This window comes from Hyperoodon ampullatus (assembly GCF_949752795.1).
Source record: "Hyperoodon ampullatus genome assembly, chromosome: 5".
Classification (NCBI taxonomy): Eukaryota; Metazoa; Chordata; class Mammalia; order Artiodactyla; family Ziphiidae; genus Hyperoodon; species Hyperoodon ampullatus.
In genome coordinates this window covers 130,648,135-130,761,292 of record NC_136918.1, presented here as the reverse complement: position 1 = coordinate 130,761,292, position 113,158 = coordinate 130,648,135, and the positions used below count along the sequence as shown (strand labels likewise).

The following is a 113,158-nucleotide window of genomic DNA, read 5'->3' as shown; positions in this document are numbered from 1 at the left end:
TGCCTCATCGTGGGTTCATGCTTTTTAAAAATACCTATTCCCAGGCTCTGCCATGGGGGTGACTCAGTAAGGCTGGTGTAGATCCAGGGTTTTATAAATTTAAACAAGAAGTGCTAATATTTGTGTACAGCATTTAGAGAATGGTTTAAAAGACATTTTCATCAATACTTTAAAGTTAGCTCTCCACTGCTGTGTGACTATATGTAGCCTATAATCTCCAAAAGAAATGTTTCACGATGGTGAAGTAATGAGTCTTCCCTTATAACTGTCAGTCAGCAGTTTTTTTCTGTAAAGGATCAGGTACTAAATATTTTACACTGAATGAGCTCTCTTACAATCTCTGTCAGAACTATTCATCTTTGCCATTGTAGCACAAAAGCAGCCACAGACAAGATGTATTTTAATGGAGGTGCTCCAACTATATTTACAAAAATGGGAAAAAAATGGACATGTCTGTGTTCCAATAAAACTTTATTTACAGAAACAGACAGCAGTCTGGATTTGGCCCGCAGCCATAGTTTACCAGCTCCTATCTCACCTCACCACAGTCTGAAGCTCCAGTGGACATAGCTCTCCCAGAGGGGCAGGGCAGAGTCTCCTTGGAGAAAATTAACTCTTCACTTTTTGCCACTCTCAGTTGCCTCTCTTCTATTCATCCCTCCCAACTCCATCCCCACGGAAAAACTCTTATATGTCAGACTTTTCTTCACAACAGCCCCAAAGTTCTTCCTTTCTTTCTTTTAACATCTTTATTGGAGTATAATTGCTTTACAATGGTGTGTTAGTTTCTGCTGTATAACAAAGTGAATCAGTTAGACATATACACATATCCCCATATCTCCTCCCTCTTGCATCTCCCTCCCACCCTCCCTATCCCACCCCTCTAGGTGGTCACAAAGCACTGAGCTGATCTCCCTGTGCTATGTGGCTGCTTCCCACTAGCTAGCTATTTTACATTTGGTAGTGTATATATATCCATGCCACTCTCTCACTTCCTCCCAGCTTCCCATTCCCCCACTGTGTCCTCAAGTCCATTCTCTACATCTGTGTCTTTATTCCTGTCCTGCCCCTAGGTTCTTCATAACCTTTTTTTTTTTTTTGATTCCATGTATATGTGTTAGCATATGGTATTTGTTTTTCTCTTTCTGACTTACTTCACTCTGTATGACAGACTCTAGGTCCATCCACTTCACTACAAATAACTCAATTTCATTTCTTTTTATGGCTGAGTAATATTCCATTGTATATATGTGCCACATCTTCTTTATCCATTCATCTGTCGATGGACACTTCGGCTGCTTCCAGGGCCTGGCTATTGTAAATAGAGCTGCAATGAACATTGTGGTACATGTCTCTTTTTGAATTGTGGTTTTCCCAAAGTTCTTTCTTAACCCTGCTGTTCTATAAAGCACTGATACATCTGTTTGAAACAAACACAGGGGAATGAATACTTAAATAAGCAAGTAAGTACCAGGATTTAGCATGTTTTCTTGGTCTAATGAGGGGAAGGCAAATTTTTATGAGATGCACCACAATAAAGCTGTATAGATTCAGGCGATGAGATTCTTCCCTTGGTTCACGGGACTGCGAGTGAAGGGCAGGAGAGCGTTGTGAGGACCTGTTGTGTGATGGTCCTTCTTTGGGACCTGCTGTGAGATGGTCTCATGCCACTGTTCTTTTGGGTGGTCTCTTCCTCTCCTCCTGACCCCAGTCAGGCCTCAGCTAAGGTTTCCCACGGTCCCAAAGAAGTCTCTTTGCAATCCTTACTTCCAGTGCTGTTGCCATTCCTTCCCAAACCTCCTTGTCAGGGTAATACAGTGAAAGATCACAAAGCGAGGATTGACGCTCCAAAGCAAAAACAAGGTAGCCCTCCTCCGAGAACTTCTGATCATACACTACCACAGCCTTTCATTTTAAAGGTGACTGGGAGCCACTTTCATAGCTTCAGCCTTAAGATAGCAGAGTGACCAACTTTCTATCATTTTTGCCCTAAAGCTCAAGAGAGGTGTGAGTAGGATTAGAAGCTTTAAACCACTCAAAGAGTTCTATTTCCTGGGCTTGGTGTTTTTCTTGTTGAAAGAGAAAGAAGCATTTAAGGTATTTAAGAGCCAGGCTCCCTGGGTCCCCTACATGTCTCTGTCTCTTGCTGATGTGGACTTTCATAAAGTTACTCAACTAATGTGTCTCAATTTCCACAAGTATGGGGAACAATTTTAGTATCTCTTATAGGTGGTTTTGATGATTAAAAGACAATATAAGTAAAGCACTTACAACAATGCCAGAGAGACAATGAGCACTATGCAAGTAGAAATTATAAATTCATGGGGGCAAAAAAACATAAGGAAAACCACACCCAACAGTATTAGAAGAGTTAGAAGATCTAGGTTTGAATTATGATTCTGCCTTCAAAAGCTGTGTGAGTTTAGAACAGACACTTTACATCTCTGGGACCTGTTTTTTCATCTATACCAGTGGTCTGCAACCTTTTGATGTAAAGGGCCAAAGGGTAAATATTTTAGACTTAGGAAGCTGTACGATCTCTGTGGCATTTCCAGTGGATCCTCCATATCTCCGGGTTCTATATACGTGGATTCAGATGCAGAACAAGAAGATACAGAACCTGTGGATACAGATTCTGTACCACACTAGTTTATATAAGGGACTAAAGCATCCATGGATTTGGGTATGGGGGAGGCAGTCCTAGAACCAATCCACTGCTGAGGGATAAGACTACACTCATCTCTGCCATTTCTATTGTGGAAAGCAGCAATAGACAATATATAAATGGATGGATGGATGCCAACAAAATTTCATTTACAAAAATAGTAAATAAATGGGCACATCTGTATTCCAGTAAAATTGTATTTACAGACACTGAAATTAGAATTTCACACAATTTCCAAATGTCACCAAATATTATTCTCTTATTAATATTTGTCAATGGTTTAAAAATTAAAAAAGCATTCTTAGCTCATGGACCACACCAAAGCAGGTAGTGGGCCAGGTCTGAACCAACGTTCATAGTTTTCAGACCCTTAACCTATAGAATTAGCCAACAAGCAAGCAAAGGAAAAGTTAAGTTTTCCCAAATTGGAATAATATAGTGTGTGTGTGTAGACATTGTTTTGCCTTTTAACCTTATGTAGAATTTTAATGGTTTTATTTTATAAGCATATCATATATAGTTGATTAGATTTGACTTACATGTTCCTATTTCTAAAATAACTTAGACATCAGGCTCTTGGAGAGAGAATGAAATTTCCTTTAATATTCTTGACTATGAGAAATCCTGTTTATCTTATATATCAACATTTGCATCTTTCCCAAGAATACAATCTGGAAGGATTACTAAAACCAAGTTTTATAACTTGTCACTATAGTACAGATAGATTTAGCTTATTGTTTTCATGTTATCCTAAGGAAAACATAAACTTATTATCTGTAAAATTCCCATCGTGCACCCCAACAGGCGAGACCACTCCCGTCTTTAACGCAACCAAAAACACTGTCATACCAAACAACAACCACCACAGCAATAACCCCCCAACATCATTGAACATCCAAACAACATTCAAACCTCCAGTTTTCTCACAAATGTCTTAAATTATTTTTTGGGGTTACCGTTTTTATTTGGTTTTAGTTTTTTTTTTGCTTTAAATTAATTTTTATTGAAGTATAGTTGCTTTACAATGTTGTCTTAGTTTTTACTGTACAGCAAAATGGATCAGCTATATGTATACATGTATCCCCTCTTTTTGGGATTTCCTTACCATTTAGGTCAATCAAGGCCCAAACAAGTTTCAAATATATAATTGATTGCTACTTTTCTTACATTTTAAAAAATCTATAGGCACCACCTCCAGCTAAGTTTTTGGAAATTTATTTGTTTTAAAAACCATAGAGTTTCCCACAATTGCACCCCCATCATGTCATTTAACATGCCTCTCTGTCCTCTAGATTACCTGTAAATTGACAATGAGATCCAGAAACTTTATCAGGTTCAAGCCTGATTTTTTTTTTTTTTTTTTTTTTTTGCAGGGCAACTTCATAGGCAGTGAATAATATTCTTAAAAGAAAACAGGGGACTTCCCTGGTGGCACAGTCGTTGAGAATCCCCTTGCCGATGCAGGGGACACGGGTTTGAGCCCTGGTCCAGGAAGATCCCACAGGCTTCGGAGCAATTAAGCCCGTGCACCACAACTACTGAGCCTGTGCTCTAGAGCCAGTGAGCCACAATTACTGAAGCCCGCACACCTAGAGCCCGTGCTCCGCAAAAAGAGAAGCCACCGCAATGAGAAAACCGCGCACCACAACGAAGAGTAACCCCCGCTTGCTGCAGCTAGAGAAAGCCCACACACAGCTATGAAGACCTTAGATGATTTTGATAATAATGTTACCCAAGTAAGAACAGCATAAAACTATGTGTAAGCTTCTTACAAAACTTTTATAAAACCAAATTTATAAGGCTCTTATAAAACCAAGTTTACAAATTGAATACAAATAAAGCACCAAAGCTAAAATAGAATTTGACCACATTAATGTAACATGACAGAATGCTTTCCTGAAAATAACCAAGTACACACAGCTTGAACATAGGACTCCTCGAGTGCTGATACATTAGGGCTCCTCCTCTCCACACTGACATGGGCATGATGACTGGTTCCTTGTGAGACTTTTCTTCTGTGACCTGCTTTGAAACCCATGTTTGAGTGGTACCCATGACATTCTTGGCCTTCATACAACAAGCACACATTTAAGGAAAGTGCTGAACACCTGGGGTCTGTAAACATTGGCCTCCTTTATTTTCTAACCACAACTGCTTCATTTGTACCATATTAACACATGAACACAAGTCTGTTAAAATCAAAAGGCCTGGGGCTTCCCTGGTGGCGCAGTGGTTGGGAGTCCGCCTGCCGATGCAGGGGACCCGGGTTTGTGCCCCGGTCCGGGAAGATCTCACATGCCACGGAGTGGCTGTGCCCATGAGCCATGGCTGCTGAGCCTGCGCATCCGGAGCCTGTGCTCCACAACAGGAGAGGCCACAACGGTGAGAGGCCCACGTACCACAAAAAAAAAAAAAAAAAAAAATCAAAAAGGCCTAAAGTGATGTATCCCAAATGCCTTTCTGACATTTCTCAAATGAGCTTCAATTTTAAGGTCACATTTTTACTAAAATTATTAAGGAAACTTATTGAACTATTTCTAAAAGTCCCAAATGCTGAGCTGCATGATCCATTAAATATGGTGGCTTTCTGCCCTTTTAGTGTATGTCTTTACTTCAAAAGCCTTCTGTGCAAGAGAGGACCAAATGCCAGGCAAACCTCCCATGTGAATGAGAGGAAAGAAAAAAGTTTTAGATCTGATTTAGGCTTCTTTCAGTTGCAAGAGTCAAAAGCCAATTCAACACTGGCTTGAATAACAAAGAGTATTTACAGGCTCACATCACTAGGAAATCCAGAAGGCTTCCTGTTTCAGAAATGGATTTATTCAAAGGCACAAAGACATCAGGAATTGGTCTTTCTCCACCTCCTGGGTCAGCTTTCTCCTATGTTAACTTCGTTCTGAGATGGAGTGTCCCCATGAGGTAACTACCAGCTGCCTAAACTTACATCCTCCCAGCTCAAAAGCCCAACAGAAAGAGAATATCCTTTTCCTCAGAACACTTGGTTAGAATAGTCACTGGTCAAGTTTGAGTGCCATGTCCATTGCTGTGGAAAAGGAGTAGAGAACTTGGACAGTGTCATGAGTAGAGAGAGAATAATTCTCCAAACTGATAAATTAATGTTGGGCATATGAAAAAAAGAGGGGGGGGGGGAGGGAGGGGGGGAAGAAAAGAGGGAAAGAAGGAGGGGAGGGAAGAAAAGAAAAGGCCACTTAAAAATCCTATGCCCCAGGACGTGGAAGCAACCTAAATGTCCATCGACAGATGAATGGCTAAAGAAGATGTGGCACATATATACAATGGAATATTACTCAGCCATAAAAAGAAACAAAACTGAGCTATTTGTAGTGAGGTGAATGGACCTAGAGTCTGTCATACAGAGTGAAGTAAGTCAAAAAGAGAAAAACAAATACTGTATGCTAACGCATATATATGGAATCTAAAAAAAAAAAAAAATGGTACTGATGAATCTAGTTGCAGGGCAGGAATAAAGAGGTAGACATAGAAAATGGACTTGAGGACATGGGCTGGGAGGGTGAAGCTGGGGCAAAGTGAGAGTAGCATCAACATATATACACGACCGAATGTAAAATAGTTGGCTTGTGGGAAGAAGCAGCATAGCACAGGGAGATGGGCTCGGTGCTTTGCGATGACTTACAGGGGTGGGATAGGGAGGGTGGGAGGGAGGTTCAAGAGGGAGGGGATATGGGGACATGTGTATGCATATGGCTGATTTGCCTTGTTGTGCAACAGAAACTAACACAGTATTGTGAAGCAATTATACTCCAATAAAGATCTATTTTAAAAAATCCTAGGGCTTCCCTGGTGGCGCAGTGGTTGAGAGCCCACCTGCCGATGCAGGGGACACGGGTTCGTGCCCCGGTCCTGGAAGATCCCACATGCCACGGAGTGGCTGGGCCCGTGAGCCATGGCTGCTGAGCCTGCGCATCCAGAGCCTGTGCTCCGCAACGGGAGGGGCCACAGCAGTGAGAGGCCCGCGTACCGCAAAAAAAAAAAAAAAAAAAATCCTATGCTAATATCCTCATAAGTAGGATGTGTCACTGTCCCATGAAAATATTCTAGCTCCAAGATGATGATAAAAAATGACCTTGATGGGGTCAGACACTCAGCTAAGCTCTTTTCATACATGATACCATTTAATTCTGAAAACACCCCTTTAAAATAGCTACTGTCATTCCTGTTTTATAGAAGAACAAACTGAGATTCAGAAAGTTTTAGTAATTTCTCCAGAGTTCCAGAGCTAATAAAGCATTGGAGCCAATTTGTTTGCCAAAATAAATCTCTTCATCTACAAACCAAAGTCTGTTTAAAGCATACGGCTAAAATTGTCTTTGTAAGAGATACCTTTTCCTATTGCCAGACTGGCAGTCTCAAAAACCAATTTCTTTAGGAAAGAGAGGTGCAAAGTCTCAGGAAATACAAAGAGATTTGTTTATTTTAGTAATTTAATACTGGTAGGTATAAATCTGATCACCTCATCCAATGAATAAGACCATGAGTTATTCCTTGCGCAAGGAATTAATATGAAGTCCATATAATTAGCAATCAGAGAAACACAGAATATTAGAATAGAATAGGATCTTAATCCAACTCCTTCTTGAGGAAACAGGCCCAGCAAAACTGTTATGCCTTTGAACTGGAGAACAAAAAGGAAAGACATTAGTGCTAAAAGTTTATTCCTGTTGCAGCAGCATCATTCTCCTTTTTTTAGCTTAATTTATACAGAAGTACAGTAATACTATCCAAATAATACCTTTGAAAGCAGAATGAGACCCTGAGAAGGCAGGGATTTATAACATTTAGATTTTGAAAGAAAGGTAGAAGTGAGGTAGGAAAAATTCCTAATCTCACCAATGCTTCTCACACAGGACTTCCTCTCCATCATCTCTGCGTGCAGAATTGGCAACCAAATGGGGTGAATTCTTCCTCAAAGTTCTCCACAACATGCAGGTGATGACTTCATCACTAAACTCCTACCTTGACTCTCTTCTAGATCATTCTCCCCACAGCCACCATTGTTTACCTTTCTTTAAAAAGAGAGGACTGGGTCACTATCATACCCTGTGGAAAGCATCTATTGAGCAGAAGCAGCTCTCAGGGACCCTCACTCACACAGACCCCTTCCAAAGCCCTGGGTGGGACCCTTACAATGGGTTCACATGGTCATATGTCTTTGTAAACTTTGCAAAAGTAAGATATTTTCGTTGCATGGGTTAAGACTTTTGTCTCTTACCATTCCAACTTCCCCTCTGTCACACTTCCACACCTGCACTGGGTGAAAATGGAGAAGGTGTGAGAATTTGGCTAAATGGAAGTTGAGTTGGGGATACATTTACTGTCTATATATTTATGTGATTCTCTATCTCATTATAGAGTGTATTGCTGGCCAAGCCAGTGTAGAAATCCTTACCACAATTACCCCACTGCCCACTGTGCCAACTCACACAGCATGACAGCACAAAGGTTCAGGGCCGCCAGTCAGCTCATCAGTATTAATGTGTCCTAGTGGGCATTGGTGATTTCGTTATAGTTTGAACCCTTTCCCTCCTTTGAGTAACCTCTGTTGTCTCCCCACACCCCCCTTATAGGTTGGTTGTGGGGAGACCACAGAGGTTACCCAAAGGGCACAGTCACTTTTGGGTATGACACAATTCCTGAATAGTGTCACAAAGACCAATAGCGTGGTGAGTTGCAACAATCACCTAAATGAGAAGCTGCTGGTAGGGAAACATTTTATCATTGAGGCAGTGGTATTTAATTCATCAAATCACGAACTCAAACGTTTCCATTTGATTATCAGTTTAGATATACTCCATGTTTTCAGAGGTAGGGTCAAAAGCAAAACAACACAGAAGTGCAGTGGGTGGAGAGTGGGATGTGGTTTAGCAATTCATCTATTTGTGGGAAAAGTCACAAAACACAAAGATAGAAGAAAGAGGAGTCTAGATCCATAAATGGCATCAAACTGGTTTAGTAATCTTTTCATCTCGGTTCTGTCTCTCACTCATTTAGCCCCATCGAGACTTGTCACTTCATGTCTCTGGACAACAGTTTCTCATCTGGAAGGGAAAGATTTAAAACTGATGCTCTGAAATTCTTTACAATTCTAAACTCTTCCATTTTAGGAGGTGGAACAACCCCAAATTGAAAAAGGAATTATCCTCAGAATTCTTTCCCTACTTTTGATTTAATAAAGAGTCAAATGGTTTGTAATAAACCAAAAATACATTTACAGCAATCGTCCAGAAAAGAACAGAATGAAGATAATCCTTCTTCCTTTTCCTGTTGAAGCCGGTTACTAACACCACCCCCAATTTTACTGCTAAACTCCCTTAGTCATCAGATATTTCATACCCGAGCAAAATCCATTCAGTTCCTGATTATACTATGAAGCCCGAGGACGTCCAGAAGAGTGACACGGAAGAGATCATGTTTTGTTCATCAAAACATTTTTCAAATTAAGCCATCACATCCTAAAATAGTGGATTAGAATCACCCAGCAGGACTTCTTCCTGAAAGCATGCAAATGCACACTCTTAGTTTAGAAGTGGAGTGTCAATTACTTGTGCAGATACAAAAATGACTAATAGCTAAGGCCTAATAAGACACCTGTCAATTTCCCTTTTTTTAGCTTAGCTACTTTCAATTCATAGGAGTTGCTCAACACAAACAACATTTTGCTGACAGTTCTGTATGTGCTTGAGCAGTGATAGCATTCAGATTAAAATGGAGTTTCAGTTATTTCCATACCCTTCTTAAAAATACATTTTAAGAATTACAGTATTCACCACAAATGAATGGCTGGCCAGCCTCTCAAATGAGTTGCAGAAATAGCATTGTTAAGTCCATCAGAGAAGGGGCAGTTTCCCATCATTGCTCCAGCTAAAGGAGAATGAAGATTTCCTATAAGAGTCTACAAATAGAAACTGACATTTTCTTTTTTTTTTTTTTTTTCGTGGTACGCGGGCTTCTCACTGCTGTGGCCTCTCCCGTTGTGGAGCACAGGCTCCGGATGTGCAGGCTCAGCGGCCATGGCTCACGGGCCCAGCCGCTCCACGGCATGTGGGATCTTCCCAGACCGGGGCACGAACCCACGTCCCCTGCATCGGCAGGCGGACTCGCAACCACTGCGCCGCCAGGGAAGCCCCGAAACTGACATTTTCTTGGAACAGAAAAATCCCAGTGAAGGACAGGAGATCACCTTCTTTTGAGATTTAAGAATACATTAAATATAAGAAATCTATCGATAGTTAGGACAGAGTTCACAAATGCTTTTGTGATAAAATGAGAGCTTGTATTATTAACCAACAAAATGCCTTCCTTAAGGTGAGCATGACCAAGATAAGAACCAAAGTGGTACTTCACAGACTGCCAAATTAATCCAAACAATTCAAATTAGACAAGTCTGTACTACAGGGCTCTTTATGGTCTGAGTTCCACAAAAATGGCAGAAAAACACTCCTGAACATGAAAAAAGTGTATTACTTTAAAAAGCCCGCTGGACTAACTATAGCTAATTCACACTTTGAATGGTAAAATTATTTATATATTCAAAATCTTAAAGAACTCTCTTCAGAGTCTAATTAGCATGCCTTTAGAATTCTATTTCCAAATTTAGATTCTGAAATTCACAATGAAGAAGAATGACATTCCCTTTTTACCAAGAAAAAGTAAATGAAGATTAATAAGAATATTGACAAAATAGTATTTTTACTCAGTTTAAGTTTTTTTGTTGTTGTTGTTGTTGTTGTTGTTTTGCGGTCCTCGGGCCTCTCACTGTTGTGGCCTCTCCTATTGCGGAGCATAGGCTCCGGATGTGCAGGCTCAGTGTGCGGGCTTTCTCTAGTTGCAGTGAGTGGGGGCTACTCTTGACCGGGGGCTACTCTTCATTGTGGTGCATGGGCTTCTCATTGTCCTACCTTCTCTTGTTGCAGAGCACCAGCTCTAGGCACACAGGCTCAGTAGTTGTGGCGCTCAAGCTTAGTTGCTCTGCAGCATGTGGGATCTTCCCAGACCAGGGCTTGAACCCATGTCCCCTGCATTGGCAGGCGGATTCTTAACCACTGCGCCACCAGGGAAGCCCTTGTTTCTTGTTTCTTAAGGTAGGATTGTATTGCTATAAACTTCCCTCTTAGAACTGCTTTTGCTGCATCCCATAGGTTTTGGGTCATCGTGTTTTCATTTTCATTTGTTTCTATGTATTTTTTGATTTCCTCTTTGATTTCTTCAATAATCTCTTGGTTATTAAGTAGTGTATTGTTTAGCCTCCTTGTGTTTGTATTTTTTACAGATTTTTTCCTATAATTGACATCTAGTCTCCTAGTGTTATTGTCGGAAAAGATACTTGATACGATTTCAATTTTCTTAAATTTACCAAGGCTTGATTTGTGACCCAAGATACGATCTATCCTGGAGAATGTTCCATGAGCACTTGAGAAGAATGTGTATTCTGTTGTTTTGGGATGGAATGTCCTGTAAATATCAATTAAGTCCATCTTGTTTAATGTATCATTTAAAGATTGTGTTTCCTTATTTATTTTCATTTTGGATGACCTGTCCATTGGTGAAAGTGGGGTGTTAAAGTCCCCTCTTATGACTGTGTTACTGTCGATTTCCCCTTTTATGGCGTTAGTATTTGCCTTAAGTATTGAGATGCCCCTATGTTGGGTGTGTAAATATTTACAATGGTTATATCTTCTTGGATTGATCCCTTGATCATTATGTAGTGTCCTTTTTTGCCTCTTGTAATAGTCTTTATTTTAAAGTCTATTTTGTCTGATGTGAGAATTGCTACTCCAGCTTTCTTTGATTTCCATTTGCATGGAATATCTTTTTCCATCTCTTCACTTTCAGTCTGTATGTGTCCCTAGGTCTGAAGTGGGTCTCTTGTAGACAGCATATATATGGGTCTTGTTTTTGTATCCATTCAGCCAGTCTATGTCTTTTGGTTGGAGCACTTAATCCATTTACATTTAAGGTAATTATCAATATGTGTTTTCCTATTACCATTTTCTTAATTGTTTTGGGTTTGTTTTTGTCATTTTTTTCCTTCTCTTGTGTTTCCTGCCTAGAGAAGTTCCTTTAGGATTTGCTGTAAAACTGGTTTGGTGGTGCTGAATTCTCTAATTCTCTTAGAATTAAAACTGGTTGGTGGTGCTGAATTCTCTAATTCTCTTAGAATTCAGAATTCTGAATTCTGCTTGTCTGTAAAGGTTTTAATTTCTCCATCAAATCTGAATGAGATCCTCGCTGGTTAGACTAATCTTGGTTGTAGGGTTTTTCTCTTTCATCACTTTAAGTATGTCCTGCCCCTCCTTTCTGGCTTGCAGAGTTTCTCCTGAAAGTTAAGCTGTTAACCTTATGGGGATTCCCTTGTATGTTATTTGTTGCTTTTCCCTTGTTGCCTTTAATATTTTTTCTCTGTATTTAATTTTTGATAGTTTGATTAATATGTGTCTTGGCATGTTTCTCCTTGCTTTTATCCTGTATGGGACTCTCTGTGCTTCCTGGACTTAATTGACTATTTCCTTTCCCATATTAGGGAAGTTTTCAACTATAATCTCTTCAAATATTTTCTCAGTCCCTTTCTATTTCTATTCTTCTTCTGGGACCCCTATAATTCAAATGTTGGTGCATTTAATGTTGTCCCAGAGGTCTCTGAGACTGTCCTCCATTTTTTTCATTCTTTTTTCTTTATCCTGTTCTGTGGTAATTAGTTCCACTATTTTATCTTCCAGATCACTTATCTGTTCTTCTGCCTCAGTTATTCTGCTATTTATTCCTTCTAGAGAATTTTTAATATCATTTATTATCTTGTTCATTATTTTTTGTTTGCTCTTTCCTTCTTCTAGGTCCTTGTTAAATGTTTCTTGTATTTTCTCCATTCTATTTCCAAGATTTTGTATCATCTTTACTATCATTACTCTGAATTCGTTTTCAGGTAGACTGCCTATTTCCTCTTCATTTGTTAGGTCTGGTGGATTTTTACCTTGCTCCTTCATCTGCTGCATATTTCTGTCTTCTCATTTTGCTTAACTTACTGTGTTTGGGGTCTCCTTTTTGCAGGTTGCATGTTCATAGTTCCCATTGTTTTTGGTGTCTTCTCCCAGTGGGTAAAGTTGATTCAGTGGGTTGTGTAGGCTTCCTGGTGGAGGGGACTGGTGCCTGTGTTCTGGAGGATGTGGCTGGATCTTGCCTTTCTGTTGAGCAGATTCACATTTCGTGGTGTGTTTTCAGGTGTCTGTGAAATTATTATGATTTTAGGCTGCCTGTCTGCTAATGGGTGGGGTTGTGTTCCTGTCTTGCTAGTTGTTTGGCATAGGGTGTCCAGCACTGTAGCTTGCTGGTCATTGATTGGAGCTGTGTCTTAGCCTTGAGATGGAGATCTCTGAGACAGCTTTTGCCGTTTGATATTACGTGGAGCTGAGAGGTCTCTGGTGGACCAATGTCCTAAACTTGGGTCTCCCACCTCAGAGGCTCAGGCCTGACACCCAGTTGGAGCACCAAGACTCTGTCAGCCACCCAGCTGGTCTTCTAAATCCAGGTCACCTGCAGCAGCGTGACCAATGGAATATACAAATTGAAAATATTGCCTTAGCACTGGGTGCCAGAGGAGATCTCCATTGTTCCATACCAGAAACATAAAAGGAAGGACAGCTCCCTTATATGTTCTAAAGAGTTCTGACAAAGGCAAAAATCAATTCAGTGTGAGGAAGGAAAGTCTTTTCAACAAATAGCGGAGAAATAATTGGCTATTCATATGGAGAATTTTGATCTTTACCTCCAAGCTTGGGTTTTTTTTAATCTGAAGTGGTTCCTCCACTGTCTCTTTCCCTTTCTGCCAACTGAAGCAGAAAACTCTGAGGCTTTAGAACAGAGCATTACTCCTCAACATTGTCGAGGTCATCAAAAATGAGGAAAGTATGAGAAATTGTCACAGCCAAGAGGAGCCTATTGAGACATGAAGACTAAATGTAATGCTGTATCCTTGGCTTCCCACGGCCACCCAGGCCCACGTCCCCGGCAAGAATTAACTCCCCAGCCCGAGGTTTCCAGGTACCTGGAAGGGGGAGGGGGCGAGGCGACAACAACTGGGCGGAAGGGTGAAACGTGAGCCCAGGAGCGCAAAGACTCTGAGAGGCGGCGAGCCTGGGCCAGGCCGCCGTGCAATTGGAAGATTTCTTTTAGATTGCCTAAATTACCCCCTGGTTTAACCCATGAGAAAACTCATCCATAATTTATATTTATATTTTTAAAATAATTTATACTCACAACTTTTGTTCATATTTTAATGACAAGATCCCAAAGTCATTTCCTTGACTCTTCTAAATTCTTATGGCATAATAAGGTAAGAATCTCATGGCTTGTCCAATGACAGAGTTAGAATAGCTTGAGGTCTATTCTAGAGTTCTGCAGCACTGCCAATAAAAAACAAATAATAAATAAATTTAAAAAACTCATGAGCTACATATTATCACTTTCTACCACTGTGCATGGAACATTAAAAGCATTCAAAAATACTGATTGAATGACTGAAATTCACTGAAGAAAGCCTGGAGTATATGTAAATAAACTAGGCAGGGAGCCATAGAACAGACCCTGCTAAGCCTCACTTTACCACCAACTCACTGTTTCCCTGAGCTCTTCAGTTCCCAGATCAACCCACTGCCATTTTTTAGATTTAACTAATATTTACATAGATTGCATATGTGCCAGACACTACTCTAAGGACTTTAAATACAATAATTCATTTAATCCTCACTACAGTCCTAAGAACAGGGCCAGCTCCTTGGGAAGCAACACCAGGCCTCATGCTCCAAAGGACCCTACAGTTGGTTTAATGCTCTGTTCCCGCCATCTTGAAATTGGATCAATGGGCACAGCATTTTCATAGCACTGGAATTTGAACAAGGGGCTCTGCAAGTTATGTAACCAGTCCTGTCTAGAGGATTAACACTATTCTCACTCCTATTTTATAGATTCAGAAACTGAGGCAAAGAGAGGTTAAGTAACTTGCCCAAGGTCAAAAAGCTAGTCATTACTGGAGCCAGGATTCACACCTTACATGACTCTGAACTCATGGGGGAGACATTGGAAGCCATTATGCTCAGTTCCCTGCTAGTTCTACAATTCCAACTAAAGTGATATACTAAAAGGAATGTTGATTTCACTCTCTCCTCCTTCAATCAATGCTTTTTATAGATGCAGAATTGCAGTGGATAAAGAAAAAGAGATGCTGTATTAACAAAAAAAGCCTAATTTGAAAAAAGAACTGCTTAGCTAAATGAAAGGTGAGAGGGTTTTAAATGGCCATGGCAGGGACTTAGCTATTTAAATGACCAGCTAAACAGGATACCTTTTGGCTATTTCAAGCTCTGATCCCTAAATTAGAGCTTTTAGGAGTGGGATCCAGAGCCCTACATGGGGAAGACCAAGTTAGCTGAGAATGGCGATGCCACAGCAGGGGTGGGTCAGATCAAAGGAAACACTGCGCTTCCTTTTATAGAGGTGAAAACAGCCTAACTGCCCTGTGGTCCAATGGACAAACATAAATAAAAGGCTTGCGTCAGCTAAGGATCAAATACTAAAGAAAAGAGTCAAGACAGCCTGAGGACTCGGAGTCAAAGGTCAAGTAGCCCGCTGAGAGAAGCATTTGCATCCTTTGGCTTTCAGAGTTTCCTGCCTGACCCTTTCCATCTTCATCTTCTATCTAAGGGAACCGTGGGTGTTTTGCTTTGACTAAAAGCTATGAGCTCAAGGGGATGGACTGCAGACATTCCTCATGAGTCCAGGGCCTGATCCATATCATGTAAGCTCTGAAAGTCATCATCATCATCATCATCATCATTTGCTAATGTTTAGTTTTCTATCATCTGCATTCTGCTTCTGGATTTTTAAATCAGAATAAAAATCTTTTGTTTTATTAATTGTAAAACTAACTTCCAAATATAGTCCATTAAAAAAAAACCACCCAAGTTTTTAAGTAAAAAATAATTTAATGTAAAAAAAAAAACCAGATTTGGGCAAGAATGATATCTCCAAGGAGAACCATGGAAGTTGCTATCCTAAACCGAGTATATTCCTCATTGCCAAATGCCCTTGCCCAGTGTGGACTAGAACCATGTGAGCAACACTGAACAGACCCAGAAATTGATGGTGTAGTCTTATACGAAACGAATGGTTTTAAAGAATCTTAGTGTTCTCTGATAAACCATATTAAATAAATAAATCCAATCATGTTATTTTCTGATTGGATTTGGTAAAGGCAATGGGATCCCATAGTTCTTAGACTATTTTATGATTTTCTGCTTAGTTGATATGAGCCTCTATGACTTTCTTTTTTTAAATAAATTTATTTATTTATTTTTGGCTGTGTTGGGTCTTCGTTGCTGTGCACGGGCTTTCTCTAGTTGCGAGGAGTGGGAGCTACTCTTCATTGCTGTGTGTGGGCTTCTCACTGCAGCAGGTTCTCTTGTTGCAGAGCATGGGCTCTAGGCACATGGGCTTCAGTAGTTGTGGCACACGGGCTCAGTAGTTGTGGCTCATGGCTCTAGGGCACAGAGCCTCTATGACTTTTAATATATAGTCAATTAACCAACAGCAGTGTCCTTTAGGAGGTCTCCCAGCCTGTCTCCCTGCTTAGAACTACCAGGGGCCAGGTAAGGATTCTGAAGTGTCTTCCCCATCCTCAAATCCATTCTGCATTTGTCTTTTGTGAGACAACCTGTCCCTCCAATCTGGCCTAGAATTCCTTTTAGTGGCATCATTGCTCTGTGTGCAACCAAAAGTCAGAAACACTGACCCTCAAACAGCAGAGTTGAAGACACACCTGTGAAGGCTGTGGCTGGTAGCAGACAAGCATGGGAGAATGGTTGTCTGATCTTGACCCCTGAACCCAGGAACTATCTGCAACCACACATCTCACTATCTACATTGACATCACTCTACTATTCCAGGAAACTTGGAAGATGAAGCTGCAAATAACTTGAGCATTTCAGGAACCTCCTCAAAAAATTCATTTATCCAAGCACTAGACCATTCACTGGTCCTCATCAGAGCAAATATCCCCTTCTCAGAGCAACAATTCCCTTAACCAGGTTTATCAGATGAATGGTTATGCTTCCTGACTGGTTTCACAACTCTCTTTATGTCTCCCAATTCTCAGTTACTATATTACAAACTTTGCCCAAGCCCAGTCAACCCCTGCTGCGTTGAAAGACCCACCTTACCCCAGACCCCTTAAATATCCCACCTTTACCATCTTACCCCCAGGAAGCTTCTTAGACTCTGCTTTGCTTTATCCACATTTTTGGAGGCTCCTTTCAGGGAGTCAGTAATCAATATTCCTCTCCCTTCCACTACCAACTCCAACCCATTTTTCTCCCCTGATCACACGATGCCGACTAATAAGCAACTGGATACAAGGAAAGCCTTGAGCTCTGTGGGGGGGTTGCAGAGGAGAGAAGTGGTGCAGGGCTTTCTTCCTGTGGGTTGGAAGAGAACTTGGCAATCAGAGCTGGAGAACCCAGCTTGGCCTGCAGGGATCTATGGACCCCAGGGAGATCGTCTCCCTGGCACTTGAGAGATGAGCTAAGCAGTCACAGATCACAAAGCTGGGAAAGCATGAGACAGAAGGAAAAGAGACTCTCCCAGGTGTCTCAGCAATGGGCCAGTGGTCTGCCTGCATTTATTCTGCTTTCCTAGGAGGCTTGGCTGCTGCCATTTGGAGACCTCCACAAGCAGAACTATGCCACAGGGGGTAATGAAGAAAAACTGACACACATAAGAGGCTTAGTGGTCAGAGAGAGAGAGAGAGAGCAATCAACTGGATTGTCCCGATTTAGCACAGGCCAAGAGAAACAGAGGTGGAGGAGAATGCCTAGGGGAAAAAATGAAAAAAGTCCCAAATCAGGTTCAAAAACAATCTGAAGCTAAAAATGATCATTTCCAGCTGACATTTCATGAGATGAATTGGAGGAAAAGAAAGCCATGTTGAGATTCAAAATAGTGGTGTAAAATATCTAATGGAATAAAAATCTTAAAGCACAAAACAAAAACATAAATAGGTGGAAATCATGAAAGAAAAATTAAAAATTTGGAGAGAAAATGACTACAATCCAAGAATTCTATAACCAAATATCCTGCCAGTAAAAACAATAACAGAGGTTCCAAGACACAGAGCGAGATAAAAAGAGGAAAAACAAATGAGTAATAAACTATGAATATATACATACACATATACATAATATAGATAGGTCAATATAAGCACTAAAACATTATATATATGTATGTGTATATATATATATACATATACACACGTAATTACATACATATATATCTTGATAATATATATGTAAATGAACAATGATTTAATATCTAAGAATGAGTTAAAAGTATTAATAAGTTAACATTGGGCTTCCCTGGTGGCACAGTGGTTAAGAATCCACCTGCCAATGCAGGGGACATGTGTTCGAGTACAGGTCTGGGAAGATCCCAAGTGCCACAGAGCAACTAAGCCCACGTGCTGCAACTACTGAAGCCTGTGCACCTAGAGCCCATGCTCCGCAACAAGAGAAGCCACCGCAATGAGAAGCCCGTGCACCACAACGAAGAGTAGCCCCCGCTCGCTGAAACCAGAGAAAAGCCCGCGCGCAGCAACGAGGACCCAGCGCAGCCAAAAATAAATAAATAAATAAATAAAATTTATTAAAAAAAATAAGTTAACATTTACTTAACTATGAAAGAGGTGCTGTTTTAAGTGCTTGTCATGCAGTAACTAAACATTTGCAAAGTCCCGTAGGGGGACAGCACTAGTATTACCCCCACTTCACCAAGGAAGACACTGAGGCACAGAGTGATTAAGTTTACTTAACTTGTGACTTTTACCACAGTCACAAAACAAGGAAGGGGCGGAACCAGGTTTCAAACCCAGGCTCCAGATCTCGTGTTTTTAAACACAACAACCCTGCATCATTCTCAAAAAGGGACACTTGAAGAAGAAATATACGGCAAGGAGAAATTCTAACGGGAGTGTAAAATCAAAAGTTCTCAACTACTTCACCCCAAAGTAGTGCAGTTGAGAATTATAGCTGGGAGGTAGGGAGGATTTAGAGTAAAACTTCCAGAGGTCTCATTTGCTGGGAGGGAAGGTGGAAGGAAGAGTAAAATATTCTGGAGGAGTCGGCTAATCAAGATGGGAGGGATGGGCTTCCCTGGTGGCGCAGTGGTTGAGAGTCCGCCTGCTGCTGCAGGGGACATGGGTTCGTGCCCCGGTCCGGGAAGATCCCACATGCCACGGAGAGGCTGGGCCTGTGAGCCATGGCCGCTGAGCCTGCGCATCCGGAGCCTGTGCTCCGCAACGGGAGAGGCCACAACAGTGAGAGGCCCGCGTACCGCAAAGAAAAAAAATAAAAGATGGGAGGGATGTATGGTAAAGTATAAGGAGTATCTTGGTAAGAGAAATAAGTGATAGCTTGTTTCCAACAATGGTAAAGAAGTACATATATCATTATGAGGACCACATAGAGAAGATACACTGGAAAAGTATAGTCATTAACAAAGGAAAAGGAATGAATTGTAATATGATCAGATCTAACAAAGAAACAAAAAAGAAAAAAATAGACATCTAAAATAAGTAAAAAATATAAAATTAGGTGTGGAATAAATAGAATGACTCGATCATTAAACTACAAAGCAGAGGTTGTCAGATTGGGTTAAAAAAGAAATCCTAGCTGTATACTAATTATAAGAAAGACACACAAAGCAAAGTGATTAAGAAAGGTTTGCCTCTATAAGGATAGAATATTGCATCTAATTTTGATTCTTCCAAAACTACAGCAAAAGTTCTTGTAATGAATGAGCACAGAACCTTAAGGAGATGGAGAATTGGAGAGGCAGCAACACAAAATTTGGGTTTGGAAGTATCCAGATGTGGGAAAAACAGATGGCTTGGCTCACCGGAAGTGGTAAGCCATCAGCAGAGAAGGTCAGGAACCAACTTGAGAACTTTCCTGGTGGCACAGTGGTTAAGAATCCAGTTGCCAATGGACGGTATATGGGTTCGAGCCCTGGTCCAGGAAGATCCCACATGCCATGGAGCAACTAAGCCCATGCGCCACAACTACTGAGGCCCACGTGCCTGGAGCCGGTGCTCTGCATCAAGCACAACAAGAGAAACCACCGCAATGGGAAGCCCGCGCACCGCAACAAAGAGTAGCCCCCGCTTGCCGCAACTAGAGAAAGCCCATGCACAGCAACGAAGACCCAACACAGCCAAAAATAAATTAATTAATTAATTAATTTTTTTAAAAAAAAGAACCAACTTGATACAATGCAGAATCCTCCAAAGGCTCAGGAATTGGTGGCAGCAGGTACCTCTGGAAGTGGGGACAAAGCAAGAAACTAAAATAAGAGGATGTGTTCGGGCTTCCCTGGTGGCGCAGTGGTTGAGAGTCCGCCTGCCAATGCAGGGGACACAGGTTCCTGCCCCGGTCCGGGAAGATCCCACATGCCGTGGAGCGGCTGGGCCCGTGAGCCATGGCCGCTGAGCCTGCGCGTCCGGAGCCTGTGCTCCGCAACGGGAGAGGCCACAACAGTGAGAGGCCCGCGTACCGCAAAAAAAATAAATAAATAAAATAAAATAAGAGGATGTGTTGAAATCTGCTTGAGACACAGGCAGGCCCTGAAGTCCCTTTTCTACTCCACACTCCTGTCCCCCCACTAGTGGAAGAGTGGGGCTTTGTTCTGTGGAGAAGGGGGAAGAGAGGCTGTGTGGGTGCACGAACTGGAAACAGAGGGATTAAGTCAAAGTACACAGCGTTCCTGCCTTTCTCAACTTCCACAATGCTGATGAGCCCTTGCTCTCCAGACAGGCAGTAGACTGGAAGAGTCTTCTCAGGGGAAGCTGACGGGCCCAAGAAGACAGATCTAAAGATACTGATATCAGGAGGAGGACGAGTTCCCAACAAATTCCACAGCCAGATCACCTCCAGCCTGCCAGCCTGAGGGTGCACTCGGAGCTGCCCTCCAGGATTTCAGCTCCCCACTTTGAAACAGGGGCAGACCATAGAGGATTACCAGGTACCTGAGAAACATCTCTAATGTGGAAGATAAAGACCAAAGATGGATATGTATAACTGATACACTTTGCTGTACAGCAGAAACTAATGCAACATTGTAAATCAACTATACTCAAAAAAAAAAAAAAACCCACAACGAAGGCATTTTGGAAGAAACAGAGACTGATGAGTGATGAGAGAGGAAAAAGTACTTTAAAATATACATATATATATATATATACACACACATTCAGGTTATATTTATAGAGAGAGAATATTCTCTCTCTATATATATATATATTCAGATTTAAAAGAAGATAATCCATCCATGAAACAAAATGGATAGCATAAAAAAAGAAACATTCAGAGAAGGAAAAGAAGTTCTTTGAAATTAAGAACATGAAAGTAGAAATGAAAAAACTACGTAGAAAGGGTGGAATAGAAAGTTTAAGGCCTACCAGCAAATAGAGCAAATAGAGCAAAAAAACACAGAGATGAAAAATGAAAAGCAGAGGTGGGGGACATAAGAAAATCTGAGAACTAGTGCCACCAACTTTGAATAAAGGAGTTTCAGAAGGTGAAAAAGTAGAAAATGTACCTCAAAATTAATGACGTTAGTTAAAATTTGTAATCAATATGGGTGATTGAAGTATATAATTGCAGAGAAATATGAATATATGTTCATATAATGGATGTGGTTTTTTATGAAGGAAAAACTAGATTAATTTTGTATTTAAAGTAAAATGTCTCGTCCCATAATTTAATGGAAGATAACAAAAGAAAAGAAAAAAAACTTGAATGGATACAAGTTGTCGAAGGTTTGAAGTAAAGTAAAAATATGCTCAAATTTACTGAGTCAAGGAAATGCAAATTAAATGCACAATACAATATCACTCTATACATCACTGGACTGATAACCTTTGAAAACAGATAACATCTCTTGTTAGCAGGGTTACAAGGAAAACACACAGTTATGCACTGATAGATTAATGTCTTCTTGGAGAGCAGTCTGACAACATGAATTAAAATTTAATTCTTTGGTCCAGAAACCTCACTCCTGGGAGTCTGCATTATAAAATCGGAAAGCTGCAGTACAGAGGATTTATGTGAAAGATAGATTATTGGAGCGCAGTACCTGATGGCAAAAATAGAAACAAAGTGAATGCCCATCAGTAACGGAATGGTAGATTCATTCATATTATTTTTATATGAGGGAATGGTCTATAGCCATTTGAAAGAATGGATCCAAGCCATGGAAACTGGCTTGGAAGGATCAGTACCTGGCAGCTGTTGAGTGAAAAGCAGCAAGATGCAGAAAAGCATGTATAGTATGATTTCTTTGTATAAAATATATGCATAGAGATATGTGGGCTTCTGCATGTATATATTTGAGCAGGACAATGTGAGGTTGGAGGAAAATGTGAAAGGACACTTTTGTTAACATGGATTGGGAGATGTGGGTAATGTGGGGATACTAGTGAGGGGGAGAGGGGAAACCAAGCCAAAAAGAAAAGAAATTCACTTAAAAACAGAAACAACCTTTGATCACCTTTATACATGTATGCACAGGTGTATACATTTTTTTAATTTATAGGAAAAAATTGCTTTATTTTCAAAAAAGGGAGAGACTGATTCGATAAGATGAATTCATTGTCACTTTGTGAAGCACAGAGAATCTCATGATTTGACATCCTGACTTGGTAAGTTTCAATTGTGAGGGGAAAGGTTGAGGATTTGGTTTAAGTGTCATGTCTCAGATGACTTATTTTAATATTGGGATCTAGAGGATTCCCTGAGCATTGTGCAGAAGAGGAATTATGAATAACAGAAGAGGTGTAGAAAAGACAAGGAGAAAACTAAAGCTGAAGGAGTGTACCATTTTGCATAGGGCCAGCTTGAGGCACAACTGTTTATAAAGTTGGCTCTTGAACAGCAGGAGCTGTTGAGGGTCCACTGTGCAGGTCCACTTATATGCAGATTTTTCTCAATAGTAAATACTACATTAGTATACATGATCCGTGGTTTGTTGAATTTGCAGATGCAGAACCTCAGATACAGAGAAATCTCAGATACAGAGGGCCAACAGCTAACTTTCAACTGTGCAGAGGGTTGACCACCCTAACCCCGGCATTGTTCAAGGGCCAACTGTATAAATTACAGTTTATCTGCAAATTCAGGGTACTGTCACTTATAAACACACATCATTACTATACCAATTCTGTGTGTAAAGGAAAAGTGCATTATTTAAGTTAGATATGCAATTTGTAAATCAAGAAATGGATTTCAGTAAAGTGAGAGTCTTATGGAATCACCAATCACAATCCATTCCTAAATTTATGTCTACACCCATTGACCAAGAGAGAGCAATTGGTAAGATGGGGTTTTGCCCAAAGTCTCACACGTATGAAAGCCTTTACACCTCCTGGCCAAGCATTTTTTTAAATTTGTAAGATTTCTCTAATTTCAAGGGAAAATAGACTTAGCCTACCTTTCTATTACTAATAAAAATTAAATTAATTACTAGAGGAAATAGTAATAATGACATTAATTAAATGGGCGTAAAATAAGCATTACTCAAATGTGCACTGTCATTGTGTGAAATGGGATTTCTTCTTTCTTGGAACTCACAGCACTTAATACTCATCCAGACCCCTTCCTAGGTCCATAGAGCTTTCTCTAGGAAAGGTCTAGAGCAAAAAGGGTTAGAAAAGAGGAGGGAATAAGCATCCTCTCCCAGCCCCAGTGGTGGTTGTCATTTGGAGATGGGATGACAGATGAAGCTTCTCGGATGGGGTCCATGGATGATAAGAATGTCAGCCTCGAAGGAAGATACAAACTAGCCCCACAGGAATATAATTCTTCAATGAAGAAAGGGAAGTTCTTGGACTCTTGAGCTACACTTCTGGAATCAGAAAATGGTTTGGGCCAGCCTACATTGAATTCAGATTCAACTTTCTCTAAGTATTTTTTCATGTTTCATTTTGACCAATTTTCACACAATTTGAGTCAATTAAACACTGCAGTATACTGTTTTGTTTGACCTCCAAAACATTCTATGGTTTGTTTACTGAGGCAGTAAGATGAATTAATACAACCACTATCACAGGTGTTTTACTTTACAGTTTACAAAATGTCTTCTCATTCTTTCTCTTGTTGGCACTCTCAATGGGCCTGTGAGATGGCACTAATAAAGCTGGGATAATTATTGTTATGTTAATTTGACAAATGGGAATACTGGGACTCAGAGGGGAAAGTGGCTTGCCCAAGCATACCCAAGTGCTGGAAGGTTGACTGCCATTCAAATTCAGGTCTTCTAAGATTACATGCAGTATTGATATAAGTACAGGGAATGTGTGTTTTTATGTGCTACTGATGTGAGTGCCAATTGCTACAATGTTTCTGGAGGACAATTTGGCAATAGGTATCAACATCCTTCAAATGGGTGTCTAGGGAATTCCCTGGTGGTCCAGTGGTTAGGATTCTGAGCTTTCACTGCAGGGGCCTGGGTTCCATCCCTGGTCAGGGAACTAAGATCCTGAAAGTCATGCAGCAAGGCCAAAAAAAAAAAAAAATGGTGTCTCAGCTAGAGCTGTCATAACAAAATACCATAGACTGAGGGGCTTAAATAATAGAAATTCAGTGTTGTTGGGCAAAACACATTATATTTCTGAACTTCATATCCAAAAGGAGAGATAATAGCAGTACATACTGCTTAGAGTTGCTATGAATATTATGAGGCTCTAGTACAGTACCTGGCAAGTCATAGTTTCCTTATCAGATATTTTCATTAGCCATTAACAGAACACTCAGCAAAAATGGTTTAATCAATGGACATTTATTCTCTCAAATAACAAGAAGTCCAGAAACAGGATTAGTTAGTTTAGCATCTCAGTAAAGTCAGGGCTTTTTATTAGCTTCTCTGCTGTTTTTAATAACTTTATTGCCTCATGGTCTCAAGATGGCTGCTGCAGCTCTATAGCCCACATCCCCACATGACAACATCTGAAGTTAGGTGGTGAGTGAGGAAAATCCTCCCCAGAAGCCCTCAGCAGATTTCCCCAGAACTGGGTCACACACCTATCGTAAATCCTAGTGCAAAATCCTGCTCAAAGCTGGGGCATCAGACTAGAGGGAAACTAGTGGCAGGGGTGATTTGATTACAAGCTTTACAATTCTGGACTCTCCACCAGAGGTCATGCTTCAGGGCTGCCTCATGTAGTTGTGCAGACTGTGATCAGTACAAGGGCCCCTAGACCAAAGGAAGTGGATAGGGACCAAAACCCAGCTCAGCTCTGCTCTCTAAGCCATGATCCCATTGCTGAGCTCCTTCTACCTGAAGAAGGGGGCATCTTCTTCTTCAGAAGGGCCACCTTTTGGTACTCACAAAGGAGGCTTAGGCTTGCTAAGCCCTGGACCACCCATAAGAAAGTGCTTCTTTCTAATACTAGTGGAGATTCCATATGGGCTACCTGTAGCCCTGTCTGGCTTGATCCTAGAGACTGGGGACTGGGATGCGCCTACCGATGGGAAGACAGGGAGATTCAAGGGACCCAAGTGGTGGGAAGAAAAGGTCAGGAGCCAGGCAAGGACTGTCTAGAGCCTACTTTCACAGAGCTACCTTCAGCAATATTTTAAGGAAAAGAAGTTCTTTCTGTGCTACCATAAAACGGAATCTCCCTCCATGTAGCCTTCCTCCAACAAAGCTAGAGTGCAGGGCCATATGCTTTCCAGCCAAGGAGTAACTCTGGACAGGACACACCCTCAGTCCTAGGCAGCGTGGGTAGGTGGTTTAAAGCACTCTTGAATGTCACCACCCTTGTTCCTCCGCTGGCCCATCTACACTGAACTTCCAGAATAAGATCTATGGAAAGAATGTCCCTGTCAGTGAACTTCTTATAGCTCTTTCCTGAGTGTACCATGTGTTGTTTTTGTTGTTGTTGTTGTTGTTGTTTTTGCGGTACGCGGGCCTCTCACTGCTGCGGCCTCTCCCGTTGCGGAGCACAGGCTCCGGACGCGCAGGCTCAGCGGCCATGGCTCACGGGCCCAGCTGCTCCACGGCATGTGGGATCCTCCTGGACCGGGGCACGAACCGGTGTCCCCTGCATCGGCAGGCAGACTCTCAACCACTGCACCACCAGGGAAGCCCTACCATGTGTTTTTGTGCCCCTATACCTCTATATGTGATGTTTATCCCCATGGCCTGGAATCTTCTCCCCCTACCCCACTTCTCCTCCAGGTAAACAATTACTTGCTCCTTCCTTAAGGATGCAACTTGAATGTCCTTTAGATCATTAATCAGATCTCACTGGGATTATGAGTTTACAGGTATGACTCAACATCTAAGCAGGCCCTCCTCCGGGCCAAAGGCCTCATCCTTATCATTTCAACTTTCAGCTCAGAGCACAAGAAGCTCCATGGATTGAGCCAGGATCGGAATGAAAGGCAGCACCTGACCTGTTGAAGGTTAATAAGTTAGCATGGTGCGGGGGGAGGGGTGGAAGAGAAGGGACGAACCACCTACAGGAGGATTGAAGAGGATCAGAGAGAGAGGCCTCTTAAACCTAAAATCCCCCAGGGCAAGCTCTACTTCCAGTGTTGGGATCCTAGAGACAAAGCAGAAGATCAGGATTGGCCCAGAGGCTAATCAGCAATGGGATTCCACTGGACCTGGATACCCAGGTGGAAATCAAATGGCTACAGGTTAGCTTCTTCTCTTCCCCTCAGACAATATTTTTCTCAGTGTGAGAAATCATACCTGGGGCTCTCTAGGGCCCTGTGCAGGGCACTTCAATGGGACCCAGTGTTTGACTAAGGAGAGATGGTTATTCACAAAAGCTACTGAATAACTATTGAATGTATCTGATCGGGGCAAAGCTAGGCTCGTGTGCCCCCAGAGGATGGCCAGTGAGTCTCCAAGGCATGAAAAGACTGCAGGAAGGATATGGTTTAGAAGACAATACAGGCAGAAAGAGAATCTCCACTTCGGTTAATGAGGATGAGCCGGAGTTCATAGCAGTCGTACTTTGGGGGTGATGCTTCCTGGAGGGCTGTAATTAGAGATGGCCACACACACATTCTGTCATGTAGGCAGGTCAACAAATACACAGCCCTTTCCTGTGTGTGATTCCAAATACTCCCGGCCCGGGACAGTGTCAAGTTTCTACACAGGACTTTTCTAATCCAGACAAGCTTTCCCTTTGAGCAAAGGAGGTTCTCAAATTAGCATATGTGGGTAAGTCTGGTCAGCACGCAGACTGGAAAACAGCAAAGCTCGCCTCCGTGTGGAGGATTTGCTTATGGGTCAGTCTGCGGTGCCGTTGGAAATGCAATGACTACTGTGAGCTTCCCGACTCACACTTCTTATGACGGGGTGGGGAATAGTGAACACATTTAAAGGGGTGCAAAGGGGTTTTTCTACTGGGACAGCAATTGTTTAAATGTAAACCATAGCTCTGGTTGAGAGGAGACGTGGAGAATGTTTCTGAAAGTAGAACAGAAGGAAACTTGAGGGGAAAAAATGTTTTGTTTTTTTTTAATTGAGATGTAATTGACGTATAACATGATATTAGTTTCAGGTAGACAACATGATTCGATATTAGTATATGTTTTGGAATGGTTACCACAGTAAGTCTAATTAACATCCATCACCACACACAGTTACAGTTTTGTGTGTATGAGGAGAACTTTTAAGATCCACTCGCTTACCAACTTTCAAATATACAACACACTATTATTAACTACAGTCACTATGTTGTACATTACATCCCCAGGACTTATTTCTTTTTTTTAAATTTATTTATTTTATTTGTTATTTTTGTCTGCATTGGGTCTTTTTTGCTGCACGCAGGCTTTCTCTAGTTGCGGTGAGCAGGGGTTACTCTTTGTTGCTGCACGCAGGCTTTCTCTAGTTGCGGTGAGCAGGGGTTACTCTTTGTTGTGGTGAACGGTCTTCTCATTGCTGTGGCTTCTCTTGTTGTGGAGCACGGGCTCTAGGCACACAGGCTTCAGTAGTTGTGGCACACAGGCTCAGTAGTTGTGGCACACAGGCTTAGTTGCTCCATGGCATGTGGGATCTTCCCGGACCAGAGCTCGAACCCATGTCCCCTGCATCGGCAGGCGGATTCTTAACCGCTGTGCCACCAGGGAAGCCCCCAAGGACTTATTTCTTTTGTAACTGGAAGTTTGTACCTTTGACCACCTTCACCCATTTCACCCATCCCTCTCCTTCTGCCTTTGGCAACCACCAATCTGTTCCCTATATCTATGAACTCAATTGTTTTTTGTTTTAGATTCCACATATAAGTGAGATCATACAGTATTTGTCTTTCTCTGTCTGACTTATTTCATTTAGCATAATGCCCTTAAGGTCAATCCATGTTGTCACAAATGGCAAGATTTCTTTTTTTTCTATGGCTGAATAATATTCCATTATATATATCACATTTTCTTTATCCATTCACCCATCAATGAACACTTAGGTTGTTTCCATGTCTTGACTGTTGTAAATAATGCTGCAATGAACTTGGGGGTACAGATATCTTTTTGAATTAGTGTTTTCATTTCCTTCTAATAAATACCCAGAGTGGAATTATCTGTTGTTTTTACAGGATCTTTTGACTTGACGTTGACACTCACCCTCTGAGTAGCATGGCCTTGGGGGATACAAGGTCTGAGACTGGTTTGTGGGGAAAATGTGTATCAAGAAGGAAAAAAAAATGTAAACAGCATCATGGCAAAAGTTTGTGCTGATGGGAACTCTCCACATAAATTAGAGCCACTGCATGGCCAGACGGTTGGAAACCTGGGGAGGATGCGGACCTATGTAATACAGAGGAATTTGGCAAAGGGACCTAAGAGAGACATACAGAAATAACCTCTTTACCTTGATTTTATCATATGACCCCTGGAACTCAGGGTTTCTTACTGGAAAAACAAGCAAGAGGTGTCTTTTGTAAGAGAAAGAGCCACAGAGCTGTTTTGAGTTAAAATCCAACCCAAGACATGAAGTCCAAGACCACTGAGGCTTGGGAATCTCCATTGTTTAAGAAGCTGATGCAGACAGCTTCCTGTACATCCCAATGTTGCCACTCAGAGGATAAAATGGGGGTGAGGTCTATTTCTTAGGAGAAAACAAAGAGCCTCCTACTCTGACCAATTGCTATGTTGCAGTCTCTTCACAGCAACAGCAAAGATCCACCAGCAACAATAAAGATAATAAAAGTAATAAGACTTACTTTTGCTGTGGTATGCATACTCTGAACACAGTAATGTGACAGATGGAACACATAGTCCAATGCAGAGAAAGAGGTGGAATAGTGTCAAAGAGGGACGCCATGACTGACAGTGTGATAATTGTGGTTGTACTTACATATATTGAGATGTTTTACTTTATTATGCTTCATTATCATTTTTACTGGCTTTCTGTGTGTATGCTGTTTTTAATCTCTCAACTTCTTTTTGTATGCTTTCAAAAATTCTAGTATACCTCACACCCAGAAAAGTGGAGAGCCACTGCTTTAAACCCTAGGATGATGTCAGGGAAAGAACCCTTTCAGTATAAGTCATGTCAAAACTCTGCTGGTCACTTTGGCATATTTGGAAGTTAAAGGAATAGAGACCTTCAACTCTAATCTGATCAAAAGACTGGTATTCTCAACTAAAGATGCAAAGTCCAGATAAATAAAGAGATACAGTAGATAAAGATACAAAGAGTCCCTCTCTTCCTCAAAAGAAAGAAGCTCAGTAACAAATCTCCTTTAGGGTTTAACAGCGTTTGGCAAGTCAGTCTCATTGGAAGCTTGTGGACTTTGCTGTCTGATCATTCACTCATTTCTTTTTTTTTTTTTTTTTTTTTGTGGTATGCGGGCCTCTCACTGTTGTGGCCTCTCCCGTTGCAGAGCACAGGCTCCGGACGCGCAGGCTCAGCGGCCATGGCTCAAGGGCCCAGCCGCTCCGCGGCATGTGGGATCCTCCCAGACCGGGGCACGAACCCGTGTCCCCTGCATCGGCAGGCGGACTCTCAACCTCTGCGCCACCAGGGAAGCCCCATTCACTCATTTCTTCAACAGCTCTGCCACTTACCAGCTAGGTAAACACATACAAGTTATTTGCCTTCTCTGAACCTTAATTTCCACCTTTGCAAGAAGAAAGAAATATCTCCCTCATGTATTATCGTAAAGATTAAAGAAGATGGTTTACTTAAAAGAACAGCGCACAGTGGTGCAAATAATGGGAATTCAATAAATGTTCAATTTCCTTCTTTTGTATTCCTTTAAAAAAATTACATTTGATCTATTTTTTAAAAATCACGCCGCTGGTCTATGGAGACCACATATAAATGGAATGAATGGAAACAAGGTGAGTTCAGGAGGCAACTGCAGTTGTGCAAATGGGAGGTAATAATGATTTGGACTCAGAGGATAGCAGCAGAAGAGGAGAGAAGGGACTTCTCTGGTGGTCCAGTGGTTAAGAATCTGCCTTCCAGTGCAGGGGACATGGGTTCAAGCCCTGGTTGGGGAAATATGATCCCACATGCCACGGTGCAACTAAGCCCTCACGCTGCAACTACTGAGCGCATGTGCTCTGGAGCTCACATGCCACAACGAAGACCCAGTGCAGCCAAAAGAAAGTTTTTTTAATTAAAAAAAAGGAGAAAAGAGGTTAGATCTGGGAGTGTGTTTTAAGGTGGACCTGACAGAACTTACTTTGGGGCACGAAGAGAGAGAAAAATCCCTTTTAAAATTTGTATTTGGCTTATTTCATCCCAAAGAAAGGGAACTTGACCCATTGATGGTGTCAAGATTAGTGTTGTCCAGTAGAACTTTCCATGAAGATAGGAATGTTCTTTACAGGTGTTGTCCAATAAGTTAGACAGTAGCCACATATGCCTATTAAGCACTTGAAGTGTGTCTAATGTGACTAAGGAACTGAATTTTTGATATTATTTAATATTACTTAATTTAAAATTATATAGTTACCATATTGGACAGCGCAAGTCTAGGTAATAGACCTACTAGATTATGTTTTCCTCCATAATCCCTTCAAGTTACACAGACACAATTTACAGAACCTACAATTTGCTTTTGCATACATTTTTATGATCTTATTTAATCTTAACTGCTTGACCAGTTTCTGTTGACTGAGCTAAAACCTGAAAAAATTTAGCAAGACTCTTCTGCTTATGGGACTTCCTTGGTGGTGCAGTTGTTAAGAATCCGCCTGCCAATGCAGGGTACATGGGTTCGATCCCTAGTCTGGGAGGATCCCACGTGCCGTAGAGCAACTAAGCCAGTGCACCACAACTACAGAGCCCGTGTGCCACAACTACTGAAGCCCGTGTGCCTAGAGCCTGTGCTCCACAACAAGAGAAGTCACCGCAATGAGAAGCCTGTGCACCGCAATGAAGAGTAGCCCCCGCTCGCTGCAACTAGAGAAAGCCCGGGCGCAGCAACAAAGACCCAACACAGCCAAAAATAAATAAATAAATAAATTTTTAAAAAAGACCATTCTGCTTCTATTAATCCCAATATTATAACATTAATGGGTAATCCATTTTGACCAACTGTACACATCATATAAATTATATCCTTGCATGTTTTAATTAAGTTGGAATATTGCTCCCCTGCCTAATTCATGTGAACTCAATTGTTGTGGTAACTACATATCATGTGCTTGACCATATGCCTATAGGAGAAATGATTAATTTCAAAATGATTCAGAAGGAAGGCTATGACCTAAACAAACAGGTAATAAATCTGACTGTTTTCTAGCCTAAGAACTGGAGTTGTCATCAAATCACAGGTACTTAGCGAACATCTCAAGGTCAATGTAAGGGGATTGCAGTGGTGTTATTAAAATTGAAAACAAATTTTAATTTTGTTCTATCTCATATTTTGTGTGTGATAGTAATATTCTCAATTTATTTGAAAATCTTTTCTTTTTCTTTTCTTCCTTTCTCTTCTTTTCCCATTCTCCTTAGGTGAGCTCCAAATATCTGCTGGCTACCATACAGTTCACATACAGCTCAACAATGTATTCAAAACTAAACTTTTCATCTAAGCTAACTTTAGGGAAAAGTTCAAGGTCTTATTGTGGTATATATACTCCCTCCATGTTCCTACTAGATATTTCTAGTGAATATATTTTGGTTCTGTCTGCTCAGCCTCCCCTTGTCCTTTTTTTCTGGGTAAAAGCAACTCTTTTCTCCCTAAGGTAATATCCCTTCTCCACTACCTGTGCTTTTGGTAGACAGCAAATCACAGTAAGCCTTCCATCCCCAGCCACAGTCATTGGCTAGAATGGTATATGTTGCAAATAGAGTTCTTATCTGGGATTTTATACATATTCTGGGAGAAAGAAACCTCACTTTCCTTTTTAGTAGCTAAACTGGGATGCTGTAAACCTTGAGCTACCTCTAATCATGCCCTGCCATTTCCCATCCATATGAAGGACATGCCTCTGAAATGGAGGAGAGTAAGGCCAACACACAGAGGAAAGTAGAGTAAGAGAGCAAAGAAACAGACCTGATGATATCATTTCACTGCCCTTGAGGCCAGCTCCACTCATGGACTTCAACCAGCCAACAATTTCCCTTTTATACTTCAACTCCCTAAGTTGGGCTTCTACTGCCTGTAACCAAATGAGTCCTGAATATAGCACCTGTCCAGATTCATAAGAATTCACACTCTCCTCCACTCTCCAGGCTCCAGCCATACTCAAATATTCTGTTTGAGTTTCCATGCTAAAAATTATATGCTCCTCAAATGCACCTGGGTTGAGCACCACTGTTCTAAAATCACCTCATTTTTTACTATTAGAAACAGCTGATACCACTGAGTGGCATCACTGTAATTGTTCTGTATGTCTGTGTATTTATGGTAATTCTCTTAATGAAATCATTACTTCCTTGAAACTTTAGTCTTGCCGCTCAAAGTGTGGTCCCTGGACCAGCAGAATTGACATCATCTTGGAGCTTTGCAGAAATGCAGAATCTCAAGCCCCATCTCAGACCTACTGACTTAGAAACTGCATTTTAATAAGATCCACAGGTAATATCAATGTACAGCCAAGGTTGAGAATTGCTTCTCTGGAGTAGGCAGTAACACCACATATTTTTACTATAACATTTGTATTGACAGCACATGGGTTGAGGAGAGAAGTAAAGGAGAATACTTAATACGTACTGTTGAACAATCAGGTTTCAAGGGGGTCAGGACAATGTGTCAAACTGAGAGTAACAATCAAGGCTTTATTCACTTACTATGACAGTGCAAGTAAGAGGCAAAAGAGAAAGGCTTCAGCTCCCCTCTGTTCCATTGTCCACCACGAAACAACACAGGTGAGGCTCATATGACATGCAGGACAGTCAGAGAAATCAACTCACAAGCAAAAGGAGCCCTAAACCAGAGGATCCTCCGTCTTTATGGACCCCATAAGCTGGAGAAAGGGGGAAGGGGAAAGGCTAGGAATGGAAAGGTGAGTCAAGGGGAGAAGTGTCTTAGCCAAGACCCTCAGTAAAGAGGCATTAGAATGGAGGCACCTGGGCTAGGAAGGCGGCTATGCCTATGATCATGGAGAGGTGGGGGACCTGAGACCTTGCATGCAACTCCCTCCAGAAAACTGTAATGCGCCAAGTCTGGAGTGGGGAGGGCAGCTAGCTTCCTTCCATGAGGCCTGCCAAGCAAAGCTTTGTCATTGCTTCTAATCACACAGAGATCACACAAGGGATTTGGACCTGAAGCCAGACTCCTCCACTAGCTGGTACAAATTTTGTACCATTTAACAAGTAAAAACACTAGCTTACTTGGTAGGCTAAGCAAAGCAGCCTCTGAAATCAACCAGTGCATATTGATAGAATCACCTCCAGCAGTGGTTCTCAGAGTGTGGTTCCTGGACCAGCGACATCACCGTCACCTGGGAACATCTTAGAAATGCAAATTCTTGGACCCCACCCTGGACCTTCTGAATCAGAAAATGTAGGGATAGAGTCCAGCAATTTGTGCTGTAACGAGCTTCCCAGGTGACACTGAGAGATGCTAAAGTTTGAGAAGCAATGCCCTAAAGGAAGGTTTCTCAAACAGATAATTCTTTGTTGTGGGAGCTAACCTGTGCATTGTAAGATATGTTTAGATGAGTCTCAGGCCTCTACCTACTAAATTTCTACACCATCTCCCTAAAGTGACACTCTAAAATATCTCCAGACATTGCTAGATAGATATCCCCTGGGATACAAAATTGTCCCCAGTTGAGAACCACTGCCCTAGAGTGATAACTATGACCTAGACTGGCCCAAGTCTACGTCATGACATATAAACAATCATGTCCACAACATATATGTATTCACGTGTTCACAGATACGTGAAAATGTGACAAACTAAGGTTTGAATAGTTTGCACTTTACAGAGGACTTTCATATGTGTCATTTGTTCTTCATATTAATCCTATGAGGAAGGTAATTATCATCAGCCTCATATTACTGGTAAGGAAACTGAAACTCATAGAGGTTACTCGATGTGCCCAAGGTCATTGCCTGCTAAGTGGCAGAGCTGGAACTTAAACCCAGATCATCCTTTTTCATAAAGATAAAGAGAATTATCTTATTAAACAGGTTACAGATGGGATATTTCTAGCCTTGAATAATATTGTTGCTCTTGGAACAAATTCAATACTAGCTGAGAAGTAATAGTTGGAGGAATACTTAAATATACTGTTTAATATGAAAAATATGTTGTATATCCAAGATTAGAGGAAGTCTATTTATAGATGTTGACATGAGCTATTACTTGGAAACAAAAGCTTTATGAGAGTTATCATGAGCCTTAGGCAAGATGTTGGGGAGATCTGTACTCAAATCAGAGAAGAAAACAAAATAGCACAATTAACAAATTCAGGAATAGTCTTTCTCCTCTAGACCGCAGCCCCTGATGAGAAAATGAAAGAGAATCAGAATCTTTGACTGAATGAGAGAGAAAGAGGATGCCCAGAACACCAGAGAGCCATCGACCTGCCGTGACCCAGGTCCCAGCAGGATGAAGTGCTGACGGCCAGCATCAGGCTCCCAGGGAACAGGGTGCGAAAAGCCTGCAATGCCCACAACTTCCAGAGAGTGGACACAATACTCCTGCAGAGGTGAGCTGGGGATTTCCACTGCACAGTAATAGACTTTGGCTTCTGAGGGAGCATCCAATCATCAGCAGCCAGCTCTCTGACCTTTGGACGGTCCTCCGACATGGCCAAACTTGTCACAGAGCATAAAACTGAAATGCTAAATAAAGACCAAGGCCAAATCAAAGTCACGATGAAACAAATGACCCCAAACAAATCTTTTGATGTCAGTTCTGTTTTGCCCTGAGAAGAATTTGAAACCTCTTGCCTCATTTTTAGAGAGGACTGTTAATGGTCCTATAAACTGGAGTCCAAATCTGGAAATATTTCTAATCAGAGGAAAGAGCGCTGGGCTTGGAATCAGAAGGCCTGGGTTCTAGACCTGAATATTCAAAGGAGAAACTACTCAGCCTCCCTCAGCCTTAGGTTTGGTTTTGTGTGTGTGTGTGTGTTTCCTATAAAACAGAAAGGTGTGATTACAGGAACTCTAGGATTACTTCCATTTGCAGAATTCTACTCTTTACCGACATCCTAAACTTGCAGTTAATATACTCACAACTTGGGAAAATACCATGCATAAAGTTAAAGAAGCTGGAATTTGGAGCCCTGTAGAGCCAGCATGAAAGCCTTCCTCTGCTGTGTTCTAGCTGGGTCACATTGGACAACTCCCTAGCCCCTCCCATCCTCAGTTTCCTCATCTTTAAAATAGAAGTGATAATAATAGTAACTAACCCAAAGGGCTATTGTGACAATTAAATGGAATCATCTGGGTAAATAATTAGCACACAGTCCTTGGCATATAGGAAATACGCAGTAGATGGTAATTATTATCATGTATTGGAAAACAAACTCAGAAAAATAAAATTGAAGGTTCTGAGTCAAATCTACACCTCCTATTGTGCTAGAGAGAATCAGAGCCACTTAAAAATCAACAGGCTAAGAAATATTATTTACATTCTATTAAAAGATCTCAAAACTGGTAGATGACAGTCTCTCAAAGCAATGCAGGTCATTTGTCATGTTTCCTTCATGATCCAAATTAGTAGATAATTAGACCTAAAGGGTCCCTGCACACATAGCATCGTTTTGTAATACACTGATTTCTGCCAGTTTACATAGAAATGGGGAAATGATGAAAGAAAGGGGGAAGGTGTAGAGATGACTGTCCAATACTGTAGCCATTGCTCACATGTAATTATTGAGCAGTTGAAAGTGACAGGCCAAGTTGAGTTGTGCTGTTAAGTTGTGCCATAAAATACACACCGGATTTCAAAGACTCAATACCAAAAAAAAATATGTAAAATTTCTTATTAATATTTTTATTTTGGCTAGACATTAAAGTGATGAAAACTAGATACACTGGAGTAAATAAAATATATTTAAAATTAATTTCACCTGTTTCATTTTACTTTTCTAATGTGACTACAAAAAACTTAAATTACACGTGCAGATTGCATTATATCTCTATTGGACAACGTTGGTATAGAAAGAAAGGAAGAATACAAACACACACACACACACACAGATTGAGGAAAAATGGAATTTCCAAGAATGTAGCCAACTGAAAAAAAACATCAGTTCATGAAGGAGGACACAGGCTTGATAATTGTAGCTCCACTAAAGAAAGGAAGGCATCAAGATTAGATTTTATTCTTAGCAAAAAAAGCTGAAAGAAACTGCATCCCCTATGCCTTTTACGTATTCCGTTTTGTAACATTTGGAAGAGGAAAGAACAGAGAGGCTACAGGTCCTTCAGCTCTTTTCACTGGATCACAGTTTTTGATCTTATAAAACAGCTTGTTCCCTTTTGGGACGTGGTTGGAAAGACTTAAATTAAGGAAAGAGCACCCTCTGCTGGCCATTTAGTAACATTTTAAGAGAAAAATAGGCACGGAGGAGTCTGTAAAAATAATACAGAATAAACAGATGAATGAATGAGTTACATTTCACATTATTGAACTTACAGCTTTCACCATGAATGCAGTGATGATGGAAATTAGGGCAAGGAAACAGGTTTAATAATGTGAAAACTATTATTAGGCCATGTCCAACTCTTTCTTTTTATCTTCCCTCCAACTATCTTTTTCTTCCTTCCTTCCTTCGGTCTTTCCCTCCCTCTTCCCTTCCATCTCTTTTTTTTCTTTCACCTTTTGAATAGCTCAGACCCTTTTTGTAAGTCCCTTTTCGTAAATCCTATGTAAAGACAGAAAGTATGAGGTTTCACCTTAGAGATCTATGCTGCTTATTTCAATACGATTTCTTTATGAGGTTAATACTTCGTTCCTGTGTCTAAGACCAACCTGACAGACAAGTTAAAGAAATTATAAGACCGCTTAGGACTTCCCTGGTGGTCCAGTGGTTAAGACTCCACGCCCCCAATGTAGGGGACCCAGGTTCAATCCCTGGTCAGGGAACTAGATCCTGCAAGCCACAACTAAGACCCAGCACAACCAAATAAATAATTTTTTTAAAAAAAGAAATTATAAGACCACAAACATTCACCAGCTACAAACTTAATGGTGTCAAGTGCAGAATGACAAGCAGCCATCAACTTAGGAAAGGGTTTTCTTCCCAGAGGCAGTTTATATGCTGGTTGTTTAGAATTAGACATCTTTTTCTCATTTGTTCCTGGGCCAGTTTGCAAATATACAAATACACATGAACTTAGAATGTATCTGAGACAGACTACTAACAACACCATTATTTCTACTCTCTCAAAATAATATACAACAGTATTTTTATGGCAAAAGACCCATAAAAGTCCCAACTTGGGATCTAAGGAGCCCATCCTACTTTCCCCAAGCAGTATGAGCAGCTGTCCACAGCTTCTTCATTTAGGGAGGAGAGGTATCTCTGGGAGACCCATGCCCAATACTCCAATATCTTGTTAGTTCCCTCTGCACCAGCACCAGTTTCTTGTTGGTTCTCTCTGTTGCAAAAAAAAAGGTAGCTAACTCACTGGGACAGTCGCACCCCAAGATTCCAAGCTAAAGAACAAGGAAACAAAGGAAAGTTCACATCATCTTGAGATCAGAGAAAGCAGGACCACAAAAGGTGGACTGTCCCTACCTTCCTCAACACACACACACACACACACACACACACACACACACACACACATGCTTTCCCCTGTGTCACCAAAACTCATTTCCTAAATTGATCAATTGTAAGCTAAGATTGCCTGTAATGATAATAATAACTGGGCTTCAGCAGCCTCAAGAAATATAGCGTTAGTGTTATGGAATACATTTCCTATTAGCATTTATATTATTTGCAGCATAATTTATTTTAAAACTAATTTAATTCCTTTTAACCTATCCAATAAAACTAGCATGCTTAAATTAAACTTTGCAGGGTGTGAAATGACTTAAGGAGAGCTTATGACAGGGCACTTACAGGAGCCCAGAAATTACATTTATTCCTTACACATAATTCAGACCAAATTATTTGCAATGATGTAAATGTAATGAAAGCCTGCAAACTTGTGTGCTTTTTGTCAAAAATGGATTGCATATTTTAAAATAAACACTTGCAGGAGAACATAACAAAAAGTGACAGTATTTGTTATTTGCTGTTTATGCTTATGCTTAAACTCTTTAATTATATTTAGAACAGCCTAAATTGTGTGTCTATTTAAGCTTCACTTTTCATAGTTAAACTGCTGAAGAAGATAAAAGCATCTATGTTGATCAAAAGTATTAAAACAAAATTGAAATATTTTTCCGGCTCTGCTCTCTCCTGAATGCGTAGTCTTGAAATTCAGCACTTTTGAGAAATATGGGCACTATTTAATGCATAATGGTTCAATAAACTAATTAACTTAGTAGATTACAACACAACCAGGATCCATCTCCCGGGCATCTAAGTTTAGTTTTCAGCTATTACCTCTACATGAGTCCAGGTTTGATGTAAAGAGATCTCTTAATCAGTGTCTTAAAGCATGGTGGTTAAGAAAATGAGCTTCAGGATTAAGCCTGAATAAATACTGCATAAGTCTTTAGAAGCTGGGTGACCTAAAATAGAAAACCTCTCTATGCTTCAGCTTCCTGATCCAAACATTGGGGTTCGTTGATTTATTGATTGAATACCTTCTGTGTGCCAAGCACTGTTCTAAGAGCTGGAAACATAAAAACAAAGAACATGTTTGGTCCAAGTTCTCAGGAAGATTACATGCCTGAGAATGTAATTCTTACATTACATTGGTAGAGATAGTTTTAATTAAGCAACATGAAAATTTTCAGGGACCATTAGGTGTTATGATGACAATAAAACAGAGTGATGTGAAGGAGGTATAGAGGAGATGCTTTAGATTGGAGTTGTCAAGGAAACCCTTTCTGGGAGGTGAGATTTAATCTGGGACCTGAATGACGAATGGAGTCACCCATGCTTCGGTCTAGAAGAGACGTCCAGGCAGAGGGAACAGCTGGTAGAAAAGCCCTAAGGAGGGAAGGAGTTCACATGTTCCAAGAACAAAACAGAGACCTATGTGGCTGTGGCAGAGTGAGTGAAAAAGAAGCAGGACAGGGCTTCCCTGGTGGCGCAGTGGGTGAGCGTCCGCCTGCCAATGCAGGCGACGCGGGTTCCTGCCCCGGTCCGGGAAGATCCCACATGCCGCGGAGCAGCTGGGCCCGTGAGCCATGGCCGCTGAGCCTGCGTGTCCGGAGCCTGTGCTCCACAACGGGAGAGGCCACAACAGTGAGACGCCCGCGTACCGCAAAAAAAAAAAAAAAAAAGGAAGCAGGAGAAGCAGTAGATGGGAACCAATCATGTTGGGCCTTAGAAGCCCTGGTGTAAAGCGTGGTTTTTATTTTAAGTCCAATGTGAAGTCATTAGAGGCTTTCCATCAGGCTGGCTGTGAAGATTAAATGAGACAACAAACATGAAGGGCTCAGTACAAGGAACGCATGGCACAGAGTAAACGCTCAACAAGAGGTGACCTCATCATCATCACCCTTAAACCCTGACATATAATATTGGGAGGTCCAAAATATTCATTCTTATAAAATTCAGAGTCAAGATATAGCAAGATTAATGTAGCAAGAACAGGGCTCAAGCAGGGGATAGGACTCAATTGCCAATCACCATAAAGCCAAATTCTCATCACTGTGGGCCATGTTTTACTGTACTATCTTTCTTGTCATCATTATCAGCAATCAAACTGAAGTCAAATCTTAGGCCAGCACTCTCCACCATTCTTGATTTTTGCCATCTGCCTATGGCAAAAGGAATTTGAAGGAACAACCCCAAACACCGTGGTCACAATGAAATGACACAAACAGTTCTTAATTTCTCCTAGCACCTCATCGGGTAAGTGGACGTTCTATTTCCCAGGCTTGGTGAGAATTCTTCCACCCACTTCCCAAAGCAGGTGGGCAGCAAACACTAGGCTGGGAACTTCCAGAAATCCATTTCAAGTTGGAACTCACATGGGTGCATCAAGGATTTTTTTCCTGGCCACACTTGATCATCTGTGCCCTCTGTTTCTGTGAGAACACCATATAAAGCAATCCTTACTCCGTGGATCATTCTGTTTACTAAATCATGGTTTATTTTTTCCTCAGGATATCACATGCTATTCTAGAGTCAGTTTTCAAAAGGTCTTAAATGGCTTGGCTCAAAATTGGTTTTGTATTAAGGGAAAGAACCAGCCCCAGAGTTTCAATCAGCACATCAACAAATAGGCGACTGACCCGCCCCAGATTGCCCAGAGGTTGCCAACAGCAGTAGTTGACTCAGAGACTTTCAAGGTTCATTTCCCTATGCTACTTTTCTACATTTTCCTTACCCTACCTCTGATGAAATACAGTTGTCAGTCTTATAGGAAGAGGTTGGAGGAGGGCACGGGGTAAAATCTGTCGCCACATCCCACATAACTACTGAATACAAGTATCTGGAATGTTCGGTTACCTTGCACGGAAGAAATTTATCTACCTGAGTTGGCTTTCACAGAGAGTGATAAAGAGTTATGATTCTGCATCAAAACCATCACAACATTCCTTCAAAGAACACACTAACCATGTCACTAGCATTCAATTAATGTTAAATATAATGGCCTTTCAGTCATAAATAATATCGGAGGAATGAGGTTGTTTTTATAAATGAATTTTCCAGACAAATGAAGCTCCTCCATCAAGAACCAAAAGATGTTCAAATTTTGCCATCATTTTTGATAGAACTTAAATATATTTCACATATTCAGTGACCACTTAAACAAGGTGCAAGCATCATTATTTATTTTGCTTACTTATAGCCAATGATCACCTTAAATGCAAAACACTGATACACATAGTGGCTTCTCTTAACAGCACCGATTATGTTGCTATAGTTCTTCAAGTCTCCTTTAAGTATTTCAGGCCCTTGTCTGTCTGGCTATTATCTGTCGGTCTGATTGTTCTTAGGTTGTGCTTTCTCACACCTGTTCCCATTTGCTCTATCTGAGAAACCAGATGATAAAGCTTATGGGAATGAGCTGCATTATTTTGCAATTCTCAGTCCAAAGGCCCCAGGTAAGGGCCTAAGAGTCATTCCATATTTCAAATAAGGAGAAAGTGCATGGGCTTGGAGACAGGTATTTTCCTTGCTAATTGTTCTTTTCCTTTTTCCTTTGTAATTTTTTGCAGTTTGAGAGTCATCTTGAGATAAGTGATTGCGTATTTTCACATTTTCTAAATTTTGCTAATTTTTTTCCTTTTTCCTTTGTAAGTTTTTGCAAAGTTTGAGAGTCATCTTGAGATAAGTGATTGCATATTTTCACATTTTCTAAATTTTGCCTTGTATTTTCTAATACATACTGCCTTGCATCTCTTCTTTCTAAATAAATTTTCTTATTCATCTCAGGAAGTTAATTTCTAAGTGTTGCTCAACTGTTTTCCTAAGTTGTCAAAAGCCCTGTTATGATGATGTAGGGGGATAAAAAGATCTCTTGGGAGGGATTTTTGGTGGCCATTCCCCTCCTTCTTCATCAGGATTCCTGATGTGGCTTAACTTTCACCTCAGCAGGGCAGTTTGGAACAGAGTCAGAAAAGTGAATATCTGTTAAGGAACAGAAAACAGCTCAGTCAGATAGCAATGAGAAAACATAATTGCTCTAGCCAACCATTACATAAATAGACATGAAGATCCTCCTTAATTTTATTCACCTGAGACTAATGACTGACCCTATTGAAAATCCTAGTAGAAATCATTGTAACAAAAATAGCCAAACCATTAAGAATAGGACAAGTGAGAATGACGATGGCTGATAAACATTTGAACCATCAAGCATCCTTGCTAATCCAACCACAAAAATAAGTACTAGCTCATGGGCTAAATAACTAAAAGAAATCGGGGACCATCTTACATGAATCAGTTAATGTGTGTACCTTAAGGAAAAAATGTCTACAACAATCTTTGATCCCCCTTACTGTTTTTAATGGAATCAATGTATAGTAATGTAAGAAGGTCTCAGACATTTTTTTTTTTTTTTTTTTTTTTTTGCGGTACGCGGGCCTCTCACAGTTGTGGCGTCTCCCGTTGCGGAGCACAGGGTCCGGACGCGCAGGCTCAGGGGCCATGGCTCATGGGCCCAGCCGCTCCACGGCACGTGGATCCTCCTGGACTGGGGCACGAACCCATGTCCCCTGCATCGGCAGGCAGACTCCCAACCACTGCGCCACCAGGGAAGCCCTCAGACTTGTTTTATACTTTGGTTTTGTGTTACTTGCAGTGTGGTTGTGTTTCTAGCAAAAATGTAAACTCCTCGGTTTAAATTAGTAAGAAAAGAAAGAATGAAAGAGGGAGAGAAAGAAAGGGAGAGAGAGAGGAAGGAAAGAAGGAAAAGAGAGGGAGGAGGGAGGGAGGGAAGGAAGATGGAAGGGAGGGAAAGGTCACTCTACAGTAAAGCTTCTAACCCCTTTAATTATCCCCAAACCATCTGTAAATCTACAAATTAGCACTTTAAAAAATATATTTATACCCCATCTCATTCCATAAAGGATTTGATGTGACTCATAAAACAAATAAAATTGATAAAAAAATTTTTTTAAGTTGAGATGGTCTGGACAAAATAAGAAAGAAGAAGCAAGAAAATAAAACCAACTAGTGAGTAGTACACAGAAGTGTCACACCATAGTCATATAGGTGGTAGAGCTGGGCTACATATTGGCTCAAAGTTTCTAGTAATTTAAGAGAGAAACAAAGAAGTTGTAAGATTCATAGAGATCACAAAATAAAAACAATGGTTGGATGGTAAGTTTTCCCCACAGGTCATATAAAAAGGAAACTGTGTAACGAAATGTTTGACACCCACAACAACAGGCCTAGAGTAAAGATAAGAGTCCCTTACCTTTGGCCATTCTTTTACTATTCCTTGTTATAAGACAATGGTAAGATATCAAAATGCATTTTGTCAAACTCAGTTCTCCAGAGAACTAGAATGTTAATGCTCTGGCTTGATCCAAGGGCAAAATTTATTATCTAAATGAGAGTGCATGGAATTTAGGGAATTTCCCTCAAATGTTAATTTTTACAGTTAGGCTTTTGATAAGAACTTGATAAAAGATGGTTAAAAGTTATATTCTCAAACTAGAATCCAGGGTGCAGATATTCTGTGCAGTAAAGTCGAGAAAGCTGAGGAACTAACTGAGGCAAACACCTAAATATCTTTAGAAAGTACCAATTTGTGCCTTCCCAAAAGTTCTTCATTTATTTCAAAATACAAATAAAAGGAAAAGTAAGACACCAAAGCTCTACAACGCAAAGAATGACCACACTGATTTTTAGCCTGAATCTTTTCAATATAGATATTACCAGCCATTCACTGTGGCTCAAGGATTAAAAAAAAAAAAATCTCAGTAGCACACCAAAAGAAAATTTTAATTTAAGTAATGTTGCTTTCTAGTGAATCCTACAAGGTAAATTGGTTCCGATATATTCCTAAGATAACTTTCTGAGTGGAATTGTTGAATACAAAGAAAATCAATATTGGAAAACTTGGAAAAAGGGTAGTTGGGGTTGAATAGCTATGGCAGATTGACTGCACTATTGTCTTCAATTTTCATGCTACTTGTGCCTGTACTCTTTGATACTGCCCTCCTACACTGACTCTGGGCTTGGCCTTGTGACCTACTTTGGCCAACGGGATAGTAGCAAATTTGACAAGGTACTTGCACATTTCTGCTTGCTTTCTTGGAACCCTCAATTCCATCAGCACCAGTCCAGGTAGCCTGCTGAAAGATGAGGATTGTCCCAGTTGAGGCCTCCTAACCTACCAATTCTCAGTCCACCCGCCAGCTGGCTGCAGATACATAAGCAATCCCCACCTAATACAGCAATATCTGGTCCAGATCAGCCGAAGTGTCCAACCAGTCCTAGGTTTGTGAGGAATAATTAGTGGCTGTTGCTTTAAGCCACTAAGCTGTGGAGTGGTTTGTTTTTGCTAACTGATAGAGCAGTTGCTAACAGCTACAGTGCCTGAATTTAAGCTAATCCTTTAGGTAATGGAAAAGAGAATCAAGAGCTGATAAAGTCATTTCTAGAGCTTGATAATATTAGCAGATAATGTGTATTACTTTTACTCTCAGGGGGAGTAGGGAGGGATTCAACTGGCTTATCTAAAAGTAATACTGAATCTTAAGAAACAAGTAAAAGGAAAGGGGGTAGTCAAAAATCTCTATTTTACTCATCTTGAAATAATTACTATTCAGGAGACTGTCCTTCCAAACCCAGGTCTTTGCACTGGTGTTAAAGATGTAAATTCTACATAAGAATCAGGACTAAGCTCAATATTACACAGTTTAGGCTACACCTGGTTCCTAACCACAGAGTCAAATACTGAGTAAAGAGCAATAAAAGTTATAAATAATTTTATCTTGTTCTTGAAAATTTCTGCATAAAACATACAGAAAGGAAAAAGTAGTTTACTGTGGAATAGCCTTGTCAAAATCTTGCTCGTTTAAAATATTGACTTGAGAAATCCGGTTTGAAATTTGTCATGGGAAACTGGCTAAAATGTAAAAAAAAAAAAAAAAAAAAAAGTGATCTGATAAAGTCATAATTCAAATAATAAATCATCTATATTTTTGAAAAGGGGGGAAGGTGGGGAGTGATATGCTATACTTTGATCCATTAGAACAAAGTTAGAAAGGCTAGTTACTAGCAGACCATAAACAATTTTAATAACAGAAAATCTTCACTGGGTAGCATATTTAATTTAACCTTTTTAATCAGTAAGACTATGAAAAGAAATGTTTTCTGCACGTACTAGAGAGAAGCAATTTATTGCAAATTATAAACATGAGAAAAGGGGTGGTCTTTCATATCACTTGATATTGGGCCTTCTTCAGTCTTCCTCGATATTGGGCCTTCCTCAATCTTCCTCATCAGCTTCATCTCAAAACCTTTTCTGGCTCTCAGTTCTGGGCCAGCCAAAAATAATTGATTTTTAAAAACCATGTAAAAAAAAATCAAGAGTAAAAATTAGTTTTGGCAAGATCCTGAATGACTTCTGAATTTCATCTCACATGTTAGCTCACAAGCCTGGCCGTGACTGTTTTTAGCTTCCTGACAATCATAAACACAGGAATTGTCTCAATCAGCATCCCATGTAGGAAACAGAAACCACTCTAGGTTTTAGAAGCAGAAAGGGTTTTCATACAAGGAATCAGATGCTTCAAAAATCTGCCATGGGGGCTTCCCTGGTGGCGCAGTGGTTGAGAATCTGCCTGCTAATGCAGGGGACACGGGTTCGAGCCCTGGTCTGGGAGGATCCCACAGGCCGTGGAGCAACTAGGCCCGTGAGCCACAACTACTGAGCCTGCACATCTGTAGCCTGTGCTCTGCAGCAAGAGAGGCTGTGATAGTGAGAGGCCCGCGCACCACGATGAAGAGTAGCCCCCGCTTGCCACAACTAGAGAAAGCCCTCGCACAGAAACAAAGACCCAACACAGCAAAAATAAATAAATTAATTAATAAACTCCTACCCCCAACATCTTCTAAAAAAAAAAATCTACCATGGATGGATGGAGAAACAAGTTCTCAGGTGGGCCTCCAGGAATAAACCCCAGATGTCACAGAACTGACCCACCTTGGGAGCCATACTTTCTGTATGATCAGAAAGGTGGGAATCAGGAATCACCACTGGACAGCCTGAGATCAAGAACACACCACTACAGCTGTGATGCAGAGAGCAGGAAGACGGGATAAGAAGTCTTCGCTATCGCCACAGCTGCCCCTCCACACAGAGTAACTACTGGAATAGTAATGCCAAAACAGCATCCTCTCATAATTCTGCTTGCTGGAAGAACTACCAAAGCAGCTTGAAAATAGACTTTGTCTCCCTACCACCTTCCAACCCTCACATGAAGGTATCTAACTGGTAGAGATTTATTTCTATCTTGAACCATAACAGCAAGGGAACCTGGGAAATAGTTTCAGCTCTCTGGCCTCTGCAATACAGGACTGCACAAGTGTGCCAATCTAGTACATCCATCAGAGGAACTAAGGCAGTAACTTCTAATTTTACTAAAAGAGGGACTGATAAACACAGTTTTAGTTTATCGACGATCCATTCATAACAGCTTAAGGGAAACTTCTCTCTGAAGTCCTCTAAGAGATTTCATCAATCTTCAGAGATCTAAGTCATCACTAATAGAATTTAAATGCACTGTCTCACTCCATTTCACCTTTCTCATCCCCATAACCTAACTAGCTCAATCATGGCCAGGCACCAATAGTCACTGGGACGACTAAGCCAACATTTAAAGTGAGGGGGAAATGATCACTTTCATCCTGTCCAAGATCTCCATTCTCAGAATGGTAATAACCAGGGAGTAATTAACTAACTATACATTTCATTACTTTTTACTTTGCCTTGATCCAGAAAGCTTTAAGAGAGCTACTAACTACAGCACAGCCTTGGACAGATTGACTAGACTACTGATGAAACTCTGAATGTCTGCCATGTGTACAGCTCATTTTGATACAAAACAGCCACAAAGCATTCCTTACACTAAGGTCACAGATGATCCTGGCCCCCTGGTCAACATTAAGTGCACCAGGAATTCTTGCTTCAGCCAAGGCAGCCATAGAGATTTGTAGTATCCTTGATGAGAGTTTGACAGGACCTGGGGGCTTTTTGTTAGATAGCAATAAATTGAATGAACCAGATCTTTTTTCTTGGGATGTTTAAGTATGAAACACACAGAGGCCCACCTGAAGGGGGTCAGGAAACGAAGAGACACAGAGAAAATGATGCCAGCCAAAGCTAAGGTGTAGAAAGAAGAAAAAGCAGTTGAAAGAGGTAAAGAGAATCAGGTGCCACCTTGGTGGAAGCCACAGAAACAGAGATAAACTAAGATATGAAAATGGTAACTTAGAGACACCCAACCTATGGCCGTATACATGAAAAGTCATCTGGCTCTAGGATAGTTGTGCAATTTTGTACTTTTTTTGTGATCCTTAATAAACCACACCCTCTAAAGTGATCTCTGCATTTCTTTTCCTTGCAACCTCAAAGATCCCAACTTATACCACTATTCCCAGAGTAGAGGGAAGTGACCTCTCCAGGTTTATCCCATTCGAATGAGCAGTCTCTGTAGGCAAATGAAGTTGGTGAGGAATTTACCATTCAACAAATCTCCATAGAAGTGGCTCATGGGAAGGTAAATCTGTCATTTGGTGCTTTGAGGTTTAAGGAAAGTCTTCATCTGTTCTTTAACAGACCAGGTGTTTAAATGGTTCTTCCTGCTATGGGGTTCACAAAATAAATTCCCCAAATGACAGAAATGTGGTCCAACACCTAAGCAGACAGTGGGTGATCTGATAAGGGCAATACATTCATCAAGGCAGATCTCATCGATTTATCAGATAAATTAATCAGGACAAAAAAGCTACTATGAGCATGGAGAATACTAGAGATGAACTGTGTCTCCTTGGCCTTTTGCAAATTCCTGGGCAAACCCTCTTGATTGCTTTGTGTTGTTCCCTGATTTTATAGCAAGTACATCTGGAAGGGATGAATAGAGACCTCATCTACCAGTTCTTTGGTCTTCTTTTTGGACACCCATTTAGTCATCCATTAAGTCTCCACTTCATGCAATGCCCAGTGATAGATGCTGGCAATACAGCACCTACCTACCAGCTGGGAAAGATTGCAAATAATTTTGTCATTATAACTATGGTAAGTGCTCTGAAGGAGAAGCACAGAAGCTGTGAGAATGACTAACAGGGAATGTCTTGGGAGTCATCAAAGGCTTTCTAACCTAAGTGTTTGTTTACTGAAGTAGAACTAACTCAGCCAAAAGGGACCAGAAGAGCTTTCTAGGTAGAGAACAGCAGAGGCTAAGACCCTGAAGCAGAAGAGGTAAAGCAGACAGGATGAACTATTCAGACTATTGCAGCCAGAAGACAGGGAGGAAGGCCAAGAGGGCAAAGATACATGTGCTGAAAGCAGGGACCAGAACCTAGTCCTTGAAGCCACATTGAGGATTTGTGTTTATTTTCTATTCTGGATGAGGAATATTTGACTTACTATTTGGAGCCAGTGGAAGTTTTGCCCTTGATGTTTTGATTCTGTAATTATGAATACACCATCTAACCCAAATAATACAAAATAAATGAATTTTTATCTAAAAGGCAGTCTTCTTAGCAATTAAATCAATTTAATTCTTGATAAATTACCATACAGATTTCCATTTCCTTTTTAATTTACTAAAATTAAGATCCATTTTTTATTATAAATTTTCCATGGAAACTTGATTCATCAATAGTTTTATCCTCAAGTTACCTTCCATGGTCCTTATCAAGACTTGATACCTTAAGCATTTTTATTAAAATTTCATCAAGTGTCATCTTTAATCCCTTTCAGTTTTTTTTTGTTGTTATTGTTGTTGGTTATGTTTATAAGCAATGCTGTCTTTGAGTTAGATGAATGAGTTTTTATTTATTTCTTAGCTAATCCATGAGAAAATCTTGTATTGTCCCTGGACCACACTTTGAGAATCACTGATCTCTTGTAATGTTTCCCAACAGGTGGTTCACATACCATTTGCTTTGAGGTGGCAAAAGTATTTTTTAATAATTATGTATTTTAAGTGCTCATTAGAAAAAGATATAATACACTTGACACGTGATTATTCCTTAAGACACATTAAATCTGTCCCAAGTTAAGGAAAATAAGTCATTTGCAAGTGTCCAATCAAAGAACAAAAGACAAGTCAAACGTTCTGCTCAAGTTTTCCATATTTTCTACAAGGAGAGTGGATTACTTTCACCGTGTGAAATTATTCTTTAAAGTATTCTATTACCATTCAATTCTTTTGAAATCAGTCATGTGCTGATGTGGGATGACACAGAGGTCAGGTTTCAAAGGATTCTGGGAGAGTAAAAAGGGAGTTATATTTCCAAGAAAAAGCAGGAAAGAGGAATGTAGTTGGTTAACAACTTGCATTTTGCAGTCAGTCTGATCTGGGTAGGAATCCTAGCTTTAACATTACTAGCGCTGTGATCTTGTACAAATTACCGTTTGTAAATTGCAAATCCCCCTTCTACCAAATGGAAATAATAAGAATTAACTCGTAAGATTGACCATTAGCTAAGATACCGCACATAAAACAAGTAACAGAGCCTGGCACATAGGAGTACTCAGTATACAGTTATCCTTACAGATTTTAATTATCACCTTCAAGTCCCCAGAGCTGCTACAGCACCCAAGTCAGAGCACACTCTCAACGAATAGATTTTGGGGATGAAGGCAGGTGCCCTGCCTTGGGAGAAAAAGGGGGGGGGGGGCGCACATCTGCCCCGATGTTACGCGAGGGTCTGGAAGATTACAAGTAAGGTAATCTTGGAAGGTGTGGCTTCCAAGTCAGAACCAGCAAAATTCAAACGTCCCGAGCACCGAGTCTAGTCAAAAAGAAAAATCGGCAGCGTGCCACAATGGCCCGGCTGGCTGCGCGTGCGTCGGCCGGAAGACAGATGGCGCGCTCCGCGACCCGCCCGATCGATCGACCAGATAGAGGATCGTCAAGTCAGTTCTGACTGCGCAAAGTGCTCCTTCTCGCGAGGCTTCAGACCAGGTGGCTGGCGGAAGGGGCGGACCAGGCTGGAGAGAGAGGAGGAGCGTGAAGCCGCCGCACGCTGCGATCCCAGGAGGCTGTGCGCGCCTCTTGCTTCCTCCGGGATAGTCCGAGCGGGCGCGTGAGCTGTTCCCTGCGTAGTGGCCATGGCTCTCCACGTCCCCAAGGCCCCGGGCTTTGCCCAGATGCTCAAGGAGGGAGCGAAGGTAAGGAATGGAGGAAGGAGGAGTGAGGTGGGAGAGTCGGCGTAGGGCAGCGGCGGCCGCAGCGAAGGAGAAGGGCGTACTAACGGGCCGGGCGTGCTCCCCCGACACAGCGGTCGGAGGGAGAGAAGATTCCAGAAAGGGAGGTGATCTCGGGCGGGCTCTGTCGCGGAGGCCCGCGGGCATTTTGGTTCTTTACGGACGCCGGGGAGGGTCGAGCGGGCAGAGACGGCGAGTGGGGGACGAGGCCGCAGACACCGCGTTCTGTACTTGGTTGTCGGACAGATGTAAGGCCGCTCCTGCATTTTCCCTCCATCCGTAAAACGGGGGTGATGAGTCTCTCCTTTAGGAGGCGACACAGGTGAAACAACGTAGGTGCAATTGCTTTGGGAACTGCGAAGCTGATTGCCACAGTTCAGGGAGTGGGTGGTGCGGTTAAGAGAGGGACAAGGGCCTGTCTTGGCAACTTTTTTCTAAATGAGAAACAGCGGGCTCCCCATTTAGTTCGCAGAAGCAGTGCGTTATAGTAGGATAAACAGTGGTTACAATGCGAATGGATTCTGGTCCCAGCTTAGGTTAGCTAGCTTGATGTAAAACTTATCCCTCTGGGTCTTGCTTTTCTCATCATTAAATTGAGCAGATTGGACGAAAAGGGTTGTAACGATCACAGCCCACAAGGTAAGGGACACCCTGGCCTAAATAAAACTGCTTTGTTTTATAGCGAGATATTGGAAGTAATTTCTGAAGCTTAGTTTTTTAAAAATATCTTAAAGCACTACTGATAAATGTGTCTCTTGTGTTCAAATGGTAGTGTTCTTTATTTGTCCCCCATATTTTCTGTGCATAGTTGAAGGTATATAGATAGTGTGGTTCCATTTATGGTAACAGGTTTATTTTTTAGGGAACTAGGTTCTTGTTGGCATGATGCACTTTTGGGATGTTGTGAATATAGTAAATATCAAGGTTTAATGTAAATATTGGTGAAAGAGCTTCGCTGAAAATGACATTGCTCACTTTTTTAAAAGGCTGAAGAACGGCCATGGTTTTTATTTTTCTGAGGCAGAAATAATAAATGACCAGATAAACAAAAAGGGTAATTTCAAATAATGATAAAGGAAATAAAGTCTGCCTCTAAAAAAAAAATTAAAAAGGAAGGGTTGGGGTAGATAGAACAATTAAGATGTTCAGGAAAGAACTCTCAGCTCTGTGCTTAGTGGCCAAGATTAAAGGCAGAAGTGTTCCAGGCTGAGGGACCAGTGAGTACAAAGACCCTGAGGATGGAATGAGTGTTACCTGCTAAAGGAAAACAAGAAAGGTGATAGGGCTGAAGCTTACCAACGGAAGGAACGGTAAGAGATGAATTGAGAAGAGTTGTAGGCAAGGGTTAGAATGTGCGTACACATTTAGCCCTGGCAGGGGCTTTACATTTTTCCCTAAGTGATGGGAAGTCATTAAAGGGTTTGACAGGATCTGATTTATGATCAGAGATGACTGTTCCTCAGAGAATGGGGATGGGGGAAAAACAAGAGTGCAAGGCAGGAGATCTTTAGAACAGTATTGTCTGTCTGCTGTGATGGAAGTGTTCTGTATCAGGACTGTCCAGTATGGTATCCACTAGTCACAAGTAGCTACTGGGCAGTTGAATTGTGCCTAGTGCAATTGAGGGACTGAATTTTTAATTAATTAATTAAAATTTAAATAGCCACTTGTGGCAAGTGGCTACTCTCTTGGGCAAAGCAGCTCTAGAAAAATGTTCACATGAACAGTAGGCTCTTGAAATTTATCTGAGACCACAGGTAAATTCCAAGTCTAAAAGAAGTCCAGTGTAAAACTTGACAATTTTAGTACTGTGACCAATTCAGCAGTTTTCAATGTGTACATGTTGGAATTATATTGCAGTTCAAATGAGCATTCAAAATCTGTATGCTTTGGTTCCTAAAAATTTATGAGGCAGATATGTTAATTCCCAGTGAACATAGAACTGCTGGTTTTACAATGCTCAGGTTTTAACACAATAAATATTCATGACCACATTTCAACATTTAGAAAGTACTGATAAACTTTGAAAAGGTATTTTTATCTGCAAGAGCTCATTTGCTTTCTCTAATCAATCTTAGCACTCTTCCCTGCACTTTTCACTACATTTTAAAAAAATTATAGGCTTTATGTTTTGATGTGTAAGTAGGTACCTGTGGTCCCTAAAAATGTCATGCTTTATTCATTCAACTAGTGGACAAATCTGTGGATCATTTGTGAATACCAAGCATCATACTTTACATATATAAATCTTGCTTGGTAGTTTCAACAATCCTTTGAAACAGGTACTATTATATTACCCCATTTTACAGATGAAGAAATTATTGAGATTCACTGTCCTGCCTGATCAGAAGTTTTCTTTGACAGCATTTTTCAGGATTAGAAGAGGCTGTGTACAGGAACATACAGGCTTGCAAGGAGCTTGCCCAGACAACTCGTACAGCATATGGACCAAATGGTAATTTCTAAATTCTAATTTCTAAATTGTTTTAAAAGATACAGTACTGTAATAGGATTTTGTGTACTAGCTCTTTCAAACTTGTTCTGAGGATATTATGTGTAAATTGAGAGTTTTAGCCATAATATAGTATGGCATTGAAAATTATTTCATAGCTCGGTGACACCAGTATAGTGTTTCTAATCTTTAATCAGCAATTCAGATCTTTTTAGAAAAGTTGGAATCCAAATGTTACGTTTTGTCCTATTGAGAGGATAGAAAAGTTATGGTGCTTTCACCATTGAGGCAGTACCTAGTGTTCACGGTTGCAGATGTGGAACAGATCTTTTACATAGAGTGACATAATTTAAGGGAGAAAAATTCTCTCTTGTCTCCTACCATTGACTGAATTAATTGATATAGATTTATGGAATAAGCAAAAAAGTAAGTGTACTTTTAAGTAGATTATTTCAGTCTTTGTACATGTGAATATGCTGTGCTGATTGAACAAAAATATGACAAAATTGGCATCCTCGCTAATAAACATTATAGGAGATTAAAAAGGAAAGAGTACAGGTGTGCAGTCAGGCAAAGCCATAGGGCTATGAGATAACCTTAAAGAATAGATAATACGTTTTGAGTTCTTACAAAGTTATTTTTAGGAATGGATATAAATTTATATTTCTTGAGTAGATTTTCCCAGTATTTGGAGAAGGGTTTGAGTAATAATGGATTTCTTTTTCTAATTGTTACTTTTGAGGAATGAACAAAATGATTATCAACCACCTGGAGAAGTTGTTTGTGACAAATGATGCAGCGACTGTTTTAAGAGAGCTAGAAGTAAGTTATTTCTTTAAAAAAGCCAAGAAATGTTTTGGTGACATCAAAAATTCAGTATATTTTAACATAAAAGAACCTTTATGTCAAATTGGATAATAAGGGATTTTTTTATTCCCAACCTGAAAATTCATTATACAGATTTTCCTAATTATAAAGAGTCCTCTTTATGTTTAACATCTTAGCAACTCAAATTTTAAATCTCCTAAATTATTAACTTATGGAATGATTGGTTGTGATAAAAAATATATTTGCTCATAATCATATCAAATTGAATATGTTGTCTTGTTCTGTAGAGTGTGACACTGAAGTGAATTATTCCATAATGTAGAAACATCTGATACTTGAAAATAGTGGTGTGTTTTTTTTTTTAATTGTCTTTGTGAAGATAAAACAATCAGTTTGTGGAATTTTGCTTTGTTCACCTGCAGTTTTGATGTTATAGAATCTGTAGAATAGATACTGCCAGCCGAGGTATGAGGACAGTCTGGCACTTGAACACATAGAGAACCATTCCTCAGCCAGGTGCTAATTGAAGCATATGTTCAATCTCAGGGAATTTTCCTGAACTTAGCTCTTAAAGCACCAGAGCTTAATGCTTTTTAGACAGAACTCCATAGATAAGTTAACATTTCTCCAACTTCTTAAATAACAGTATAGTTTTGAAGTAATAATATTGAACAAAACAAATTTAATTCCACAAGGTATTTGTGGAGGGGCTTGTCATTGTGAATGTGAATGTTGTACTCTGTGATGTTCTCAGGAGTTGTTCAGGTGTGACGGGGATACTGTCTTCATAATAAACTATAGTGTCAGCTTTTTAGTTTTCTCAGTGCTATCAGGTGTTACTCTGATTATTTCTTAAAAAGCATCTAAATCCTAAGGAATGATCACTTAAAATTTTGATATGCTGTTTTTAAGAAATATTTTATATTCTCCTTCTTTTAAACCATAATTTATAACCCCTTACAAAAAGAATGTACATAAAAATTGAGACTTGTGATGAAGTTAAATGACATCTATTTTAGCACTTCTGAAGCCTTTTTTAAAAGTGCCTTAGGTTTAGTGGTTGGAATTACTTTGTTTTTTAATTTAGTGAATATATAATAAAGTTATGAACCTTATGCATGTGTACATACTGGGTGACTGACCATTAAAAGACAGTGCCTGTGAAGTTATTTTCATTTATGGTGAGGCATTCGTGTTCATAGGCCTAGGCGGACTTGGATTGTCTTATGACTGCACTATAAGTAGTGCGTAGCAATGTGATCAAGTGAGTTACCTGGCCCATAGGGAGATTGGAGTCTTAATTTAAGAAGAAATGGAAATGAACAATTTTATTTTGCTTTAAGGATCAAATGTTTTAGCTTGATATTCAAATTCAAACCCCTTCTGTCAGGTACAGCATCCTGCTGCAAAAATGATTGTAATGGCCTCTCACATGCAAGAGCAGGAGGTTGGAGATGGCACAAACTTTGTTCTGGTTTTTGCTGGAGCTCTTCTAGAATTAGCTGAAGAGCTTCTGAGACTCGGCCTGTCAGTTTCAGAGGTGAGTTCATTTTATAATCTACCCCTGTTTCATATTTGCTTATGTATATATACCTACTAAATAAAAGTCATTAGTAATAGCTGATTTTGAGCAGTTTTCTCTGTGCCAGGCATTGTAGTACATATGCTTCACATGCAGTATCTCATTCTATCCTTACAAGAACCCTGTGAGTGGGGCCTATTAGAAGTAATCCTGTTTTGTTTCAGATAAGGAAACTGAGCCATAAGTTAGAAAAACCTTGTGCAAGTAGCTAGTAATGGCAGTTAGGATTCAAATTTGGGCTCTCACCAAAGCCTGCACTCTTAAATGGTAGGCTGTGCCGTGAATGTTATTCTGGAAGTGTGCTTTGTCTTTTTCTATTGAAAATAAAGATTTGTATTCATTGGGTTACCAAAATAAGCTACCTTAAGTCATGTCAAAATTACATCTTTTGAAGAAACATTTTTGCTCTTTACGTTTAAGGTCATAGAAGGTTATGAAATAGCCTGCAAAAAAGCCCATGAGATTCTTCCTGACTTGGTGTGTTGTTCTGCAAAAAATCTTCATGATGTTGATGAAGTGTCATCTCTACTTCATACCTCCATAATGAGTAAACAATATGGTAATGAAGCATTTCTGGCCAAGCTTATTGCTCAGGCATGTGGTGAGTACATATCAGTAAATGAAAAGATCCAAGATTAAAATGTCTTAATGTGATTAAGATATTTTCTCTGTTGTCCCAATATATCTTTTGATATGTCTCGTTTTCTTAACAGTATCTATTTTTCCTGACTCTGGCCACTTCAATGTTGATAACATCAGAGTTTGTAAGATTCTGGTAAGTTTAGAAAATGCATTAATGTTATTTAGATAGATCAGATTTTTTTTTGCAAAAAAAAAAAAAATTCTGTTAATCTAAATTTTACCTTGGGGTTTTAGGCACTTAGGACTTCCTGCCTTTGTGGTAACATTTGGATATTGCTAGATTGTAATACTACCACTTGTTAAATTTAAAAGGGTATCAACATATTATCTTCTTAAGTCATCATTTTTCCATGATAGCTGGAAGGTTGAGAATAGTGCATAAACAAAATATTAATTATTTGCAATCTTGATATATGCTGACTTATAAAAATGAGCTTAGAAGGCAATTTTGAATGAGGTTCAAGTTTTTCTGATGCTCTATAATAATAAAATTCATACTTTTAATATTTAAAGAGTATGTGTTTGATAAAAACATTGTGCTTGATACAGTAAAACCTATATAACTGTAGTGATTTTACACATGTGATTGTTAACGTAGCCGAGTTTAGCTTACATTAGTACATGTGTTAGCTGTAAGTGTGTGTGTGTGTTAATATACGTGCTGGGTGTTTTCTGACTTTATCCATGCACTGCCTTCCCCTTCGCCATTACATGGTAAGCTTGTGAAATCAGAAACTTGGCTTTGATCCCTATTCTGCCTGGTACATTGGTACAGAGTGAGTGAATGGCTTAGAGCAGTTGTTCTTTGATTCTTCCCAGTACACTGAAGGACCCCCGTCCATAACAGTGGCCCATTGCCACAGTGATTCCTGCATTGAGCAGACTGGTATGCTTTATGTCCACCACCCTACTCATCCGCAGGAGTCACTGCCTTTGTATATTATATTATTTAGAAATTAATATTTCTGGTGCATGCAGAATCAACAAATTAGCCCTGATGTTATTTTCATGAAAGCACTGGTGATTTTGATATCCAACTCTTTAGGGCTCTGGTGTCCATTCCTCTTCAGTATTGCATGGCATGGTTTTTAAGAAGGAAACTGAAGGTGATGTAACATCTGTCAAAGATGCAAAAATAGCAGTGTACTCTTGTCCTTTTGATGGAATGATAACAGAAACTAAGGTATGTAGATTTCAGAACCTTAAAGGTAAAAACTTGCGGTTATCCTTTCAGATAGTTTTAATGATTCTAAAAGTTTGAGGTAGAGTTTCCTCTTAATCCAGTGAATACTGCATAATTATTTAAAATTGCCGGGTCATGTTTATTTTTTAATCAGATTTATATTTGAATATCTAATTCAAATACTAAGTACAAAACTTGAAACATTAGATGGTGACAGTATTGTTTATATTCTAATAAACAGCTCTTGACTTCTAGTAGAACTTACACAATTCAGCAGGTTAAATGTTCAGTGAAGAAAATGAGTATTTGTGTGCTTTTCATTAAAATTTTTTTAATAACAAATTTATTTTTATTTTTGGCTGTGTTGGGTCTTCATTGCTGCGTGCGGGCTTTCTCTAGTTGCAGCGAGCGGGGGCTACTCTTCTTTGTGGTGTGCGGACTTCTCATTGCGGTGGCTTCCCTCGTTGCGGAGCATGGGCTCTAGGCGCGTGGGCTCAGTAGTTGCGGCTCCCGGGCTCTAGAGCGCAGGCGCAGTAGTTGTGGTGCACAGGCTTAGTTGCTCCTCGGCATGTGGGATCTTCCCGGACCAAGGCTCAAACCCGTGTCCCCTGCATTGGCAGGTGGATTCTTAACCATTGTGCCACCAGGGAAGTCCCTGAAGTTTGTTTTTAAAAATACATGTTAAGAAGTTTGAAGTATATGTTTATAGGTCTCTGTTGATTGCATCCCTAGAATTCTTGAAATCTGAGTTGTGGATGGTTTTTGAAGTTTCGCAGGTGTGGAGTGCGGTGGGGCTGGTCACTTAGTCCACGTTTTAGAAAAAGTTTGAGAACCACAACGTTGTTTTGGTTGACATTCATCAGAAGACAGATGTCAGGATACCTGCCTAACATATCTAAAAGTACAGTGTATTTCTCCAATTTTTCCATCAAAGTGCCTGTCAAAGAGCAAATATATAAGTGTTGGGGGCAGGGGCATTGGTCTAGGAACAAGCTGAATTTCTGTTAATTTCATACAAATTTTGTATTCTGCTTCATAATATGTGTATGCTTATCTTCATATTTTTCTCCCAAATCTTTAAATTATTTCTTCAATAAAATGTTACTCTGTGACTTTGAACACCAGCGTGGTGAAATAGTTTTAAAGAAAATCCTCACTTATTTTGCTAGGGAACGGTATTGATAAAGACTGCTGAAGAATTGATGAATTTTAGTAAGGGAGAAGAAAATCTCATGGATGCGCAAGTCAGAGCTATTGCTGGTACTGGTGCAAATGTCGTCGTAACAGGTGGCAAAGTGGCAGACATGGCTCTTCATTATGCAAACAAATACAATATCATGTTGGTGAGGTAAGAGGGGACTGCATTCTATTAACCTGGATTGTAAATGGCTTTGGGTGGTGAAACACCAAGCAAATAAATTCAACACACCATGAAGACTGTTAGAAGGGGGAAAGTATGAGGTATTAGATCGCATGGCAAGAGGAGTTAACTTGATCTAGGGGAACAGGAAGCACCTCTGAGAAAACTTACCTTTAGGCTGAGAGCTGAAGGACCAGTTAGCAGATGTTGATTGAAGAGGGAGAGGGAGGAGTGTTCCCAGCAAGAGGAGGAGCTTAAGAGAGCAGACACAGACCTGGTACACACTGCCAGCTGGAGCGTGGGGTCGGGAATATAGCTTTAAATTCGTGAACACATTTGGGGCTTACACTAGACAGTTCACCCACCCGTTCCCACCTCTCCAAGCACCTAATATAACGTGCAGAGTAAATCACTTTTCTTCTCACAGAACACGCAGTTGCCCAAAGTAAAGCAAAAGTTTTCTGTATACCAGGGCTTCCTTAGTGTTTCAGAACTATGAACTATGAACCCTTGACGTCCTAAGGAGACTGGAACTCTCCCAGTTCTAGAATAATGCCCTAAACACCTGTGACTGGATTGCATAGTGCAGTCCAGACCCATTCTGAGCTTGAAACTTCAGGGTCAAAAGAAGGTGACCTGAGGCCCAATGTACAGTTTCCTGTTTAATCTCTTGTGTTTTACTATGGTATCTCATGGAATTAAAATTTGTTAAGATCTTTGTTTTGTTTTTTAAAGGCTGAACTCAAAATGGGATCTCAGAAGATTATGTAAAACAGTTGGTGCTACAGCTCTTCCTAGATTGGTATGTATTTTGGACAATATTAAAAGAGAGTTGAACCTATTTGAATTATTTTTATTACAAGAGTCATTTTCTCGCAGACTCCTCCTGTCCTTGAAGAAATGGGACATTGTGACAGTGTTTACCTCTCAGAGGTTGGAGATACGCAGGTGGTGGTCTTTAAGCATGGTAAGTAGTAGTGGTAAACTATATGTATATGAAGTGTGGGGAGTTCATTTCCTTTTACTAATCCCCAAATATATTTAATTTATTGACAGAAAAGGAAGATGGTGCCATTTCTACCATAGTGCTTCGAGGCTCTACAGACAATCTGATGGATGATATAGAGAGGGCAGTAGATGATGGTGTTAATACTTTCAAAGTTCTCACAAGGGTCAGTATCAGCATTCATCTTAATCTAGTATTTGTAAGTCCTCAAAAACGCAGTTGGCAGACATTCTGAGAACTTGAAAATGAAAAATGAATGGCTTGTGTAAAGCAAAGCACCTTTTTCCTTAAGACTCCACTTAAGTATTTGTTGCTGATGAATTTTCTAAAATGAAATATGAAAAGGAGTAAATAACAAATCAAGGCTTTTTTTTTAATATATAACTGTTTTAAAGAGATGGTTTATGGGGTTTTCAATTATAATATACCTTCAGTTGCTTCAGCGCTATTCTTATTGCTATATCTGGAAATACAGATAACTGCATAGTGATGTTCCCATTCTTAACTTTGGTCCTTCTTTTTCGTATACACTATGGTGCAGTAAGGTAATTTGTTCAAATCATGCCGTTTTTGTGACATTCATAACTGGAATTTGAATTTTATAAAACTTGTAATTGAATCTGATTAAAACCTCTAGTCTGGTGGAGTACTGGAATCTGAAAAGATTTAGAAAACTGGAAATTGCTTCTTGGTGACTTCTGTTTTTTGTTTTTTTAACTACGTGTAGGATAAACGTCTTGTACCCGGAGGTGGAGCAACAGAAATTGAGTTAGCCAAACGGATCACATCGTATGGAGAGGTATATGGCTTTCTATGTACAAACTGACTTTCTTGTCGTTGTTCGAATAAAATTGAGTAATAAGCACATTTTTGTTTTAGACATGTCCTGGACTTGAACAGTATGCCATTAAGAAGTTTGCTGAGGCATTTGAAGGTATTCCCCGGGCACTGGCAGAAAACTCCGGAGTTAAGGCCAATGAAGTAATCTCTAAACTTTATGCAGTACATCAAGAAGGAAATAAAAATGTTGGATTAGATATTGAGGTATTTGAAAAAAACACTATGAACTTGTTTTATTTTGTGAATGCACAACCTAAAAATAGACGTATTAAGTTTAAAAGGAAAATCAGAAAATGTTCTGATTTGTGAGCAAATGATTTTCATAACAGTTAGCTTTTTCATAGTTTATCTGATAGAGAATTTAGTATTCTTTGTTTTATTAAAATTTGTTTTATAGTGTAGATGGGGTAGGACTTTTTCCTAGCTACTTATTCTAGTTTTATTTAAGTAGCCATGTTTCTATTGAGTACAAACATTTTCACATAAACATTTAAAGTGAAAGAATAAAAATAGTTTTGTGTTGACAGGCTGAAGTTCCTGCTGTAAAGGACATGTTGGAAGCTGGTGTTCTAGATACTTACCTGGGAAAATACTGGGCTATCAAACTGGCTACTAATGCTGCTGTCACTGTACTTAGAGTGGATCAGGTGAGTGAGAAGTGAAATTTTGATCCTTAAAAATACTTATTTTTTTATAGTTAGAAGTATATTTTCATGGAACTAGAACATAGCACAGTTCTCATTCTATTCAAAGTAGCCCCCGCAAAAAAATTGTTTTAATTTTCTTCTATTAGAGTTTTAAATTGTTTTGAATGTATTTCAGCTAATTTAAAATGAAGATTTTGCCAGTGAAAGAATCCTTTGCCATTTGGGAACTGGAATGGGTAAAATAAATCTGATATAGATTCATAGTTTTCAAGACTTTTTAGACTAAGAACCCCTTTGTACACATAATCTAGAGAGGAAGTTTAATATGGAATATGGAAGGGCCATAAAGATCTGAGGCAGATATTGCAGACTACAGTATTCCCTCATTTGCAGTTTTACTTTCTGTGGTTTCAGTTTACTCACAAGTCACCTGCAATCCCTGAATATAATAAAGAAAATCCTAGAAATAAGTAATTCATAAATTTTAAATTGTGTGCCATTATAAGTATACTGCGTATACTGCGTGATGAAATCTCACGCTGTCCTGTTCCAGGACGTGAATCATCTCTTTGTCCAGCATATCCATGCTGTGTGCACTGTCTGTTAGCCATTTCAATTATCAGGTCAGCATATCAATTATCAGATCAGCATATTTTACTTACTGGTCCCGAAGTGCAAGAGTAGTGATGCTACCAATCAGATATTATTGTGCCTAATTTATATATTTTATCATAGGTATGTATGTATGGGAAAAAGCACAGATATAGGGTTCATTACGATGCTCAGTTTCAGGCATCCACTGGGATTCTTGGAAGGCATCTAAGGGGGAACCACTGTACCACCTTCAAGGAAGTGTGGAGATGATAGGACCTGGCATTTAAATTTTTTTCCTTCTGTGACAGATTATGTCTTGAGGTACTAAGATCTTAAGGTATAAAAAATCTTAGTATTTCTGCCAATATTTTTGAGGAATTATGGCAAAGAAGAAAAGTGGTGAAGACTATTTTGGATTCACAGATAAACCAGAATTCATAGTTTTTCAAAAAGGTGTTTTCCAAACTTAATGAAATGTATTTTCCTACAAAATTGTATAAGTGATTATTAACCAACGAATAATTTTTAAATACTGAGTAGAAAATTTTAATTGCTAGGGGCACAGTATAAATCCATTAAATGAAAATCATGCCAAATTAATCGTGGGAGAAGCAAGTTTTAGGTAAAAATGGAAAGGATATTAGACTTATTCTCAGATCAGTTGGTTGTAATTATAGCAAAACAAATTTCACTTCGGTAAAGGAAGAACTTTTTCTTAGATTCTAAGATGGCCAAAAATGGAACCTGGAGATCCAGTTTCAACACATTGAAAATAATCAGAGACTGGATATCTGTGTACTGGATTTATTAATGGTATATTTTTATAGCAGTGCCTCAAATAGTTTTTAGTGGAAGAATATGTTTTTGTAGTTTTTAAACTGAGATAATGTTTAAATACCTTAAGGAAGTGTTTGTTCTATAAGTTAACATGTGGCTAAGAATAAAAAGGAGGACCAAAAGTATAAGGGGACAGGAGAAGCTAAGTAGACTGAAGCATGAGGTAAGCAGAAATTCTAATAGAAGTTCCTAAGGAACTTGTTGAATGTCGGTGTCGAAGCAAGACAGTAATGTTAATAACACAAGTAAGCGCCTTGCTCACACAGGTACTTCTGAATTTCGGTTTTAAACTGGGAAGGCTGTGTTTTGTTTTACCCTAGGGGAGGATGTTCACTGTTATGTGCCCTTAGCACTCTGTACATGAAATATGGCAATGCCCAGAAAAAAAAAAATTATAAATTTGGGAAGCAATTGATACTGTATCCGATTTTGAGATTTAGAATGTATATCAGAGTTTTAGAATTCTACTGTGGGGGAAGCCAACTGACTTTAACTTCTCCCAAATTTATTTGAGCCCAAAGCTACCACACACACACCCCACACCTTTTTTTTTTTTTTTTCCCCAAACATAAATCCTTTAAAAATGCTATATGATTATACTTGGAAAATGCTGGATTAGTACATTCTAGATAAATGAGGCTTCTAGCATGTTTCCAGGCAACTAGATGCTTGGATTTTTTCGTTTATGAACACACATTTCCTGTATTTGAATGGCTCTCATTTATAGGTAGTAGAAAATGTCATTGTTGAACTTTATATATATTTTACGTATCGACCACTTTAGATTATAATGGCAAAACTGGCAGGTGGACCTAAAGCTTCTAAACCACAAGGAAATTGGGATAAAGATGGTTGGCAAGACGAATCTCATATATAAATAGCAAATCAGGTGCCAAACTGACTGATTTATGCCAGTGATGCATGCAGATATTTTTTGCATTCCGAGCATTGGGTTATTGAACTGCATGTCCTAGAATGCCCCTCGCTAATGTGTGTGAATTTTGCTGCTGTTAGTGTCCACAAAAGCGGAAAACTCACCTGCTGGACAGTAACAATATGCTAGTGTTTCATATGCAGTGTAATAACAGATTGCTCATTGGTGATGATTGCCTAATAATGAAGCAGGGTAATAGAGAAATATTCTTTCTCTTCACTCTGAAGCTTGAGTTCGTAAGTATAGTCTTGTGGATTTTGTTTTGCAGATCATCATGGCAAAACCAGCCGGTGGGCCCAAGCCTCCAAGTGGGAAGAAAGACTGGGATGATGACCAAAATGACTGAATGGCTAGATTTTTACTGTAGGTGAAGGCATTGTTTGTAGTAGTACTCTAGGAATTGCCTGATGTTTTCATATTCTCCTAAATTAAGAAGTGTTCTGTGTATCTTGTATTCTCTGCTGGATGATACAATAAACATGTTGTTACTATCAAAGCCTCTTTGTCTGAGGATCACTGTTCTTGGATCTGGATGACCTGTTTTGTCTCAACCTTGTTAATGAAATGAGCTGTGGCACTTGAGGCAAGTCCCCTAAGTTATGAGGGGCCTGTTTGCAATGTAAATCTGGCCTGCTGCCTGTTTTTATACATAAGTTTTATTGGAACACAGCCATGATCAGGTATTTGTATATTGCCTATGGCTGCTTTCTACAAGGGAATGGCAGAATTGGATAGCTGTGACAGAGACCAAGTGGCCTTCAAGGCCTAACACATGTAGGCCTTGACATTTACTTAGGCCTAAGACATTTACTACCTATAGGAAGTCTGTCAGTCCCTGGAATAGATGTGAGTATTTCTTCACAGCTCTGAAAATCCCTAAGACTGAGGTGACTTGTTTCAGTAACATTAAATGATGTGTTAAATAGCTGACTTAAAACATATATTCTGGTAGCAAAGAACAAAGATACTTGTGATGCAGCTGAAAACATGCCTCCTGACATATAAATGAAGCAAGTCAGTTTTTATACAGTGGAGTTTTGAAAAAAGCAAAGACCGTAGTAAAAAGTTAATTTAACTTATTTTACAGAACATGTGCTACTATATGTTTTGGTTATATAAGGTCTTTGAATAACATTTTGAAATTTTATACTGTTTTTGGTATTTCAGAGGAATTTGGATGCAGTATGGCTGACTGGGTCTTAGGGCAACTCATCAAGGAAATCCTAACAGAGAACCTTACAGGAAGTTCAGACAGGTTTGGTATTCTTAAGGCTCTTAGGGTTGTTTGCAACTTGGAAACAGTGGCTGGCTTGGGTAAAAAAAAAAAAAAGGAATTTATTAGGACAGTTCACAGACTTTCTGGCCAGAGGCTGGCATTAAGGGGATTCCAATGAATGTCTTCCTTGGGTCGATTAACAGTTGCACAGAACAACTGCAGGGTTCAGCCTATACCCCAGCTTATGCACACTGCATGGCATCAGAAGCATTATATATGTTACCACCAAGGTCAAATACCTATGCTTATAAAATTAACACTTTTTTGCTTTAACTAACACACTTGAAGTTTCAGTCTGAAACTTTTAAATGTTTTCTAGTAGTTTATGTCAGTACAACTTAAAATCTTCTAAGTAATAAAACAAGTTTTGGGGGTAATTCATTTTATTGATGTGTTGCAAACCACCACCCAGACATATTAATAAGCACAGAGGACTTAAGTAATTCAGAGTCCTTTCCAGAAACTGGAAGCAGGAATAAAAACCACTGTGACAATACAAAACCACTGTAAATTTTTAGGTATTTTCCCTTCAGTATTTCAATAAACATTTCTTCTGGCATGTATTTAATTTTAAGTGAACATGATTTACAGTTAGTCTTTACTTTTTTATTATTACAGCCATTATAAAAGCCATAGACATGTTTCCAGAGAAAGCACTTTTTGAAATTGTTACAGTATTCTCTCATAAAATAGGAGGTAAGCCTGTGAATTTAGTACTTTAGTTGTAGGCACAGCTTGCACATGTGTGTCGCTGATGTGAAACCACTGTCCTTTGGTTGATTCCATTTCAAAATCTGTCAGGAGGAAATGTAAAATTAAATATATAAATGGAAAGATTCAAGTTCATCCTTTTTTGGTTTTGCCATAAATATCTGCTGAATACCAGAATTCTGTAAGACCTCTTTCTTACCCTGTAGAATATCACCATGGAGAACAAGATTAGAGAGATGACTGTTGGCAGATCTTGCTTTGGCATAGGCAGTGTAATGCCCCGACCTCATGGTACCACTGTGTTCAACGACTCCATATAAGGAATATAGTACCCTTGTATTTTCTTCAGCAACATTCTTTAAAAATGAACAGGAATCAAAAGTTAGTTCTAGTCCCCTTTATACAGATGCCACCGGCAAGACAACTTTAAACTATGCACAGGGTCTCTAACCTTCGAGAAAGCAGAATTTCTGAGTCTGAAATGGACTATTATTTTCTCCCTACCTTTTCTCAGCCTACTGAGTTGGTATCACGCTTACGTTTTTACTAGAAAGTTGCCATTGCTCTTGCCCTGCTGGAAGAACCATAAACCAGGGTCTACCTGCTATAATCATAGTTTCCTGGCCCAGATACTTAAATAACTGAACTTGCCAAAGCTTCTTTAGGAGTCTGGGATCAGATAATTCCAAAATGCCTCAACAACTCATCATCCTATTTCCAGCCCCAAATTAAGCCTTTAACAGCAAGAGGATAGCATTTAGGTCACACCCAAGACCACCCCTTAACATTTTCAAATATCCCCTGCAGATTTGGTGAGAAGGACATGCAACCTCTCAGGAGCTCACTTTCCCCATCTCACATGGAGGCTGCTTATTTTAAGATTACATGTGCCGTAGGGCTGGGCAGCAACAGGGACAGGTGTTCCAGCTGGGGGCCACTTGCAGACAGCTACTCCACTTACGTTCTCGTGTAAAAAGTCTTCCTGAACAAGCATCAGTGCCCTTCAACAGTACTGTCACTACACTCTCTAATCTTTGCCTCCCTATTTGCTAAAGAACTCTATTACGTCATCCCAAATCCTGTCAGCTTCCTCAGGGATTTCAGTGGCCAATGAACCTCACGGGATTTTCCCTGCCATTCCATTTTAACAACCACAGCCAGGACTACATTCTGGAATCGGTCATCACTCAGAACGCTTTAACTTCAAAAATCTTACTAATTTTCTAGTCTCAGTCTACAATTCCATTCTTCCAACTCTCACCTCACCTTTACTAGTCAACCTAACAGGATCCTCCAACCCTTGTTTTCTCCTGGCCTATGAGGCCTCTTTTGGCCTCATTCCCCCCAAAAAAAGTCTCTTCACTTCTCAAAATGTAATGGAACAGCAACATCACGTTACCTGAGAGCTTACTGGAAGGCAGAGTCTCAGACCCCGCCTCACACCTACTGATTTCCATGTGATTCACATTCACATGTCATTCTTAGAACCTCTCAACACCCACCACATCCAGCTCATCACATGACCCAACTCTGAATTCCATGATGCACCTTCCCTGGCCCCATACACAGACAACTGCTATTGCTAGGAAACAGATTTCTGTAACCATGCAGCCTGGAAAATTCATGATTTTCTACCTCACCAGGTCCTCGATGTGACTGGATAATTTATAACGTGTCCTCAGTTAGCTGCCTCTTCCATGGATGTCCTTCACAGCAACTAGACCAAACTCCCACCGCTCGCCTGTTGCCTCTCCTTAGAGGTGACCTCACCTCCCACTTCAGGAAAACTGACACCACCCACCCAGCTGCATGTTGCCCGCTCTCAGGAACGTGAAGTCTCCTCTCCCTTTGGTTCAGAGATTCTCCAACTTCGTGTCCTTATCCCAGCCTTTCTGGTCTTCTCCAGGATCTTTGCTCAGTTATCTCTCTTTTCTGTATCTTTTACTTCTAGATTTTCCTCTTTGCCTACAAACCTAATTGTCTCCTAGTATTAAAAAAAAATCTTCATTGATGCACCACGTTTCCTTTTCAGCAAAAGCTCTAACGTACCTATATGCTCTAACTCCAATATTCTCATTCATTTCTCAACCTACTGAAGTTACCAACACTTCTTAAAAAATTTACCATGACCTCTATACTGTCTAGCACTTTCTCTGATATTCTGACCCTGAGGCCACTTAATTCTTTCCTTGAAACCTGAACACAGGACAATGGCATTTTAGGTAAAAGATGGATTCCTGATGACCCTGTATTCAAAACTAATCCAACCAGAGCTATTTCTATTTACAGGCATATCTCATTTTATTGTGCTTTGCTTTATTGTGCTTCACAGAGACTGCGTTTTTTTATAAATTGAAGGTCTGTGGCAATCCTGCACTGAGCAAGTCTATCGGTGCCAATTTTTTTAATAGCATTTGCTCACCTGGTGTCTCGGTGTCACAGGTGATTCTCAAAATATTTCAAACCCTCCACCAGCAAAAAGATTACAACTCACTGAAGGCTGAGATGATGGTTAGCATTTTTTAGCAATAAAGTATTTTTTAACTAAGATATGTACATTGTTTTTTTAGACATAATGCTATTTTAATACACAGTTGACAGGTTGCAATACAGTGTAAGCATAGCTTTTATATGCACTGTGAAACCAAGAAATTCGTGTGACTTGCTTTATTGCAATATTTGCTTTACTGTGGTCTGGAACGGAAGCCAAAATATCTGAAGTGTGCATATACCAGCAAAAGTGGCCCTGGCCTATGGTAGTAACATAAAAATAATGACAATTCACTCTACCCACCACGTCTGAAATACCTTTCTTGGAGAATTTTAAATTAGGAGAGAGGAAGGGGGAATTTCCATAACTTCAAGTTTTGCACATAACGACTTAATATGTTTACACGGAAGTATTTAAAATCTGAATAAAGAACAACAGTATAGCTTCTTTTATTCTCCAAATTCTTCAACATGGAGATTCGCTGATATCCACGGTGGTGTCTTCTTCCACCTACACCTTGTACACTCTGATGCTCGCCAGAGTTCTGTCATTGAGCATCTCTTCTTTCTCTCTCCTTGTTTACACAAGAGATCCTATCTTCTCATAGTTTTAACCACCACCTATGTATTGATTTATGAATCCTTATCTCCAGCCCTAACCCCTCTATTCTGGCCCTCAGACGTGTACATCCAAATGTTTTCTAAACATAGCCACATGAATATCTCAAAACTATCTGAAACTCAATGTTTCCAAAACTGAACTTATTATTATTCCTTTCTCCGCCTCCCAACCTGCTCTTCTTCCTGTATTTCTTACCTCAATTTATGGCACTCCCAACTGCCCAGACACTCAAATCAGGCCCTGGGAATCATACTCAACTCCTTCTGTGGCACCCTCAGCATCCACTTAAAGGCCTCTGCCTCATCTTCCAGAGGCAAGAGATCAAAAGTCTTGTTAATTTTACCTCCTGAAATATTCCTTCAATCTCCCCATCTCCAGCCCTAGTTTAGGCTGTCATCATCTACTGACTGAATTAACTCAACAGCCTCCTAACTTCCCTGCCTCTAATCTTGTCCTCCTAAAATCCAGCCTCCATTGCTTCAGCAAGTAACCTATGTAATATACAGACCTGGCTGCGTCACCCTGTTGCTTTAAGTTCTTCAGTGGCTCCCCACCGCATACCTAATAAAGCCCAAGTTTCTCATCACGATAATCTTCCAAAACCTCATTCCTCTCTCACTTCTCTGGCTTCATCTCCTAACGTTCCGAAGACCTTGCACTGTAAGCTCTAGACCTGCTTATACAGACAGTCCCCAGCACCCGCCGTGCCACTTCACATGCCCTGCCTTTGCTCCTGCTGTCCCCTCTGCCTGGAAAACTTGCTTCCTCTTGATTCATCATACTAAGTCTTACTCCTTGAAGTAACAGTTGAGGCAGAGCCTCCAGAGCCTTCCCTGAACCACCAACATGCTGGGTTAAGTGCATATCACCCCTGCTCTGTGTATACCAATCCTAGCACTCAACCATATTAAACTGAGATTATCCGTTAATATATCTGCTCATCTTTAGTTATAAGCCCTCAGCTCCCAAGAATCTGTTTGCCACAATAATGGGGGTTCAAAAAAATGTTGAACTGAAATAACCTAATGTTCAACATGATTCATCACAGATCTTGACATTATAAAGGTACAAAGATCAAAGACCCAGTCTACTCAGTAGTTCCTATCAACTTCATACATATGTGAGTTGCTGTTGGAATATTTGGTAATAAGCTATGATTTCCCTTTAAAGGATTTTCCCAAAAAGGCAAGTTCCACCTACCTTACATTTAAGGGTACAAAAAGGAGCCAAATCTAAGATTTCTGGAAATTTTATGTGTCTGTTAACTTTGCGTAGGTTAAAACCAGCCTATAAAAGAAGGATAATACATTAAGTTCTCTTCCTGGAAAAGCTGTACATGTTAAGTAAACTGTAGTCCCACCCCAATGCCCAGAAGAACACTAACATCTAGCCCTAGTTCAATCTGCTTAGAAGACTCTATCTCCCTTACTACTAATTGATTTCCAGTTGATTTGCTTTTGCTAAGTGCAACACACACACACACACACACACACACACTGTCCAACACATTGAGATAGCTGCTCCTATAAGAAAACTCTCAATGTTTCTGCTTTAGGCATCTGGAAAAGCCAGATTAGACAACAGGTTTTGAGTGCTTAAAACTCAGCAATAGCAGGGACTTCCCTGGTGGTCCAGTGGTTAAGAATCTGCCTTCTAATGCAGGGGACTCAGGTTCCATTCCTGGTTGGGGAACTAAGATCCCATAAGCCACGGGGCAAATAAGTCCGCATGCCACAACTACTGAGCCTATGTGCCACAACTACAGGGCCCATGTGCCACAACTACAGGGCCCATGTGCCACAACTAAGACCCGACACAGCCAAAAATAAAACAAATAAATAAAAAATAAACATAAAAAAAAAACAACTCAGCAACAGCAGAATACTGTTCTGTGAAGCACACACTTTCAGCCTCACTTTCTAACCAAGCTTGGTGAACTGTTCATAGAGACCCACCCAATTAGTCAAACTCATACCAATCGCAGAAGAGAAAACACTACGAAGGTATTTTGGGACTCGAACTGAATTTACAACTTGTACTGCTCATAGGAAAAAGTCTTCCAGAAAAGATGGAGTCACCAAAATGATGAAAAGCCAAGGTACCAATCAATGCCTTTTTATCAAGGGTCAGTAAAAATAAGATACCACACAGATCACTAAATTTCCCAAGTGTGAGATATAACTAGGAAACTGGTCTCTTTTCTCTAAACCTGAAAATAAGATTAGAGTAAAATGCTAATATATCTAAAAAGAGCAACATGAGTTCTAGTAAAACTGAGGCATGATTGTGCCTAAATTTCTCTTCCACCTTGACATGCATCTTCATCAAACCCCTTTTGTGTGGTAACATAAACATATGTATTATTTTACTTTCCTACTTCTTTGAAGTCAGAATTAAGAAATAACAGAAAGCCAAAAAAAAAACCATAGTAATATGTTGAGACAATAACAAATAAAGCAGGTGTCACATATTTAAAACAAATTTAGGTAATGAACAAGGGGTACCTGCTGAAATCTCTTTAAGTGAAGAGTGAGAACAGGAGGAGCAAGGGAAATTAGCATCTGCTTCTTAGCGTTGGTGTAAACGTGTTTCTTCTCACCTACAGAAAAAAAGCAATTTTAGCAGTGTGAGGATCATTTTAGACCTCTATATAGCATTCACATCTGCTATAAAATCATTCCAAACATCTAAAGCAAGGATCAGTAAGCTTTCTGGAAAGGACCAAATAATAAATATTTTAGGCTTTTTGGACCAAGAGGCAAAATCAAGGATATTTTGTATGTACTAATACATAAGAGAAAATTTCCACAAATTTTACAGAATTCAAACTATAATAAAATAATTGAGTACGATTGCAGTCTACTGAAAAGAAGAATGGAATCATTTTTAGAGAGGTAACAATTAGGGTTCAAAGATCATGTTTTCTACTATAAAATCATTTTCAAATGTTGATCTGTAAAAAATATTTTTAGCTCAGAGATCACACAAAAACATGAAGCAGACCAAATTTAGCCTGCAAACCATAGTTCACTTACACCGGCTCTAAAACAAACAGAAATGATATAAAATCACCACGATTTACTTTTTGTATCAACAAGTAAATAAATAAAAAGCTAGACTTTTTAAATGTTTCAACAATTCTAGTAAGAATCCTTAGGAATCTAAGATGCCTCCTTATCCCACTTACCCAAGATCAAAAAAGAAACAAGGTGGGGGCAGGGGTAGGAGGGGAATTATTAATATCTTTCTGTTCTGTATTTGAAGAAGATGGTAAGAAAGCACTGTCCTCCCAGTACCTTGCACTGGGCACGTCACTTCAGCACGCTGAAGAATTAAAGTGTGGTTTTCTGGATGCAAGGGAGATGAGGGTCATCACAAATGACAGGAAATTGAGGATACAAAGAAACAGCCCCTATCTGTTAAGGAGCCTGCTGTGATAACATCTCAGTGGGATGATTCCCCTACAGGGAGTGGTATCAGAGAGCAAACTGCCCCACTTTAACTGCTGCTGGGATGCCACAGAGTACTAGCCACATCAACAAAGTTCTGCTTATCCATCCTTCTATTAAAATATTTACACAGGCGGCTTCCCTGGTGGCGCAGTGGTTGGGAATCTGCCTGCTAATGCAGGGGACACGGGTTCGAGCCCTGGTCTGGGAGGATCCCACATGCCACGGAGCAACTAGGCCTTTGAGCCACAACTACTGAGCCTGCGCGTCTGGAGCCTGTGCTCCACAACGAGAGGCCGCGATAGTGAGAGGCCCGCGCACCACGATGAAGAGTGGCCCCCGCTTGCCACAACTAGAGAAAGCCCTCGCACAGAAACGAACCCAACACAGCAATAATTAATTAATTAATTAATAAACTCCTACCCCCAACATCTTCTAAAATATATATATATATATATATATATATATATTTACACAGTATTTTGGGAAAAGGGAACTTATTGACACCATCCAAACCCTGATACAATTAAAACAGTAGTACTCTACCGATACAGTGCAAAATGTACCCCTAAATATTAACTTTACTTTCTGTGAAAGAGTCTGAATACCTTTTATATTTGCCTTTGGTCCACTATACTGTCTCCGTGTGCACACTTCACAAAGCAGTTTATTAGCATCTCGAAGTCTCTCATTTCGGGTGAACTGATATAAACAATGTTGGATTGAACATTCATCAGTACTGAAAGCTTCCCTGTTTGCAAGAGTACAGAAAGCAGTTTCTGGATCTTCGTTTACAACCTCATATACTTTCGTCCCGGGAGTATGATCGTCATTCAGAATCTCTAAATTTATTTCGTCAGGTTGAAGAGCAGCATTCAAGTTAAGGTTCTTAAATCCACTGGAAATGTCCACTTCTCCATTGCTCCCTTCCATCATGTAGGCACCATTTAAATTCCTAGTACATTCAGCAGGAGATGCCAAAACCTTCAGATCATTATCCATGTTGACATTTTTCATATCTACTTCCTCTGTGGATTTTTGATTGTCAGTTATACTTTCTATCATTTTTTCATGGCCATTCAAATCTTTCTGATTAACACAATATTCTTTATGTATAACTTCCTCTTGTGAAATATGGTTGGATTTAATATCCACTTCTTGCTGAAGTGACATTTCAACTTCACATTCATTATCTTCAGGATGGTCAATGGCACAGACATCATTTAAATGAAGAACTTTTCCTTGAATTTTTTGTTGCCTTCGTTGGTTCTGTGTAAAAAGTACAAAACATTAAAAAAAAAAACAACAACGAGAGAGAGGAAGAGAAAAAGCGTACACGTATCACATCAGGTTTTCCTGTTTATCAATCAAAAATAAATAAGTTAATAAGGAAGAGTTCACTCTCAGAATTCCGACCCTAAAAGTTCCTTTACTATCAGGGATCAAATAAATTATAGAGAAAAGTTCTCTGGGGCTTCCCTGGTGGCGCAGCAGTTAAAAATCCACCTGCCAATGCAGGGGACACAGGTTCAAGCCCTGGTCCGGGAAGATCTCACATGCCGCGGAGCAACTAAGCCCGTGCGCCGCAACTACTGAGCCTCTGCTCTAGAGCCCACGAGCCACAATTACTGAGCCCACATGCCACAACTACTGAAGCCTACATGCCTAGAGCCTACGCTCTGCAACAAGAGAAGTCAACACAAAGAAAAGCCCGTGCACCGCAACGAAGAGTAGCCTAGCCCCCGCTTGCTGCAACTAGAGAAAGCCCACGTACAGCAAGGAAGACCCAACGTAGCCAAAAATAAATTAATTAAATAAATTTAAAAGAAAAGTTCTTTGATTGAAAGCAGGGATAAAACATCACCAATCATCAAAAAGTTGTCACACGGGGGCAAATAAAAATGTGCAAGACATGGTCTCTGATCTAGACAGAGCAGTAAGGCTGTTGAATCCAAGTAGCCATGTATTAAAGCAGGGGGCGAGTGTCTACACACACACCAGGAAGGGATATATCCATGTGAGTTACAATTACCAGATCAAGGTTTCACTTAAAAGATAAAAATAAACTGAAAACTCAAGGATGTATAAAAACAAACCAAAAATTCAAGGACGGGCAGAGGGATGGAGGAAAACATTGTGGGAAACAAACGGCCCAAAACTAGAGAAGCAAGGAAGCCACATATACAGAGGACAATAAAATACTCTACCCACTTAAATCACCTTCTTTGCCATTTGCTGCCTATGTCCAAGTGCGGGGCGGGGGGGTTGCATTTTATCCAGATTTCTGTTACTGGAATGCCTAAAGACTCAAGGGGTTAGCATTTTGAGTTGTCACTAAAAGGATAGTCCCTGTGAGGCTAATTCGTAATACCAGAAAGCTGAAGGGTAGCACATAGGGCTCTGGACACAAAAATTTTCTGATATGCTTCAGTTAAAAATAGTAGACATGAAAGAAAAATGGGGAAAGGATATAAGCAAATACTTCAAAGGAAAGGAAATGCAAACAGCCCTTAAACATAAAAACATGCTTCACTTCACTTACATGAAAATAAATGGAAAATAAAATTGCACTGAGATACTATTTTCCATCTATCAGACTGGCAGAAATCTAAAAGTTTGATAATACTCTGCTGTCAAGGATAAGGAGAAACAGCAAGTCTCATATGTTGCCGGTGGGAATATAAATTGGTACAACTTTTGTGGAGGGCAATTAATTTATCAAACCGCAAATACAATCCCTCTTCTCAAAATGTGCCCAATCGATGACATATGTATAGGGTGATTCACGGCAGCACTGGCCGTCATAGCAAAAGACTATAGGTGTTCGTACACCTAAATCAAAAGAGAAATGGTTAGATTAACTATAGTACATCTATTATACTATATTTAGTAGTATGTTTACTACTAAAATAGAATACCATACAGTTGTTAAAAAAGGAATCTTTGTGTCCTGAAATGTAAAGATCTCCAACAATCTAAGTAAAAACAAACAAAAAGCGAGGTCCAGAACACTGTGCATAATCTTTAAAAGGAGTGAAAAACAAGACTACCTATTTGTATTGTACTTGATCATATTTTCCCAAAAAACCTAGAGGACACATAAGAAACTAATGAAAGTAGTATCTGTGTCATACAAGGAGGGAGACTTTTATTGTACACATTTATATTATATATTTAAAATTTTTTGAATGTCAATGTATTAGCAACTCAAAAAATTATTGAAAATGAACTAAAGTTTTTTTTAAAGTTGTCACAAGTAATGCAGAATTTTTTCAAAGAGCACATTTTCTCCACATATACTCAGAGAAACTTCACTGCAGAGAATACTAAATGAGCTAATTCTGTAATTGTCCAATGAAAGTGCTGTATATAAAATAACAGACATGTCTACCAGTGTCACTCAGACTTTAAACTCAATAGTTCAAAAAAATTAAAATGAGAAAAGTATGGTTTTCCTCCTAATTACCCACCTTGGCTTGCTTTTTGGCTTGCTTCTTTGCTTTTTTCTGTAAGTGCTTACTTGTTCCTGAAGGAATATCATTTCTCTCCTTTATGTAACTGTCATTAATATCTTTTTCTTCCTCACTTTCTTTATCTTCATCATCCATGGTCTTTTTCAGATTTTTATCATTTATACTTTTCTTACCACTCTTAAAATATGGAGAGAATATGGGCCAAAAATAAAACTTTACTATTGTTGGTGAAGAGATTTCATGTTACCTAAATAGTTTTCTACTCCTATTTTACACCAGATTTATTTTTCACAATGTTTGGAAACATGTCCAGGACAAAATTCATTCATCTCAAACACCAGAAAGCAATCTTCACATACTGAGAAAACAAGCAAACAAACAAGTAAAACAGTAAAAAAAGGCAACTTAACATATGAGTGTAATAGAAAGGAATTTAATGAGTTGTATTAGACACATGCTGTATCATGCTGTAATTACATCTATTCCTAAATGTACTTTCTGTTGGTAAGTGATTTACATGTCTCACTACAGGTATTCCTTTTCATTCTTTTCTTTCTTTGCATGCAAATGACAGTTTTAAAGAAAGAAAAAACAGAGTAAGTTTAGTAAGACTTTAATCACTAAGTAACAGTGATTTAAAGGGACCTCCAATTCAAATTAAGTTCAATAACGATTTATCCAGTACTCATAATATGTTCTCTTTTTCCTATGACTACTTGATAGGAACTAAATTAATATGGCTTAAAACTTAAAACTCTCTTAACATGTATAAACTTAAGTCTGTAAGGGATTTGTGGTTAATCTTAAATAATGAAAATAAATAGTAATTTATATGAAGTATTTCCCGATATGTAAACTAATCAAGTTAATTATCTATAAATAATTCCAGACACACTCTTTAAAAAAATATATATATATTTATCCCATTCTCTTTTCAAATCTTTAAAATTCTTCTGTCTCATATACACTAAGAAAAATTTCTCCATGCTTGGCCTAGTAATGCACAGCTTGGAAAAGGTAGCAAGCCCTCCCCCATAAATCTAGCACAGGAAAGAAAAAAATCTACTTAAATAAAATAAATGCAATAGTCTTACCTGATCGTCTAAAACCGGTAGAGACAAATCAAGGAACGATTCATGAACCAAGGAGACCTTAACCAACCAAAAAAGAAAATGTAAAAAGGAGGAAAAAATTCACTTTAAACATTATATAGTAAAATCATGGGGGGGTGCTAAATTTTAAAATAAAGGCTTAGGAAAATGAAATGAAAAATTACACAGTGTTGAGGACTCTGGGTTAGGGGAAATCAATTAAAATATTAAATAACTTCTTCCTGATATAAGGAGTGCTCATAGTTCCAGCAAAACACTATACATACTTGGACAGTTCAAAAAGAATATCTTATAAAACTAACTAGACATTTCTGTTTTTTTTTTTTTTTTTTTTTTGCGGTACGCGGGCTTCTCACTGTTGTGGCCTCTCCCGTTGCGGAGCACAGGCTCCGGACGCGCAGGCTCAGCGGCCATGGCTCACGGGCCCAGCCGCTCTGCGGCATGTGGGATCTTCCCGGACCGGGGCACGAACCCGTGTCCCCTGCATCGGCAGGTGGACTCTCAACCACTGCGCCACCAGGGAAGCCCGACATTTCTGTTTTTGAAAGAAACAATTGATAAACTGTACACTATTAATATTAATGCATAAATCCAGTCTGCACTACATCTACTTACAGTTCTGCATTCATCACACATGATTGTACTAGTTAGTTCACCACCAAATACTCGGTCCACAAAACTTGGTACTGATTTTTTCTTTTCATAATCTATAAGGGGAAAAAGTCTATCAATTATCCTTATATAATTAATGAAATAAATCGAAACTACTTACTTACCTATCTAACCCTAAAATTTAATTTTAATTTCCTATCCTATTGACTTGTTTTTCTCTATTCATAATTACCACAATTTTATTTTTATGCTATAGTCAGCAGCGTATACTCCACTTCTAAGCATAACACATCTTAACATAATCACATCTTGTGAAAAAGAAAAAAAAAGTTCTTATCCAAGATCTAGTCAGTGGAAAATAAATTTTGCGAATCAGTGAGACTTTCTGTATTATCAGTATCTTACCTAGTAAAACAAGCAGATCGAGCTATACACAGAAGGCTATTTTAGCTCGCTTCTAGCTCTAACATTCTAACACTGGCAGCAAGTTTGGGAGTAACTTGCTTTGTGAACTCCACTTAAAACAAAAACAAAAAGCCCTCAGGACAGTATTTCAGACAAAATCTTCCTTTTATTTTTCTATGTTCCCAGAAATAACCTTGATAAGTTTAGCATAAGGTGACATAATTTAACTACCTAGTAGTCCAACTTTCTAATTACATGAAATGTGTAGGCCTTATTCAAATGACAGGTGTCATTTATACAGAAACACATTTTATGACAGACAGTGTGAACAGGCTTGATTCTCTCTCTGTTGCTGGCCAGGCCAGCACCAAGGGCACCAAGGAGGTAAACAGTTGCTATGTGTTGATTCTGAACTGTGCTTTACAATACAGTAGCTGCTAGTCACTGGGGCCACCTAAATTTAAATTAGTTAAAATTAAATGAAAATAAAATTTAGCTCCTTAGTTGCACCAGTCACATTTCAAGGGTTCAGTAGCCACATGTGGCTACTGTATCGGACAGCAGAGAGACGGAAGCGCTCTGTCATCACAGAAAGTTCTACTGGACAGACGTTTTCTAAATCTTTAAATGTCACATAATAAGAATAAAGTTGTCTCCATGATTAATAAACCAGCTGACAACTCTCAAAGACAATCACTGCTAATTAAAGTCTAAGCTTTTGAGGGAATTCCCTGGTGGTCCAGTGGTTAGGATGAGGCACTTTCACTGCCGGGGCCTGGGTTCAATCCCTAGTCGGAGAACTAGCCGTCTGACTAAGATCCCACAAGCCACGTGGCATGGCCAAATAAATAAATAAAGTCTAACTTTTTGAAAAATAAAATTGTGATGTCATCTTAGCTCTATGTTTATAAATTTCACCATAATATTGCATAAAAAGAATACACCAGAAGTTAAATATTTCTAAAGTATTTACCTTTGGTGTACTGAATAATCGTTTTAAATCAATGAAGATAAAGAGAAATTATAATAACTATGGATAATATAAATAATATAAATTATTAATAACTGTGGATTTGAAATACATGTGCTAGCAATCTTGTCCTAAAGTACAGAGGAATTCAACTATAGTGCTTTAGTTCAAAAATTCAGACATTACCTTTAACTTTATTTTTTAGCTCTTCATCCAATTTTTCAGTAGAATTACCAAATGCTTTAAGAATTCCTTTACTCACTCTCTAAAAGTAATAAAATAGATATATATACCATTAAATTTTAGTTATTTTCCTTATAAAGTATGTAATCAAGTCAAGAAAGTGATCAAGAATTAATTAGCTCCCCAAACTTACTGAATAAAACTTAATATTTCTAAAATCACATTTTCAAAATTAATTCCAGGAGCTAAAAAGAATTATACTTAAAAAAGCAATCACTAACCCCTGAGCAAAGGCACCATCTTATCATTTCAAGATTTTAACCTACTCAAACCAAAGCTTTTCAGAACATGCCCACCTCCTTTGAAAAGACCACTGAAATACCATGTCCTAGAAGCAGAGTGGATAATGAGAGCTACAGGGACAAACTCCAGTGCTCAAAGCCTAGCTCCATCACTACTGGATGACCTTGAACCAGGCACTGAACTTCTCTATACCCTAGTTTCATAATCTATGAAGTGAGAAAATGACTCACAGAATGGTTGTGAGGACTGAGTAAGGCAATGCTTACAAAATACTGAGAATAGTGCTTGACAAAAAATAAGAGCAACATAAATATTAGTTGTTATCACTGTTATTACTATTATTAATTATATCCACATCCCCCCAAATTACTTTACATCCTGGTAATTAACAAAAAATTTTAAATACAACAAATGTTCCCTGATGCTTACAAAATAAAAATACTTCCTAGATTCAAAAAGCAGTGTTAGGGGCCTCCCTGGTGGCGCAGTGGTTGGGAGTCCGCCTGCCGATGCAGGGGATGCGGGTTCGTGCCCCGGTCCGTCCGGGAGGATCCCATATGCCGCGGAGCGGCTGGACTCGTGGGCCATGGCCGCTGGGCCTGCGCGTCCGGAGCCTGTGCTCCGCGGCGGGAGAGGCCACAGCGGTGAGAGGCCCGCATACCGCAAAAAAAAAAAAAAAAAAGCAGTGTTAAATCACACTCAGAATTAACAGTAAGAGTGAGCTGCAACTGGGAATCGTTTGGGGGAGACACATTTTCCAGTACCTTATAGCTCTCCTGGTATAGGCTAGTACAATAGAACCCTTAAAGAACAATAACGCTGTAAACATCAAGCAAAGTAGAGCATTATGAAAAGGAGACTCATTTCTAATTCCCTTCATTCATTCTAATAATTAAAATATTCTGGTTGAAAAGGCTCGTGAAGAAAAAAAATATTTTAATATAATGGCCTCAACTAGTTTTCACTGCTCTAATAACTCTTAAGACATCAAATGACAAAGAAGTTAATGAAGATCAGATTATAAAATACACTGGTCAAAATATGCTAACTTGATGTTCTTCTGCTCTCATTCCATCCAATAAATAGCGAAGCAGCTCCTGGCTATCTTGCTGCTGATAGCCTTTAAATCGCACTGCTCTACAGAAAAAAGAAAAAGAAAAAGAAAGAAAAAAGAAAAACAATGGTGAGTCTACTAAAATGAAATTATTTTTTATAAAATCTCAGGATCATATCCCAAATTTTGGGGTGTTCTAGTTTCTCAAAAGTTTGTTTAGTCCAACAACATCCTTAGTAGATTTAATTTTCATACAAAGTACATATTTTTAATCCAAATGAAATAAACCATGCTTTAATATATCTACTGAATTAACTCTAAAGCTAATAATTTTTTCATATTATTTCCCAGCATCCTACTGATGCACTGAAAGCACAGTCAAAACAGATACTCACTTTTTACAGACCTGAGAAAAGAGTTCTCTAGGTGTCACGATTCCCTTTTTGGTCTCTTGCATCTCATTAAGAAACTGGCTCATGGCTAAAGTAAGAGGGCCTGGAGGCTCAAGGTTTATTTCTAAGGGTTCCTGAATATGGGAATAAAAATTACCTTCTTCAGTCAAATTTTGGAATCATTTATTTTATCAAAATGTAACTAGTCAACCTATATTCCTATGTTCCTGACAGAGCTGTCCCAATTAAATTCTCAAAATGTACATCAAAAGATGGAGAAGGCTTCTGGTCACAGACTTTGATAAAGAACTCAGTTCTACTGTTTTAGATTATCAGGAACTTACTACCTAGGAACTGAAGGAGCCAAAGCAAAATGTAAATAATAAAAATGGATAAGGTAAAATTCATTTGGCTCTATAGCATTTAAGTCACCTGAAAAGATGTTAAAAATAAGAATGCACGGCCTAGGGCTTCACAAACATCAACAGCATTCCCAAGAAGGAAGCCAAACACTCAGCATAGCAGTACATGGCATACACAGAGCAAATAAATGTAAAGGCCCCTTATAAATTTCCATTAGCCTGAAAATCCTTAACTTGGTAGGTAGCTTAAAACCAAATAAACAAAAGAGGTGAAAATGAGCATCAATTCTTAAAAATAATTTAAAATGCTGCTATTCAAAGAGGAAAAGTACTGAATAAAAGAAAATTTTAAAGTACGTACTGTTAATGCCAAATCAGGTGGTTCAATTTTTACAATTGTTCCAGACATTTTTACTTCTTTTAGTAGTTCTCTAAGCACGGGTGTTTGTGACAAATTCTGGAATGTAGGATGGAAAAGAAAGGGAAAATTATTTAAAGGCAAACCAATTCATTCAAATGTTTTTTAAGTGCCTATTCTACCAAAACAGAAAATCATTATCAACACTGTAACTTTTATTGCGACTGTCAAACAAAAAGTAATATCATGCTCTTCCCCCCACTCTAACTGGTTCATAAATACTTCAGTTCTGAGCTGCTTCATCACCTCAGAAGGTCATTCTCCCAGCCACCCAATATGAAGTAGCTACCCTACCACCACCACTACTTACCCTACGTGCAACTAGGCGGTTGTTTCTGTACTTGGCTCTCCTGTTTCCCCCACCCAAGTGAAAGTTCTTTGAGGGCAAGGGCCATGTTTGTTTTGAGCCCTATTGCACCCCAGTGCTTAGCACAGTGTTTTACTGTCATGCAAAGTAAACATCCCCTTGAGTTTTTTTTTTGAAAACACAGAAATAAACTACTTACAAGGGAAAAGCTCAAGACTACAAGTAGCAAATATGCAGAAACACCCTATGAGGAAAACACTAGATTTCCTTAAAGGGGGAAAAATTAATATTGGCACCTGCATAACTGCATTGAAGAAACATGTATTTCCCAAATTACTGAGTCCTTTCACAGTTATTTGGGAAGTAGAATTCATGGTAGGATTTTCTTTAGCCACGTTTTCCTTTTTTTCTCTCTCTTGTTCATTTTTACTGTCCTTTTCTAGTTTTTTATTTTCAAGTTCAATATTACCACTATCTTTTGCTGCTTTAAAAAAAAAAAAAGAAGAAGAAGAAAAGACTTATTAGCAAAATGTATAACACAGCCATACCAAATGCAAAGTTATACTGGGGACCAGAATTTGTGAATTTTACCTAATAACATGATTTGCCACCTGTTTGATTTTAAATGTTTTCTTACAAATATAAGTAAATTACCATCAAGAGAGAAAAACCAATAAACAAAATATTTAGAACCGATGTAAGCATTACTTTGACAAATGAAACCAAACAGTATATGTTTCAATATAAATCCCTTTTTAATGCACAAATGTTTTCTACAAATGAGCATATTTTACCCTGTGAAATCAGAGTATAAAGCAATCAAATAAAGAATGTGGACATGAAATAAATTTTTAAATGAAGTCTGAGGGTCAAAAACCAATCCTGAAGTTAGGAACAAGCAATTCTGCCTCCGCAAAAAATACCACAGTGACCATAAAAACCTAAACAAGCTTTTAAAGCAAATGATGAAAGTCAACCCAATTAATTTAATTATGTATGAAAGAAACCTGAGAAGTATCTGGCCTTTTGAAGGAGTTACAGGCACTTTACTTTCACATCATCCAAACAAATGTAACAAAATAAATTCATTATAAGGCAGGACTCCCTTAAGCCCTTGTGCCAGGGTATGGGAATAGGGTGTTACTGCCCATTACTTAGTGCAGACACTACATCACATTTGACTATATTATTTCTCAGATTCCCTTCTAATTCTAACTCCTTATAATTATCTATATTCTCACTGTTTTACATTCTTAACCAAAAATAGTTTGAAATCAATCATAATTAATGTTATTCAGCTATATGTAATGCTATGGCATGTTAAACTAAATATCAGCAGATTATATAAATCAACATTACAGTATATATTAAGAAACAAATGATTTTACCTGATTTTGGAGCTGTAATACCGGCTTGTTTTCTAACATAATCAACCACCTGACCCAATCGGTTTGAACTACAATACTGGACCTCATCATCACATAGGTAACACCTGTGTCCCAAAAGATCCCAGAGAAGACAAGTAACAAACTGACAACAACAAAAGGGCACTAATTTTAATTCATGGAACCCAAAGTGTGTAACCCTCAAATTATTCTACTAAAGAAACTGAAAATGAAAATTCTATGTTTTGAAGGAGACTATACATATTAACTCTGGTTTACTGTTAAATAAAGTTAGCCTGAATTATAGCTACATATAAATACTGTGAAAATACTCCAAACATTTTACTGAAATGGCTATTTATAACGTTAAAGTGAAAGTTTTTTCTAATATTTCAAATTACAGACCTACATCATCAAAATTAACAAATTTTACAACTGACAAATGTTCAGTGAACACTGCTATGTAAATGGTTTTTAAAGATGTAAAATTTTATTTTAATGAGGTTGAAAGAAACACCAGCCTGACATTTTCATGCAAATTCATTGCCAAAATTTACTATATTCTCAGTTTATCTGGAATTTGTTCTTAGTGTCCCAATTCTTAAACTAAAAACAATCTACCAAACACTTTGTAATATCACAAGAAAAAAAAACAAGTGTGAAAATTCCTGTCTTCTCCATGCTATAATTTTTGTGTTTGTACAATACTAAGCAACAGCTTCTCATAACATCACATTTTCTAGCCTTCTGAAATTTCAAATACTACAAAAGTTTTAACTTTCTTGCTCTTTAAACATTTCAAACACCTCTATTCTCCAACATTGCAAATGATTTCCAGCAAATGGGCACAGGAGTTGAAACTCACCATACACTCCAGTTGTCCAAACTAAGAACCAGACAATGAGGTTCAGATCTCGGTGTCATATAGTGCTTCAAGGCATGCTGCTCCTGAGAATTTCTGCCGCAGCCCTAGAGAATCATAATCATAAACCTCAAAGCCATAAAAATTCACCAGGAGAGAATTCATAATCTACAGTGAATAAGGAAGTGGGTCAAGAAATTCTGCCATTCTTATAATTTTGAAAATAAAACTTTAGACTCTAGAGAGTCCAGGTTTTGTTAAAACTTAAATATGAATAGGCAGCTGAGGACATTTAAGGAAGAAGGTATTTCTAAACCCAAGCACTAGAAGGACTCTTCCACTCCAACTTGTCCTTTCCAGTCCCAACTGAACCATGCTAATGTAGTCACTCACTAGTTCTAGTTTAGACTCCTTAACATCTTCCTAAGTATTTTCCTAACTTCCACTTTTCTTCAGATACATATTTTTTCACTTTAATATTCCTAAAACAAAGCTCTGTTCATATACTCAATTCAAAAGTGATGAATTGCTCTTAAGCTCCTACTCACCAAACCTGATACCCTCTGATCCCAATCCACCTTTTCAGGATTATCTCCCATAATCTCCTATTTGAATATCATCTACCAGCTAAAACCACAGCCCTTCCACAATACAATTTTGTTCACATTATTCCATTTGCCTTGAAATTCTTTACCGTTACTGCCACTGATCAAATCCCACCCAGTCTTCAGGATCTTGCTCAAAGGCCACTTCCTCTCAGAAGCCTGTGCTTATCCTTCAAGATGAGAAAACACTATATTCTTCCTCTAAACACACTCCTACAAAACATGGTATAAATTCCTGGTGGCATTCCTTATTTTCTACCTTATATTAAAGTTGTTAATGTTGATATCCTTCCTCCCCTGGAGTGTAAATCCTGAAGGCATGAAAAACAGAATTAACCTATTACCAAAAACCTAGCAAAGTGAAGGAGGTCAATAAGCATTAATTGAACAAGTAAATGGCAGATTTTACCTACATCTGCATAGGCATATTCATAAAAGAACACGACCATATTGTGTGTCTCCAGGTGATTAAATCACAGCTAAGAAATACATCTTCACTGTGTATCTATCTGAACCAGACTTCCAACTCTCTTGGATAGCACTACAATAAGTGGTCCTGTTTCTATTGTAGCTACTAAAAATATCCTTCAGAGGGGAAATATTTATCAATGGCTTCTAATCCTTTAACTATGATATCAAACCTACTGACTCAACTTATCCCACTCAACATTTAAATCTAAAATAAACTAATTAACATTTGATATTAATTTTGAAAATTATAACACCATTTGAGATTATTTGAAACTTAAACATGAAGAGTTATCTTAAGACAACAAGTGAGAATCCCTTGCTAACATGTGCAAAAGATAACTCTACTGGGATAAAAGTTAACAGTTAATACTGACATTGTCTTATCCTTAGGAATTAAAAAGATAGCAAAATAGATAAAATTTATAGTAAGAAATGTATTGTGGAAAATTTGAAGTAGTAAAATATATTCATCCTCATCATATGTATCAACAGGTTAAATGAAAACTTTTCAAATATAAATAAACAATAAATATGTTCTTTACTAGCATATAAAATTTTTTTAACTGTCTGACCACAATAAGGTACCACCTATCAGAATGTTTAAAAAACTGTGACAATACTAAATGCTGGCAAGGATGTGGAGAAAGTGGATCACACATGCTACTGGTAGGGATATAAAATGGTACAGCCATTCTGGAAAAGTTTGGGAGTTTCTTAAAAACTAAACATTTAAGGGGATTTCCCTGGTGGTCTGGTGGTTGGGACTCTGCACTTCCACTGCGGGGAGCACGGGTTCAGTCCCTGGTCTGGGAACTAGGATCACATGCCATGTGGGGCAGCCAAAAAAACCCAAAAAACTAAACATTTAATTATCATATTACCCAGCAATTGCACTCTTGGACATTGTCCCCAGAGAAATGCAATCTTAAGTTCACGCAAAAACGTGTACACAAATGTTCATAGCAGCTTTATTCATAATCACCAAAAAAGTGAGATAAGCCCCGATGTCCTTCAACAGGTGAACAGTTAAAGTGTGGTACGCCCATACCATGTAATACCACTCAGCAATAAAAAAGAACAAACTATTGATACACACAACTTGGGTAAACCCTCAGGTGATTAGGCTAAGTGAAAAAAGCCAATCCCAAAATGTTGTATATTACATGATTCCATTTATATAACATTTTTAAAATGACAAAATTTTAGAAATAGAGAACAGACTAGTGGTTGTGAGGGGCTGGGGGGAGGGATGGCAGTAGAGAAGTGAGTATGATTTTTAAAAGGCAGCACGAGGTCCATGTAATGTTGGAACTATTCAATACCTTGACTGTGGTGGTGGATACACGAAACTACATAGGTGACAAACTGTACAGAACTTAATACACACATACTCACATGCACAACACACATATACCCACACACGAACGAAGAGAAGTAAAACTGGGGAGACCTGATTAAGACTGATGGATTGTATCAATGTTAGTATCCTGGTTGTGATATTATACTATAGTTTTATAAAATGTTACCACTGCCCAGTAGTCCAGTTTCCTAACATATAAACTTACCACCACTAAGGTTGACTAAGAGGCTCTCCTGACCTCTGGTACCAAGGTAATACCTGTGAGCTGTTCTGCAACCCAGATACCACCCAACCCCAAGGTATTCATTCCCCCAGCAGCCAGAAATGTGGCCTGGTGACAGCTCACAGCTCAGTCTGTCCATCCCCAAGAATTAACCTCAGTGGAAGGAAGCTGCCTTGCCCAAGGTTAGTTCCCCTCCCCAGGGTCAGCCCATATCCAATGGCTGGTCTATGCACAAGTACAAAGGCCCGACCTCTTGCCTCAATTCAGGACCTCTCTGAAGGCCAGAGTTCACTGTGGGATCAGCTGAGGCCCCGAAGCACTGCCTCTTTGCTCTCCCTCTGCCTAAACTTGCTTCCCTCACTGTTTTCCTTGGGTGGTATCTGAGAACACCCCGCAATAAACCACCTACACACAAGTCTCACTCTCAGAATCTGTTCCCCAGGGAACATGACCTATGCCAGCTAGCATTCTGGTCACCCATACTGTACTTTTAGGTAATATCTTCTAAAATAAGTTCATACTTATATAAATTTCTAAGTTCATACTTAAATAATAAAATCCCACATCAATCAAAATCTAAGCATACCTGATGGCCACATTTAAGACACAGCCAAACTGAAGGATTTTCTTCTGTTTCTTCTTCAGATTTATCTTTTACTTTATTGTCTGTCTTACAATCTTGGCAAATGTTCCATTCCACATTCACTAAAGCCTTTTTCAAATTACCTTGTTCCAATCCTTTTCTAATGTGTCTGCACATAGGTTCTATTAAAACAAATAATAAAGGAGTACGTGAGGTAAAATATGTCTTTCTTCAGTTAATCTCAAAACTTACACGTGATTTGAACTTCAAAAATGAATTTATAAACAAATTTTTAGATAACCTGAAGTTAAATTTTTGTTTGATATTTGATTATAAGATGATTATGTAAGAAAGAGAAGTTATACAAATTTTGAAGTCCTAGGTATAACTATCACCACCCCAAATCACTTCAATTTATTTATCACATCTATTATTCTCTTTATTTTAAAAGGTTTGTAGAGAAGGTCCCTCATTCAGTCAACAATACAACTACCGCACACCCGGCACTGTGACAGATGCCAGGGAACCCAAAAAGTGACCAACTCACAGCTCTTTCTTTAAGCAGCACACATTCTGGCAGGAGAAGCAAATAAATAAATAAATGTACAAGAATCTCTGAAACATGCTATAGCAGCACGAGAAGGTTGAAGTCAACGAAAGTTTCAGAGGGGAGGTAATGTCTGTACAATCTTGGAAGATATTTACAGTAACAAAAACTCATATTAATTAAGCACTTAACTATGAGTGTGGCACTGTGCTACATTACCTCATTTAATCCACACAACCACCCCAGAAGGAAGACTCTACTATCCCCAACGACAGATGAGAAACCTCAAAGTTAGTGCCCAAGGTCACATAACTACTGAGCAGCTATGCCAGAATTTGGATTCAAGTCTTTCTTATTTCACACTCATTCTTTAAACTATGACCTCATGGAGTAAAGAACAATCCGAAAAGGCCACATCTCATGAACAAAGGGATGGCGGCGTAAAATGTAAAAGTGCATGCTGTCTCCTGAGAATGGCAGTCACGCATGTTTAAGAACGAGCAGCTGGACCTGAAACTGAAAACCCCCGCTGGGGCTAGATCACTAAAAGGCTTCGCAAGCCACTCTAAAGGGTTTCAGTTCTCTGAGGGCCCCTGGAGGTTTAGAAACTCATCAAGTGACACAACTAGCTTTATGTCCAATGAATATGCACCAAGAGAATATAAATGCAAGTGAGATCATGTGAAAAACTACTAAATCCCAGTAAGTCATCAAAAAAACACAGACTGAAAAAAGAAAATACTCTTTTTCAACTAGCAAATCAGGAAGATTTTTACAAATGATACTAACCTGTGTCAATAAAGGTTCAGAGAAATGGGCACTTTGTTACGCTGCAAGGGGGCCTGTAACTTAGTAAAACATTTCTGAAGGGCAATTTGGCAATAGATCCAAAAGAGCCTTGAACATATTTATACCATTTAATTCAGCAATTCTAATTCTAGGATCTGTACCAAGAAGAAGATAACCAGATGTGAACAGTTTTAGCTACAAAAATGTTTACTATGGCTCTATTCATAACACTGAAAAGTTAAAGATTTATCTACATTTGTAACAGTAGGGGATTACCTAAATAAATTATGAAATGTGCAACCATGGTCTTTTACATCAATGGAATAAACAGCACACCATTAAAAATGTTGTGCTGACTATTAAATGACATGTCTATACAAAGATTAAGTTAAAATGCAAATTACAGAATAATGTACACTTTGATCCCATTTTTACATATTAAAATAGATGTCCATTTAGGGATACAAACAGTACTTTAAAGATTTAGTTGGTGAAATATACCTAAAGATTCAGAAGAATCATCAATTGGAACAGTTTTTCCCTTTGTCCGTTTCTTTCCCATGTTGGCACTTTATGGATTACTTACTGACATAAAATAACAATCTAGAAAACAAGATAAAGTTAGCTTGACAAAAAAAAGTATGTTTTACAGTTCTCTCGGAGACAGTAACATAACTAAACCACATAATTTTGTGTGTCTATTAAGTTACAAAAACCATTCACATGTATCATCCAGTTTTCTAAGAACCCTGAAGTAGAGTATTACCTCTGTTTTTCATAGCCTAGGAAATTGATTCTTAGTTAAGGTTAAAAGGTTTTCAATAAATGTAAAGGTCAGGAGAGAACCTACACCTTTTTACACAGATCTTGAAAAGTCTCAGCCCCTTATATTATTAGGAATCAACTTCTCACTAGATAAATGTGGAATGGTGGTGGCACTTTGAAACAAGATAATTTCTCGTCCTTCAAAGCCATCTTTCTTAGCTCCTGCAGGGAATTCAATTTGATTGATACTTCTCAAAGAAAATTTAAAACAATTCTGAAAACAATCTCCTAGAGGGAGTTAGAAAATTCACAAAATAATTCAAAGCCAAATATAAAAAGTGACACACGGTTCTGCATTTTTCCACACCAAGATTTCCTATGGATGTTAGCTGAAAATCGATTACATCTGCATTCTCAACCATTTACATTATATTCTTGACAAAATCAGTTTGGACTACTATGATAAATCTAGTTCATATCAAATCACCTCTTTAGTCAACAACTAAAAATTAGAAAACATGAAAAATACTGAAAGTACATACAGGTCTACCTAATAGCAATTTTGAAAAGTATATTTTACATACATTAGAATAACTTAGTGTCAAAATCACTTAAATGACTAAAATAATTATTTTACCAGGGATGCTTATTAAAATTCTGATTGCATAAATGGAAAGTAGGACCTCGGACATACGTTTTTAAAACACTTCCCCATTAATTGATACTTAGCTGTCATCTTGCTCTGGCTTAGAGTATTAGAAGTATTCCTCTTTTAGCTCTTAATGGGTTAGGGTAACTAAAGGTAATTCCAAAAGGTTTGTATGAAGAATGGGTGGCAAATTAAATAACTGTTAACCTTTTCAAAGATAATATAAAACGTAACAAAGTTTCATGTTTACAAAATAAATGAATTAACTACTAACAAAAGAACACAACTATATGGGTATATATAAAATGAGGGTGTATTTTATGTAATTTTCTCACTCCAAGATAATATTTAACGTAATTTCTCTTATCTAGAATTGCAGATTTTAGGGGAAAAAAACAGCATCCAAGTTCTTGCCTCCAATCCAACTCCCTCTAATCTGTGCTGCATTCCAGTACCAGACGTATCTTCCAATGATGCCATTTTCTTCGTATCACCCTCTTGATTCAAAGTATTTAACAGTTTTTCAACTCCCCCCCTCCTATGCTGTGCACTCATGGTCCCTTAGAAATTGTCCCCACCGCTGTGGTAATCCTGACTCTCATTACTTCTCAACAAAGAACCACTAACGTTTGATCATATAGTGCTTATGACCTTCAAAGCCTTTTCATAAGTATTATCTCATTTGATTTTCACAAAACCCTTTAAATGGAGCATTTCGCTAAAGAAGGAAACTCAAGCAAAACGATGAAAGATCACAGGGTGGCACAGATGGAACTAAAACGCCGATATTTTGGTTCCAAGACAGAATCAAGCCAGTCTCTTCAGTATCCTCCACTCCAAAACACCCTGCCCCTACCTCTAAGCCTTTGATCTCCAGATAGGAGTTCTCTCCATCTATCCAAATCTTCCCAATTTCTCCAAGATTTCCATTTCAATGGAGCCTAAGGCAACCATTCTACTCTAAATGAACCACTCAACTCGACTTCCCCAGCTAGTGTGCACTATTCATCTTGTACCCTAATCAGATACATAAGTGGGCTGCTTCTTAAATCTTTAACCTGGACATGTGTTATTTCTCTATCTGGAATCTAAAGTTCTAGGAGCAAGAAATGGTTTTAGGCGTTACTTCTGAATCGCCTATAGCATTTAGCATAGTGTTAGTACATAGTAGGTCAAGAAATACTTCTTGTATTGAAATAGAAAAAGAGAATAGTACCTGAGGCATTACGGATGATTATAAGGTGCAAAGGTAGGTACATAAGAATGAAGCACACAAGTTCCAGTGAAAAAGAGAAAGGTAAAGAATGAAGAGATGTGCAGTAGTGAAGACAGCACTAGCAAATCTGGTTTGAGGACTGCAGTAGCCCAGACTCCAAAGTAAAACTTGAAAGACGAACTGTAATTGCCGCAGGCAGAGGACAGTAAGGGGGTTGCTTCAATAATGTGGAAAAGCTCCAATATTTTTTTTTAATTTATTTATTTTTATTTTTTGGCTGTGTTGGGTATTCGTTGCTGTGTGCGGGCTTTCTCTAGTTGCGGTGAGCGGGGACTACTTTCCGTGTGGTGCGCGGGCTTCTCATTGCAGTGGCTTCTCTCGTTGCGGAGCACGGGCTCTAGGAGCGCGGGCTTCAATAGTTGTGGCACGTGGGCTCGGTAGTTGTGGCTCGCGGGCTCTAGAGCGCAGGCTCAGTAGCTGTGGTGCACCGGCTTAGTTGCTCCGCGGCATGTGGGATCTTCCCGGACCAGGGCTCGAACCCACGTTCCCTGCATTGGCAGGCGGATTCTTAACCACTGTGCCACCAGGGAAGCCCCTCCAATAAGTTTTTGACAACTATAAAGGGCATCTAATGAGTCGTGAGAAGAGAGTACTGTGAGTACCATCAGCTATAAAACATCAATAAATCTATACAATTTTTCAGACGAGTCTTCAGATGAGCGTTACTTTTTGCAGGACTCCACACAAAATTTAAATCAGAGCTGGTTTTGCCGGCTCTCATATTATCCAGTTCCCTTCCCTCTCCGCCCTCCCAGTCTTCCCATGCCTGCTCGGTTCCATTAAAAATGCAAGCGTTTGGAAAACTTGGCAAGACTAGAACACGGCTTTCAAGTTTTGCGTAGATTTAATCCTACCCTGGGAGCACTGAATTGGTTAGGTGACAGATGCTGCCTATCCTACTAACCACCACACGGACGCGGCAGCAAATTCAGCCCCAACCCATAAGGTGCCCCTAGCCGGGCGGCGCTCGCCACACCTCCCTTTGCCTTCCAACTGCTCCGCACCCACTGGGGAACCTCGGGGTCCACCGGGTCGAGGAGGGCGCCAGCACCAACAACTCATTGGTCAGCTCCTGGAACGGACAGGACATGAGGCCAATGAGAACGCGGTACCGGGCCGAGGCCAGGGAACGTGCTTAAGGACGAGGGCCTTCAAGAGAAGAACGAAGTCGGGCAGGAAATTCGGACTCCCGGCGCGCAGGAAGTCGTGCGAGCGGTGACTGCGAGGCAGTGGGAGCAGAACTCACCCACGGCGACAGCGCCCATAACTGCATCCCTTAATGGGCCCTCGGGCTGGGCAGCCTGCTCCGTCTTCCTCCCGGTGACGAATTGAGAGCGACAGAGCGTAAGCCAGCGTGACCCCTAGAAAGCAACAACTTCCGCTACGCAGCATTATGGGACGTGGCTTTGGCCCCAGGGTCCGGCGGCACTGACGCCAGTTAATCAGCGCCTGCGCGGGGCTCACACCGGAAGTCCGAACGCGGCAGCCCCTGGAAGCTTGGCTGTCAATGAGTATTTCCCGCTCGCGTGTGACTATGGGGTTATTGAAATACTTCTAAAGTATGGGTACCTGGTGGTGGTCAGACTTTTGGAGTCTCCTGGATAGATACCTTACTCAAACACATCGCATCTCAAGGCTGGCTAAGGGTACATTTAAAGTTCATGCATTTTCCCCTAATTCTGTCCAGTCGACTTCTAAAGTTGAATATGTAAATAGTCTTGAACTAACCTTGCCGACACAGGGTAAAATTTACAAATATTTACTGTTTACTCGTTAGAAATAGGTAAGTGCTAAGCCCTCTGTAAAGTGAAATAAACATAGGCATCATCGCCCTGGACTATAGTCTTATGCAGAAGACACAATAATTGCTAGGAAAAAAAGATGCAGGTGCCAATAGAAAAGCAGGCAAGGGATATAAACAGGTAATTCACAATAAAAGAGCATGATATGAAGAAATATTCATCCTTATTAGTAATCTGATAAAACTACGTTAAGAAAGTGGCATCCTAGGGACTTCCCTGGTGGCGCAGTGGTTAACAAACCCCCTGCCAATACAGGGGACACGGGTTCGATCCCTGGTCTGGGAGGATCCCACATGCCGCGGAGCAACTAAGCCCGTGAGCCACAACTACTGAGCCTGCGCTCTAGAGCCTGCGAGCCACAACTACTGAAGCCCGCGTACCTAGAGCCCAGGCTCCACAACAAGAGAAGCCACCGCAATGAGAAGCCTACGCACTGAAACGAAAAGTAGCCCCTGCTTGTTGCAACTAGAGAAAGCCAGTGCGCAGCAAGAAGACCCAACACAGCCAAAAATAAATAAGTAAATAAATAAAAAGAAAGTGGCATCCTAATCTGTCCAATCGGCCAGAGTAACGATGGTTAAATTTGGGGGAAAACTGGCTCTCCTGCTCTTTACTGCTGATATAATTTAAGTTTTCATCATTCAGCATATAGGCTTTTTTTTTTTTTTTCTATCCTGAAACAGGCATAGGGCCACTGTACCACCTGCTTCCTCTTCCTAGAATGCTGTTCCCTTTTGATCTTATTTTAATTTTGTTCACACTTTAAAAGTCACTTCCTCACAAAGAAATTGGCTGCGCAATCTAGGAAACATAGCTACCCGATCACTCACATCACCTTATTTTACTTCTCCACCCAGCAATTATCACTATCTGGTATTTTTCTTTCATAGTTACCTACATTTACCTCCTCCCCCAGCCTATCCCCTTGCCTCCATAGATAAACAGAAACAAGCAGATATAACCTCTTTGAGAAATGGGACATCTTTGTCTTGTTCATGGCTGTATCTCTAGTACCTGGAAGTGTTTGGAACACAGTGCTTAATAAATACTTAATGAAGAAATATAGTCATGAGAAATGCTTGTACAAGAATGTTCATAGCAGCCTTATTCATAATAGTTAAAAAACTGCGAAGAGCCCACATCTCCATCAAAAGAGGAATGGAAGAACTGTGGTATAGTCACAGTGGACTGGAGGAGGAGCTGATGATGGAAACATGACATCTACTCAAGAATGAGGAAGAAGGTGGTCTTTTCCCCCTCCCCACTTTTCCTTTGATTATAAAAATGTAACCCACGAAGTACTCGGGGCAGCACAACGCTCGCCTGCCCGCCTGTAAGCCTCACAAGCGTCCTATTCTAATAAGTCACTTCTTATCCATCACTTTGCCTCTGGCTGAATTCTTTCTGCCCTGAGACATAAAGGAGCAGAGCTCCTGGGAGCGCCCCCCACCCCCCCAAAAAAAACTCCACCTATAAGTTTTAGTACCTGATATCAATGGGTATCAGTTTACAAACCTTATTTATGAGATTTCTACAATGAATATGTAACATAAAGGAAAAAGTGCATTGTGTATATTTAGTTCGTGAAGAAAAACATTTTTAATTACTCTCGTGTTGGAGTCGCGTTCAAACGGTCTTTTTATTAGCCGGGACAAATTTCTGTGCATGCACAGGGTCCTTCCTAAGGTCGCCAAGGCCAGCATCCACGCTCACCTGTTCCTATTGCCTTGCTACTCAGCGTCCTTCAGGGACCAGGAGGATCGTTACTGCTTGGGAAGCCCTTAGGAATGCAGAAAGTGGGACCCCACCACTACCTACCGAATCCCGAGCTGCATTATACCAAGATCCCCGAAAGATTCCGCTGCAAGTTCAAATTTGAGGAGCGTTATTTTAATGGACCATTTCCTGACTCTGGAAACTTGCCGGCTATGCTTCTCACTGACAGTGGCAGCAGCTGGGAAACGCCAATCCAGTACAACAAAAACTCCGCGACCGAGAAGAAGGAAGCTGGGCCCAGGAATCCCACTGGTCTCTGCTCGGGCTTCCGGGAAGACCGGGCCTGCGAGTGCGCATGCGCCAGCCCCGGAGGACTCGGTCTCACTCTCCCAGGCTGCCGGGCCAGAGCGGTTCGTAGACTTCCGGTTGCCTAGCCCTAGAATTCCGAGGCTCCCTCCGGATGAGAATTGAGCTGTCCGTACAGCCAGGAAACTCGGGGTTGCAGCACCGAAGGGGTCCATGGCTTGAGGTGAGTCCCTGTCCACTGGTGCTCAGCGGGACTCGGGGGCTCCCTCGCTGCAGCGACCCCTTCCACGTCCCGGGAACTACCTGCTGGCACCGCCTTCCCACGACCTTCTCACCGCTCATTGGTTAGAGCTGGCTTCGGGGTTTCCTGGCCCCGCCCACCCCTTTACCCTCCCCCTCCACACCCCCCCACCCTCCCCCTTCCCCTCACCCCCACCCCCGGCCTGGTCAGTCGTTAGGGGCGAGGCCGCTTGCGTGTCTGGCTTCGGTAGTGGCCCTGGCAACTTTCTGAGACGGTAAGGACTCGGGCAGCGCGACGCGCTCCGCCCTTAAAAAGAAAAAAACTTAGGGGGGGAAAAAGGATTCCGGTCAGGAAACTCAAGGTTCATTCCGCGTTCTTACAACATTCATTAAAATCTCGCGTCAGAAAATTCTCATGAGGGTGTTTCTGGGACTGAAATCTCATCTACGAAAATAATTTGACAAATCACTTACTTGTGACATCACTCCCGTAGTTGTCAACCCGTAGGTCTATTAGTTCCAAACTTCGCTGGTTCCGTTTCATCTTCCAGACCTCCAAACTCAATGAGGCCTCCTCCCAAATTCACTCACTCCCTGACTGAGTAAACAAACGTGCCTTTAAATAAATGTCGATTACTCCCCAAATTATATCTTCAGCCGGATCTCATAATTGTACATCTAACTGCCTGCCTGACATCTCTGCTTAATAGGTGTCCTGATAGGCACTTCATTACCTAGTATGTCTAAAACCAAACTTCATATTTCCATCATCTTCCCCATCTAAGTAAATGGCAGATCCATTCTTCCAGTTTCTTAAAGCCTTGGAGTTATTCTTACATATCACGTATAATTCATCAATAATCCTATTGGTTCTATACAAATTCTATGTCCAGAACATGAACAGTTGCTTACCACCTCCATCGCCATACCTTAATCCAAGCCACCATCACCTCTCCTCCTATCATTGTGGTGCCTACCTGGTCACCCTGCTTCCATCGTTGTTCCCCTACCCTCTTCCCAGCAGTGAGTGTGGGCCTCTTCATAAGTAAGTCAAACCCCTCCAGTGGCCTTCCATATCAGTCAGGATAAAATCCCAAATCCTAGCCATCCCTATGAGTTCCAACATGAGCTGCCTCATATTTCCTTTCTAACCTTGTGTCCTAAAACCCTGCCCCTGGCTCATTCGGCTCCAGCCGCCTGGTGTAGCACCATCCTGCTTCATGGACTTTGGACATGCTGTTCCTTTTGCCTGGAAAACTTTTTGCCCAGTTAAACACATGGCTTGCTTCTTCAGTGCCTTCAGTTCTCTTCCCTGCAGTCACCTTAGCAGAGAGTCTGTCCCTGACCACCCCGTGTAAAATTCAACCACCCACCCTGCAACTTGAGCCTTATCTTCTTTATCTTCTTCATAACCGTTATTCACTGGACATACGTATATGTGTGGGTTTTGTTGTCATGGTCTTCTCCCACTAGATTAAATCTCTGAGCGGAGTTTTTTTGTTACGTTTGTCCATTGTTATAGTCTTAGTGCTTGGCACACAGTAGGTGCTCAAGAAACATTTGTTGGGGCTTCCCTGGTGGTGCAGTGGTTGAGAATCTGCCTGCTAATGCAGGAGACACGGATTCGAGCCCTGGTCTGGGAGGACCCCACATGCCGCGGAGCAACTGGGCCCGTGAGACATGGCCGCTGAGCCTGTGCGTCCGGAGCCCGTGCTCCGCAACAGGAGAGGCCACAACAGTGAGAGGCCCGCATACCACAAAAATAAATAAATAAATATATATATATATATACACACATATATATATATATATATATACACACACACACACACACACAAAGTCACTAGAGAGTAAAGCAAACATATTTAAAGGAGGGAGGCATGTGCAGTTCTAACTGTAGAGAAGAGCAAATATGATTAGGTCTGGAAAAAATGTTTGGGGGTCAGATAGGTTTGGGATACTATGCATACTAAACCTTCTTGTTAGAAATTCATGGTGCATATTGGCATCTAACAATAAAGACTCTGAGAAATCACACACAAAAAGTGTGCTGTATAATTTATTGTCCTAGACTTCTCTGGTGATCCAGTGGCTAAGACTCCATGCTTCCAATGCAGGGGGCACGGGTTCAATCCCTGGTTGGGGAAGTTCCACATGCAGCGAGGTATGGCCAAAAAAAAAAAAGAAGAAGAGTTTATTGTACAAATGGGGTCACTTTTGTCTAGGATAAATACTAAACCAGTCAGGACAAGAAGATGACCCATGGTCACCCTAAAGAAACCTATTGAGCTTTGTGTCATTCAGCATTTCAAGAATTTATTTAAGCACACAATGCTTTATGAATTTTTTTTTTCCCAGCATGGCATTGACACCCTGGTAAGGTGTTTTAAGGACATGATTTGAAAACCACTGGGATTGGGAATGATTAGGTGGTGTTGGCATTGGTTTATATTCTGATCTGTGGAGACTGCCTATCGTATACAAGACGTTATTTTCATATTTTCCTGATTCATGTCCAGTTAATCCTAATGAAGTCAACACCCCACCACATTAATCATTCCCATAATCTTTGGTGTGTTTTTGACAGGACCCATTGCAGCTACTGACCTGACACCTCTGTGTAGTTTGCATTTCTTTTTAAGTGGAAGAACTTTTTTTGCTCTTTAAAAGTACCATAGAGTGAACTAGCTAAATTGTTGGCCAAATACCATTTTCTGATGTTAAAGAAATGACCCAACTATATTGGATGAAATAAAGAAGACTTGAATAAATAGAGAGACATGTTCTTAGAGGGCTTATAGTGGATCATGCAAGGCACCCTTTGGGAAGTGGATCCGCTCTCAATACGCTGGCATTTTGTGATACTGTGTCTTTGAAACTAACAGCCAGATGGTGAACTGGGATAAATTCACTCTGTTACTGACCACTGTCCTTGGCCTCCTTAATCAATAGAAATTGATAAGAGGCCAGGCAAGAAATTCAGGCAAGGCTTTATTGGAACCCCTGCTACAGCAGGAGGGAGTGAAAACAAGTAACAAGTTCCCTTGCTCACTCCGGGGGCAGAGGGAGCTGCTTCCTTATATGGGGTGAGGATAGGGGTGGGTCCAGGGGTCGGGGTGGTCTGCCTACCCCATTGGTGGTGCTATGTGGGTTTTTGGTCTTTTTGTATGTTGTTCATAATTTGCCCCAGTTGCACCTGCATGTAGTCATTTTTAGTCCCTTATAGTTTCTTTGTATTTTTTTGCTCGAGGAGACATTTGTCCACGTGCAAGTACTGCAGCAAAAGGTCCCAGGTCCCAGCCTGTCTCAACTCTATTGGGTAGCTGTCAGGGTCGTCAGCCAGTATGCCTTTCCCCCCGGGAACCTAACACACCTCCACCCCATTCTCCCAGACCACAACACTGTTGCCCAATCACCGATTATGTGAACTTTTCCCTGATAGATAGTTGGCACCCTCTTGCTTGTCTCAGTATACTTCTGTCAGACATTGCATATAATCAGTATAATGACAATGTGGAGTGTGAATTGATGGTTGATGGAGAGATTAGAGGCTGAGGCCAGGTAAGAGGAGTCATGGTTCTGGAAGGAAATAGATACACACTCAACTTTGAAACTTTGAATAGTCTGTTTAATAAAGGGGCTATTTACAGAGGTATGGCCAGGATTAAAGGAACCATGACTATCCCTAGGCTGAAAGTTCTGCTGGAGCTAAAGAAGAAGGGCTGCCTGCAGAAGCTTGGTCATAGAGGGTCACAGCCATTGTCAGAATACCACCAAAGCAGGGAAGGAGTAGTGAGGAAATACCCTAGCCTCTTTCTCCTCCCATCCTCCCACTTCCTGCCAGAGCATTGGCTGAACCCAACCACAAGGAAGGCAGAAGACTTGGGTGCTATAGGCTATAGAGGTCAGCTGTCCAGAGTCCAGGGCAGGGAAAAGAAGGACCAAGAATGGATTTAGAGGATAATCAGAAAGTAACCAGCACAAGAAGAAATATTCCAAATGATGAGTCCCTGAATTAGACCTTGGTAGTTGGGCTTGTGAAGAAGGGACAGGTTCAGGCCTATGCTGTTTTTCTTGTGCTTTCCTGCCTTGCACACCTGTTCTCTCTCCCCACTATGCCTCCTCCTCCCTTGTCTAAGTCTTACCCTTCCTTCAAGGCTCAACTCATATCCTGCTGCCTTCCTCAAATCTTTCCTGATGACCTATTTCATTGATTATGCTCGTATCTTAATCCTTGTGATAATACCTATACTGGTCATTAAACACTTGGCCTTTTTACCTTCATTGTTCTATATTTTATTAGATATAAGGCCTGGTCTTCGAACTAAATAGAAAGTTCCAAGAAGGAGTGCAGGATGAAGCTCTACCTACAGTAGCTGCTCGATAAACCTTTACCAAAGATTAAAAGGAATTCCATGAAGACACCACTAGCTGAAATAATGGTGTTTGATTTCACAGAGTAAATTCTCATTGAGAAGGTAAGCCATGTTTGCCTCTGCAACAGTGGGATTGAGCTCTTCTTTTCCATTCGGAAGAGTAACCCTTATTTTTTTTCTGGTGAATTTAGAAGTACTATATGCTAATCATAAAACGTCAAACAATATAGAAGCACACAAATTAAAAAGTGAAAATCCTTCTCTTCTTCCCTCTACCCACATTAGCCAACTGTTAATAGTTTGGTGAATTTTCTTTGTGATTTTTTTTCAAGTATGTGTGATGGTATAAGAATGAATAGTAATATCATTATTTGTTGATTAAGATTATTTATATTGCTCTACAATCTACTATTTTAGGTAACCATATAAAATGAACATCAATGTTAATATCCATTTTTTAAATTGTCTCATAATATTCTACTGTTTGAGTATACAGGCATCCCTCATTTTATTGCACTTGGCAGATACTGTGATTTTTACAAATTGAAGGTTTGTGGCAACCGTTGAGCACATCTATTGGTGCCATTTTTCCAACAGCATTTGCCCATTTTGTGTCTCTCTGTCATCTTTAGGTTGGTATCCAGAAATCCAAGGGTACCAACCGGAAAAAAAAAAAGAAAAATTTAAGCCCTAACAAAAACCTTTTCTATCTAATAAGGTATCAAGAAAAATACAGTCTAGCAAGACAGAAAACATTTAAATAATAAATACTATATACCAGGCAAATCCCATGAAAACACTGTGGCCTCTCCCCTACTAACACCAGCAAAGGGAGCCTAGATTCCATCTTCACTGAGCTGTAATAAGCACCTAATGCCCACCCCTTGTCAGAAAGGTGCCAAAAATGTTTGAGTTGGGACCCAGGACTTTCCTCCCTGCTAGGCAGTAACAAGGACTGCACTACAGTGTCAGTGTCAGCCCCATGTCAGGTCCATGTCAGACCACATGAAGAGTTTGTACATCTGCGTGATGCAGCAATAACAAGGGATCCTCTTTTATCCTTCTGAGGTGTTGTCAGAGAGGTCTAGTGGAAAGTCAGAGCTCTCGACACCACCTACCATTAACAAAGCCACCCCTAACCCTGGTGTTAGTGGAGGCCACCTGGGGAGCAATAATGAGGCACTCCTATCACTCCCAGCCAGGGAGGTATCCTCAGAGGCCTACAGTGGCACTAGAACTCGCATCCTCACCCAGCAGTAATGAAGAACTCTCTCCACTCCCCCACTTACCTTAGATGTCAATAAAAGCTGAGTAGGGAACCTGGATTTGTATCACACTTGGTAGTAATGAAGCAGCACCCACCTCTTCCCCTCCTGAAGCATTATCAGATAAAGCATGCTAAAATGGAAGATTTAAATAATACCCAGAGTCTCTTAATACCCCAAATGTCCAAGTTTCAATCAGAATCACTCATCATACCAAGGACAATGACAATCTCAAACTAAATGAAAAAAGAAAATCAATAGATGCCAATACCAGCATGACAGAGACGGGAGAATTATCTGACAAAGATTTTAAAACCCCTATCATAAAAATTTTCAACAGGCAATTACAAACACACTTGAAGCAAATGAAAAAAATAGAGTCTCAGTAGAGAAACAGAAGATATAAAGAAGAACTAAAAAGAAATGTTAGAAATGAAAAATATAACAACCAAAATTAAAAACACAGTAGATAGAATCAACACCAGAAGGAAAGGAGCAAAGGAAAGAATCAGCAAACTGGAAGTTACAACAAAAATTACCCAATCTGAATAACAGAGAGAAAATAGACCAAAAATAAATAGAGTTTTAGGGACATGTGAGACTATAACAAAAGATCTGACATTCATGTCATCCCAGAAGGAGAGGAGAAAGAGGACAGAACTGAAAATGTACTTGAAGAAATAATAGCTGAAAATTCCCCAGATTTGTCAAAAGGTATAAACAGATTCAAGAGACCAGATTAATGTCAAGCAAGATGAACCCAAAGAAATCCACATCAAGACACATCATAGTCAAACTTCCAAAAACTAAAAGAAAAATGTCTTGAAAGCAGCAAGAGCAAAATGAACCTTGGGCTTCCCTGGTGGCGTGGTGGTTGGGAGTCTGCCTGCTGATGCAGGGGCGCGGGTTCGTGCCCCGGTCTGGGAGGGTCCCACGTGCCGCGGAGCGGCTGGGCCCGTGGGCCGTGGCCACTGGGCCTGCGTGTCCGGAGCCTGTGCTCCGCAACGCGAGAGGTCACGACGGTGAGAGGCCCGCGTACCGCAAAAAAAAAAAAAAAAAAAAAAAAAAATGAACCTTAGCTATAAGGGTAAGCAATTCAAATAAGAGAGCATTTTTCATCAGAAGCTATGGAGACCAGAAGGAAGAGGCATAATACTGTTCAAATGCTGAAAGTAAAGAACTATCATCCCAGAATACTTATATCCAGTGAAAATATGCTTCAGGAATGAAGGAGAAATAAAGACATTCTATGATAAAGGAAAACTAAGAGAATTTGTAAGACTTACCCTAAAATAATGGCTAAAGTAAGTTTTCTAAACAGAAAAGAAACAATAAAGGAATTATGGAGGAAATATCATGACTGAACAAAAATATGAGTGAATAAAATGGATTTTCCTTGAGTTTTCTACATCATATTTGATGGCTGAATCAAAAATTATTACACTGTTCTAAATATATGTAGAAGAAAAATTTAAGATCACTATATTATTAGCAGAGGAAGGTAAAAGTAAAAGTGACATAAGATTTCTGTATTTTACTGACACTGGTAAAATATGATACCAGTAGACTGTTATAATTTGTATATACGTATGTGTGTAATTATATATATATAATGTTATGTATATATATAATTTAGAGTAACCACTAAAAATGCTATAAAAAGAAATATACGCAAAAACATTATAGATTAACCAAAATGGAATTGCAAAATATTTTCAAAAAGGCAGGAAAAAAACCCCAAAGAAATGGAAAACAAATAGAAAACAAAATGGTTGACTTAAGACCTAACATATTAATATTGCATTAAATGTAAATGTCTAAATACTATAATTAAAAGATAGAGATTGCCCCCCCCACACACACACACACAGTTATCTCATCCAAAATGTCAATGGTGCCAATATTAAGAGATGCTGAACTAGAGTCTAATTAAAGTCTAGACTCTAGACTTTCAACAAATTCATGTTTTCTACTGCATACACACTGCTGCTTTCCAAGGTAGCTGGTGTTGACAGTACTGAGCCTTTCTGAAGTTCTGCAGCTCCCTTCCCCACCTGACCAGGCAGTTAACAGAGGGAAGAAAGCTGAAATCTGTTAGTTATAACTCATTCACCCCTTTCCATCTTCCAGAATAGCCTTTATCTATTATTTCCTCTCCCTTTGTATTTAAGAATCTGTTCCTTTAATCTAGTTTAAATGGGGAAAAAAGAGAGAAAGAGAAATAAATACATGTGCTTAGCCTTCGTATTTTATTAGAAAGCCCCACACTTTTTCTTGCAAATGAAATTAAAATCAATTTATCAAATTCTAAAAAATTTTTTTAAATCATATTTTGATTAGCAGATTGGTAACCTTTATAACCTTGGAGTGGGGAAGACTTTCCTAACAAAGATTCAAAGTCCAGAATCTGTAAAAGAAAAGGCTGGTAAGTTTGCCTCCTTAAAAATAAAAATTCATGAATGGCACACACAGACACAAAACACCATAAAAAACTATGTATTAAGAATTTTTTAAAGGAGGGGACTGTGTAAAAATTTTAAACTTCCATGTAGCAACTTTCTGGAAGGCAACTTGGCAATATCTACCAAAATTTTTAAATGCTGTACCAGCCAGCCACCTCTACAAACTGATTCTTGAATATACAGTATTCACAGTTCAACATGCACACATATATATATATATATATATATATATATATATATATATATATATATAAACTACTATTATAGAAGTGTTCATAATAGAAAAAATCTGGAAGCAACCCAAGTGCCCATCAGTAGATAACAAACGCAATAAATTATGACATATCTACATGATTCAGTATAACAGTCCACTAGACCACTAGAAAGAATGAGATAAAACAATATGTGCTGACAGTGAATAGATCTCCAAAATATATTTGGGGGGAAGAGGGATAGGAAGTAAGGAAAAAAGATGTGTATATATGATCCCCTTAGATACATTTTAATTATATATTTAATTCTCTACATTTATTTACACATTATACCAACATGTGTTTTCCATATATGTATAATGGCTAAAATGTTTTCTGTTTCTGAAACACCTAAAACTCTGCCTTGGATTGGGGACTTGGATAGATAGGGGAAGCAGTCACCAGCAGCAAACTGTATCTTCATTTTTTAACCTTTCTCTGCCATTTGAATTTTATAATCTTGTACTTTTTTTTAAATGTTAACATGGGTTACTTGAGCTGTGGGATTATTAGCCTTTATTTTCCCTTTTTTCACATTCTTCTACTTTTTAAAAAAATGAAAGAATATTAAGTTAAGAAGGAAAAATTACCCATCCACATAACTAACTCTTACTTATTCTTTTCATTCTAACTTTCCAAGGTAACCAGTCAGAGCCTCTGTCCTTGTTATATCATTGATATGGCGTTTGACTACATAATTAGTTTACTTCAATGTAATTGCTCATTGTGGCAGCTCAAGATGCCACATCAACTATCTAGAAACAGAGGAATTTGGTGCCTGCTTATTATTAGAGTTTTATGGCTCTCATTGGCTTGTCCTGTTATTTGGGTCCTTAGCATATTACATCTGAAAGTAGAATAACCAGAAGGTATTCTGATTAAATTTCATATTTTATGAAGAAATCAAATTTTCAATAAGTATCCATATTCAGTAAGTACCCATATTGAGTTCTCCCAAGATTGTATAATACTTGTAAATGTCTCTATTATCCTATCTTCCTAGAACCCTACCGATATCCAAAAATGATTGAGATTGAACAGGCAGAGGCCCAGCTCTCTGAGTTAGACCTGCTAGCCAGTATGTTCCCCGGTGTGAATGAGCTCATAGTGAATGACCAGCTGGCTTTAGCAGAACTAAAAGATTGTGTTGAAAAGAGGACAATGGAAGGACGATCTTCAAAAGTTTACTTTACTATCACTATGAACCTGGACATATCTGAGGAAGCAGTGGTAATTCAATTTTACTTTTGAAAGCATGTTTCATGTTTACTTTTGAAACATGTCTCAACTTAAAACAGCACTTACGGCATTTTTTTCCTCTCTTTTTCTTTTTTTTTATCAGGTGATGTTTTCTCTGGCCTGTGTTCTTCCCTTTAAATACCCTGCAGTTCTGCCTGAAATTACTGTCAGGTATGTTACAGAAACTGGCCAACTCTAGAGGTCAAAACTAATCTGAGAATAAAAGCAATTCTCAAGTTTGTTTTCTGTTCCAAGAAAATTGATTTAGTTTTTTAATCCCGTGTCTTTTCCATCAGATCAGTATTATTAAGTAGATCCCAGCAGGCTCAGCTGAATACAGATCTGACCACATACCTACAAAAGAATTGTCTCGGAGATGTCTGTATATTGAATGCCACAGAGTGGGTTAGAGAACACGCTTCTGGCTATGTCAGCAAAGACAACACACCCTCCCCTGCTCCAGGAAGTACAGTCCAGCCAGTTGACCTCATCCTCACAAGACTCTGGATCTACAGCCATCACATCTACAACAAATGCAAAAGAAAGAACATTCTAGAGTGGGCAAAGGAGCTTTCCCTATCTGGGTTTAGCATGCCTGGGAAACCTGGTGTTGTTTGTGTGGAAGGCCCACAAAGTGCCTGTGAAGAATTCTGGTCAAGGTTGGCTTTCACAACTTTTGTATGCCTTGCCAATAGTTTTAGTACTAAACATGACACTAGAGATGTGGAAATCAGTATGTATGGGGACTCAGTCTAAAACAGCACTCACACATGATCGGCATCACTCCCTTCGCCTGATACAGGGCACAAAGATGTTCTGTAGATAGATGTTATATCGAGCCCCTGCCCAAGATGGTGTCTACTGTCCCCTCCATGTCTATGGATCTGATTCTTCCCTCATGTTAGTGATGCTGTAAATTGTGTGAACCCTGTGAAACAAGGGGGTTTCTAATCTTCTCATTTCTGAGAAGTCCCTTTGGGAGGTCGAGATTCAGCAATTTCCACATTTCTAAAATGCTAATAATACGAGGCAGTAATAATGGAAATAAGTGAGTTTGGGGGTGGGATTATAACCAGAATCATATTTGATTAAAATAAAATCCATGTGAGATAAAAATAGATATCTTTACTTCTAGGAAAAGGCACTGAGAAATCTGTTTCATAACTTCTATTTTCAGTGCTTTAGAATACACAACACATTTTCAAAATTTCTACTCTGAAAATTTCTTTCAGACTCAGAAAATTAAGCTGGAAGAGAATTTTAATTCGCCATCGAGAAGACATTGCTTTTGATGGTACAAATGAGGAAATGGAAAGACAAAGAAAATTTTCAGTTTTTGAAGAAAAAGTATTCAGTGTTAATGGAGCCAGAGGAAACCACATGGACTTTGGTCAACTGTATCAGTTTTTAAATGCCAAAGGATGCGGGGATGTTTTCCAGATGCTCTTTGGTGTGGAAGGACAAGGAGCAGAAGAGTAGTTGAAAGTGTTTTGCTACTGTTGGTCTTTTGACTTTCTCCCCGACTCTTTCTTGAAAGATTAAGTAATTTCCCTTTAGTCCCATTCTAAAATGTTAAGGGGAAAAAAAAGAGGAAAAGTAGTATAGCTGAAATGCATCTGTTAAAAATATTCATGATTGAATGCAGAACTGAGTTTGTTTTTTTTGTTTTTGTTTTGTTTTGTTTTTGCGGTACGCGGTCCTCTCACTGTTGTGGCCTCTCCCGTTGCGGAGCACAGGCTCCGGACGCGCAGGCTCAGCGGACATGGCTCATGGGCCCAGCCGCTCAGCGGCATGTGGGATCTTCCCGGACCGGGGCACGAGCCCGTGTCCCCTGCATCGGCAGGCGGACTCTCAACCACTGCGCCACCAGGGAAGCCCAGAACTGAGTTTTAAATTATAATCTTAAAATTGTTGATAGACATGTCTTCACATATAATAGGTAGTCTTCACTACCTATTTTGAAAGAGAAGTTAATTATATTTGAGGACGATAGTGTTGGTGATAACTTGCCACTTATTCCCAATCCTCTTCCCCTTTATCTGCCTCCAATAAGAACCTGGGAAAGCTTAATGCTCACTCTCTCCAGGCTCTCTTGCAGCTGGGGTGGGGGTGGTGGCCAGGGAACCTTTGGGAAAACCTTTGCTTCCCTGATTAAAATGAAAGATGCAGCTAGGGCACCTCTTCCCTCTATTTCTGTCCGAAATACCAAAGTGATGGCTGGAGCTGCAGTAGTCCTTTCAACCACGAGGGAAGAAAGGGCCAAAAGAGCCACAGAGACGCCAGTCCTGAAGCTGGTAAACTACTGATCGAACAGTAGCTGCTGCCTACCTCTAGACAGCTTATTATGAAATAAAACCAGTTTTCTTTATATTTCTCTGTCTGTTACTAGCAGTTAAAAGCGAGTTTGCCAAATAGATTTTTTTCAAAGCATTAGTTTTGCATCTGCCCCAGGCACTTGATACAAAGATTAGTGAAATTTTTTTTTACATCTTTATTGGAGTATAATTGCTTAACAATGGTGTGTTAGTTTCTGCTTTATAACAAAATGAATCAGTTATACATATACATATGTTCCCATATCCCCTCCCTCTTGCGTCTCCCTCCCACCCTCCTATCCCACCCCTCCAGGCGGTCACAAAGCACCGAGCTGATCTCCCTGTGCTATGCGGCTGCTTCCCACTATCTGTCTACCTTAGGTTTGGTAGTGTATATATGTCCATGCCTCTCTTTCGCTTTGTCACAGCTTACCCTTCCCCCTCCCCATATCCTCACGTCCATTCTCTAGTAGGTCTGTGTCTTTATTAGTGTCTTACCCCAAGGTTCTTCATGACATTTTTTTTCTTCTTAAATTTCATATATATGTGTTAGCATACGGTATTTGTCTTTCACTTACTTCACTCTGTATGACAGACTCTAGGTCTATCCACCTCATTACAAATAGCTCAATTTTGTTTCTTTTTATGGCTGAGTAATATTCCACTGAATATATGTGCCACATCTTCTTTATCCATTCATCCGATGATGGACACTGAGGTTGTTTCCATCTCTGCGCTATTGTAAATAGGGCTGCTATGAACATTTTGGTACATGACTCTTTTTGAATTATGGTTTTCTCAGGGTATATGCCCAGTAGTGGGATTGCTGGGTCATATGGTACTTCTATTTGTAGTTTTTTAAGTAACTTCCATACTGTTCTCCATAGTGGCTGTACCAATTCACATTCCCACCAGCAGTACAAGAGTGTTCCCTTTTCTCCACACCCTCTCCAGCATTTATTGTTTCTAGATTTTTTGATGATGGCCATTCTGACTGGTGTGAGATGATATCTCATTGTAGTTTTGATTTGCATTTCTCTAATGATTAAAGATGTTGAGCATTTTCTCATGTGTTTGTTGGCAGTTTGTATATCTTCTGTGGAGAAATGTCTATTTAGGTCTTCTGCCCATTTTTGGATTGGGTTGTTTGTTTTTTTGGTATTGAGCTGCATGAGCTGCTTGTAAATTTTGGAGATTAATCCTTTGTCAGTTGCTTCATTTGCAAATATTTTCTCCCATTCTGAGGGTTGTCTTTTGGTCTTGTTTATGGTTTCCTTTGCTGTGCAAAAGCTTTTAAGTTTCATTAGGTCCCATGTGTTTATTTTTGTCTTTATTTCCATTTCTCTAGGAGGTGGGTCAAAAAGGATCTTGCTGTGATTTATGTCATAGAGTGTTCTGCCTATGTTTTCCTCTAAGAGTTTGATAGTGTCTGGCCTTACATTTAGGTCTTTAATCCATTTTGAGCTTATTTTTGTGTATGGTGTTAGGGAGTGATCTAATCTCATACTTTTACATGTCCCTGTCCAGTTTTCCCAGCACCACTTATTGAAGAGGCTGTCCTTTCTCCACTGTACATTCCTGCCTCCTTTACCAAAGATAAGGTGACCATATGTGCATGGGTTTATCTCTGGGCTTTCTATCCTGTTCCATTGCTCTATCTTTCTGTTTTTGTGCCAGTACCATACTGTCTTGATTACTGTAGCTTTGTAGTATAGTCTGAAGTCAGGGAGCCTGATTCCTCCAGCTCCATTTTTCGTTTTCAAGATTGCTTTGTCTATTCTGGGTCTTTTGTGTTTCCATACAAGTTGTGAAATTTTTTGTTCTAGTTCTGTGAAAATTGCCAGTGGTAGTTTGATAGGGATTGCATTGAATCTGTAGATTGCTTTGGGTAGTAGAGTCATTTTCACAATGTTGATTCTTCCAATCCAAGAACATGGTATATCTCTCCATCTATTTGTATCATCTTTAATTTCTTTCATCAGTGTCTTATAATTTTCTGCATACAGGTCTTTTGTTTCCTTAGGTAGGTTTATTCCTAGATATTTTATTCTTTTTGTTGCAATGGTAAATGATTTCAATTTGAGATTTTTCATCATTAGTATATGGGAATTCCAGAGATATCTGTGCATTAATTTTGTATCCTGCTACTTTACCAAATTCATTGATTATCTCTAGTAGTTTTCTGGTAGCATCTTTAGGATTCTCTATGTATAGTATCATGTCATCTGCAAACAGTGACAGCTTTACTTCTTCTTTTCCGATTTGGATTCCTTTTATTTCCTTTTCTTCTCTGACTGCTGTGGCTAAAACTTCCAAAACTATGTTGAATAAGAGTGGTGAGAGTGGGCAACCTTGTCTTGTTCCTGATCTTAGTGGAAATGTTTTCAGTTTTTCACCATTGAGGATGATGTTGGTTGTGGGTTTGTCGTATATGGCCTTTGTTATGTTGAGGAAAGTTCCCTCTATGCCTACTTTCTGCAGGGTTTTTATCATAAATGGGTGTTGAATTTTGTCGAAAGTTTTCTCTGCATCTATTGAGATGATCATGTGGTTTTTCTCCTTCAATTTGTTAATATGGTGTATCACGTTGATTGATTTGCGTATATTGAAGAATCCTTGCATTCCTGGAATAAACCCCACTTGATCATGGTATATGATCCTTTTAATATGCTGTTGGATTCTGTTTGCTTGTATTTTGTTGAGGATTTTTGCATCTATGTTCATCAGTGATATTGGCCTGTAGTTTTCTTTCTTTGTGACATCCTTGTCTGGTTTTGATATCAAGGTGATGGTGGCCTCATAGAATGAGTTTGGGAGTGTTCCTCCCTCTGCTATATTTTGGAAGAGTTTGAGAAGGATAGGTATTAGCTCTACTCTAAATGTTTGATAGAATTCACCTGTGAAGCCATCTGGTCCTGGGCTTTTGTTTGTTGGAAGATTTTTTATCACAGTTTCAATTTCAGTGCTTGTGATTGGTCTGTTCATATTTTCTATTTCTTCCTGATTCAGTCTTGGCAGGTTGTGCATTTCTAAGAATTTGTCCATTTCTTCCAGGTTGTCCATTTTATTGGCATAGAGTTGCTTGTAGTAATCTCTCATGATCTTTTGTATTTCTGCAGTGTCAGTTGTTACTTCTCCTTTTTCATTTCTAATTCTATTGATTTGAGTCTTCTCCCTTTTTTTCTTGATGATTCTGGCTAATGGTTTATCAATTTTGTTTATCTTCTCAAAGAACCAGCTTTTAGTTTTATTGATCTTTGCTATCGTTTCCTTCATTTCTTTTTCATTTATTTCTGATCTGATTTTTATGATTTCTTTCCTTCTGCTAACTTTGGGGTGTTTTTGTTCTTCTTTCTCTAATTGCTTTAGGTGCAAGGTTAGCTTGTTTATTGGAGATGTTTCCTGTTTCTTAAGGTGGGATTGTATTGCTATAAACTCGCTCTTACAACTGCTTTTGCTGCATCCCATAGGTTTTGGGTTGTTGTGTCTCCATTGTCATTTGTTTCTAGGTATCTTTTTATATCCTCTTTGATTTCTTCAGTGATCACTTCGTTATTAAGTAGTGTATTCTTTAGCCTCCATGTGTTTGTATTTTTTACAGATCTTTTCCTGTAATTGATATCTAGTCTCATAGTGTTGTCATCAGAAAAGATACTTGATACAATTTCAATTTTCTTAAATTTACCAAGGCTTGATTTGTGACCCAAGATATGATCTATCCTGGAGAATGTTCCATGAGCACTTGAGAAGAATGTGTATTCTGTTGTTTTTGGATGGAATGTCCTATAAATATCAATTAAGTTCATCATGTTAATGGATCAATTAAAGCTTGTGTTTCCTTATTTATTTTCATTTTGGATGATCTGTCCATTGGTGAAAGTGGGGTGTTAAAGTCCCCTACTATGAATGTGTTACTGTCGATTTCCCCTTTTATGGCTGTTAGTATTTGCCTTATGTATTGAGGTGCTCCTACGTTTGGTGCATAAATATTTACAATTGTTATATCTTCTTCTTGGATCGACCCCTTGATCATTACGTAGTGTCCTTCTTTGTCTCTTCTAATAGTCTTTATTTTAAAGTCTATTTTGTCTGATATAAGAATTGCTACTCCAGCTTTCTTTTGATTCCCATTTGCATGGAATATCTTTTTCCATCCCCTTACTTTCAGTCTGTATGTGTCTCTAGGTCTGAAGTGGGTCTCTTGTAGACAGCATATATATGGGTCTTGTTTTTGTATCCATTCAGCCAATCTGTGTCTTTTGGTGGGAGCATTTAGTCCATTTACATTTAAGGTAATTATTGATATGTATGTTCCTATTCCCATTTTCTTAATTGTTTTGGGTTCGTTATTGTAGGTCTTTTCCTTCTGTTGTGTTTTTTGCCTAGAGAAGTTCCTTTAGCATTTGTTGTAAAGCTGGTTTGGTGGTGCTGATCTCTCTCAGCTTTTGCTTGTCTGTAAACCTTTTAATTTCTCCATCAAATCTGAATGAGATCCTTGCTGGGTAGAATAATCTTGGTTGCAGGTTTTTCTCCTTCATCACTTGAAATATGTCCTGCCAGTCCCTTCTGGCTTGCAGAGTTTCTGCTGAAAGATCAGCTATTAACCTTATGGGGATTCCCTTGTGTGTTATGTGTTGTTTTTCCCTTGCTGCTTTTAATATGTTTTTTTTGTATTTAATTTTTCACAGTTTGATTAATATGTGTCTTGGCGTATGTCTCCTTGGATTTATCCTGTATGGGACTCTCTGTGCCTCCTGGACTTGATTAACTATTTCCTTTCCCATATTAGGGAAGTTTTCAAGTATAATCTCTTCAAATATTTTCTCAGTCCCTTTCTTTTTCTCTTCTTCTTCTGGAACCCCTATAATTCGAATGTTGGTGCGTTTAATGTTGTCCCAGAGGTCTCTGAGACTGTCCTCAGTTCTTTTCATTCTTTTTTCTTTCTTCTGCTCTGCAGTAGTTATTTCCACTATTTTATCTTCCACGTCACTTATCCGTTCTTCTGCCTCAGTTATTCTGCTATTGATCCCTTCTAGAGTAGTTTTAATTTCATTTATTGTGTTTCTAATCATTGCTTGATTCATCTTTAGTTCTTCTAGGTCCTTGTTAACTGTTTCTTGCATTTTGTCTATTCTATTTCCAAGATTTTGGATCATCTTTACTATCATCCTGAATTCTTTTTCAGGTAGACTGCCTATTTCCTCTTCATTTGTTAGGTCTGGTGGGTTTTTATCTTGCTCCTTCTCCTGCTGTGTGTTTTTCTGTCTTCTCATTTTGCTTATCTTACTGTGTTTGGGGTCTCCTTTTTGCAGGCTGCGGGTTCGTAGTTCCCGTTGTTTGTAGGTGTCTGTCCCCAGTGGCTAAGTTTGGTTCAGTGGGTTGTGTAGGCTTCCTGGTGGAGGGGACTAGTGCCTGTGTTCTGGTGGATGAGGCTGGATCTTGTCTTTCTGGTGGGCAGGTCCACGTCTGGTGGTGTGTTTTGGGGTGTCTGTGGACTTTTTATGATTTTAAGCAGCCTCTCTGCTAATGGGTGGCATTGTGTTCCTGTCTTGCTAGTTGTTTGGCATAGGGTGTCCAGCAGTGTAGCTTGCTGGTCGTTGAGTGAAGCTGGGTGCTGGTGTTGAGATGGAGATCTCTGGAAGATTTCCGCCGTTTGATATTATGTGGAGCTGGGAGGTCTCTTGAGGACCAGTGTCCTGAAGTTGGCTCTCCCACCTCAGAGGCACAGCACTGACTCCTGGCTCCTCAATTTGGGATGATTTGTTGTCTATTCATGTATTCCACAGATGCAGGGTACATCAAGTTGATTGTGGAGATTTAATCCGCTGCTTCTGAGGCTGCTGGGAGAGATTTCCCTTTCTCTTCTTTGTTCTCACAGCTCCCGGGTCTCAGCTTTGGATTTGGCCCCGCCTCTGCGTGTAGGTCGCCGGAGGGCATCTGTTCTTCGCTCAGACAGGGCAGGGTTAAAGGAGCAGCTGCTTCGGGGACTCTGGCTCACTCAGGCCGGTGCGGCGGGTGGGGAGGGAGGGGCACGGAGTGCGGGGCGAGCCTGCGGTGGCAGAGGCCGGCGTGACGTTGCACCAGCCCGAGGCGTGCCGTGCGCTCTCACGAGGGCCTGGATCCCGGGACCCCGGCAGTGACGGGCTGCACAGGCTCCCCGGAAGGGTGGCGTGGACAGTGACCTGCACTCGCACACAGGCCTCTTGGCGGCGGCAGCGGCAGCCCCATCATCCCACGCCCGTCTCTGGGGTCCGCACTTTTAGCCGCGGCTCGCGCCCGTCTCTGGAGCTCCTTTAAGCAGCGCTCTTAGTCCCCTCTCCTCGCGCACCAGGAAACAAAGAGGGAAGGAAAAGTCTCTTGCCTCTTCAGCAGCTCCAGACTTTTTCCCGGACTCCCTCCCGGCCAGCCGTGGTGCACTAACCCCTTCAGGCTGTGTTCACGCCACCAGCCCCAGTCCTCTCCCTGCGCTCTGACCGAAGCCCGAGCCTCA

The 113,158-nt window shown here is 39.7% G+C and overlaps 3 protein-coding genes across 4 annotated transcripts; 2 read left to right on the top strand and 1 right to left on the bottom strand.

Moving 5' to 3' along the window:
- Nucleotides 1–50,041: 50,041 nt before the first annotated feature.
- Nucleotides 50,042–63,538, top strand: CCT8 (chaperonin containing TCP1 subunit 8; the record flags this gene model as incomplete). 2 transcript variants are annotated; one of them, XM_079704562.1, is made up of 15 exons in its annotated part: nucleotides 50,042–50,101; nucleotides 52,502–52,592; nucleotides 53,332–53,411; nucleotides 54,808–54,957; nucleotides 55,420–55,600; nucleotides 55,713–55,774; nucleotides 56,687–56,824; nucleotides 57,994–58,172; nucleotides 58,920–58,986; nucleotides 59,064–59,151; nucleotides 59,241–59,356; nucleotides 59,918–59,989; nucleotides 60,070–60,234; nucleotides 60,558–60,677; nucleotides 63,311–63,538. In XM_079704562.1, the coding sequence occupies 15 exons, from the start codon at nucleotides 50,042–50,044 to the stop codon at nucleotides 63,386–63,388; spliced, it is 1,647 nt and encodes a 548-aa protein (XP_079560688.1). In that variant the 3' UTR covers nucleotides 63,389–63,538. The 2 variants fall into 2 exon arrangements, with proteins under 2 accessions (XP_079560688.1, XP_079560689.1); XM_079704563.1 differs by lacking the exons at nucleotides 50,042–50,101; nucleotides 53,332–53,411 and having other exon boundaries at nucleotides 52,581–52,592.
- Nucleotides 63,539–64,689: 1,151 nt separating this feature from the next.
- On the bottom strand, nucleotides 64,690–92,015 carry USP16 (ubiquitin specific peptidase 16). Its single transcript, XM_079704676.1, has 18 exons — nucleotides 91,943–92,015; nucleotides 88,508–88,609; nucleotides 86,674–86,852; nucleotides 83,432–83,535; nucleotides 82,570–82,673; nucleotides 81,478–81,665; nucleotides 80,818–80,913; nucleotides 80,098–80,228; nucleotides 79,698–79,785; nucleotides 78,349–78,427; nucleotides 76,791–76,882; nucleotides 76,158–76,214; nucleotides 75,061–75,240; nucleotides 72,199–72,859; nucleotides 70,646–70,740; nucleotides 69,342–69,428; nucleotides 65,229–65,385; nucleotides 64,690–65,112 (listed from the first exon to the last, which is right to left on the bottom strand). The coding sequence occupies exons 2-18, from the start codon at nucleotides 88,566–88,568 to the stop codon at nucleotides 64,988–64,990; spliced, it is 2,484 nt and encodes an 827-aa protein (XP_079560802.1). The 5' UTR covers nucleotides 88,569–88,609; nucleotides 91,943–92,015; the 3' UTR covers nucleotides 64,690–64,987.
- On the top strand, nucleotides 79,733–105,940 carry RWDD2B (RWD domain containing 2B). The gene is made up of 5 exons (XM_079704677.1): nucleotides 79,733–79,831; nucleotides 104,118–104,344; nucleotides 104,457–104,524; nucleotides 104,650–105,012; nucleotides 105,586–105,940. Exons 2-5 carry the CDS (start codon nucleotides 104,138–104,140, stop codon nucleotides 105,830–105,832), a joined length of 885 nt encoding a protein of 294 aa, XP_079560803.1. The 5' UTR covers nucleotides 79,733–79,831; nucleotides 104,118–104,137; the 3' UTR covers nucleotides 105,833–105,940.
- Nucleotides 105,941–113,158: the final 7,218 nt, after the last annotated feature.

Excerpts from the sequence above, each read along its gene's own strand:
- RWDD2B (XM_079704677.1), top strand. The coding sequence starts at position 104,138 with ATGATTGAGATTGAACAGGCAGAGGCCCAGCTCTCTGAGTTAGACCTG. Across the intron at positions 104,345-104,456 it reads ACATATCTGAGGAAGCAGTG|GTGATGTTTTCTCTGGCCTG; the intron begins GTAATTCAATTT and ends TTTTTTTATCAG. Across the intron at positions 104,525-104,649 it reads CTGCCTGAAATTACTGTCAG|ATCAGTATTATTAAGTAGAT; the intron begins GTATGTTACAGA and ends CTTTTCCATCAG.
- USP16 (XM_079704676.1), bottom strand. The coding sequence starts at position 88,568 with ATGGGAAAGAAACGGACAAAGGGAAAAACTGTTCCAATTGATGATTCT. Across the intron at positions 86,853-88,507 it reads TGATTCTTCTGAATCTTTAG|AACCTATGTGCAGACACATT; the intron begins GTATATTTCACC and ends TTGTTTTAATAG. Across the intron at positions 79,786-80,097 it reads TTTTCTCAGGTCTGTAAAAA|AGCAGTGCGATTTAAAGGCT; the intron begins GTGAGTATCTGT and ends TTTTTTCTGTAG.